This window comes from Phalacrocorax carbo, chromosome 3 (genome assembly GCF_963921805.1).
Source record: "Phalacrocorax carbo chromosome 3, bPhaCar2.1, whole genome shotgun sequence".
NCBI classification, from domain to species: Eukaryota; Metazoa; Chordata; class Aves; order Suliformes; family Phalacrocoracidae; genus Phalacrocorax; species Phalacrocorax carbo.
The window spans coordinates 19,673,876-19,818,054 of NC_087515.1; the positions used below are offsets into that span (position 1 = coordinate 19,673,876).

Consider the following 144,179-nt stretch of genomic DNA (forward strand, 5'->3'; position numbering starts at 1 on the left):
GCCATCTAGTGCTACTCTGCTGATCCTTGCATTACCTGTACAGCATTTCCAATGAGATTGCTCTGGATTCATTAGCTCTAAACACTCTCAAATCTTAAAAATGTAATTAATTTCCTCGGGAACATTCCCCATTCCTCCCCCCCGCCCCCCATTTTTCCTTAGGCAAGTCATAATATAGATTATATACATTTCTATAACAGGCCTTCCAGCAACGCTGTGCATTAAAATTGGCTCTGTGCAGCGTGACTCTGTGGAATGGGGAAGGAACTGGAGATTACCTTGCAAAGAGCATGTGTTCCCATATCTTCAAAATGTGCAATTTTTAAAAATAAGAATGCAGAAGTTGCTCAGGAAAGCATGCATAGAGAAGGGGCCTGATGCCTTCCACTGTGGCCAGTCTGGGTGCGGGGCTGGAGAGCACCAGCAAGGAGAGGGGAGGTATTGTTGCTTGCAAAGGTGATTTTGAAGCACCAAGCCCAGCCCAAATGGTGAAGAAACTATTCTTTTCCCTGTATATATGGGGTGCTATCTCTGTTGAAAAATCCACAAGGATTACCACACCCCAGGAGATGAAAAAGGCTTCCAAGACTTTCTGTGTAATACTGTTAACTAAAATGTACCTGGTTCATGTAACAATTGTCCCTGTTAACTCACCCAGGTCTCCTGTGTTCCCAGACTAGGAGCCCTAGAGGATTTTGGTACAGACATGGAACAGCTGCCCTAAAAGTAACTGTAGTTGAAAACCAGTTACCCAACTGGCAGCTTCTGGCTTTCTGCAGTCTAAAGCAAGGCAGCGTTTCTTGAGACACCTAATGCCATATTTTTCAATTATTTTTAAGGTATTACTACAAAGATGATCCTAGTGAGAAAGAAATGGGAAATAAGCACTTAGGGGCTTGTGAAAATCTTGTTGGGTTCCTGTCTACATCTGCAGAAGCTTTTAAATCTGACCTCAAGGCACCTTATGGTCAACTAAACGTACTTTGCTAAATGTGACACTGATTTTGTGTGCCGTGGTAAAATGTGACCTGTGGCCTGTGTGATTAAAAGTAGCTGCTGTCGCCAGATGTTCCACGTCTCCCTGTGCTGCTTATTTGAAGTGCTGGCAGCATCTACCACCAATCAGTCCAGCACCCAGTGGGCCAAACAACTACTTCTGTTTTCTTGAAGAGCTATAATGTCGAAGCATTTATCTGAAGTAGTTTTAGGCTATGCCCATGATAACATCTGGGGGGTGAATAATTTCAGGTATATAACAGGTTCCATGTAGACCAGTAAAGTCTCTTCTATTATTTCGTTCCTCTCACAGCCATTGTAGTTCAAGAACTATACTGGGCTTGCTCTTGAAAATTCCTACTGACACTCCCAGCATTTGCATTTTCATCGCACCTTCAATACCGATCTAAAATTAGACTCTGTTCCTGAAACTAATATATTGTTCTTCAATACACAAGCTGCAAATTTAACAATAAATCCTTGTCTTATGTATTTAGTGTTGAATTAGCTTGAGGTAGGATAGGAAGATTTACTTTTTGCCACATCTAAGGTCATAAAGTAAATAATAGTAACTGTGTTCCATGCAATCTGCTTGAAAATTATAGCAATTTATTAGCTAACACAGCAAATTTTGCCTGGCAGCAGAACTAGAAATACGATAGTAAAATAGGTGAGAGAGGTAATATTATAAAACTCTAAATAAATATATAACAAGAATTTAACCCAGCATACAAATCTAGAAGCGTTATTGCTATTTTTAAAAAATTTAGGAATAGGCAGAAACTTCCACATACTTGATATAAATGTCTAGACTTTATCTTCTTTGAGTGAATTCATGCCTGTTTAATAAGCAGAATATTGCCAACAATTTTATAGAAAGACCCACATGTTTTTTTTTTCCTCTGGAATGTCTCCAAGCAAGTCACACTCTTCAAAAAAAATTTTTGGCCCTCATCCTGCAAAAGCTTGTGTACGTGTCAAGTTTTACATGCTGTGAAGAGCCTCATTGATTTACATGGAGCTACTCACAAAGTAAAAAGTTAAGCATCTGCACAAATTTCACCAGGTTTAGAACTTTTGTTTGAAATACCTTTATGCGTTCTTATTCGTTATTTTGAAAGGGCCACTGCTGCCCACTGTTCAGTTTTTGTGTATCTAGACTTTCTGTAGCTGTTCTAGTATTACTCCAGCCTGAATTTGCTGGAACATTTCACAGGATCCTGTAAATAGTGCAAGAGGAAACTGCAAGCAGGGAATCTGCCTAGTCTATACTTTTCACAATCAAGAGTGCAATATGTGATTCTTCAAATAATATTAATAGATGTCTGTGAGCTAGTGAGAGATAGAAGAATTTAATCCAATAAAAAGTGTCTAAAATCCACTCAGCAGGAGTAAGGATGTACTCCCCTCCGTGAATGCCAGTAACTTTCATTTTTTAAAAAAGTTTCTAGTGCTGCTCCTGAAAAAAATTTCAAATGTTACTTGAGAATGACACAGTACAGCACCATCTTCCTGAGTCTGCAGAAGATAACTCCAGAATCTCCGCTGCTGCCCAACACCTTCTCAAATTGCAAAGGAGTGAAAAAAACCTGATGCGAGAAGACTTCAGATTTTGCCATGTAAGTCCTACAAACGACAGCAAACCTAACATCTTCCTGAAGTCTTCGAGGTGACTGTATAAGCTATTTCAGAGGTGTTCACTGTCTATCTTGGATAGTGCTCAAGTTAGAGACTGAAATGATTTAAAATTACCATCTGACTGCCACCCATTTGGAATATATCTCAGGAACTGTGGGAAAGACTGATACAGTTTAATTTAGGGACATTCTTACTGAATTTTACTTTCCACTCTATGTTAGCTCTGATAAGAGTCTCAATTTTAGGACTGTGATAAATATGTCTTAGCAGTAAAATATACAAAACGTGCAAGTGAACTATCTAGATTTTGCCCTTTTTTAAAGGTCCAGATTACATTCCCATTGTATCTAGAAAATACTTCACACATTTTGTGAGCACATAAAAATGAGCTGATTGACAGTGTCACAGCTAAAGACAGTACACAAGTGTCTCATTCTTTTAAATGTGAAATAAATGTTCCACTCTGGTACACTTCAAACTAGTTAAGAGATTTAGATATAACAGGTGTAGATCAATTTTTCACTGTCAAGCAATAAATATAACTTAACAAACAATATAGAAGCAGAAGGCTTATAAATATAAATATTTCCTTCCCCTAGGAGTTGTACAGAGGATGTCAGCACATGTGACTTCTGAAGATTCAGTGACATCTGGCTTCACATTTTTACCACACATGATGTGATACTTGGCATAAAAAGTTCTCCTTTATCACAGGGATGAAGACGATATCTGGGGTGAGAGAGAGAGTGTGAAAAGTATCCTGTGATACTGTTCCTACTGCTAAACCTTTGACTTGGCCTGATTTCTGTCAGAAGGACTTTGGTCTCATCTGCTTTCTTTTGCATGGGTTCCATTTTTTCTCTCTTTGCTGCTTTTACCCTCAGGACAGAACTGGTCTAATTTGTCCTTTCCTTCCTGGATGACCTTGAACTTGGTAACAAGCAACAGAATAGGGAACTAACCACTGCTCTGCTACAAGTCCTTTACAAAGAGCAGGTACCTGTGTGACTAAATCATCACTCTCCAGTCAACCTGATAAATGAAGATAACTAACCATTGACTTCTGTATTAAGCATGTCTTTTATACGTAAGGGTCGCATAATGGGTGCGTGCACGCATGTGTATGAATTGAGATGTCAAAGCATACTGTTACAGAAGATATTGGTGTTGGATATTAGAGGGGGATGTGAGGAGGCAATGAGATTTAAGGAGAAGAAGAAGGGAAGGAGCAACTGTGTAGGAACGTGGCACGTGAGGCTGGAGAGAGGAGGGTGAGAGTGAAAACCTTGATGGGCAGGCAGGGTCAAGAGTGGGTGAATAAACTAAAGGAGAAGCAGCAAATAACAGCAATGAGCCAGACAAATGGAGGCTGGCACAGAAATAGCAGACAACCAGATTTTAGAGTTCAAGGCGTGGTTGCATCCAGGAGGACGAGGCTCTTCCCAGCTGCTGCTGTGCATCTCTCTAGATGATGGGAGAAAGGAAGGTGTTTAAAGGCTGTGGCTGCTACTCCCCAATCTCCACCTTAAATGGCTGCTTTGAGGAGGAATAAGATTTTAAATTGTTGAGGGAGAGAGAAAGGAACAACAAGGGAGAGGGAAATAGTCAAGCTTCAATGTGACTTTTGATTTTATTTCAGGCTGCTTGCCAACACATAGTTTATTTATTTTTCTGGTTACTATTGGATAACATTAAGATGTGTGTCAAGTTGTGACCTGTTAAACGTGTTCAAAAGGGTTTCAGTCCTTAGTGGAGAAAAGGTTTTGCCACTCCCCAGGCTAAATATCTAATATGGCCACAGGCTGTCTGTGAGTGCAGCCAGAGCAGAGCTGGGTGGAGGTGGTCTCTGATAAAGAGAGGTGAGAGCAGACTGGAAACTGAGCAGAAGCCTGTAAGTGTGAGTGTCATCTGTAGCCTAACATCACACTGAAATGAAATATCTTTATAATGAACTCTTCCAGCCTTAAGAAAGATTTGGGTGACTTGATGCCCTACAGCATGGCAGATGAATGCCTGGGATCCTCTTCCCAGCTGCTGCTGCTGCTCCCCCAGTGGGAGGGAGGCTGTCTGACCTGCACTGTCTGGCCAGCTGGGGCACAGAAGTTCAGAAACTCTACTAAGCACCTGTGATGTTGACTATGGCTAGTTTTGATGGCACCAGGGAGCCCCTTTCAAACTCTCTCACCCAGATATCTTCTTTATCCCTTATCCCATCACCTTTAAGAGTGAGGAGGAAATTGCTGAATGCTCACTGGATACGGTCACTAAGCTTCAGGGACTTAGGGCTCCAGTGCAAGGGTGCTGCAGCACCCGTCTCCCTGAGGCATGGGGTCCTCTATCAGCTTTCACTACTACAGCAGAAGGCTCCCAGAGTCAGTACTGCAAAGCAGCTCTCTGGCCAGCCTGCAGAGCAAGGGAAGGGTGGAGGGAGTTATTTTACCCGTTTTCTGTTCCCTGTTGTCAAGTAATAGTGCATAGGCAAGCTGGCTTTCATAACTTGCTTCGGATGATCCAATATTTAATAAGAGTTGCTGGGTCTGCTTTGAAAAGAATTGACATGTTGCAGGATTGTCAGCTCTGGAGCCAATCTCTTCAAAGAGTGTCCCATTTCATGTTGCTGACTAACACACCCATCTCTCAATGGCACTGTTTCCTATCCCTTCTGTTTAATAGTCAGATTCATTTTCATTTTTTATAACAATTCCTTTAGCTTTACATGGTTCACTGCTGTAACTCCAAATAATCTCCATCTGGAATATCACTTTGGCTCTCTTTTTTCATATTACTGAGAATTCATTAGGTTTGTCAGTGTTTCAGTTTAACTCTGCCTTCAATTTTTCTTCTTTTTATTTTGGTGGTGAATTGCTGGAAGATTGTTAGCTGAGTTTCTGCATGGATTGCATTAGCTTCTCATTCTGATTTAAAGTTACCAAATGCTAAAAGTTAACAGGATGTGTCACAGCAGAGATTTCACAGTTTTTTCTGCAACCAGGAATAATGCTTATAGTGAACTTCTTTTTTGTCCTCCTAATGCTTGCAGTATACTTGTGATGGACACTATCAGGATAGTATGTTTAGATATGAACTTTCACAGCTGTTCACTTGTGTTCCCAAATCTCTGTACCTCCTTCTTGGTAGTGGAATGCCTTTTCCCCCTCCTCCCATGATTATGTAGTTTCATGTCTCAGTAATTCTAAAAATTTTTATTAATAGTAATAATGTGGACTTCTATATAACTTTACTTGTCTTTCTGTAAGGTTGGTTTCATTCTAGGATTCTTTTCCTTTTTTTTCCCTACAAACATAAGTGTGTTAGAACAGACTTGCCTCTTTACCAAAGTGCACTATTAAAATCAGCTAATCTTCTCTTCATGATTTCTGTGCATGCAGAGCAGAAAGCAATAAACTCACCTCTGCTCACTGCTCTGGAGTTGTGATTCAGGTGTCTCAGTTCAAATGAGGCCAAAATTTCTGCTTTAATGTGTAGCCAGCAGTGCAGTTCTCACATTGTCAGGAAGATGCTAATTCCTATTAGTGTTTAGACTAAGACATTTTCAGTTAAGTTTTAGTCTAAGTCTAGTCTTTAGCTAAGACTAAGACACGCTTTCAGAATAGTTACAAAGATGGTCATATCTTTTTTCAGCATGCTCTTAACTTATATTGGTAATTAAGGGCGTTTTACAAAGTACTGCAGAAATTCATTACATGATGAATAAAGGCAATTGATTTTTCACTTTCCCTTCAAATTTGAATGCATTTGAAATCTCTTTGACTTTCTTGGCCATCCTTTCACGTAGTATAGAATTACGCTGCCATTGCAGTAGGTTGATACCTACTGGTGCAGCAATACAGCTCTCTCTGATATTGGGGATTATCTGTAGATCTCTCTTAACATATTTCCCCTTCCTTGGGCTTAAATTTTGGCATATTTATACTCTGCTCAGGGGGCTTTCAGTAATATGACTGAAATGTGTTTTATGATTAAGTGAGCCAAGGAAAGGACTTAGAAATTATTTTTCTTTTGTATTCATTTAGCACTGCTGTATAATTTGAGATTCTCTGGCAGAAAAAAAAATACTTAGTTTGCTGATGTGAATTCTGTGATCTACAGTAAATATTGTCAAAAGTGAAAAGTTTGAAAAGGAGTTTTCACTCTCCCTGAATTTTAAGTAGTCTACCCTTATCCAACACTGTAGGTTTCATTCTGGGCTTCTGCATGTAACTTAAGGAAATTCTGCCCCAATAAATGGAGTTTTCCTTCAGCAACAGGGACTCAGAGGGAATCCTTCTTACTTTCCTGTGCTTTTGTAAGTCACTCCACACAGGTAAGGTCCCTTCTTTTGGGGAGCCAGAGCTCTTGGGCTTAACTTGAGGGCTGCAGAGAAATTAGAGAAGGCTGGCTTGTAGACACCTTGGCATCTGCCATTTCAAAAGCCAGGCTGAGTATCTTTCTACTGGAAGTGGTGGGCTTGATTTGTGAAATTCAACTGCCTCTGTTATGTCAGAGTAAGACAAGATGATCTGCAATGACTCTGTCTGGCTGCAGGGCTTATGAACAAATGAACAAATGAAGAGGCATAGAGAAAGAGCCCATGTTATTGGAGAGTCCCCTCACGCCTGAGGAACAGTAAATACATTCACATGCACAAGAAGCAGAGTTAAGAGGTCTAAATGACCTTCAAATTATTATTTCCCAAGATCTTTGCTTTCTATTTTTTTGAGGTAAAGGTTTTTCCATAAACTTTATCTGTAATTTGAACACCTCTGACACCTCTACTGCTACATTTAGGAAATCTGAAAAGATTTATTATTTTTGTGTAGTAATTGCCTTCTGCTTCTGACAGAGTAGTACTGACACAGCACTGTAACAGCACTGACACGGTGGCTGCGGGATTCCCATGTGTAATTCATTCTGTTTCAACACATTCTTCTATCTCTGAAATTTTCTTCAACTCTTATTGACTGATCTCATCAATATGCTGCAATAGAGAGATACTGAAAAACAACTGCAGACCCTTGTACGATATGTTGGCTTGCTAGAAAGATTTACTCTTTTTGTGAGATATTTACTAAAACTAATTAAATTTATTTTATAAAACATGTAAGTTGCATTATTGTTTTTAATAATTGCCATGATTCCAAGAAAGCCTCTTTTTATAGCTTCTAGGCTTCTAAGGAACATAAGTTTTCCATGAAATAATGTTTCATTTTTCAAAAAGAGTTGGTTTTACTCCAAATGCCAAAAGCTAAGACATTTGAGAATGCAAAAATCTTTTTCTGTTTTCTTTGGCAGAGAACTCCCATTTCTTATGATATATGATTTTACAGCTTTGTAAGGTGATATGAGCCACTATTATTGCTAACATCTATTTTGCTTTAGAGGAAAAATCAGCAGGGAAGAATACGGGGCTTTACAAGAGAGTAGAGAGCATTATAAGTACATTAATTATCCTGGCACTTTTTATATTTCTTCAAAAAAATTTGTCTTAGTGTTACAGGTCCATTACAATTAAATGCCAGTCAGCTTTTCAGTGTTCTAACATGATTTTGGGGACTTAGAATGGCATCATACAAAACTGTCTCTCAGCCCACTGGATATTTTTGCAATAAAGCTCCTTCTTTACGTAATTGTTTACTCTGTCTGTTCTTAATCATCTCCCTTTCATTTTAAGAAAATTCAAAACATTATCTGAACTAATGTTGTCTGCTTAACTGACATATAAATTTAATAGATATTTTTAGATGGATGGATCCTTGAGAATGACTTATTGGCAACATTTCAAGTGCACCATTGTTGCACATGCCCAAAGCTCACCTCCCGTGTATTGTTCAATCTGTTTGTGTAACGTGCTGATTCAGTGTGTGCTCCATCCCTCCTCTCCTTGCCTGTCCATACAATAAACTCATGGTCATGCAGTAACAGGGATCACTGAGGCAGTTTTTGCACGCACCTGCATGAACAAGTGCGTTTGCACTCTGAGCATCTGGCCTTTATGGTCATATACAGCAAATTCCACCTTGGAGAGCTAAGGATCTAGAGTAAAACTATGGATAAATTAGGAAGGCTGTAGAAAAAAAGGAGACTAGAGGCCTAGCTCTCACCTCCTTGAAATTTATTCCATAGATTCCAGAAAAGTCAGTCTTTTATGCTGATTTAAAAGGGACCAAAACAAAGCTCTTTTTTAGCAGAAGTCTGCATACTTCTGAAGTAAAAAATTCTGCCTGTCTCCAAATCTCCTCCCTATTGTCCTGCCCTGCATGACCTGTTGTCCCCTCACTCCTCCTGCTCCCCCTCTGTTCCTTCAGTAGATCCTGCAATTTTGTATAGGTCCTTCTCTCTCCAGGCCTGTTTACCTCTTTCCCTGCAGGAGAGAAGGAGCTTTTTAAGAGAGAAAAAATGCATACCTGTGTTAAAAAAAAGACAAGCCTGGTCACAAGGAAGCCATTCGATACCTCACTTATGTACAAAATTTCATTGCAGATTCAAAATCCAAGTTAGAGGAGAACCCTGCTAGTTTGATGTAGTACGCGTGACTTGAGGCACAAGTAAACAAATCCCAGACTTGCTACTTCTGTCATCTTTCCTCTGTACATTGCTGTATGAATCAGCGAATAAGGATGTGAAAGTCAGTTGAAGTGACTCACAGAGTAAGTTTCCAGAGAAGTGAAGGTTGCAGAATTAGCTCTTTCTGGATACATCCATGGCTTCAAAGCTTGCTCTCAAACCCACTTTCAAGGTCAAAGTTGCTGTTTGTCCATAAGCTGTCCAGAAACCACTATGCACTCAGACGCAGGTCTGGCACAGCCAAACTGACTTGCTGTGCACTGAAAAGTGTGGTTTTATCCATAACTCCTGAAATTGCATACCAGAAGTGTGCATGCCATGTGCATCAATCTAGCTACACCCTCAGCCTTACCTGATACCACTGTTCCAGGCATGTTCATCCACAACAACCAGACTCAGATGACAGTATATCCGGGCAAGTCTAACGCATCTTCTGGAAGGCAGAGAGTGAGAAACAGCCTGGTTACTCTGCTCTCATTTCATCTGGAAGTCCACAGTCCATCACAATGTCCATCAGAGTGTTTCTAAATACTTCATAGCAGTATAACTGTTCTTTCAGTTCCTATCCTGAGGGTCACTCTGAGTAACATTTTCCAGCTCTTACATAAAATAAGCCACATTTGTTTTTTTTCCTCAGGAGTTACATCTTCTTCAGGACAAGGGTTGTCATAGTGTGCACCATAGTTTAAAGAATGTTTGACTACCTTACAGGGCCTAATCCTTTGCTTTTTACGTCCCCAAGACCAGCTAAGGTGGAAGGTTCTCAGATCACACAGGCTGGAGGATTGGGATGCCAGGGGGGACGTGCTAGAGCAAGTACAAGTGGGTACCAAATTTAGGTGTTCCCAAGACAGTATTTGTCAAGTGTGACAAAATGCACCAGGCACAGTGGATGTGTTATGCCACACAGGGCACATAAGCCTTGATGGAAAGCACAGAAGAGGCTGCAAAAGAAGTGACCAGGCCTTTGGCTAATTGATTTCTCCCTGTGTCTATTTTTTCTTGTCCATACAGCAGAGAACCAAGATAGGCTTGCTAGATGGCCAGTTTAAAAAACACAAACAAAAAAAATAAAACACCCCACCCCCCGCAAAAAAACCCTAAACAAACACAAAAAGATGCAAAAAACAGACATTCTTGCAATTGACTGCTGCATGTGCAGTAGCTTTGGCCAGTCAAGGCTATTCCAGAGTTATTGTGCGTGCTGATTTGCCTGCAAACACGCAGAGCCCAAGTGGCTGTGCATCATAGATCAACTTCTAGGCAAGTCACAGTAGTGGCACTACTGCTGACAGCTCCAGTGAACTAGGTTGCCTTGCCAGAAGCCAGTATGGTGATGGCCAAAATAGCAAGAACAGTTGATTGAGCCCTGCCCTAGGCCAGGCAGAAAGGAAGCATCCAGGATGTTGCTGAGGGCAAAAGGTTGGCTGGCATTCAGCACAGCTGTCATTTGCTTACTTGGTAGCCTGCGGAGAACTCTGACATATATGTGCATCAGTCATGCTGAAGCCCTCTGGCAGGGCATGCGTTTTGGTTGATTCTTGTGGCATGAAGGGAAGTTCCCTCTGAGGGAGATCCCACCAGGAAAGAGACACCTCCGGATAGGCACTGGATTCATGGAGAAGTCTGATTACCAGCCAAAATGCCACAAGCTGCCCATGGGGCATGCCCACGTGAGCATGTCATTGTAAGTCACCCTCTCTTAAACCACAATCCTTTCCCTGCAGCTGCTTTTCCTTCAGTCTGGACGTCTGGGTGAGCAAATCTTGCAATGACTTGCCTTTACAGATCCACTCGGTGTTGGGGATTCCTGTCTACCTCACAGAAGTTATGGAGTACAAAGTAAGAGAGGTGTGGGGGATTGCTGTTGCACCAGGTTCACTATTGCTGAACTTTGGCCTGGAGCTACTAGAAAAACTGAGGTTTCCAGAGTATACCAGTGGAGCAAGACACAGGGTGTGCTGTGCTTGAACAGCTATAACAACCTGAAGACCCTGACAAGTTAAAGCCCAACATCTTATTTCGGTATTGCTAATGACAAGTATTCAAAATTCATGAGGCAGCACCCCAAAATCATAAGTTGGGGGGGTTTTGTCAACATTTTTAGGGTTTTAGAATCCATCATTTTTTTTTGCCATTACACATGACATAACATGATTCCAGGACTTAGATTTAAGAACTCCACATCATCCTACTATTTTAAGATACATAATAAAATTATGTGTTTCTACAGCAATTATTAAGATTTCAGGTTACTTCCATTTTATTCAATTTCACTTCTTTCATGCAATTGCTTGAGTCACATGGCATGAAGCATATTTAAATAATTCCTGGAAAGAAACCCATAAATACAGAAAACTGCAATGAAGCATGCAAGTCATATAACCAATATATTCTTCTTATCACACAATGATTTGAGTTCTCACAGCGGTCTACTCACATTTAAATAGTGAGTCTTTGGTGCCACTGAAATCTCATAAATTCTTAATCAAAGGACCCCCAGCTTTTGACTGCATGAAAACAGTCAGGTGACATCAAAACTGGCACTTTTCACTGTGGTTTACACACAGATTATAGACATACTATACACTTACAGTTTTTCATTGCATGTGACAGCTCATGACCTTTTGGGTTTACTTTCATGCACAAAACCATGAAGGGCTTATAGTTCTTTTAATGGCGCATTTAACTAAGACAAAGGAAACCCTTTTACTCTTCCGTACAGAAAATACAGGCTTCAAACCTCAAATGTATCCCATTCTCCCAGCTACACAGATATCTTGGGAGTTATCAGGACAGATCTGAGCTAGGGATGGATCTATGTAGGATCTAGGCCAGCATGTCTACACCGGCGGGATGGGCGAGAGAATCAGAAGGGTAAAAGTGAGAAAACCCATGGGTTGAGATAAAGACAGTTTAATATTTAAAATAAAACAATAATTAATAATATATATCTATTTTATTATTATTTTATTATTATTCTATGAAATATAGACCCTACAGCATACAAAATGTTTCATTCTTAAGGCTCCATTGCATCTTCCTCTTACCAAAAGATAGTCACCATTAGTAACTTCCCCCCTCCCTGTTCTGTTTCTGCATCAGACAGAAGAAAGCTAATTACTGCCTTTCAGATATCTGGGCAGCGGGAGAACTTCTTAAGCGCTTTACAATAAAGCGTAAACTCCTGCCCCTGTAGTCCCTACATGACACAATTCCGTGAGGAATGTATCTTTCACAGGACCTTAAATTCTGTATTGGTCTGCACTTAAAATATATGTGATACAAAGACTTATATAGGTTCACTGCATTTAGTGTATACTGGCTCCTTACTGAGATAAGGCATTACATTGATTAACCCCCATGCCATGCCATTATCTGTGTATGATACAATACAGAGTACAGGTGCACACTTCTGAATTAGCTCAGATTACCTTTGTTCTCATAAGAATGAGTGCAGTGATCCAGGATGGAAGTGAGAAATGCATGGAGGAAGGCAGCACAATTCTTGTCCAAGACAGGTACTCACAGGCTGGTAGTCGGGCACAACAGGGTTCCTGCCTCCACTGCAATTTGCACACCCAGAGGCAGCCAAGGAAGGCAAGCTCTAGGGCAAGGAAAAAAAAAAAGGTAGGCATATCATTAAATTGATGGGAAAGGTCATATATATCTGTCACTCCATGTGAGTGAAGTAAAGACAGGCTTTCCTGAATTTTGACAGCATTAACAAGACTTAGAGATCTATAGCTGTGGAAAGGATTTCCTGGTATCATTTACTCCATTCCTCAGCACAGAATGATGTATATCAAGCTATTCCTGACAAATGCTTATTTTTTAACAGCTTCCAATGAATGTGATTCCACAATGACTGAAAGCAGCATCCCCTCACGCTACTTCATTGCCCTTCTAACTAAATTTTTTTTCTAACTGCTAATCCAAATCTTTCTTGTTACAAATTAAGGTAATTACTTCTTAACTTTGTACCTGCACTGGGCACAGCCAACAGTTGAATCAACTTCATGCCAACTGAAAACATACTTAGCAGACTGCTATATTTCCCCTTCTCTCATTTTCCTTCTTTTTTTTTCAGCCTAACTTCCTTCTGTCCTTTCTCAGAGCTCAGGATTTCTGAACTGCCTGTCATCTCCATTGCTTCTCTCTCAGCTCTCTCTAGTTTTTAATTCTTTTAAAAACACAGTGCCCAAAACGGGACTCTCTGTTCCAACTGTGGAAGAAAAATCCAGTGCCAAACAGGCCCCCAAAAATATCTTCTTTAGCTTATGTATGGCCCTATTAATAATGCTTCCCAGAAAATCATTTGTCTGGTTTGCAATCTTGCCACGTAACTGACTCACACTCAGCTTATGACCCATGTAACCCCAAGTTCTTCTCTGTGGAAAGGACTGTGGCAAGCCCTGTGTAAAGGCTTTGTGCTGACTCTGAGAGACAGATGAGGATAGATCACATCGTGTTATGACAGCTGTGATGACAGAGATCCTCAGGGCCTGTATCCACCAGCCACAACCAGGCTAGACACAGCTAAAGTAAAGTGCTGTCGATTAGTTCGCACACAGGCCTGGGTGCAATCAGTTCCAGAGAAAGGCTTGATTCTGCCACTGGTTTTATGAGGAGATCCTTGCATTCATCATATCGATTAATACAACAAAAATGGACTGAAACAAATGGAAATGGAGTCCACGGGCAGAGGACAGTGGGGAACAATGTCAAGTGCATGCAGGTCAGTTTATATACTTACAGGGCATGGGTCTCAAGACTGTCATGCCTATTAGCTTTCCCTCAGTATGCTGAATAAAGAACAGTGAAGGGAATTCACACCAGAAATGGTGTGCTTTCCGTCAGGTGTCTTCTTCTCGCCTTGCTTCTACCTCCGACTTAGTAGATGATTCATCTCACCTAATTGATCTAAAACTGGCAACAAGTCTAAGCCCCTTTTGGTCTCCTCTGCAGTCTGGGAAAGGAAGAACTACCTTCTGAGCCTTGGATGCACTCCATTCCAAAATAAATATCTTAGAGACAAGGCATGAATCACCCCCCAAACTGCCTCTCTCTGTTGACCAGCAAGGGAGTGACCAGGACAGCCTTAGGCCAGATGTCCAATTCTTTGACAATTATTTCCTTAATGATGGGCCAGACTCTTTAGTCTAGCTGATTACTTTTCCAGGAAAGCAGTCATAATCTGTTCCATGCAGAGCCAAATTCAGTGGATGTATGAGAATCTATAAAGTTTAGTTTAAATGCTGAATATCCTCTCTGTTTTCTGTCTTCCACACATCCTCTGCCTCTAGGTCTACTTATCTATAGCAGATTGTCATATCCCAGCCATTCCTGGCAATACCTCAATAACCAGCAGCTGGGTCACGTTCATGGAGTCACAAGAACAATACAAAGCTATCAGTTAAAAATGGTATCTCCTCTCCCTGGCTTTCATTCGCCCTGGCATAAACTGACAAAGGGATGTAATTTTTTTTGCCCACCACATTCCTCATAGCACGTAGAAGGAAGTGTAATTTGCTATCACAGCAATTTTTAGCTTTCACTCTTGGCTAACCACATTGTACATTTCACACAGATCTTTTCACTCAGCTGCTGGAAGTAATGGTCCCAAGGTACCAGCAATAAGAGACCACACTGTCTCAGCTTTGTTAGAAGTCATAGCATTCTATGCTAAAACTATACACGCTTTACTGATCTTATTAAAACAAATGTTTTGGTAGCAAACTCATGAAATGCAAACCATTGACAGAAAAGCTTTGCTGGTAGATTTTTGCAGAGTAGCACATGCAATTATAGAGTACATATGTATGTGAAATTTTGGTTCTGTTTCCGCATAACTTCATGCAAGAACTGGAAGGTCAACATTGTTCCCTAGAGAGAGGGATAATCAGCAGCTAAATTTGGGATACAGAGGGCTGCTGTTATGGTTGGGTCAGAAGCTGCCACTAATCTGAACAGGAGCAGAAAAAAATTTTCTCCATCCAAGCTGTGCTTGAAGATTTATCTAACACCACACTTACTTCCACAAAAGGTACTGTACATTCGCCACTAGTGGACACACGGATGTCCATTTCTGACACTGAACTGATCTATTAGTTCCAGTGTAAAATCATGGAAGAGACAAGGGATTGGAAATTACAAACATGGAAAATCTTTTCCATATCCTAGTCTGGTATATTTGTATTTTGTAACTGGAAATACGTAACTGTGTGAAATTAATTAGGTGATGGTTCAGAGCACCAATAGCTCTGAATACGGCTGAAGCCTCTTTGTAGTGACATTCTGAGCTAGTGGTCTAGAGCTGGTCTACATTTTCAAACACTAGATGGTGCCAAGGGTCCACACATAAAGAAAACCTGACTAAAAGAAATGAAAATGTTCCATTTAATGGCAATACTGGCGTAGTCTGGTCTCTGTGTAGTTCTGTGAATTAGTTCAAAATCTACTGTTAAAATGTCTTATTACCTAGTAATTGACAGAAAAAAAAATTCTGTGCAAAATGACAGCAACCCAGGTAAACTCACAGGTATTTTAGTGCTAGAGTCTACAGAGAGGAGAGCAATTCAGAAATGACGTTTTAATACAGGGATGTTACCAGCATGGGCAGGTCCAGATTCATCTTGTCCAAAACCTTTTCTCTGACAGTGACTGGTACAAAGTGCTTCAAAGAAACCTATAAAAGCCCTGTGGCAAGCAGATAGTCAGAGTCCTACCCTTGGCTTTAGCCTGATACCTAACACTTAACAGTTGACTTAAGCTCTACCATATGAAGCCAAACTTTGCAAAAAGGTGTTCCTAATTAAGAAACTCGTTGTTCTTGCTAGATATATAAAAAAACTAGTTGACCTATTCTATAACTTAACTATGGACACTGATTGCAAGATTAAAAAATGCGAGCGGCTGCAAACGCTATTTGTGACTACATAATAACAATGATGATAAAAATCTTTAACTACTTCTAGATTTAGTGCTTTCTTGAATAAAAAGTTTCATATTTGTTCATCTGATAGTCTTACTGGTCTTACTATATGACCAAACCCTAGGGAATGAGAAACAAATTACCATAACTTTAAATCAGAAATGCATAATATCCACTGAGTACTGCTTGACAGCAGTATTTGGGAGAAAAAAATCTGTAGCCATTCTGCGAGACAGTATCATATTTTCCTGAGGCAGTTTGTATGAGACTATTATCTGTGAGAGAATGATATTGATAGTTTGCAGACTGTTATTAAATTACTAGCATGAAAAGACAGAAAGAGATGGAATATTTGGCACCTCGTTAGCACTTTTATTCTGATACTCTATTGTTTCAAGTTATTGACACTGTTCTCTTTTCCCAGTCCAGATTTTCCTGTTTGTACGCAGTTGGAGTTCTATGGGAAGAGGAATTTCTGTCTGCCAAGGATATGCAAGAGGGTGCAATTATCTGAGTCTTGGGAGAAGGGCTCAGTTTATGTAGTTATTTGTCAGTACAGATGCTAGATACTGGTCCTGCAATCAGAAGGTTTATCAAAAGGAACATCTCATAGATGTTAGTGTAGCTGGACAAAGAGTCTATTTTCTCAGTGGAGAAATACCGTTTCTTAAATCCTTCTGATCCAAGTTTTTGAGAAAGATCCTTGGATCCACTCTTGATGTAAAATTGTTCCCTGTAAACTAGGCTGTGATGCCTACACAGTGAAGTAGCGTACTGTAAAGCAGTAGAGAGAAAAAAAAGTAGAAAGTAGTAAAAAGTAGAAAGTAAAGTAGAAAGCGATGTGAAGTAGTGCACCATAAAGCAGACTGAACAGAAGGCACTGTGTCTCTGTTGCTTGTGTGTCTTGAATTTACCAGAACTATGGTGCCTCAACAAATTTGTGTACAGAAGCTGTGGTGGGAGGGTGCATAGGACAGACAAACATACCAAAAGGAAAACAACAGTATACCCATGCCTAACCGATGATGACATTTAGAGCTACAACAAAGACTACAGGAGTTCTGAAGAATGAAGACAGGTCAATAATACAGAATAATCTGGACACAAGCAGAAGATATAATAAAACATAAATTTGTATATCTAGGATGAAAGCATGCAGATCTTATTCAGACAACAGGTGAAAGCTGGAAGGTATGTCCTGTGAAGATGTGATATTGGGAAGGATTTGGTAATCAGTAAGGCAGTTTGCTGAGCATTCAGCTTCTGATCTGATTCTGTAGCCAAGAGCGCTAATGCAATCCATAAGGGTAGTTATAAATCTAAGTGAAGGGGCCTATTTAACATTTGTGTGATTGACCTCCACTAAATTCAACACTGAGACATTGATAAGGTTTAGGTCTCCGCTGGACTTGCTCAAGCAGTTCCCTGTCCTTCTTAAACTGGGGGGCCCAAAACTGGACACAGTACTCCAGATGTGGTCTCACTAGGGTGAAGAAGAGGGGGAGGATAACCTCTCTCGATCTGCTGGCCACACTCCTTCTAATGCATCCCAGGATACCACTGGCCTTCTTGGCCACAAGGGCGCATTGCGGGCTCAGGGTCAACTTGCTGTCCACCAGTACTCCCAGGTCCTTCTCAACAGAGACACCTGCCAGTAGGTCAGCTGCCAACCTGTACTGGTGCATGGGGTTGTTCCTCCTCAGGTGCAGGACCTTGCACTTGCTCTTGTTGAATTTCATCAGGTCCCCTCGGCCCAGCTCTCCAGCCTGTCCAGGTCTCGTTGGATGGCAGCACAGCCTTCTGGTATATCAGCCACTCCTCCCAGCTTGGTATCATCAGCAAACTTGCTGAGGTTACACTCTATCCCAGCATCCAGGTCATTGATGAATATGTTGAACGGGATGGGACCCAGCACAGAACCCTGGGGAACACCACTGGTGACAGGCCTCCATCCAGACTCTGCTCCATTGATCACGACCCTCTGAGTTCTGTTGTTGAGCCAGTTCTCTGTCCACCTCACTGCCCACTCATCCAGCCCATACCTCCTTAGCTTGCCTGGGAGGATGCTATGGGAGACAGTGTCAAATGCCTTACTAAAGTCGAGATAGGCAACATCCACTGCTCTCCCTATGTCAACCCAGCCAGTCACGCCATCATAGAAGGCTATCAGGTTGGTCAAGCATGATCTTCCAGGATGAACTGCTCCATCACCTTTCTGGGGATGGAGGTGAGGCTGACTGGCCTATAGTTTCCCCGGTCCTCCTCCTCACCCTTTTTGAAGATTGGAGTGACATTTGCTGTCCTCCAGTCCTCAGGCACCTCTCCTGTCCTCCACGACCTTTCAAAGATGATGGAGAATGGCTCAGCAAGAACATCCACCAGCTCCCTCAGCACTCATGGGTGGCATCCCATGGGGGCCCATGGATTTGCAAGGATCTAGTTTGCATAGGTGATCTCTGACCCAGTCTTTCCCAACCTCTGCTTTCTACAGCCCTAGCCCATGGGATTCCTCCAAGCAGGTCTTTGAAGAGGCCAAAGTTGGCCCTCTTGAAGTCCAAGGTTGTAACCTGACTCATAGCCCTGCTTCTACCATGCAGTATCCTGAACTCGACCATCTCATGGTCACTGCAGCCAAGGCTACCCCCAGCTCTCACATCCTCAACCAGCCCTTCCTTGTTTGTTAGGATAAGGTCGAGCAGCACATCTCGCCTCACTGGCTCCTCCACTGCTTGTGTCAAAAAATTGTCCTTGACGCTCTGCAGGAACCTTCTGGATCGTGCATGGCTCGCTGTGTTGCTTTTCCAGTGAATATGAGGGTGGTTCAAGTCCTCCATGAGGACCAGGGCCTGCAATTGAGAAGCTACTTCCAGCTGTCTGTAGAACGCTTCATCAGCTTCCTCTTCCTGATCAGGTGGCCTGTAGCAAATGCCCACAAGTGTTGCCCATATTTGGCTGTCCCTTAATTTTTTACCACAAGCTCTCAATTGTTCTCCTTCCACTCGAAGGCAGAGCTCAATGCATTCCAGTTGCTTCCTCACATAAAGAACAACTCCCCCACCTCACCTTGCTGGTCTGTCTTTCCTGAAAAGCCTGTAGCCATCCATGACCTCATTCCACTCATGCGAGCTATCCCACCATGTTTCTGTGATTGCAATCAGATCATGGCCCTGTGACCGCACACAGACCTCTAGTTCCTCCTGTTTATTCCCCATGCTGCGTGCATTGGTGTACAGGTATTTCAGAAAAGTACTTAAGCATACAGGTTCCCCTGGAGGGGTGCACAAGGACCCACTTTAGCCATGCAAATCCTTTAGGTGGTTGGTCTCCTGGTTGCCATCACATGAGGCCGCTACGGCACCTTTATCACTGCTCAGGTTGTCCTTTCTTATTCCCCCATTGTGTGTGACGGCATTAGCATTGCAACTTTAGCCTCCCACCCCCTGAGGTCCTCAGTTTAAAGCCCTACTCACCAAGTCTGCCAGCCTGCTGCCAAAGATTCCCTTGCCCCTTCCAGACAGGTGGAGTCCATCCCTCCCTAGCAGCCTATGGTTGTTGAAGAATGTCCCCTTGTTTAGAGAAGACTCACAATTGCCATGAAAAATTGGAAAATGTGAAATATTTCAGGAGTTTGCTTTGCTTTGCTTATGAAACAAATGTAATTCCATAACTTCCTGTGCAGTTCCTCTGCATTTTGCAAATTTAGGATAAATAATCTTAAAGAAAGAGGGTGCCAGTGACAGGAGATTAATCCATTTCCCATTCATTAGGGATCTAATGGAAACAAGTACTTTGGTTAAAAACCCTGTTCTGACAATCAGCCACCTCAAGGTTCAACTCATGTCTGCCTGAGGAGCTAACTGCTGCGACACCACTCCCTAAAGTCTAGCAAAGTCCTCAGTACATAGGCAAGTACTGCAGAAACATGACTATTCACACGATCTGGGGATGAGCACAGGCTGGAGAGTAGTACTGCATTTGTGGGCCAAATGCAGCCTTGTTGCCCAGAATTTGGACAGTCCTGCCTTAAGCACTCCTTCTGTCAGTCTCTCATTTCCTAACATTGTAATTGTAAATTATCTGCCAAAGACTGATTAGCTTCAAAAGGCTAACTTCAGTTTCTAGATGTCCTTACAAAACCACCTACATAGCATCAACTCAATCCCAAAGCCAGGAATATGCAAACTATATGATACTACTGCAATGCTCAATATGCAAAACTTCCCCACCAACAAGCAAAACATCAGGTAAATGGTTTTAACTTAACTCTTTTTTACTGGAAACAAGAGAAAAGGAAAAGTCACAACATATTCGCTACATATGCCTGAATAGTAATGCACAGGTCAACCACATCACTCCCAGTATGAGGTTGCAAATAGATCCATGATCATTCTCCTCCAAAAGCTATCAGGAATGGCTGAAATAAACAGCCACTGCTCACAGTTCAATATTCAGACTCAAAAGGGATGAACTGGTGGATGTATCTATGAGCAGCCAGTAAAGAGGACACTTATTCTCTAGACTTAGCAAGCAGCTTACAAAAATAAAGCCATTTTGTGAGACAGACCACATCAGTATTTTCAACCTACAATACAGAACTATTATAGAGCATCAAAATGACCATGCATGCCAGAACTGTGATTCCTAACTTTCTTTCCCAACTTAAAAATAAACTTATGTGATACAGATCATGCCAGAATTTTCACCTCCAGAAGTGTGTTTTACACACATGTTCACCTAAGAAACTCTGCTTATATACCAAGTAAGTAGGAGTTAAGCTCACGCTAAGAAATTATGAGACACTGAATCAAATCACAGCTCATTTACCAGTTTATAACCATTAACAAATTCTATGTTATTTATATCTGGATTTTTAATATTAAAAATAGCAACAAATCTTAGTATTTACATGCTTCATAGTTATAAGTTATAGATATAATTAAACTGTAAAAGTGTGGTGAGATCCTCAGCTAGAAGATACTAGGAACAAATAAGATTTATTTTAAAGTACAGAAAATTATCAGAACAAAACCCAGATTTGGATAAATTAATAGGAGGAAAATATACTCTGTTTCACTCTGTTAGGATGAATGGCATTTTGCCTGAAATATGAGTCACAGAGAACATTACATTCTGAGTGTAAGACATGGCTAGGCAAGGAGGAAAGAGGAATAGTAATCTGGAAGATAAACTGCAGGAAGACATAAGTAGGAATACACTGAAGTGATAGCAATACTGCATGAAGAACTACTTTAAGACTTAAATCGAAATTCTATCTTATCACATTGAAAGCCATTCAAGTTAAAAGGCTCAAAGATTCTGCTGAGGGAATGAATCAGATCTCAAAGCCTGGCATACAGTGCATGAGAGTGTAGGACAAAGCATTCTCAGTCTGGGACACCTGGCTCTGGAAAGAATTTTCAGTAGAGGTTAGATGAATCACAGTCTGAGCTCTCATGAGTCATTGCAAAACCTTCATTAACACTTGTAGACCCGAATAAACATTTACAATACTCACTGAAACTCCCAGCCCTCCCACAGAACAATGAAGGATTAGCAGAAACACCCTGGTTCAAAACAAAGCTTTGAAGAAAATGAAACATGAGAAAAGACCAAGACTCAAAACTGAAACATTATTCACTGCTGCTATATAGAGCCCCCAGAATTAGTGATGCCATTTCCATCTTCTCTGGTCACATGTAGACTTTTTATTGGTACTTAGGCATTTTGGCAAAATGATAGTAGCAATGCTGGCAACTACCCCCACACACAGTAGTATCTCGGCTTGTAGTGGCAGCAGTTTCCATTTGCTCTCTTTTTGTGGACTAGGGTCACTCAGACCTCATCTGCACTGGAACCCTATGGTATTACTGTAATCATCACCAGTAACTGTTCAAAAGTAAGAACACCAGACACATAAAAGCATGCCAGCACTGAAATGGGGAAAGCTGTGGGCATATCTGAGTGACAGCAGGACAAAGCAGACAAACTGCCAGTGCACAATTACTACATTTTATCTGTACTACTTGCCAAATGCAATCCTATGCAGAGTCATTAACACAATCCAGTCTCAATAAATGTCATTTGTGTAGAGTATTCGCAGGCCCTGATTTGACACATCTATTACTGACATTACACAAGTCCTGCTCTGAGTAATTTTTGAGTGAACGTGCTGATACAGACTGCAGCCAGAGTGCAGGTATTACTTCCACAGGACTTTTGGAAAAGTATTTCTTGCAGAAATAACCAGGTCAAAAGATGCATCTAGTATTTTTTATGCATTATATAGCCTAAAACTATGTTTGATAATTTAAGTTTGATTTGCTGCTATATTTAAATGTACTCACTTATGCTTTTAGCAACAATGCAACTCCCACACACACTTCAATGCACTCTGCCTAAATTTTTTGTATTGCTGTGCACATGCCCTCTGAACCTTGGCTTGGCAATGTATGAAGCTTACTGCCTAGGACCTCTCTCAAGGCTATCAGTTTTATTTAGATTCCACTCAGATTTTAAATTTATGGCTAGGCTTTTATTCCTCTGGCTTGATTCAATGCCCAGTAAAGTAAATGGAAAGTTCCTGTTGACCTAAAAGGAAGTTGACTGAGGCACTTTTGTGTGCCTGGTTTGATCTGACATTAAAGTTCTTTTCTTCCATTAGGTTCTCCATATTTAAAGTGGGTTAGGAACTGCCACAATGAACTGTTTTCTGAATGCAGAGATGTGAAAAAAAAAAAAGCATTGCTCATGAGGGTCTGCCCCAGCTCTCATTGAAATCAGCAGAAGCTGTTTCATTTACTGTGGTGGAAGCTGAGCCAGAGCTGAACATCAGAACTACATTTATTCCAGGATTTATTCCAGAAAGTGAAAACCTAATGTAAAAAACAGATGGTTTTGCCCCTTCCTGGGTCTTTATTGAGTTGGAGAGAAGGTAGGATCTCACTGTTGTTCACAATTGCATTAATTTAATGAAATTCAATCTGTTGATTTAGGTTTCCAGAGTTCTGTGAAACTCTCAGCTTTCATCATAAAAAAGAAAAAGAACAAAAGGAAAAAATAATTTGACTGCTTTTAAGACTACAGAGAAAGGTGGAGAACATAAACCCTAAGAGCTCAAAAAAAGAAGGCCAAGTCCCTTCTCCCAAAATGTTTTGTGGTAAAATGCTATGATTTTTAAATCAGCTTCATAGTTTGGGGGTCTGATTCCATTTGAAATGCTTAGTACTGTTAATGCCTCTCTCTCGCTGTGCTGGATAATTATTCTCTGTGCTGTGACATTTCCCAAAGACTCTCAACAGAGTCCCATCATGCCAGAGGCTGTCCAAAAAGTCAAAATTTAAAAAGGAGAAAAGTCATGTAGCATGTCAGCAAAATTGATTTTACCACGAGCTAATATGTAAATGGATTAAAAATTGCTGTTTAAACTACAACATTATAGTCTGCCTCAATCCTCATATAAAATCAAACTGGAAGAGATGTTAGAAGTTCTTCTGCAAAAATATCTAAGAATGCATCATGTTATTTTTTTCTAGAGGGAAACCAGTGTTATATAACACAGAATATAATATCACTTTGGCAAACATTTATATGTGCAAATGCTTATGCATATATGAATAGCTGTTTGAAATTCCAAGGCTCTGTTACTGGTACAAAAATGATTACTGGCAGCCCTGTCTAATTCTGTATATGATCTGCTGCTCATCCGCTGTACCCAAGTTTCTTCAACACAGAAACTATTGCAAGAACAACTACATAATTAATATACTGCTTGTAAAATGTCTAAGTACTTTATTAGCTCTGCATACCTCGTTATCTTATGCTACTCTGTTATTCATAAGAAAGCTGCTTGCTGTTTTCACAGGAATGAATTTGTGGGAACACCTGTGAATTTCCAGTGCATTCTGATCCAAAACGGGCGTGCAGACTCTCCCACCAAACCAGGGGACCGTGGATGAAATTTCAAGGAACTTCTTGTGTGTTACTTATAATTCTTTACCTGTCTGATTAACACCTAAGTCTGGAAGTCATAATACAATATTTTAGGCTCATCTTTGCTGGAAAACCTTGGTACAACACTAGTAGGAAAAGGAACTTCTGTTTATGGCATCTAGCCTGTTTTGTGACTAGGGGATTTTCAGCTCTAAAGTTCATAAGAAGTAAGAGTCAACCTATTAGATATCCACTCCTACAGCCCACTGCCAGCTGATTTAATGGGCTGACAACTAATACATGCACGATGTCCATACTATCTAAATATCCATCCATGACTTACTTTCATTTTCTGTACATCTCTCCCTACCGTCTACAGTCTAAAAGGCATATGGTTTTATTTCTCAAGCCAGGCAGGGAATGAGAAGGGAATATAGCTAAATTCACAGAGGACATAAAAATTCAGTTTGAATAGGTGTTGGTCTCTTCTCCCAAGTCACTAGTGATAGGACAAGAGGAAATGGCCTTAAACTGAGTGAAGGGAGGTTTAGGTTGAATATTAGGAAAAATTTCTTTACTGAAGGAGTGGTCAGGCATTGGAACAGGCTGCCCAAAGAGGTGGTGGAGTCACCATCCCTGGAGGTGTTCAAAAAATATGTAGATGTGGCTCTTCAGGGCATGGTTTATGAGGCCTGGGGGTGTTGGGTTGACAGTTGGACTTGATGATCCTAGAGGTCTTTTCCAACTTTAATGATTCTATGATTCTATGAATGTTCCACTGAAATCCCTAGATCCTCATTTCAGTCTGCAGTATGTGTCTCAGTTTCAGCCACTGGCCAAGCACAAAGCCATCTCCTGAGCCAGTTACAGGGGACACTCACAGTCTGTGTTTCCAGCCTGCAGAAGCCATGCCAGGGGAAGATGTGTAAGATGCCCATCTAAGACAGGATGAATCACAGTCTGGAAACAGATATTCCTCTCCACTGATGGTAAGGAGAACATGATGTGATTAGCTCAGACTGGGCATCAAACTTCCAGGTGATGTGTGATGAATCCCTGTATGGGGTTTGCTTGGCAAGGTTTTGGTAGTGGTGGGGCTACAGGGGTGACTTCTGTGAGAAGCTGCTAGAAGCTTCCCACATGTCCGATAGAGCCGAAGCCAGGTGGTTCCAAGATGCAGCTGCCCCTGGCCAAGGCCAAGCCCATCAGTGATGGTGGTAGCACCTCTGTGATAATATAATTAAGAAGGGGAGAAAAAACTGCTGTGCAACAGGAGCTGGAAGAGGAGTGAGAATAAACAACCCTGCAGACCCCGAGGTCAGTGAAGAAGGAGGGGGAGGAGGTGCTCCAGGCATCACAGCAGACATTCCCCTGCAGCATGTGGTGAAGACCATGGTGAGGCAGACTGTCCCCCTGCAGCCCATGGAGGTTAACAGTGGAGCAGATATCCACCTGCAGCCTGTGGAAGACCCCACACCAGAGCAGGTGAATGCCCGAAGGAGGCTGTGACCCCATGGGAAGGCCACGGGCTCCTGGCAGGACCTGTGGACCCATGGAGAGAGGAGCCCACGCTGGAGCAGGTTTGCTGGCAGGACTTGTGACCGTGCGATGGATCCATGCTGGAGCAGTCTGTTCCTGAAGGACTGCACTTCATGGAAAGGACCCATGCTGGAGCAGTTCATGGAGGACTGTCTCCCATGGGAGGGACTCCATGCTGGAGCAGGGGAAGAGTGTGAAGAGGAAGGAGCAGCAGAGACATGTGATGAACTGACCACAACTCCCATTCCCCGTCCCCCTGTGCCACTCAGGGGGAGGAGGTAGAGAATTTGGGCATAAAGTTGAGCCCAGGAAGAAGGGAGGGGTAGGGGGAAGGTGTCTTAAGATTTGGTTTTATTCTCATTACCCTACTCTGATTTGATTGGCAATAAATTAATCTCGCTGAGTCAAGTCTGTTTTGCCTATGATGGTAATTGGTGAGTGATCTCCCTGTCCTTATCTCAACCCATGAGCCTTTCATTCATATTTTCTCTCCTCCTGTTCAGCTGAGGAGGGGGAGTCATAGAGCAGCTTTGGTGGGCACCAGGTGTCCAGCCTGGGTCAACCCACCATAATCACAAAGGAAAAGGGAAAAAACCAGTAGTGCAGCAGTCTAGTGAATGAGTAGGGAGACTAGGTTAGATAGCTCATGTGTATACGGCTATTGACATCTATATTTTGATATTTAGATGTTAACTTCTAGATTTACTCAGATGCATCCCACCCTTCTAAATAGGCAAAACTTCCTCTCCAATTGAAGCGCAAGCTCTGGTCTTAGCTAAACTAAGTTAAGCTAGGTAAGTTTTTAAAGTATTTACTCGGTTTCTTCCCAGAGGTGGAGATTTGCCTCTCAGAGCAGCTTCGACCTCTTGAATGGGGCTTCTCCATGTTCAGTCTCCAGGCTTCACCTGCCTGTCAAAGTGGCAGGGTTTGTGTCAACGGTTTTTTGTGTAGGTCCACAACTTTACACAGCCTCTGCAAGTATCCAATGAATCTAGCTTTTCGTGTGACTTTTGCAACTCCTTTCAATTTTGAGTTTGGAAACACCCAATGCCTCTGCTTAACTCTGTGACCTAAACCTACACTAAAATGGGGATTTAGCAGAAATAGTAATAGGTAAGCAAGAAAATTTTTCTAAAACAAACCAGTATCTGGTAATCCAGATTCATAAGGCCAAAATACCCAGGTTAGCAAGCCTAGTACATGCCTACTTTAACAGCTAGACATGAGTTCTTGATAGATTGCTCTTCTCTTTGCGGGCTGGTAGTCTCCCCATCTGTCTTTCCAGCTGCTCTGTTCTAAGTACTTTTTACATTCCTATTCATAAGGTGAAGACCAGCTAGAGGTGGCAGCCAGGCTCTTTCAAAATATAGTACAGGGAGCTTCAGCGTGTTGATCCGATGAAAGTAAACCAGGCATCCCTACCCAAGAATCCTTCACCCCATGTGAGTGCCGTAAGCAGGAAGCTGGGCGTTGGGACCTTCCTGTAGGAGTAAGGGTGCTCATGGTTAGTTAGTTAGGGTTTGGGGCTTGCTTTTTATGGAGAACCGTGAAAGCTGGTAGATGTTTCACACCATGGAATAACACTATTCTTGTTTTGTGTTTTGTGAGACAGGAAAATTTTTGGTACCCAGCTTTATCATATGTGGGCGGATCAAAGGTTGTAGGGAAACTTTGAGATAATTAGAACAATTTTATTTTCCACAGCATGCCAACCAATTAAAACTAGACCTTTGCAAAAACATTGTTAATAGTACTATGTTAGCTAAATGATGATAAAGCATCACATCCAAAAAAAAAGTATACAGATTAAGATTTTATAATATAGAGATCTGTATCTGTATACATCTATACCAGAAAATATAAACAAATAAACATAAATACATACTGATCTTAGATAGCTATCCTAGGTGTATTCACCTTATCTTTTCCAGTGCATTACTTGTCAAGACATTAGCTTTTGTGATCTACAGCATTAATTCTTGACTACTCTCTAGATAATTATGTAGACAGTTGTACTATATACGACATTATTGTTTCAGACACTGCACAAACACAATGGAGACATACCCTGCCCCAAAGAGTTTTCTGTCTAAAAGATGTACTAGAATTATTGAAACATAAGACCGCAGAGCCAGAAAGGACTTGAGGAGATAGTATAGTGCAAGTCCATGCATTAAACCCAGCTAGTGTGTTTAGACCAACCACAAAGGTATCTGTCCATTTTCCTGAAAAACTGCAATGAAGGCAATTATACAGCATCCCTATGCAAGCTATTTTAGCACTTTATATAATCAAAAGATGAAAATAAATCAGCCTAATCTGCAGCAAGGAAGATATATGTTTAACATATAAAATATGTTGCTGTTGTAAGGATGAAGATCAGCTGAGCACTACCTTCTTATAACATCCATTCATGCATTGGAAAATCGTTAAAATCTGTACCCATAACCTTCTCTTTTTTAAGTGAATAAACTAATTCCTTAAGCTTTGCTTTAAGTTGTGTTTTCTGAAATCTGCCATCAGGACAGTTTTCCAACTGAGTCTTTAAAAGGATCAAGTAGAGCAGAATAATTACTTCCCTTTCTTAAAATATGACAGCCCTGTTCATTCATCCCAGAATGACACTATTTAGCTGACTTATCTGCAGTTTGTAAAATACTTTTGTACCCACATACTTTTCTGCTGAACCGCTACATAGGTGATTATTTTCTATATGTACATCTACGATTTCTCCCTTCCTTACTAGGCTAGTTATCCTTTTAAAGAAGAAAATTAGACTTGTTCATTTAATGACAGATGTGGGGAGGGAGGGAGGTTGTGGGCAAACACTTATCAGTGCCTTATCTCAGCTCTCACATAATCAGTCTTTGGTGTTTTATGCCAAAAACCTTCCAGGGCATGAAGTCATGCTGATGCATCTGTTATTTCTGACTTCTCTTTGGAGCTGAATGCATACCATTTCTCTTTTCCAGACCTTGTAGATACCTATGAGATGATTGCCAATGGTTCAGAGATTAATTTCAGCTAACTGCTTAAGTAAAAGGAAAATCAATAATGTCATACTTCAGGTGAATGGCAAAATCAGAGAGCAATTGCAGATTATGTACCATTTGATCCAGAACAGCCACTGCTATACATAAAGATGTTGTCTCAAATTAATAGATATGAACAGATCTTACCTTGTTCTGATTTGGCCAGTACAGAGCCTCACGGGTTCCCCCTGCATACCAAGCGGGGCAAGCCTGCTTTGTGCTCACTGCTGTATGCACAGCTTACGCTGTTACTGGGAATCCATACCAGTTCTGCTAGCTTTACAATTTTCTTTGTAATGACCATTTTCCAAACACAGTACAAGATGGATTTCATAATAGCATGGGTTAAAGTGAAAATGTGTCATTAGGGAAAGCCTGGACGGTTGGAATGGCAAGATACCTGAATCAAGACTCAGGAAAACAGGCTGTTTAGCATCACTCAAAGGCAGTTTCATTTGAATGCAGGATGCAGGCAGGGGGAGCTGGGCCAAGGCTGGACCAGGGTAGCATGAGGTCTGCGAGTGCCAGGCAGCGTGCAGCTGAGCTGAGGGGCAGGTGGCTGTGCCATGCCACACTGAGCCATGCTGTGCTGGGCCACAATGGGCTGGCTCGTGCCACACCTGACTGTGCTGTGCCGTGCTGTGCTGGCATGTCCCATACCAGTACAGGCCATACGCAGCTGCAACAGCTCATTCCATAATGGCTCGTGCTCTGGTACTCTGGGCTGACAGGCCCTGCAGGCTGACAGGCCCTAGTCTCATTAGCAGAGTAGGGGATGACTGGGGGAGGTAGGGATGCCCCAGGAACAGCAAACTGTGCTTCAGACAAAGGCGGCTATGTGACAGCATAGCCCTTTCTCAGCTGCAGGCAAGCCCATCTGCCTGGCACCACACTGCTCTTTCCTCCACTGCTTTTTGCTCTCCTACTGGTGATTGAGTATTCCTCCCCTAGATTTCCCTCCTCCTAATTTCTCCATCCAAGACAGTATTGGAAAAAAGTGTTATCTGCAATGGGAATTCAGTTGTTGACATCAAGGGTGTTTGGATTTTCCCTGCTCAAATTGCTGCAAATAAAAAGAGCCAAGTTTCATTCAGTAAAGTCTGCACCTTCTGAGGGCAAGTTCTGAGAGAGCTGTGTAAAGGCAGCCTTTCCCAAAAGAGATAAATTTCAATACCAGTCAGCTAGAAGAAAGTTGTGATAATAGGATTCTTTTCTACCTGCTCCCTTGCTAGTCAAGTTGCTGTAAACAGAGGTCCTTTTCCCTGTCAGAAGGTCCTAAACCTAAGGACGCCCTGTTCTAGCAGGGCTGTGGAGGAGGGCTCTCAGAGCCTCCTCTTGCATGTTTTACTGTCAGATGCAAAAACGAGTGAGCCATCTGGGGCTGCTGGTGCCACCGTTTTGGAGGATGCTGTAGGGCTCAGCAGGACATTCAGACCAGTTACATCCCTAGCGTGATGGGGCAGGAGGGCCCCTGGGCAGTAATTGCAATTTCCTGGCTATGAACCTCTTCAGGACCTTCTCTGCCCATTGTCTCCTGCAGTAGGTGAATTATGTCCTACAGGTCTGAGCTGTAAGATTTCAGCACGTGTCTCCCAAGGCCAGGAAAACTAGCCATTCTTGATACAAAGGATGCAGCCAGGGGCTGGCTGGTTTCTTCTTTTCTGAACAACACCATATTCCTACTTCTTGAGAAATCATTTTTACCTAATGAGATATCCTCTTGGTATAACTATTTTAACTCACGAGTCTGCCACAAGAGACATGTAAAGACTCTTTTTAATGGAAAAAAATTTGTTTCTTTTTTAAAAGGTCCTGCTTCTAAAACTGCCCAAGGGTTTTATTTCCTTTTTGGAATTTTTAGTAACATGGATGATAAATAATATGAACGTCACTCCCACAAATTGTATTTGTATGCTTTAAAATCTTCATTTTTCTGTTGGAAATCCATTGCACACATTAGTGCTACCATTGCTATTTGCTGATGCGGAAGTCACGGACACAGCACACGACCCATATGATCAAGCAAATGCCAGTTTATTACAGACACAGCACGGTTAATATAGCTCTGTAATCACCTTATTACACACAAGCCTATTGTTTGTTATACACAAGCCTATTGTTAATTGGTCAGTACGGCCTTGGGCTTTACTGTAAGGATAGCCACTAGCAGCATCAGCAACTCCCGAATGTGGATTGCCTTGGTTTTGCTAAACTGTAACGAGGCACTCCCGCCGGTGGTATGGGATACAGCCCCTGTTGACAGAGTAGTGCCTGTGGCCAACCTCAGAATTTGCAACTTATTAGGAAGACGTAATGCCATCCTGCAGGTCCCCACAGTAAGTTTGTACAATGCCACTTTGTAAGTCTTGGTAAATACAAAATCACATTTGTTAGTAACAGCTACATACATTGGTTTTAACTTGCGACATCCTTGAGGCCTTCTTGTTCACAGGCAGATTAAATCCACACAGTCTGAGCCTGGATTGTTCACTACATGTCCTTGGCTTTCCAGATATCCCACAGCTATTGTTATTTTTTTAATTCTGGATTACACATAGCAGTATAGTCCTACATAGCAGTAGGTTAGAAAGTCCTCTTATTATTTCTTCTGCTGAAAGTATGACAAAGATAAGCCTTTTAGCAGGAGACCTTTAGGAGTCAGTATTTAAAGACCAGCTTAAAAAGCTATCTCCATGGAGAGAGAAAAATCATCAAGTAGTTACAAATGTATTTGTCATTAATGAAATGAAAATAAGAACAAACACCAACATACTCAATTTTGTTTATCCTCCATTCTGAGGACCTATTCCAGAGCCACCTTTCAAGATGCTTCCCCTTTCATTATGTATGATAATTTGATACTAAAAACAAAGGCCAGATCTTGAAAGTCTTTACATGTATGTATTATCTCAGTTCACATGGAATTTGCCTGTGCTAACATGATTGAAGTGACGGTGGTGCCAAAGTGTTCACTGAACCAGGTCACACATCAGGTCAGAAAGTACTCACAGACAGTGCTCTTGAGACCAAAAAAAAAACCTATGGTCAGTTTAAAAAAATGAACATTTAGTGTGTGATGAGTAGAGAGATTTGCAAAGCTCATCCTTTGTACGTAGTCTGACTGAGCTTTCCCTTTCTTTTGCTACGGATATCTGGCATTTACCTCTGGTTTTCCCCTGGCAAGCTGCTCAGTTCTTTGGCCAGTTGTGCTGGTTTTGGCTGGGGTAGAGTTAACTTTCTTCACAGCAGCTAGTATGGGGCGGTGGTTTGGATTTATGCTGGAAACAGCATTGATAACACAGGGATGTTTTAGTTATTGCTGAGCAGTGCTTACACAGAGTCAAAGCCTTTTCTGCTTCTCACCCCACCCTACCAGCGAGTAGGCTGTGGGGGTCATGAGGTGTTGGGAGGGGACACAGCTGGGACAGCTGACCCCAACTGACCCAAGGGATATCCCACACCATCTGACATCATGCTCAGCCTATAAAGCTGTGGGAAGAAGAAGGAAGTGGGGAGACATTCAGAGTGATGGCATTTGTCTTCCCAAGTAACTGTTAGGTGTGATGGAGCCCTGCTTTCCTGGAGATGGACGAACACCTGCCTGCTGCTGGGAAAGAGTAAATTAATTCCTTGGTTTGCTTTGCTTGTGTGCACGGCTTTTGGTTTACCTATTAAACTGCCTTTACCTCAACCCACAAGTTTTCTCACTTTTACTCTTCCGATTCCCTCCCCCTTCCCACCAGGAAGCCGTGTGGGGGTAGGCTGCTGGCTGGGGTTAAACCACAACACCAGTTTAAGGCTACGGTAATACTGTAACATTGTTAATAATTGGTAAAGGCATTTTTCAGACAGTACTGCAGCGATGACTTAAGGGAAGGATTTGAATGAAGAAAATGGGAGATAAGCTGCAGGGAAGAAGTACGTACAGAAGAAAGGTACATTATGGAAAATGTGAAAACTGTTTTACTCAAAAAAATCTCCTTCAATAAACTGCATCTTCTCCTGCACAGTTTCTCTTATAGTGGAAAATTTCCTTCCTCTCAAATAGATGCTCATTCTTTTTTACCACTGCTTTCTGGGCTGCAGACTTTTATTTGTGAAACTGAAAATAATGGTTTATCCAGTGATTTTGCTGTGACTCTCATTGCATTCAGGGATCATGGCTCTGTGATTTTGCTCTCATTGTAATTCATGTGTTCAGGAAGAGGTTCATCTACTGCTGCATTGTGCATGGGAGACCTATTTTCTCATTACCTCTCCTCAGCACACTCCCTAGTTGTAAACCCGGGACTCTAGTTTGATTTTTCAGAGTTTACTTGATTTTTTCTGTACAACAAATCCGTGTCATTTGTCAAAATATTGAAAAATTATGAGTATTTTAAGATTTCACATTCAGAAGGGCATGTCACTATGCCTTGATTTGCAATCAGTAAAACAAACAGTTAAACAAATCAAGGTTAATCCTAGAAATTTATCACATTGTGACCGGGGCTGAAAATGGTCAGAATTCACACTTGGTGAAATCTCAGCAACATTCAGATCCAGGTGAACTGTTCAAGACTGGAAATATACTTGAGTCACAGATCTGAACCCCGAGCAGAATCCTTCCTTTCTTGAATGGATGTAAAAATGAAAGGGCAGGTCTGGATGCAAACCCCCAGTTCCTCTTACAACTACTGAGTCTTCAGAGTAACCCCACAGATTAACTGCAGGTTTCTTCATTAAAGCCCTTTTCAAGGACTGGAATGTACACTTCATTTCCCATTCTGCAAATTGCTCTTTGGCTCTTTGGTCTGTACGGCTCATTTGTTGCATTGCAACTGTAAATCCCTTTAGAGCAGAGTTTTCTGCTCTGAAGTCAGATATGTCCTTTGCAGTAAAACCTCATCTCTGTTCTTTTAGGCATTAGTAATGCTGTCTTGCTGAAGGTCATGAAGAGAGAATGACCATCAAGGATATTGACAGGTTCTCCCTTTATAAGCACCACTTACTACCCTTCTTTTGTAAGTTAGTTATTCTCCAGCTGTTTTATGGAAAAGATCTGTTTTCAGAGTCTTGGATGTTGTGTTGAATAAAAGGAAATAAAATGGGAGATTTTATTTAAAGATAATTTATTTATTTAAAAATATTAAAATATTTTAAAACATTTATTTAAAGAGAATAAAGGAGGAAGAAATGCTGTGAGTTCTTAATGCCCAGCAAGGTAAAACAATAGCAAATATCCTTAAAGGGATACATAAAACAGTAGCTTATTAAGAAGGTAGTTTGAGGAGCATGAAGTGAGAAAGTAGTTGTATCTGTGGCAATAAAGCGGTCTAGAGTCTAGATATCCACCAAAAGTGATAGCTACATTTATTCCGGTAGCTAGATAGCTGAAAGCTGATGACCTAGTAAGAGATAAAGCTGCTGCTCTCCTTTAGGCATTCCTAATTCCCACAGAAATGAATGATTATAGCAGGAGTATGGCTCATGTAAACACTATGCAAGCTACATCAAGGAAGTATCTCTACCCAAAGTCAGACAAACCTAATCCAAATTTTACACTCACTGGCTTAATCTTGAGATCTTCCACAACTGAAACTCCCACTGCATTTATTTGCTAGAATCACATTTAAACAAACCAGATATTTTTTTCTCCAGTAGAACTTCCATTTTTTCCTTCAGCTATATACTTTGTCTATACACGTGCTGCTTAGCTAAAGCTTCCTCTGTTTATGGCCCCAGTGCTTATGCCATGCAAATCCTTGGCAGCTTGAATCATTTGGAATGTGCAAAAATGTACCTGCCTGCTTTCCTCCTTACCAAAAATACCACCTGTGATCCAGACATGCATAAACTGTGCCTCAGACTGATTAATAACTTGAATTGCTGTTTTAATTATGATTTAATTTGTCAAATGGAAATTCCTGACTTGAGTAGTTTATAATTTTCCATTCCCATGTTTTTGTTACTTCCTGAAAAAAAGTTGGATTCTCATTGATTAGTAATCTAGTGTTCATTTGGAGCAGAATGTAGCCTCTACATTAAATTGGGTCTTCATTTTGGTAATCAATAAGACAGGTTCTCTGCCTCCACAAGCACTTCGTTAACTTGACGTATATTTATTCACATTTCTAATGTTTATATTTTATGATGCTAGAAAGAGGTATCTGATATTTCTTACAGTTGGTTTATTTTTTATTCCTGATTAGTGTTAAGTTACGTTTAGGTATAAATTGGAATTCAAATATAATACAAACATTCAGAATATTAAAGTAGTGTTTTATTAGCTGAATAAAATAAGGTTAAATTTCTAGCTAAAGGAATAAAAAGGCTTGTCAAAACAAAATTTCCATTTAAAATGTCACCTTATCTTCGTGAACTGAGTGGTTGCTCCTGGGCATTCCATCCTTCACAATGCTAAAGGTAGTTTTATTCTGAAACAGAAGGAAACTGAGTTTCTCAGCTTCTTAGCATCTCAGCTGTAAAGCACCTCTACATGTGCACTGTTTACCTCCTCAACTACCATGCTTTGTGTGTCTGACTTATTGATGACCTTTTCAGAATTTCAGATGCAGTATTGAATTTCCTATTGGTATTAATAGGAAGACATGCGGCCTTGAAGACGACAGCTCAAGAGCTCAGTGTTTACAGTTTCTGATTTGCACCTACACTGCTGGGACCATGGGCAGCCCTGCAGACTTGGCACAGAAATCCTCTTCAGTCCTTACTTTATTTTTAGACTTCACCTTTCCTTCTAGGATCACTCCTACTAGTCATTCAGCACTTATACCCTTTCTTTTGCAGGTATGCATCAGACACTTATGAAGAAAGAGGTTGCTTTCAAGGTAAGTGTAAGCTTGCAAGGTAACTGGATGTATACAGACAACCAAATCTGTGGATTACTATAGTTAAAGTGCAGGAGGCAAGTCTCATTTTCAGAACTGAGACTGCATGGTGTTGAACCACTCAAAGGAACAGATACACACCTAGGACTGAAGCCTTGATACTGTCGTAGTGCTGTGCCTCCTATGAGCCATGAAAAAACTGGCTCTGCAATGCCTCCCAACCTGAAGTGGAAAACTGCCAGGGATCAGCTGCAAGGTACACAGGTAAAACTCCATCTCCTTCCCTCCCTCACAGGAGGCAAGGGTCTTTTACAGACAATGGAACATTACCAAGGACAGATTGTCTGTGGTTTGCTTATACCAGTAACAAAGGTTATGACAGTAAACTCGAATACTGTTTTTTAGTAGGATATTAGGGTTTACATAATATGATTTTCACAGAATCACAGAATAGTAGGGGTTGGAAGGGACCTCTGGAGATCATCTTGTCCAACCCCCCTGCTTGAGCAGGGACACCTAGAGCAGGGGGCACAGGAACGTGTCCAGGCTGGTTTTGAATGTCTCCAGGGAAGGAGACTCCACAGCCTCCCTGGGCAGCCTGTTCCACTGCTCTGGCACCCTCACAGGAAAGAAGTTATTTCTCATGTTTAATTGGAACTTCCTGTGTTCCAACTTGAGCCCATTGCCCCTTGTCTTGTTGTTGGGCACTACTGAAAAGAGCCCAGTCCCACTGTCCTGACACCCACCCTTTAGATGTTTATAGGCATTGATGAGATCCCCCCTCAGTGTTCTCTTCTCCAGGATGAACAAACCCAAGTCTCTCAGCCTTTCCTCATAAGGGAGATGTTCCAGTCCCCTGATCATCTTGGTAGCTCTCCGCTGGACTTGCTCAAGCAGTTCCCTGTCCTTCTTAAACTGGGGGGCCCAAAACTGGACACAGTACTCCAGATGTGGTCTCACTAGGGCGAAGAAGAGGGGGAGGATAACCCCTCTCGATCTGCTGGCCACACTCCTTCTAATGCATCCCAGGATACCACTGGCCTTCTTGGCCACAAGGGCGCATTGCAGGCTCAGGGTCAACTTGCTGTCCACCAGTACTCCCAGGTCCTTCTCAACAGAGACACCTGCCAGTAGGTCAGCTGCCAACCTGTACTGGTGCATGGGGTTGTTCCTCCTCAGGTGCAGGACCTTGCACTTGCTCTTGTTGAATTTCATCAGGTCCCCTCGGCCCAGCTCTCCAGCCTGTCTAGGTCTCGTTGGATGGCAGCACAGCCTTCTGGTATATCAGCCACTCCTCCCAGCTTGGTATCATCAGCAAACTTGCTGAGGTTACACTCTATCCCAGCATCCAGGTCATTGATGAATATGTTGAACGGGATGGGACCCAGCACAGAACCCTGGGGAACACCACTGGTGACAGGCCTCCATCCAGACTCTGCTCCATTGATCACGACCCTCTGAGTTCTGTTGTTGAGCCAGTTCTCTGTCCACCTCACTGCCCACTCATCCAGCCCATACCTCCTTAGCTTGCCTGGGAGGATGCTATGGGAGACAGTGTCAAATGCCTTACTAAAGTCGAGATAGGCAACATCCACTGCTCTCCCTATGTCAACCCAGCCAGTCACGCCATCATAGAAGGCTATCAGGTTGGTCAAGCATGATCTTCCAGGATGAACTGCTCCATCACCTTTCTGGGGATGGAGGTGAGGCTGACTGGCCTATAGTTTCCCCGGTCCTCCTCCTCACCCTTTTTGAAGATTGGAGTGACATTTGCTGTCCTCCAGTCCTCAGGCACCTCTCCTGTCCTCCACGACCTTTCAAAGATGATGGAGAGTGGCTCAGCAAGAACATCCACCAGCTCCCTCAGCACTCATGGGTGGCATCCCGTGGGGGCCCATGGATTTGCGAGGATCCAGTTTGCATAGGTGATCTCTGACCCAGTCTTTCTCAACTGATGGTAAGTCTTCCTTTGTCCCAATTTGTCCTCTCTTCTCTGTGGGCTGGGATGCCTTAGGGCCAGCCTTTGCAGTAAAGACCGAAGCAAAGAAGGCATTCAGTAACTCTGCCTTCTGTGCATTCTGAGTCAGCAGGGCCCCTTCCTTGTTCAGCAGTGGACCCACTGCATCCCCAGTCTTCCTTTTATTGCTGATGTACTTAAAGAAGCCCTTCTTGTTATCTTTGACATCCCTCTCCAGATTTTGTTCCAAGTGGCCCTGGCCTTCCTCATTGCGTTTCTGCATACCCTGACAACATTCCTATATTCCTCCCAAGTGGCCAGTCCCTTTTTCCACATACTGTGAACCTCCTTCTTCCATTTGAGTTTCTCTAGAAGCTCTTTGGTTATCCATGCAGGTCTCCTGGCTCCTCTGCCTGACTTCTTCCTCCTGGGGATGCAGGAGGAAGAAGTTATTATAGTTTACATCGTTATTTGCAGCTTTTTCATGGCAGGAATATTTCATGCCACAGAAGTTCTATCTTTTCTGACAGCATTTCCCAATCAGACTTTTTGAAAGCTTGCAGCTAAAACACTTGCCATCATCTACAAGCAGAGGGAGATTGGCAGGAGGGTGTTCTCTGTGAGAGGTACTTAATTGAGCTGGCACCTCACCCTGAACTGAAATAGCCTCATGGGCATGCTGCGAATATTTTCCTATTGCCCAGACTTCTCAGTGGGGAGGGACTTGGCAGGAAGCTAAGGTCTCTATGGAGGGTAGATTCTGTGATCTGTTTAGTTAAGATCTAACCACCAAGCGTACATATTTTACTGACAGTTGCTGATGGCCCTGCTGGTCATCTGCTAGGTTTGCCAGATTAGTTTTGTAAGCAAATCAGGGATACTTGTAACTTTCAGAATGGTGCCTCCTTCTGGATAGAAAAGAAGATTTCTCACAAGTGAGACGCTCTCCGTTCTGTTGAAGGGGCTCAGGCTATCAAATAATGAGCATACTCCCTACATTGGAAAAAATGGTCCACATACCAAAGAGCCAAAAACAATACAAATATTTGCCCGTGACCCTACTATATTCCTGCTGAACACTGAACTGCAACAAACACACTGTGATATTGGTGATTGCTTTATAACTGTGATAGCAAGGCTGATAATGCACTGGAAATAGATCACACTGGTAAAATATGATCTCTCTGTTTGGCTGACAGATGTCTCACAGAAAAAGCAGTTTTTCATATGCTAACCCTAGAAGATTGTAACTATATTTATAACCTACATGGATTAAAATAAGTGGGTGCTGGTGTAACTCTGGCTTGACAACACTGGGCTGGAGGGGAGGAGCAAATGGGTTTGACAATAGCTGAACCGCAAAATGTAAGGTATGTACTTCACTGGCTTATGCTAATAGGACTGACAAGTCCCTAATGCCTTCCTTGAATGCACCCCAGAACGGCCGTAACAGGCACATAGTCTGAACAGCAATAGCAGCTGAGTATTTTTAAAAAAATGTTTTTGAGAGAAAATTCTATGAAGAAAAATACAGTAATGGTAACTAGCATATAAGGTATTATAAATAGGCCTGGATGTCTAACTAACTTTTAATCTGATTACACATGGTGGTGTACAATCATTAATATTCACTAATAGTCAGGGTAACACCTTTTTAAGTACTCAGAACTTTAGATCTGCCGGCCCAGTACTCCTCATTAGCACTACACTTACTGGCTTTCCAAAGCATTAAAGAAATGCTTCTAGCACAAGCGCTCACTTAGTTACTCGGTGTTAGAATTTGATCGTGTGTACCTGGAGTGTAGTAGGACCATCTCAATATTACTTCACAAATACTGGCAGTAACAGCAGGGTTGGCAAGATCCTACTTTTCTTCTTCTAGGTTAAGAGCAGCTTATGAAACAGATTGCTCTTACAGCCACTGAAGCTCTGAAAGCTGCTGGGGAGCCCACAGTTGTAGAATTAAAAGAATTCCTGGTGTTTAATCATAGTGCCTGCTATTAGAAAGTCAGGAACAGCTACACAGTCCCAGTGTATCGTTATCTCCCTTCTGGAAGATTTTAGGGGAGATTTTGAGCCAGCTCCCAAAGCTGATTTTGCTAATGAGCCAGATACCATAAGCTTGGTGAAGTGATTTGCAACTCCACAAAAGAGACGTCGGTGTTCCAGTGCTTCATTGTCAGGCCAACTCATATGCAGTGGGACCTTCAGCCTCAAGATGGGCACTGCAGCTTTCCTGCACAAAACCCTGTATGTTACTGGGGGCTGAAGGATGAGATCCTCAAAAAGCAACAATCTGAGTGAGAAGCTACCTAAGTTGTGTTAAGGTCTTAACGCTTAAAGGTTGCTAGGTATCGAATTCACAAGATGAAGAAAAGGAACATGTCTTCAGTCAGACTTTCACCATAAACTCCATTCTAGAGAAAAAAGGCAGATCACTCTTATAGGAAAGTGGAATACGCCGTGGTTGATACATGGGTTTTCTGACTAACTGAAGCATGTTCAAATATTGATCACTGAAAAACAGCTGTTCATTTCAGAGCTGTTCTCAGAAGTTAAGAATGATATTCCTGTGAACTTCTATCCAGACTTACAATATTTTAGAACATTAAACTAAGGCTGAATATTTAACAAGTCACTTTGTGGACACATATGCATGGTATTGCTCAGTGTTGACAAACAGCAGGACAGTTACCAGCACCATTCTTGCAGTTTTGCAAGAAGATCCAAAATCCAAGGAAGCATTTTCTCATGCTGATAAAGAATTAAATGGAAAGAGATTCCAAATCACAGTTTGACAGCACTAACAGCAAAAACAATTGCCAGACACTGATTACCATATGTGGTATGTTTGTGTTATGTTTGGAGAATCTGTACAAGAGAAACAGCTATTTCACAGCTTTGTTCTCACTTCTCGTTAGCACCTTGCAGTCTCCTAAAATTCTTGCAAAAGGATAAAAGTAGTTAATTCATAGCTACCCAACAAAAACCAGACAAGGTGTTCTCTCACTGTTTGCAGCATAATGCCATGTAACATTTTACTAGCCAGAATCTAAAATGACCTGCTCATCCCTACACAATGAATCAAAACCAAACCAACTCATCCCAACTACTAACAAAGCCTACAGAAGACAAACTTAACTACATATTCCCAAAGACACTTGGCCATTACCCAGATTTCAGTAAGAGCTGACGACCACACACCTTTGAGGGTCCAGACCCCCAATCCTTGCTCCTGAGGATTCTGTCCCTTTCAAAGGACTACTATAAGGGTTACTTTCCAAAAGATGCTTGTTAAAAAACAAACAGAAAACCCAAACAGGTCTCCCCATTCCCCTTATGAACAGCCAGAAGATAAAAAATTTATATAATCTGTTTCTACACTGTCCATTATCCTTTCTGGCTGGCAGAATTAGGGTGCAAGCTAAAATTCCCTGCTGGCATGGCAAGACAAGCATGCTACAGTGCTTCAGAAACTGCTGCCTGGTAAGCTGCTCTTTGGAAGTCATAGCCCACTGGAAAAACAGCAAGGCAATTATATGCCCATTCCTAAAAGTCACGAGCAGAAATTTGGTTACTTGACTACAATAAAATACGGATAAGTGGCTGTGGAGGGCCATTCTCCTCCAGAACTGCCCCTTTCTCTGCATGAATACTTCTACATCCTGAAATTAGGACTCTCAAATACATAGAAAAGTTATGAGGCCTTCTGCAGGATTCAACAAAAAGGACAAAGCTGTATTTGTTTAGCCCTCAAAAATATTTTTAATCCTTTTCCTTAACCTAAAGCTGTCCCAGGATGATTAGAAAAGGGTTGAATAATATACTGTATCATGCAATGATATACCATGCAATGCATCTATTATAGTAAGTCACTACTGCACTAACAGCCTGTTTCGATATATGGAAAAAATGTTCACTCATTAGTTAACAGGCTGCCTCATTCCTCCTGTGAAGGTAATTTATTTATCACTAGCTGGAAATTTCAGCTCAGATGTTCTGTTTGCCACTTTTTGAAGTGAATACAGAACCAACAAGGTAACATGATGCTGTTTCTCAAGATTGCTGGGATTAAACAGTCTTTCCAGATTCTTACGCATAGAGAAAAGATCAGCTGCTATTGTATCGCTATCTACCTGCTAGTGGCGAGCTCAATTTTTATCAAAGCTTTATTGGAAATAAACCTGCAGTAACAGTAAATCTGATAGAACAAGTGGTATTTTTTTATATACCATGACTAATATGCCACATTTTATACCTTATTGGTACTGTGCAGTATCTTATTACACAACTTGACGTAAGCACCTGTTCTCAGTGAAACCAATTCAGTGGTAATTAGGCCCCTAACTACCCTTCAGTATTTGTGCCTCTGAACCAAACTAAAAGCAATACTTGGAGAAAAAGATACTATTCTACATCAAGAAGAGTGGCAAAATCTGACTGTTAACGTGAATTTGAATAGAAAGTTTATCTTGTGTAGATGTTTGGGTTTTTTCCCATCAGATTATTGATTTAATACCTGCTCTTTCTTCAGCATTCTTAGTTTTACCAATTTTATAGATACAACATTTTTCACGTTTCAGTGTACTCTGAGATATAGTTGTGTGTTCCTCAATGCATTGTAAACCTGTTGACCCACCTTCTTAAGAAAATATTGTCCTACAACAATCTGGGATGCTGGAAGTTGAACAATTATATGGAGAAAGTGTTTACACAAAACAGCTGTATAGCCCAAAGTATTAAATAGTGGTGGGGAAGCTTATACACACATAACATGTTATGGAAACCTGTTTGAATGGACCTTGAAGGGAAATAAATCCCATATGAAAACTATGCTCTATTTGTCTTCAGAATTAACTAATTCCTTCATTAAAGGGGTTCTTGTGTCAAATTCCTGTCTTAGTCTGCCCTGGTCATACATGTATCAAAAGTATTACATACAGAAAATACAGACAGAGACAAGCCATTTCGTAGCAATCTACATATGCCACAGTTGGTTTTTTTGGTATTTTGGGTTTTTTTTTGTTTTGTTTTTTAATGAGTTCTAACCCTAACCTGACACCAAATTCCTCAGCAGCCTTGGAGAAATCAGCTGAATGGTTCTTATTTATCTACCTTACACAGCACTGTGAGGGAAAATCAATCCTTACTGAGTGTTCAATGACAGAAGCGTGCACTTGTGCTCCACACACTTTTACTGTCGCTCATACTACAATTTCCTCCCTCAATCTAAGCATTGATTTTTCATTACGAATATAAAGGCATGAATAAAGCCAGAGCATATGGCACTTTATGGTAGGGCAGTCTACGAAATTGCATTTCGCAGCTAGCATGTGACAGGCACACTTGTCAAAAGCTCGCTAACCTATACATTCACCTCCAAACAATCTTCATGACCTTGTCATATATAGTCTTATGTTGGAAAGAATTTGAAACTTTTAATTATTTGCTTAAATAAACTTAACCTTTTAAAAAAATTGTACTTGGCACCCAGCTGTTTCTCAAAAAAACCCAATCTTCAGAAATCTTTTATAGAATAAAAAGACATGGAGATTGCAAGCTAATTTATATCCTTAATATTTGCATGAACATTTGTTTTTAATTTAGCTAAGATAAATAATTCTTAAAGTTTTCTCTTTTATAATGAATATATGTGACAGTTCACCGTTTGTTATGTTTTAGAATCTGCAACGGACATTAAATCTGAACACTTTGACTCCTAAAGCCTGAATTCTGCTGCCTTCACTAGCAGACACTTTTTTTCTTAGCTACCACCAGGATAGGCACATGGAGCCTCTCTGCCCAGAGCCTCCACAACAGCACTGCAGGATACCACATGGAGCGAGTGCTCAATGTCCCCTTCTTCCTCTTCACTGTAGCCCTACCAAATCTATGTAAATCCATATTAATCTACTTACCTGTCCACTATTCCTAACCTAGGCTGGGAAATATGCCAGTTTAGTGAGTTTCTGAATTTATATTTTATATGTTCTGATGAGAATGATAGCAATTAATGTTACTAATATCTAATTACCCAAACAAGGATCTATTTTTAGCTCAGAGCAACTAATCTGTCAGTCACTGCTTCAGGCTCTCTTCAAATTCAAGATGACACCACTGCATACACAAACTATGCCTGACCTTTTAAAGATTTCTGTGAAAGCCTCGTAAGTAGGGACTACCTGAAAACAAAACAAACAAATTGGAAAATCATAGAATAACTCTTCCTTTATATTACTTTTGATTACTTCCCATCCTTCAGGAAACAATGATTTTGGAAGCCATAAAAGGAAGCCATTCATCACTGAAACATCAAGTCATCACTTTTTCAAAAGCCTTGCATAGAAAGACAGAGATTTAAGATGGCGGAGTAAAGTCTTTGCTTAATCCAATTAGCATTTAAATATTTTAATCAATAAAATACGACAATTGGACCAGGCTAGCTGCCAACTGCCTGAGAGCCATGCCTTTCATCACACATAGTCTCAGTTACACTGATGTGTACCTGAACGGTAGTAAACATATCAGAAGAGTAAATATCCATGACACAATCTGGGAGCTGTATAAACTTAAAATCTTTACCTTCTATGGCAGCAAAAGGAGTAACAGAAAATTAATCGCACAGAATGATTTCCTGAAGACTGAACAGATAATGATATATTTAAGATGCCTGTGATGAGACCCATTAGCCAGTAGAAAATGGCAACTCTGAGTTCTGTGTCTTTGCATGTGACCTAAAACAGTTACCAATTCTGGTATTTAATCATCATAACCATGATGAGGCAGAAAAAAAACAACGCTCAACATTTGTTTTCCCAATACCTCTTGGCAGACAAGCATATAATAAGTGGATTTGCTGGAAGTGCGTATGCTTAATGAATCGCTAACGTTGCTAAGTTCAGCCTGCATCTTTCAGTGCAAAGAGAGAGACAGAAAAGAAGGAGAAGTAGTCTCTAGAGGTTTTCTACTAGAAAGCCAATCTGGAAACGTCTGCTTAATTAGGTAGCTATTTGGCCATCAGTTTAGTGGTGCCTGAAAAATCTACTTGCTATTATTTATTGTAAATGAATGACAGCAAGGCAAAAAATATAAGTGTCAGAAGTGTCTCCATGAACTATGTAAGAAAGTAATCTTTACCAGCAATACCCACGTGGAGAATACTCCACTCAGCTCTTCCTTCAGTTTCTTGGCAAGATTTCAAACAAATTCTTCCAGGTCCCCTCAACACATCTGTTCCTGTTGCCTTTAAGCGGGTGAAGTAAGCACTCCTTGTCAACAGAGAACTCATGTTTTCTGCAGGCATTAGCCAGACGTGATGAACACGTGTACACCTCATGCAAGTTCTGCTAAGTGAACGATGGCCCCTACCCATGAAAGCTGACAAAAAAATCAGTTTCTGATGAATTTCAGATTATAAATTCTTCCATGAAAGTACAAGTCTGGGAGGAAGACAAGCAGTTCAAAACCAACTGGTCTTCACATGAGGCATGTTTATAATCTTTACTAAAAGAAACATTTGGCTCTGTTATTTGAATGGGCTGTCATCATGCCTTCTCAGATTGTCCAACCAGTTCTGCCGATAGAGCAAAAATATTTTTGCTTAATAGCAAACCTCAGCTGTGATGCTGCAATGTGTTCGTTCTCTCATGATATTCAGGGTGAGTTTTCTTGTCACCAGTATTCTGGTTTGCACTCGGCCACATTTTTTTTTCTAAGCCAGTGATCTGGTAAGATGCTGTAAGCAGAATAGATACCTGCATGACCCCATGCTGAACCAGTGTGCATTGAGCAGATAGTTCCATTAAGCAACCGGTAAGTCAGTGACTGGGCAGCAACATCCCCAAAATCATCCTTGGATTCTCCAACATACAAAGCAAATGACAGAAAGGGACCCATCTTTAGGCCATATACAGACTTACCAGAGGTCAGGAAGCCCAGGTTCACTCCAGGAAAAACAATGACTTGTCTGAGGGGGGTTTAAGACTTTTATTAGCTCCAGAATCTTATTCTCAGTGTAGAGGCCCTAACACAAACTAAGTTTTGCCATACCAGATGTAGAGCACCACAGTTCCTGCTCTTGGCTTACTGTCTTTCAATAAATAATGAATCTCTCATGCTGGGAAATCTTTCTGCATCTGGGAAACTTACAGCTTTGTATTAGGAAAATATAGCAACATGGTTCATTGCACTACTTCAAGCAGCTGCTTAAATCAATCTATTGTTTTTTTAATTTTTGCACATACCTCTTATGTCCACTGTTAATACAAAGGCACCAGTCATTCTTGCCCAGAATTTACGATGGTGAGATTGGCAGAGGGTCCTGGCCTAAGTGTCTCTGGGTAGAGCAATGCTCAGCTAGCACAGAACTGGAATACCTGTGCAAACTGAGGCACTGCAGAGATGGGCTGATGATAGGAGTGATACTAGAACAAGCATGTAGGTGTAACAGACTTACCATCTGAAATCTGTACATCATCTCCTTTGCTGAATAGAGATTTTTGGTGCAAGTCTGGACCATTCTTAAGAAAAACTAAATGGAAAGGGGTCAGTGACATACCTGTATATAAGACAAAGTCTTTCTTGCTATCCTTCTGATAATGAAGGAACAGAAGAAAGCTAAGAGGGGAAAAAACCCCGCCATATTTCTACATGTAAACAATTAAAATAGTCCTCATGCATTAGAACAGTATTGCCAAATGACTATCCTGGATGGTCCTTTTTTGAGCTTCTGCAGCAGAAAGAACAGGGTTTAAAAAAAAAATAAAACAATCCACCACCAACATGGGGAAGCATATGAGAACACCCTGACACAACAAGGACCCTTCAACAGTTCCTGTTCAATTTTCATCTGACTGGCTGCTACAAGCAGAGTAACATTTTCACAGCCAATCTGTTCCTTTCTCTCAATAATCAGCATCAAAATGTTGCTTATACTTAGCTCAGTAAGAGCTCTGGCCAGTGAACGGTAAGAAATTCAGCAGCAGTGAGGAAAATTCTAATCCTAAAAATCTGGCAGCACAAATCTCTTATGTAACCAGTGATTTAGAGGACAGTCTGATCATCTGGGAGCATGAATGTGTTCTTCTCAGTACATTAAGCAAAAATGGCAACTTTCCATTACAGATTTTCTTTTGTTTTTCACTGCACAATGTCTCAGGAAAGGCATCCCATGCTAACAAGACCTTTTTAGTATCAACAAAAATGTTTTTATATGACAATTCAATCATACTGAGGGTGTACTAAAATTTAAAATCTAACTTTAGGTGCTTCTTTGCCAAGACTGCCTTGAACTGTGGTGCACCTTGGAGGTGCAGGAGAGGGCTTGTGATCTAAATTTAAATCAATGGGTCTCCTAAATAATGCTTGGAAAATGGGCTTTTCTGAAAGTCAACTGTTACATCAGCAAATTTTACAGATCTCAGGAACTGAGTTTCTCATGAGGCTAAAAAGGTCTGAGAGCTACAGATGGAAGACCCCAAGCATGTACAAACCACTAGAACAACAAACCACTGTTGTATCCACTCCAAAACAAAACCTGTCCTCTTCTTCCAACAAAAATACATTCTAGCATGCAAAAGCAGCTGCCCAGTAATGGGAAACAGGTGCATAAAAGCCCTATTCACAAAATAATTACGAACAAAGGATCATATTATTTAAATGCCTGTTGTTCTTAAATCAGTTACAAAATGAGGTAAGAGTTCATTCAGTGCCAATACTTACAGAGTGCAATAAACATTCATTTCATACCACGTATTCAAGAATTACAAAGTCATGCTTTTGAAATACAGATACTGGCAAGTTTTAGGAAGACAAGAAAAGAAGTTTTATTCACAGAATAGCGAAAAATCAATCAATCTTGGAGAACAGACCCATAAAGGGTGAAGAGTTCAGAGAATATTGGAGAATCTGCCACCTGAAATTGCCACATGCTCTGCTGACAAGCACTTGGTGCAAAACTTGAAACCAATTATAGACATTTTGTTTTCATCCATACAAAAGACATGCCAGAGAGATGTACACCAATATTAGAATTCCTTGATGTGTTTGGAAACAAGTGGCCACCACCATGAGGAAATAACTTTGCAGGCTACCAGTTATCACCAGCTAGTTAATCCACCTACCTCCATTCAATTATTAAGGTAGGTGAAGCTTTAAAAAAAAAAAACAAACAAACAGCAGCATTCCTCTCTTCTTTTTGGGGGCCCAGCTCATCCCACTATCCTGACAAAGCTTCTTAGTAAATGCAAAATGCTGAAAAGAATTACCACTTTAGCAATGGCAGAATGTCAACGCATTTGGAACAAGAAACTTTGGTGACCAATGCTGAATAATGGATAGTTAAGGGTGACAGGAAGTGTCAGGCAACCCCCTTTAGAGGGCTACTTACTGTGCTTGCACAGTATGACAGGAGCTAAGACCAAAGACAATAACTATATTCCCAGTATTCTTTATTTTCTCCCACTAACACATAGAAAGAACGGTGATTTTTCAGTCTCCATTAGTCATGCAATTGTCTCAGTAATAGATATGAGAACAAAGGGAAACCTAAAACAGAGTGTCTATTCATAGGGAAGTTCCCATTGATAGTTTTTCTGTTACAGTTGAAAGAAAATTGCAAAAGCATAAGAGATTGCCGAGAGGCGATTGCTGGGAGGCGTAAACACCTATAGGTCCAGTTAAAACCCCATCATGAATTAAGAGTACCATTCTTTTCCCTTAACATGCACGCACAGTGAACCTTACTATTCTCCATAGGAGAAAGTGCTTTCTTATGTAGAAACTAGCCAAAGGACAAAAGAAATGCAGAGCCACGATCAGCCTCTCATGTTCAGAGAGGCTCACGTCAAGTCTTGTATCAAACCAATGCCGAAGAGAAGGCAGCCTCTTTTGATCTTTCAAATTTGACATGTATAAAGCAATTACAACACAGAATTCAAGGGCCAGTTTCAAACCAAGTATTTAAAAGCCAAACTAAATTAGGAAACGGTGAGACTGAGGCCTGGCATTAGAAATTGATGCTCATTATTTTATTACCTTGAGCCACCAGATGCCATATGTAAAGCCTCCTTAGAGGCCAACAAGGGAATAGCTAATCAGTCTTACTGCCAAAGTAAGAACTGGCAAGAAAACACACTAGATTTCAGTAGTTTAACAATTCATGATTTAACCAACCCCACTGTGGGCAGAAACAAAATTCAACAGGACAATTGCATTAAAATCTGAAGAACAATACTTAGAGAGGAGGACATAATAGTTTGGGGAGAGAGTAATTATAAATACCTATAAGCACAGAACTAAATGAAGACAATACTTTAATGAGGTGATACAAGTTCATGTTTTATACATCTATAAAATATTACTATTGGACAAGCAGAAGACTTAAGATACAGCAAAAGAATAAGTGTTAATCTCTAAGATCTGTGTTATCATGGCAACACAGTTTCAACCTATCCACTAAGATCTTCTCATTCACTTTGAACTGTATCAGTTGCTGCAAACCATTACCTTTAAATATCAGTTAACATTAGTGCTAAAACAACAAAAATCAAATATTATGTACATTTCTAGGCAAACAATAAGGATGTCTTTACTTCTCATCTCATTCCAAGTAAACGTATTATCTTCCAAAGCGTAATATTCACAAATGATTTTAGAGAAAAGTTACTGTACAAAGACATAGAAGTTCAAGTTCACGAAAAGACTAGTCAGTACAATTAGACAGAAGTTTGCTTGTAGTTCTTCGTATCCAAGACCTTCTTGCCACACATTGAGCAGATGCCTATAAGCACACAAAAGGTGTGTAAATTATTTTAAAATCATTAAAGTTTTTCTTCAAAAACATGGTTGCTATGTTTTTGTGAAGACCATTTTCAAGAAAATGTTTAAAGTAGCTCTCATGGACAATCTACCTGTGCATTTTCTCACCAGATATTGCAAATGATAAGTAATAATATGACTTCTAATACAAATTGGTGTTTGCAGCATATGTGTAATACTGCCACTTAAAAAAAAAAAAGCTCCATTTTGAGAGCATTATGATTCACAACACTGCCCGAATGTAATTTGCTGGAATACTGGAAGAGAGCCAGGAACAGCTCCCATCTGGCAAACATGTAAAAATGGTATATTATTAAGCTTTGCAAGTCTTGTAGCCAAACTGAGGCCTGAGACAGACAGAAAATAGCTAGGTTAAGAAAATAGTCACTGACAAACTGACTGCTAAATGGAAGATTAACAGGTGGGGAGCTTCAGACAATTGATAAAGTTGAGAAGAATACGGTTTCATAGAATTTAGCTATTTATGGACACCAAGAATACTTGAGAGCTGAAGTGAAGATGACTACTGATGTCCCAGAAGACTTTGACCTAAACCCAAAGAGCAGCAAGACAGAAGGCTAGAGCAGCAAAAAGTGCACAAGTTTGGCAGGGGCAGTGGGGCGGGTTATCTCGATATTTTCCTCTTCTTCTAAAGCAGAAAGGTGCTAAATCTTTTGTCTGGTACAGCCACACCTCATTTTACAAGACCATTCATCAGCAGACAAAAAAATAAAAACAAACAAAAAAGGTCAAGTGGCAACTACTCCTGTTAACGCTCTCCAAATCATGTGCTTTTGTATATTGACATCATGTGACTGGAGTCATATCTGAGTCCGTTAGGAAAGAGAACAGCAGGGAACATGCCACATGACTCACTTTCGAAAGCAAAATCCAGCCCACAGGCTGTTCACTTCAGGTCTAAGTTGAGAAGCAATGAACTTTAGATTGCCTCTCAATTTCAGACATATGCAACAGTTGAAGCACTAAGCCATATGACTGCATTGGCTTCAAGAAACATGCCACAAACAGGTCTTTGATGGTCAGAACTAGAACCTAAAGCACTTAAGAGTTCTGAATTTTATTAAGAAACCAGATTCAACCTGGAAAGATACACAAGCAGATGAAGACGAAATCCTGAAGCCCACCCAAACCAGCCATAAGTTTAAGAAAGAGAACAAGGTTCTACCATATGGGATTCAGGCAGCCATCTGGCAAGCATCTAGCAACTAGAAAAGGCAACCCTCCTACAGCAGACTGCGAAACCACTGACTCAGTGACACAGTACACATTTAGAGAATAACTCAAGTAATTTCATAAACAAAACTTACTACTGGTTAGCTGTAGCGCTACATCTAACAACTGGCTCACCCGATGTCTGTATGCTACGCAGATTCCGCAGTATTAATAATGTAACTGAGTTCATGTTCCTTTTTTTTCCCTCCTGGAATTACAAGTTTAAGCCCTTTTGCTTACCTACTCAAAATCACAAGACAAGTTAAAATTTTATATCCTTAAAGCTCTCCATCAAATTTGCTTGAAACGGATTCTTTTTCTCCCCTCAGGAATTTTTGAGCAGTTTTTCACTGAAGATTTATTATGAATATGGGAGATAGAAAGCTTCCAGGTATAAGCAGAATTTCAGTGCAGTCATCAAACATAACTCATAAGTACAGAAAGATTTTATATATTATGTACTTCATAGTGCAATATCTTGCTTTCTAGGGATGATGATTATATTGTTCCTTCTCATTTTTCAGTTTCACCTTAAGCCAAGTTTGATTTACAATGCAACACGCATGTTCACAACTGGACCAGAGACTCCTTTCAGATAAATGAACCCTCTCAATAGCTTATGTTAAGCCACCAAATGTGTAAGAATACTTGCAGGCACAAAGACAACCACAAGCATGATTTGCCTTCAGAGATACTTTCTTAATTGCTTTTACAACTCATTTTTTTTCTCTCTTTGCCTTTTATTCCCCAGGTATTCTATTTTTGTTAAGCTAGCCTATTGCTTTACTAAGATTAGAAGTTGGATTTTTGCTTGGTTGTTGGGGTTTTTTTTGGGGGGTAGATAGATCTGGAGTGTTTGGATTTTGGTTTGGGGGGCGGGTGTGGGGTTGGTTTTGGGTAGGGTGTTTTGGTTTTTGTTTGTTTGTTTGTTTTCTTTGAGACCACTATTCAGAGTTTTAGATTTAGCTATTATAAAAAGGGGAGAGGGGAGAAGAGACCAGAAAGGGGACTGCAACAAGGAAATGAGTTCTACAAAATCTGGTTTATTTTTAAAACTAAGAAAAATCAAACTTGCTAGTGACAGTTTTCTATGCAATTGCCAAGATTAAGCTCACAGTTATTCTTCCAATTCTACTGCTTTAGTTACCGGAAACATTCTAAAAGAAGCACAATCATAGAATAACTTAGGCTGCAAAGGATCTCCAGCAGTCTCTAGTCCTGCCTCTATCCCACTCAAAACACCATCAACTGGATGAGGCTGGTTCACAGCTTTTCAAGTCAAGCTCTGAACACCTCCCACAGAGATTCCACAACCTCTGTGGGTCCCTGCTATTACAATGATAAATCTCATCCTTCTCTTTGTAAGGTGAGACAAATGCAAGAGTTCCACTTGATCTCTAACTTCAAACCAAACTGGGTAATTTGCTACTCAGTGAAACTCACCTTTTTTATAGGCACATCCTTGGCAATAGTGAGACCCTGGCTGATGGACAGAACTCTTACAGATCCGACATATTGCAAATTTGTTCTTTCCATAAGGATCAAACCTGGGAAAAAGGAAATGTATTTTATTTATACACCTTGAAATAAAGTATTTCCTCAGCCTCATCCTAAAAAGTCTAAGCTGAAGGGAACGGACAGAAACTCCAACAAAAACTAAAATTTAGAAGAGACATACAAGAATTATTTCTAATAGGCTGCACAAAGTCTAAAGAAAAGCTCCCACTTGCCCCACTAAGAGAGATTTCTTTCACTATGACAAAAACTTAACAAAAACAGAACTCAAAATGTGTCTTTTTATTAAGACACTAGGCTATTTTGAACTTAAACACCTTGCAGCAGTACCTGGCCCACCCTGAATAACAGAATATTCCTGGATATTAAGGAAATGCTCAAGAGATTGTACCGGCAATCTTAGCACAGAAAATAAGCCCCCCTGGCTCCTATCCTAACAAAAACATCAAACCCTTGACATTTCAGTGAAAACTGCAGTAAAAGTTACCTACGCTCTTTGATTTAGCAGAAAGCACCCATGAAATACATATGGACATATTTTTACCAATTAATCAAATGTCATAATCCCCACAATTTTTTTTTACAGTGTATTTGGGATAAGTTTTGAGCAGTTGCCCAGATATGCAGGGACAAGCCTCAATGACAGCAAACCAACTGTTCTAGCCAAAATCAATATTAAATACTAACCTTGCCTTCTTTGAGGTCAACGCTTTGTTTTCATTTAACTTACGGCCACCACTTTCTACAACAAGAATAAAACCATTAAACCAATAAATTTCCCAGTTCCAAGCATACTTAAAAAAGAAAAAAAGCTTAGTTTACAGCTTTTATACATATGCAAATAAAGTCACAGAGATAAAACATATAGCACAGCATTAAGTTACAGGACAACAGAATACTTTATACTGTGCTCTGTTTGTGCATTTCATTTCATACAAGGAGAAAAAAAAACGGACAAGTTCAGTACTGAGCAGCTCAGGGTAAATAAACTCCCAGTGCATAGGAGGGAAATTACGGGAGTTAAAAATTAACCGGATTAACCATTTCAAGTTTTAGCCTTAAGATCATAAATTAGCTTAAGTGCCCTAAGATACCTGAAAAGCAAGTGCTGCACCTCCCCAGCATTACCTGTAGTGTTTCTCGCACCATCTTTCCACGTATCGGGAGTGATTACCGTACCGAGTTTCTTCTCGCCTACGTAAGGAAACATTACGAAGGAAAAAATTAAAACTACGCTGCGTTAACACTCGCAACAAGCGCTGCCTGCGCGAGGATGACAGCTCGCGCACCGGCATTCCCGGAACCGCCACCTACAGCCCACCCTACATGGCCCGGGACCCGGAACCGCTGCTCTCAGATCGGGGGGCACCCGGGGCCCCCAAGGGGAGAGGAAAAGGTGGGGGAAGGAAAAGGGGGGGGGCTCCCGCAGGCCTCCCGCACTCACACTTCTCGCACACCATGGCGGGCCCCCACAACAACAACCACCAGCAGCCACTTCCGGGTCCTCCCCGGAACTGACGCGCCCCCGGGCTGCCGCTTTCCGTTGCCAGGCGGCCCCGCGCGCGCACTGGGGCGGCGGCGGCGGTGCTGCGGTAAGAGGCGGAGCGGCCCCTCCCGGGACCCTCACTGACCCCCGCGCCCCTCACGGCCCCGGACGGCCGCCCCCGAGCGAGGCCCCTCAGGCGGCCGCCCTGCCGCCGTCTCCCAGCCGAAGAGGGAGCGGCCCGGCCGGGCCCGGGGGCGGAAGCGGCTGAGGCGGTTCCCGCTGCCGGGCGGCAGCGTGAGGGGTGCCGGTGTGGGGGCAGGGGTACGGGTAGGCCCGCCCGCCCGCCCGCTCGGTGCGAGTGCCCGGCGTTCCTAGCGCAGCTCTGCTGCGTCCTTGGGTTTGGGGTTGATTTTTTAAAAAATACTTAAACGTTCTTTTGCCCCAGAGTCATCACTTTAACCCCTAAGCTGAGCTCAGAGCTCTGCCTTGTGTGTTGCGGCTAGGAAATAATCTCATCCTGTGGTGCTTCTGCTGGGTTCCGGTAACGGGGTACGCCTTGCTGTCTTGCAGGTGGCCGGTGAGCAGGGAACACGATGAAAGAAGCAGAAATAAGGAAGCTCTTGGCTGCCAACCTCCTCGGTGTCTTTTCAATTATCCTGACAGCGTTTGTTCCGGCCGTCTTCTGGGACGGATTCACGGTTTTGGGAACGCACCTTGCATGGCTGTGTATCTGTTCTATTTGCGTTAGTACCCTTAATATAATCTTGCACTTAGTCCTTAAACCAAATCTGTCTCCTAAGAGAAGTTCGTTTGCTCACAAGGTAAGATGGTTATATTTAAATTGCTACCAGACAATACAGAGGGGAAGCACATTCTTGCATTGAAATAATCAAATGAGAAAGAAGGAAGACAGTTTTTGGTGGTGAATTCTTGTTTTCCATGAATAAGCTGTGTAGCACCTTTTCAAAGAAGCTCTCCAATATTTTCCTGGTGTTAAACTTTCTCTACCTGTAAATAACCTGATGAGATAAGCGATTCTGCCCCTTTCCTTCTTCTCGTCAATATATTCTTGCATGTACCCCCAACTGTTGATCTTACAACAATTTGCATGGTGGCAAAATTGAATGGGCACTGAACCTTCTGCGTTATGAAGAAATGCTCTTCTCATGTGTAGTTATGAGTTTCCAATAACTTGGAAAGAAGAGAAATAGTTTTTAGAATTTGAGACATGAGAGACTAGCTAATTACAACTTAAAGTTGGTAAATATCAAAAAATTATGTTGATAAGTATTAAAATTACTATATTTTCTTGAATGACGGAATTTGCTTACAGAAGAATCTAATGCTGGGAGAAATTTTTGTACTTAGTTTGTAACAGGACCATTAAAGTTATGAATCCCAATGAAACAGGCTTGCACCGAGTGGTTGTGAAGCAGTGCACAGCATGTTCAGGAGTGAGGGAATACACCAGCATTTTGAAGTCAAGTGGGTAGCCTTGCACTCCCAGCTTGATGAGTCAGACAAGTTTTAGTGCTCTGATATGGTGATTCTTAAACATTTAAGCAGACATCCCTGAAAGCAGTATCTTTGTATGCAAAGCTTCTGTTTAGTTTTGCTGACTGAAAGGGATGTGAAATATACAAAGTCATTATGGAAAACAAGTGTTTTAACCATCTGTGATTTAAAAATGAAGAAGTCTTCATGTTCTAGGTGAGATTACATCCCAGTCTAGCATAAGGGATAAATATTTTTTAAAAAAAAAGTTCAACTGATATTATGGATTTCCATTGGTGACCTGATCAAAACAGACCTAACCAGAACTGTTTATCAAGTGGCTATGCTTCTATATGATATAGTGAGTATCCAGAAACTGTTGTTTAAATTCATAGAAAATTACACATTTTGCAGATTTATAGAAAGTCGTGGACATTTCTCAAATGGATTTAGAATTTAAGATGCCGAGTTCAAAATGTAGTGGTCTTTATTTCATGTCATTTTAACTATTTGATTCTGAATGTCTTTTTTCTATATTACATATTTTCTTGCTTTTAACTATTTTTTCACTTTCTGTGAAATATGCCTTTTAATGAATGGACATAACAGATGTAAAACAGAAATGTAAAAATATTCAATAAAATTATCTCTGTTTATCATTCCCAGTTATATCTTTTGTATGCTTGTCATATTATAATAGGGTGCATGAAAAAAATTTAGGTGGAGTGTGATCATTTCTAAAAAATTATTTAAAGTATTAAACATAGGAAAAACTGGCTTGATATATGCCGTGCTATTATCATACTGTGCTGTAGCTGAAATTAAAGAAATAGGTAGAGTACAATGCTATTGATAAGATACAGACTATGTATGTTACTTATGTTCTATTTTCTTTAGAAACATTATTCTGATATTTTATTGCTCTTTTTTAGATATCCAGATTTCTAAAATGCTGTATATACTTTTTCATGTCTTGCATACTATTTCATGCGATTATTGTTCTTTATGGAGCACCTCTCATAGAGTAAGTCAGAAGACCCTGTCTTTCTCTAAACATTTTAAGGGGTGGTTCTCCTTGCAGATACTGGTACTTGTATATTTCCTAGTCCATTGGAAATTAAAGGATAAGCTCCTGGCTGGGGGAAGAAGGGTGGCTGTTTCGGTTTTTTGGGGAGGAGTTTTGGTGGGGGGTGGCGTGGTTTTTTTAGAAGCTGGCTCTTACAGTTTCTGTGTATTTGGACATACGTTGTTCAAGACAGTTACAAACAACTCCTTTTACTTTAATATTTATGTTAAATATACTGGTACAAACATTTTTCAAAATTTCATTTAGTTGTTTTCCTCGTAAGGTTCTAAAACATGCATCTTGCATATTTTTCATCCTTTTGATATTAGTGTTTTAATTTTCAGGAATGATTAAAAAAAAAGGGGGGGGTAGGACACACATGAAGCAGCCTGATTTCTGAGAGAGATACTAAGTTACTGACTTAACAATAGCAGCATGTAGCTTGGTTTCAAGGCTGCTTCCACAACATCAAACTAGAAAATAAATGGAATAATGAAGTAAATATCCAAGCATATTTCAGTTCAGAACTAGTGTTCTATATGAGGTACACCTGTGTCTTTCAAAATGTTATGCATTTAAAATACTGCATTTCAGTATTTGTTGAGATAAGATACCAGAAATCTTTCCATCTTTCTTTACTATTCTAGAGGGTAAGAAGGAAATACTTTATTCTGCTACATGAGGTTTAAAGAAGCATGCATGATTTCACAAGCTGACTTAGTGGGTTTTTTCTCCCTAAATCTTGGAACTCTTAGAAAATCAGTAACTACCTCACTGAATTTTGTAATATTCCTTCTTTGTAGGTCAGTGACTGAGACGTTTTTGTTTGCAGTTCTCCTGTCTACCTTCACTACTTTACAATGCTTATGTATGCTGGGACCAAATGTACAAGCTTGGATACGGGTATTTAGTAAAAATGGGTACGTTCTATTCTAAAGTTTCTGATTTTACGCAGATTAGAAATGGACAGAATTGATGTAAACACTGTATCATGGAATTTCTTGTAAAGAAATGAAAGTTTCCTGAATTACGGGCAATTTTCATATTTGTAATTACAGGCTTATAAAAGCTTTATTGACAAAGAAAATTATTATTTATTTTGAAGACATTGATTCAGAAAACTGGCTTTTTACTTTTGGTGTCCAGACAATAAATCTCACTTTATATATGTTTTAAGGGAGTACAGTTTCAAACACACATTTTACTGGTATAAAAACATTGTGCAGTCCAGGATGATGATTGTCAAATAAAGAGGAGACCTGAGACTGACCTGTACAGGGAGAATCTTGCACATGATCCAATAGTACCTTCGTAAATACAGCTTTTAAAGTAGGAATAACAAGCCAAAACAAACACTATTTTAACAGTATTTTTAATTTGAATATAATGGTGAAAATTACTGTGGTCTTAAGTATGTAATCTTTACTCATGCTCTTTTTCAAATTTCAAAGCAAGCTGTTTTCAGTGTCAGTTTTCAAGCATTAATTTTTTTTCAAAAGTATGTTTAAAGTAAAATGAGCCTTTTCACCTCATTTTCACCTCAGTGACAGCCATGACATTAGCATGTATCAAGGATAATGTATTTTTTGGTAGTATCCTCTCTCTTCTGCCTTTTTTCACTCACTAAATAACAGGACTGGTGAAAGACTGAGATGCTGAAACATAAAGAAGCCCCACACATGCTTGAGATTTAATAATAATAAGTTAGCATTCATTCCCTTTTAATAGTGCATATGGGTGAAGTCTCATCTCAAAAGGACGTGAAAAGTTGTATAATGCTGCTGACCTACAGAGTTACTTTTTGTTTAAACTTCTATAAAGGAGGACAAAAGTAGACTTTTTGTAGTAGTTTCAGGTATTGACTTTTGTTTTTTCTCAGTTCTCAGCTTATTGAAAACTGTCTTGAATCCTCATTCAAGTCAGATATGCTTGGGTTTTTTTTATTTTCAGTTGAAGGGTTGAATAGACTTTAATAAAAGCATGGAGTTGTTTAGACAAAAAATGATTCTTTATTCACTTAGTCATCTTTGGAGGTTTTGCAACTGGAAATAATAGTTGAATCAAAGTAACAGATGTTTGACAACAGTCTGTCTTTGTGTCAGGTTAGATTTTGAATGCCTGTCAATTTCTTTCCTAGTCTAGATCTTAATGCTATTTCAGGACAATTATTACATGGGAAACAGAGTTGTCTTGTTTTAACATTTTTGCTGTGACAACTTGTACGTACTTCTTACTAGTGAGCCATGTGATGGTATCTGAAAAAAAAGTCTAATAATGATGTTTATTTAGACTAGCCTTTGAATGAAAATAGATTACAAGGAAATATTGTAGAAATTTTTTTTATGGATTGTAGCAAGCTGCTTTAAGAATAATTCTGTGTTTTTATATTTGACCTCATGAATGAGTTGGAACATCTTGTGTTTAGGCAGGAGCTGAGTGTGGACGTTATGTATTAAAAGGTTGTCTCTAACTTAACCATATGGTATGAGGTGGGACTGGTTGAATGGAGGAAAAGGATTGTTAGGTAATATCAGCACAGCTGCTTGCCTTGAAAGAAGAGCTGAGCAAACTCAGTTGCACTGGAATGGCAAGCTGGAAAGTCTGATTAAGTATATAGCTTAGTATGAAAAAGGACTGTGTTTTTAAAATATCTGAATACAATTTAGACTTAAGTAGCTACTGGAACTATTTTTGCCTGTGCTATATTTATAAGATGGAAATGGGCTTGTGCTATGTCATTGCAGAAAGGCAGAAAAAGAGTTTATAAATAAGTAACAGATATTAATGACCTAGCTATTGCTCTGGATAGCTTTCTGCTATGTTTTAGGTGGTCTAGTGTGAAAATACTGATGCGCATAATGTTTTGTCACAGGACTATTCATAAAGTTACATTCAACTAACTTGTTTAATAATAGCTATGGTACAGCTGAGTCAGTCTGACTTAAATATTTTGGCGATAATCTTGCAAAGTGCATATTTTTTTCTGTAGAGATGCTTGGCTTTCTCTGTTTCTACTTGCAGCACTTGGAAGTGCTGCACTGCTAGTAAAATCACTTCTAATAAGGTTACTACAAGATCAGTTATTAAGCACCCATGCCTCTAGGAGGTGGATTACATGTACCCTCTCATGATAACATGTAAACTGTGACAATGCAGGTTTATTGTTTGTATTATAAAGTTTGGGTTGTTGGCAGGGTGGAAGGGAGGTGTTGGTTGGGGGGTGTGTGTGTATATATGAAACAATTGCCTGAAACACAGTTGTAGCTCAGACAGAAAATTACACATGCTCCACATTTTCAAACTGAGTACACTTTCAAATTGGAAATGTCAATTTGATGGACGAAATAGATTTTTTTTTTTAATTTTAATAAATTTGAATGATTTGTTCTTACCCACGTATTTATAGTCTATGCACACATAAAATGTGTGAGGAAAGTGAGTTTGTGTATTCTACATTGAAAAACTCCAGTTCTAAGTAGGCTGTAAATAGGGCTCTCTTCACTAGTGCGTTTGGGAAGCAGTGGGCCCGTGCCAGCTATCTGTGGACTCTGTATTCTGACATGTAGTGTTGTGAACAATGTCATGACACTGATCATATGCTATCATGTGCTGTTGTAAGCAGATAGAGGGAAATAAAAATCTACAGAAAGGGTTATCAGCGCTAGTGGAAGCAGGTGACTATTCTTTAAATGGCTTTTCAGTAGTGGTTGGCTGAAAGCCTCATGCACAAAAGCGTTTAAGAAATCAGCTTTCAATTGCCGATTTTTATTGCTCCTTTTGGAAACTATTTCAAATCACTAGTCTGAGTAATAGTGTTTAAATTTCTGGTATAATAGCAGTTATAATATGTCACGTGGGTAGGAACCTGTAGCTTGCAAAAAAATAGTATGAAACCCTAACTTTAGAGCTCCTTCCAGTTTTCATTTCACCTATTTTATCACTTGTTTGTGAACTGCATACTCTTACAGACTTGGAAATGTTCTTTGTAAAGTTAGGCATTATCAAATTCTAAGTGCTGCTTAGTATTCCAGTCCTGATGCAGCCCAAACCTCCAGATCTTGTCTATCCAGGAGCTGTCTTAGTAAATCCTGTTGTGTTAGCGAACCTCTTAATTCAAATGTTATTTAAAACAGCACTTAATGTATTATTTAAAGGGGTTAAATTATTACTTTAGGCTTTAAAAGGCCTTTGCACCACTAGTGAACATTTATTTTCTTAAATATTGCTAGTTTTGCCTGCAGAATGATCTTAGTTGTTTGTAGTTTATTCATAGTTAAAGAATAAAGAAACCTGTAAAACTCAAGTTTATAAATGTTGCTGCATTTGTTAGCCTCATGCAAATGAAGGTTTTATGTGGTGGGTTAACAGGTTAAAGAATACCTGCAAGAATCCTGATATGTGACATTCCATGAAGAGAATAATCAAAGTGTTGTTCCTCTGGGATAATGATGGGGGACAGGTCAGATTGTATTTGAGTAGCCAGTGTCCATGCTGCAGACTGGTTGAATTAGCAGCTCAAATAGTTGCAAACTACCAAAGGCTGCTCTTCATTTGGGCATTGTGCCTTGCTAGTTCTGTTGTTTTGCTTTTGGACTCAGTCTGGTATCTCCACACGATGTAGCAGTATGTGCGTAGATTTACCAGATAAGATGTCTTGTGGGATCCTCAGTCAGTCCTCAGTACATTCTGCTGGCTCTTTAACTGCTTTAAGCCTGTAGTGAGTGTTCTCTTTCCTGTGCTGCCTAACAGCTCTCCGTTCAGTTATTCAGCTTCTGAAAATAACTTACAAAAATTTCTATATGCAGACTTCTAAACAGTTTTATAGTTAAATCAGCACCTTTCCCTTTAAAAAAAAATCTCCAGCTGGTAAGATTATGAATTGAAATGGAGTGTTGTAAGTTAAAGGGATGGGTTTATTGTAGAAGCAACAGTTCTGCTCAAAGTATCAGGGTTGCACCATAAATATTATAATCTATATGACCTTTATTTTGCAAACAGTGAAAAATGTTTGCTTTACACTTGTTTGGTCAATAGCAAATGCAGCAGTGAGGTGTACTCAGAAATAAAATCAGAAATTTTAGACTCTTCAAAACAAGGTATAGGGCTAAGGCTTTTGTGTCATGCAACCTAAACAGAGTTTAGTATCCATCTAGTCTTCTAGCCATAAAAATGCATCTTCTTCTGTTAGCTAAAGCTAGGTTTGTGTTTATAATCTAAGATGTAGCAAACTAAAGATTCAGATCTCTTACCTTACTGATTTGGAGCAGGGATTTCAGCCCAGTTCTCCTGTCTCAGAACTGTGCTCTACTGTGATCTGAACTTCTGCTGTTCATGTTTCTTAATTGGTACCAAGTACTCGAATGTTCATGGCTCGAGAAAAGCAAAGCAATCGGTTGGTAGACTAATGATGGGCAATAAGTACTTATCTATTTATTAACCAGAAACCAAACTTTTCCAAAACTTTTGAAGTCAGTAGTAGTAGAAGGCTATAAACTGAGAACTGAAGTCATTAATTTCTCTTATGATATGTGCCATGATTGGCAATGGAAGGGTTCTTTAGCATGCAATAAATTTATTCTGCAGCCAGCGTACTTGAACTTGAATGCAATATTGCTGAAGGGCTGCAACATGCAGGTTACGTTTATTTGCAATGTTTCTTTTCAGTTGATGGAAATTTGCTTTGGAAGATTCACATAGTGGCCTTCTATTTTAAATTTCACATTGTTGTAGTCATCAAATAATATCAACACGCCTATGCCATAGAGTACTTTGACTGTGCTTGTGCTTTTCTAAGCAATCCTATGCTACCCTTTCATGTTTGCTTCTCCCTGTAATGCATGCAGGATCACTGAGATATTTTCATTTGCTCAGTCAAGCAATGTTTCAAGTTCAATAGGAATACTCCCAGGTAAAATAAATTGGCTTTTGCAGTAAACATCTTAAGGGGAAAATAATCTCCTGAATGTGTGATATAGAAAGATTGTGATTATAGCTGAAATATGCAACTTAGATTTTACATATAGTTTGTATCTTTTAGGAGAAACCTGCATGCTTTTTATCAAATATATGGATTTTTATATCTGTTTGTAGTCTCACAAATCTTGGGAGAAATCAGATCTAACATTCTGACATGGTAACTTCTGCTGCTGTTGAAATGTTATAACACATTGTTTTTACAGAGCTATGTCCATCTGGGAAAGCAGTCTACAGATTACTACCATGTGCAGTATACTTGGAGCTTGGTTTGGAGCATTTCCTATTCCTCTTGATTGGGATCGGCCTTGGCAGGTTAGTATGTACACCTTTATCAGAAATATTAATTTTCTGGATACGCATGCCACACAATTGCTCTGAAACTGCACAGGTATATTGGACTTACTCATAAGCTATTCCTATAGTTACGTCAAACATTTAAAAAGTCATTGGAAGCATCTGTGCTTACAGCGTAAGGCTGTAAAATGCAAAATTTTTACCTCCATTTTTAATAGGTTCTTTGTTATAGACTTATGAGTTTCTGTTGCATGCAAATTTTATCATGAAATAGAGCTGTAAGTATTTTGATAAGAAGCTAGACAAGAAGGAGGGGAAATGTGAAATGATGAGGATGGCTCCAAGTTTGTCTGCCTTCAGTCTGGTAGCTTTTATTGTTTATGGGTAGGGAAGGAAAGATGCTTTCCTAGTGTTTCAGTTCCCCTCTATCTTCCATAAAAGCACTTAGCAGAATGCATTTTAAATGGATTTGGATTGACTTGTGGAAATGGTGTAGCCAAAGCACTGTATTAAACACTTACCTTCTGATGTCAAAGAAAGGCAAGTATTAGCTTTGTAGTTGCACAATAAAAAATGTGAAGCTGTCATTGCAGATTCTGTCTCCATAAATTCAAACATTTGTGCTATTTTCTTAATATTTTTGTTGGCATGAAGAAATTATTCCATTAAACATAACTGAATTCTGCCATTGCCATAAAATGATGACACTAACACTTTTTCCTAAACATCCTCAGTGGATATGTTCTTTCCTCAAGTTACCAAACTCATATGCTGTGAGCCGAGTAGTATCGACCAGGCCTGTTCAGATGGTTTCAAAGGTTTCTTTCGGAAATCAGCTTCGGACAATTAATTATTTAAGTAGTATTGCAGAGAAGGCAAAACTGGTACTACAAGAATTGGATGGGTCAAAAATAATTGAGAAATATCACATGATAAAGCAAACCAAAAGGTTGCTACTGCTGCCTTTGTGCTCTGTTTGTAGCCCTGAAATGTCAAAAGTTGGCAAAAACACCTGACATCCAGCAGGTGCAGAAATGCATTACAAGTTTGGAATGAAAAACACTACTTCTGTTGGTTTAGCTCTGTTAGTACAACCTGATAGAACCTGAGGTTCACACAAAAAGTTAAGCACTATGTCTTGAGTTGGTATATTTTTCCACTTGATCAGGTTTTAGCACTTAATCAAATCTCATTATCTGTAGTCCAGTTCAGAGTGTGGAGTATGTAAAGGCAATTCTGTGAAGTCAGTTTTGTTCAAAGAAATGGTTTCATAGGCAAAAAATACCTGCAGCCACTCACCTGAAGCAAATGAGGTTGAAGGAGCGTGAGTACTGAGGGTGCTGGAATTTGGCAGAGTATTGAATAAAGCTGCCTGCACTTTTCTGTGAGGCACCTGTTGTCTGAATTGCCACACTGATACATGTGGCAGTCCTGCTGATGTTACTTTGTTGCTGTTTTCTGGCTTTAAAAGAAAAGGCAATTTTGGGCAACATCAAGTTCATTTTTTGCTAATCTGTTTCCCAGTCCTTAGCTGTCTGTATTGGGATTTGCATCTTTTCCTGCAATCTTAATAGAACTGAAAAATTATCTAGTAGTCATCCCTTTACATCATGGTTGAGAGATATTAGTAGCAGCTGAGAAGTCTGTAGCACCTATATCTTACCTGATCAGAAAATCAGATGTCAGTGTGTCTTGTGTATCTTTCACTAGAATCTGTTTTTACTTCAAAGTACTTTAGACTTCTGTGGAGTCAACTTGGTATGAAATTCATCATCAGGAGTTACAATGCATATGCTAATGGCTAAAATCAAAATACTCCTTCATCCTGACTTATTCATAAACCAAAGAAAAGACATTGGTTCTTTATACATACCTCTTGTGACACGCAACAAAACTGAGATAAATACAGATGTCTCAAAATCTTCACTTTATTTTCTGTGTTTACGTTTGAAAAATATTGTATACAGGGGATATTCAGATTAGTGGGCCTGTCTACATTTCAAAATAATAATAATGTAAAATGCATTTTTTGGCATACAACAACTTTTATGCTAAGTAAATATCACTTAATAGGAACAGAATATTATTTTGGAAACATAATTACATTAATTATCTCAATGTTTCAGAATGGAAATGAAAAATATATAAAGCATTTTTGTCAGAAGTATAAAATGTATTGCTGAAAGTTGGTTGGTATCCTTCATTGTTTTTCATTATTTAAATTCTTAAAGTAACTTTTTAACATAATTTGGGCATGCCTCTTGCCCCTCTGCTAGTTTTCAGAAAAATTTGTTTTGTAACTATGCAAAACAGTTGGTCAGGGAGGCCTGCTCGATGGTTGTTCCTGGTTATAGTTCTGCAGAATTAAGCCTATCTCAGACAAAGGTAAAGATAGTTGCCTTATAGGAATAAAAGTTAGTCCCTACAGTAGTTATATTTCTGTCTTTAAAACAAAACCCAAAAAACCCACAACCCAAATCGTGTTTAAAAAAAAAAAACAACCAAACACACACACAAATGTTTCAGTTTATTACAAGTGCCAAACTGGTAATTTTGCCACTGTTTGAGATTACTACCTAATTCCTAATTCTTAAACAATTTTAAAAATAGTTTGCAACACTTAATTATGACCATTTAAATAAGGCTATTCTAGATGATGTTCAAAAGTTTGAGTTGGTTGTACATCCATCTCTAGTTACCTCTAGCTCTCTGAAGCACAGCGAATATGTCAGGGTTATGGTTAGTTAGGGCAGTTCTAGCAAAGAAATAGAAAATAACTTCCTGTGTTACAGTTGCCAAATTTTTTCAGATTGCCTATTTCAAGTTGATGGCACACTTTTAATAACGACGTGATTAGGATCCTGGTTTCATGTGTCATCCGAGAAGTGGCACTTTAAAGCACACACCACTGCAACAGAATGGGATTATTTAGGTGTTACTAGACACCTTGTGACACATCCTTTCTCTGCTCAGCCTGAGGTAATTTAGTTGCAGAACAAGGTGGTATAATTAAGACCAAAAACCTTATCAGCAAGCATTATATGCAGTGGAACTAGTATTCCAGACATCCTGTTTGTCAGTGAAAAGAACTGAATTTTGAAAATTGGAGTTCCTGGGTTTATTGCATGTTTTGATAACAGGTTTTTAAAATATGTTCCTGGGTTTACTGTGTGCATGCCCACCCATCTGTCTGGAGTTTTAATCTGTAGTACCTGTTACTAATGGTAAAAAGTGACTTTGAAACAATATTCTGCCTGCAGTGTTTCCATATCATTAGGTAAAAGTGAAATTGATGTATTCCCACTTTATACTGGATATCACCAACATAATAGGTAATGCTGATAGAACTCGAATGAGTTGATTGACTGCCATGTAATTTAGCCAATATGACTGTAAATAGTAGTCTAGATACCTATCAGACACTTGTAACCTGAAAAATAATCTGGACAATATTGGGTGAGTTCTTGATGGTTACTCAAGTAAGCTGAAACAGGACTATAAACTTTCACACTATTTTGTTATTCTTAACACAGCTCTGAGATTCCTTCTTGTAGCTGCTTTTGGATCTACTACCTACTGTGAAAGTTTTGTTGTAAAATAAGTTGCTTTATATGAGTAGAAGGGGTAACATCCAGTGTTTTGAGGTTTTTTCTTTTAAACCGAGGTAGAAGCTCGTTCCACTCTAGTGTGGTTGTTATTGTTTATTTAATGATATGTTTTCTTAATGTAAACCTTAATGGTGAGATCAAAGGCAGTTATGCTTGTTATAACTTTAGAACACAAATTCACAAACCAACTTCTAGTTACAAATGCCAGCCTGAAAAAAATCTCACACTTTGTTCTCCTTGGCGTGTGCTTGTCAACACACACATTCTGTACAATGTGTTAAGACACTTTTAGTTAACATGTGCATGCAACCAAAATAGATTAAAGGCATGTACCGAATTTTTTAAGACAGTACAGACTAAACAATCAGGAATTTAAGGCATGTTAGAAACAAGGAGGGAAAGTAATTGTGCTCATTTATTCAGTTTTAAAATGAAACAAAAATTATTACACAGCTTTCTAATTGACAGTCAGAAATGGATCTTCTGAAATAGTAAGCATACAAAAAAAATCAAGTTTAGGAATATGAGAAAAGCACTCATCTAAAGAATGGAACCAGTTGACTAACAAAAAAGAAGTACAGTAGATTGCCCCACTGTATTTGAATTTGTATAATTAAAGTTCCAGCAGTCAGCTGCTTAATTTATAGTATCTTAAAAAACTTTATTAGGGTGTTGCTGCTCTGGCCTGTAATAATCTGGCCTTTATGTCCTTATCAATGTATATGTAATTCCCATTGCGTGGGATGCAAGTTGCAGACCTGTAATAGACAACAAAACTGTCATGCAGTCAGAATTCTGGTTTTAACTAGCTACATGCATAGCACAGCAGAGCTAGATTCCTTGCTGGAATCCTCCAACATATTCTGCTCTCCATGCAATATGCTAAGCATTCTTACATCAGTTCACAGGTGTTCTAAAGAGCACTGAGGAAACTAGCTCATTTGTGTCCTGAAAGGTTGGCAATTCCTATTCTGAGTCCTTATTCTTAAGAAGAGTTCTAATATACACTGAGGAACCTTGCAGTTCTGCAATGTCTATTTAGCTAGCCTAAAGAAATCTGCTAAGTCCTATCACTGTTGCCGGGTGGAAGAAAAAATGGCAAAAACAAAATTTAAACAAATAGCAGAAGTCAGGATCATTTTGCATTAACCACTGGCTCATGCTCTGTCCCTTAAAAACACAAATTTTTGTGCTTATTAAGCATGTAGGTAGAGATTTGTTTCTGCCAAGCTGCTGTTCAGATTCCCAGTAATCATATACAGGTTGTTAAAATTGCCCTTTTCTGCATGCATTTGACACATAAAACAACTCTTTTTGTATTAGGCTGTAAGGATAGTAGCCGATGCTTCCCAGCTGCTGGGACAGACAAGGCATTTCATGACAGTTTCATGAAGAATGTTCTGTCCTGTCTCCTGTGCTCCCCATGCTTTTCTCTCCAGATCAACCTTCTTCCCCTCAAAAAAAAAAGTGCAGTTAGGCAATGTTGCCTAACATCTTATTCCCCTGTTGCGGATCCAGCCTAGACATGACATCAGTGCTGGGTAGGATATGTCAGCTTCCTCATGGGAGAAGGGATGATAAAGCAGGAGAAACTGAGCTGAGCAGTCCTCAGGGGAGGAGAAGGGTGTATTACAAGTTGCATACTTTAAACAAGTGGAATGGAATCTCTTAGAAAATGCAGATGAGTATTAGCTGCTTAGATTTTTACCACTTAGAGGCAGTTCATACCAAGTCAGGGAAGCTAAATCAAGTTTAAGAGAGAATTTGAAAGACAGGGCAAAGCAGACCAATCAAACAAGTCAAATTAATTTAAGAAGGTCCAGCAGAAAGTGAGTGGGTCTCAGAAAAATGAGGCCAGCAGCCAATGCGAAGGAAAGCAACCCACTTTCATAGATGGACAAAAAAGCATATGCAGGGGCTGTTATTTTAGTGCAGCTGATGTGCTTAAGAGCCACATTGTAATCTGACTTTGATAACTTGCTGCTTTAGATATGCCCATGGATGCATCTGGATATATGAAGCCTAAATGCCAGCAGTCAAGAATAAAAGGTATAGGACTAGTATCATTACCTGTTTGCTAGGGTTTTTGGCCCTGTCTTGAGGGTTAGAGAAAATAGCATAAGGACAGCAATGCTTCTAAATCCAGGCTTTAAACTCCTGTGCTTAGGGAGTTTTCAAAAGGCCAATCAAACTGCCTTTAGAACTACTTTAAGCCATCTGACCACCATGAGTACCTGGCCTAATACCCCTCTGTTCTATGCTACTAGAAGGGATGAGGTGGTGTTTCTTTTCTGTCTCATTCATGGACAGTGAGATGGAGTGTTTTACAGTTCTCTCCATTTGCCCCCCATCTTTGCCAGCTGCTATTGGTGAGGGTTAGGTTTCAGAGGTCAGAGACTCGTGTGTTAAGTGAGACAGCCTGAAACTTCTGTAAGGTAACACTGATTTTTAAAAAGGAAAGCAAAAAAATGAATGTTTTGGAAGACAGAGGCATAACTAATATTAAAAGTTATATAACTATTGAAAAACTATGTTCCAAGTTGCAGTTCAGTCAGGTAAAAGAAGCTACAATAATCATCAGAGATCCTTTTAATCATACCAACAATCACCCACTATACACAAAGTACCAAAAGATACAGGGTTAATGGGTCATTGGGGATATCGACTCTGTAGTTAAGGGAACGTGAAAAATTCAGAGTCCAACATCTACCTGTACTTCTGAAAAGCAAGAGGCAACTATAGATTCACCTAATGTAGGTAAAATTTAATGGAAGATCATTGATCACTCAGAGAATTTGATGTAAAAAGACCGTTGAGTTATGAAGCCTCTGTCCAGTTTTGTGGATACTAGAGTGGTATTTGACCTCATCAGTTGATAAGAAAGTACAACTCCTGTTCCAACTGAACGTTACTGAGTGAGCAGCTGAGGTTGCAGGGACTTTTTTATTGTTTCATGCTTTAGACGTGTGTGGTATGCAAAATGCTAGAAATAACTTAATTACATTTTATTTCAAAAGTTGAAAAGACCCACCTGAAGCTTAAGTTTAGCCAAGGCCACAAACTCATCTGAGTTTTAAATATACACAATATATTACCATGCCAAAGCATCTCAAGGCTTTTTACAGATGATCTACAATACTACTGTTGAATGAATGAAAACAAGGAAGTCTTTGGTTTGAGAGGCAACAGCCAAAATATTCAGTAACAAAAATAAGCAGAGACAGAATGCCTGGAAATGGAAGAATGAAACAAGGTCAATAAAGAGTACCTAAGGCACCTTGTTTATAATCATCTTTGCTACACTCCTTAAGACCTCCAAATAATATATAAAACTGCTAATGCTAAGGAATGTGAAGATGAAACAGCTGAGGAGAGTGTGAAGATGAAACAGCAGAGGACAAAAAATGTTACTCTTATTCCTAGTCAAAATTCCCATGATCAAAGGATATGAATAAATACATTTTTCTAAGTGATAATGAAGTAAAGAGAAGAATCAGAGCTAGGAAATGAATGAAAGGAGGAACCAGTACCATTAAGAGTAAGCTCATTTGATATTCAGAAATTGCAAGTCAAAATGAAGTAGAGAAGGTGGCTAGACACTGAGATGTGGATATTTTCTTTAATGTCTAGTGCATTTCTCAGTCTCATGTACTATAGAAGGTGGAGCTATCCTTCATTCAAAAGTTAACAAAAATAGGAGTGCTGTCTGTACTTGTGTCAGGAACACGCACTGTACAGCAGGAAGTGCAAAATTGTCCTTGCAAAAAATATGCAAAGGAGAATTTTGAAGAGGGATGGGAATTCAGTTTATTCTACAATAAGTATTTTTAATTACCAACTTAGTTGAGACTTTCATCAAATGCAGTGTGTAAATTAAGCTAAATCTGAGGGACAGACTGATTAATTTTGGTTTGGGCACTCCTCCCTGCAAATCAATACCAATTTAAAGAAAACAAAAAAAGGTGTGGGGGGAGAACCACCCTGTTACTTCTTTGTCTCAGTACTAGATGGTTTGTGAAAGTGAGTCAGCTGTATTGAGTCAGTTCCCTGTTCTTATACTAGGAAATAGAGCTTATAATTAAAACTCTCTTTAACGTAAGCCAGTTGGCTTACTACATGTTTGCTGAACTGGGTGCAAGATATTCAGTCAGTTTCCAAATTTATGTTCCCTCCCTACTGCTGGCCAGAGGGAAATTCATCCCTTTGCCTACTTTTTAAGACAAAAAAAACCCACCAAACCACCAACCCTCTATACATCTCAGTCTCTGGCCTTATTTGAATATTAGTTCATTTATACACACCTCTAAAAGTTTTAGAATGCCACAAGAGATTGGAAGGAGAAATTGCCAAGAAATCTGTAGGTTTCCAAATGTATGCAGCAGAACAGAAGTTAGGTTAGCTGAACACTTCAGGGAATATAAATGCTTTTAAGTTGTTTCATATAGTTTTGGGAATATTGAACTGAAGTCTGCAATAGCCAGAAGCCTGGTTACATTTTAATGCATATTAATTAAAAACTGTACAACAGCATTTAGTGTTCATGAAGATAATTGTTACACTTTTGGCATTTTTAGGAAAGCACATCAAGCTTTAAAGTAGAATAAGACTGTACTGTCTTTCAGTACCTAAATTACACTGAGAATTTGTGCTCACGAAGTACAAAAAAACCACAAACATCTTCCTCATTGTCTGCTTTTACCTTGTGTTCTCCCCTCAGGTATGGCCCATTTCCTGTTCCCTCGGAGCTACCTTTGGCTATATGGCTGGTCTGATTATTGCACCTCTGTGGATACACTGGAACCGAAAGCAGCTTACATACAAAAGCAGATAACTGGAGCAAAGAGAGACAAGGTATTTCTTTGTGCAGATTCCATACAGACTGTGCAAAACTTCTTTTTTTAAAGATATATATGTATATATGTATAGTCAAAGCAGAAGACCATCCAAATTCATTTAGAGTATATCAGGCCAAACATCTCCACTCAATAAAACCACATAGATGCCGTTTCAGCATGGTGCAGTTTTTGCTTCCTCTAGACTATGTAACCCTGAGAGAATGTACCTTCCAGTCTGAATAAAATATTTGTAACAGATGTGGTGGCTTCTTATTACAAGTTCATTGAGTTGGATTTTATTCCTCTGGATTTCACTTGTTGTAGAAGGCAGAATCATAGTTTTAGCTTTCAAACCTGTAACAAGTTTGCTGTGTACTTAATGCGTTGTATTTAAATTCAGTAGAATTTCACAGTAAGCCTGGCCATTGTCAAATATATCTCATGTGATCAAACAGCAGTTTATGCATCTTGAGCCTATTCTCTTCTTCACTGTGTGTTTCTTTGGAGCGAGAATGGCTATAATAGCTTCATCAAAAACAGTCTTCAGTCCTTTCTGTGTTAAAGCTGAACACTCCACATAGCAGTAGGCTCCTATCTGTCAAGAAAATAAGTTAATTCAATAGCAATATATTTCAGCTGTTCAGTTCTATCCATCCACTTCGGCATTGTTTTTTTTTCTACAATGACATCACAATGTGTGGCTGTGCTCTAGAATAGTTATCTGCATATGCATCCCCCTGCAGGAGAAAAGATGATTTGTCTTTTGGCCAAAGATCTGGAATGTATTTGTTGGTTTGGTTTATAAAGGAAGCATATCAAATAAGTTCTTTGGATTGGCAGTGGGGTCCTACGGTATTTTTGATAATTAAACGGCAAAAAAAGAATTACATAACCAATTTATGTTTCAAAAATAAGACTTGGTAAGTAAGTGTCCTGATAAGCATTATCCATGTGGTGTGTTAAAATGGTAGTATAGCATTCTCAAATAATTTCTATAAGATGCTTCCAACATTTTGCTTGAGCAGGAGAGGGCCATTCCAACCTCAACCACTCTGTGATTTTAATTCTCTCTGACTAATGCTTATATAGTTTTTACAAGTGTCTACACAGAAATTTAGAACTAAGAGGGAAGTGCTATTACACAGGTCTGCTTTTTAGCTATATTCAACAATGTAAGTAAGTACTGTTAACTGGTAACCAGTCATAAGGTTTCATACGTTGACTGGTAAAATAAATGGGCAAAGTGGTAAAAAGAAAAAGTAATTTGGAAAGAGGATTTTTTGCTTCTTTGCTACTTGGTTTCATTTAGGAGTATCCAGTTTACCTCTTTTGCTAACTTCTGTCCTTGCTCCACAGATATGGGCTTCTCCTTCATATCATTCAGTCTTGCCAGAGTTTTTGGGTCATCACGAAGATCAATCTAGCAAGAAAGATTGCAGTCATGTTGGAATACTTTTCCTAAACAAAAGTCAGCAGGCTATATGATACCCTCTTTTTAAAGCAGAATTATTTACTTAATGGAGTATTACATGTATAAGAATGGAGTCATGTCATGTTTCAGATTGTGGACCTTTCCCAGTCCAAAAGCCCTGGAAACTAAAGCTGTGAACTACTGCCTTTAATCTAGAAGGAACAAATGTTTACTCTGAAATTCAGCTCTTCAATGAGATGTGATCATCTCAGAATATCAGAATGTATATCCAGCAGTGGCAGAAAGATTAACCCAAACACAGTACCAACATGTGATTCACTTTCTGATTGAAGCCCAGTCCACTGGCTGCAAGAAGCAAGAGGAAATTCACTGAATCACAGAATGGTTTCGGTTGGAAGGGACCTTAAAGACCATCTAGTTCCAACCCCCTGGCCACTGGTAGGGACATCTTCCACTAGACCAGGTTGCTCAAAGCCCCATCCAACCTGGCCTTGAACACTTCCAGTGATGGCGCATCCACAACTTCTCTGGGCAACCTGTTCCAGTGCCTCACCACCCTCATAGTGAAGAATTTCTTCCATATATCTGATCTAAATCTACCCTCTTTCAGTTTAAAACCATTATCCCTTGTCTGTCACAACATTCCCTTATAAGAAGTCCCTCTCCAGCTTTCTTTTAGGCCCCCTTCAGGTACTGGAAGGCTGCTATAAGGTCTCCCTGGAACCTTCTCTTCCCCAGGCTGAACAACCCCAACTCTCTCAGCCTGCCCTCGTAGGAGAGGTGCCCTCGGATCATCTTTGTGGCCCTCCTCTAGACTGGCTCCAAGAGGTCCACGTCCATCTTATGTTGGGGGCCCCAGAGCTGACTGCAGTAGTCCAGGTGGAGTCTCATGAGGAGCGAAGTAGAGGGGGAGAATCACCTCCCTTGACCTGCTGGTCACGATTCTTTTGACACAGCCCGGATACATTTGGCTTTCGGGGCTGCAAGTGCACATTGCCAGCTCATATTGAACTTCTTGTCAACCAACACCCCCAAGTTCTCCTCAGGGCTGCTCTCGATCCATTTTCTGTCCAGCCTGAATTTGTGCTTGGGGTTGCCCCCACCCATGTGCAGGACCTTGCACTTGGCCTTGTTGAACATCATGAGGTTCACAGGGACCCACCTCTCAAGCCTGCCACGGTCCCTCTGGATAGCATCCCTTCACTCCAGTGTGTCAACCACACTGCACAGCTTGGTGTCACTAGCAAACATGCTGAGGGTGCACTCAATCCCACTGTCCATGTCACTGACAAAGATGTTAAACACCACCAGTCTCAATACTGACCCCTGAGGAACGTTACTGGTCTCCACTTGGACATCAAGTTGTTGACCACAACTCTCTGAGTGCAACCATCTAGCCCATTCCTTATCTATTGAGTGGTCCATTGTCAAATCCATGTCTGTCCAATTTAGAGACAAAGATGTCATGTGGGACAGTGTCAAATTCTTTGCACAAATCCAGGTAGATGATGTCAGTTGCTCTTCCCTTATCCACCAATGCTGTAACCCCATTGCAGAAGGGCACCAAATTTGTCAGGCACAATTTGCCCTTAGTGAAGCCATGTTGGCTGTCACCAAACACCTCCTTGTTTTCCATGTGCCTTAGCACAGTTTCCATGAGGACCTGCTCCATGATCTCGCTGGGCACAGAGGTGAGACTGACCGGCCTGTAGTTCCCCAGGTCTTCCTTTTTCCTGTTTTTAAAAATGGGGGTTATGTTTCCCCTTTTCCAGTCAGTGGGAACTTCATTGGACTGCCACTTCTCAAATAAGAGAGACAGTGGCTTACCAACTTCATCTGCCAGTTCCCTCAGGACCTGCGGATGCATCTCATCAGGTCCCAGGACTTGTGCACCTTCAGGTTCCTCAGATGGTCTCAAACCTGATCTTCTACAGTGGGTGGTTCTTCATTCTCCCAGTCCCTGCCCTTTGCCTTCTGTGACTTGGGCAGTGTGGCTTGAGCACTCGCTGGTGAAGACTGTTGCAAAAAAGTAATTGAGTACCTCAATCTTTTCCATATCCCAGGTAACCAGGACTCTTGTTTCCTTCCAGAGAGGGCCCACAATTTCCCTAGTCTTCCTTTTATCACCAGCATGCCTATAGAAGCTTTCCTTGTTGCTCTTGATGTCTCTGGCCAGATTTAATTCTATCACGGCTTTAGCCTTCCTAACCTTAGCCCTGGCTGCTTGGACAATTTCTCTGTACTCCCCCCCAGGCTACCTGTCCTTGTTTCACCCTCTGTAGGCTTCCTTTTTGTGTTTGAGTCTGTCCAAGAGCTCCTTGTTCATCCATGCAGGCCTCCTCTCTGTCTCACTTCTCCCCTTGCTCCTTTGCTTCAGCAGGTAGCTGAAGACCCAATAGCTGTAGACCCAAGTAATTCCAGTAACATGGGTATGAACAGACAATTTTATTCTGTAAGTCCCATGACTTTACAGAAGGTCACACGGAGACATGCGGCCAATCTTGCCACCCTGTTTACAGTGCATGTATTTTAACAAAATGGAGGTAGCTCATTAAAGAACGACACAGATCTAGGTTTTTCTGCCACTTGTTAGGGTCGCTTCTCCAGAGCCAGAGGAGATGCTGCTCAGGTCCTGTCAGGCCTGAACTTGCAGCCCAAAGAAAAGGCACCATACAATGATTTGAATTGTTTAAATAAATTAGAACAGAAACAGATATACCTGTGTTCCTACTAGTAAAAAGGGAACATTAGGTGCATATTCCTTCAACTCCGGTACCCACTCTTCCTTCACATTTTGAAATGAAGCAGGGTTTACCACTGAGAAGCAGATAAGGAAGACATCGGTCATAGGATAAGATAAAGGTCTCAGACGATCATAGTCTTCCTGAGAAAGAAAAATTCTGTTATCTGCAATATTAAATTGTTGCTTTTATTACGTTAACTCTAAGTTATATTCAGAAACTGTATTCATATTTCAGGAATTTTGTTGACGCAAACTTTCTGAATGTTTACAACTATGCCAAGCTAGTTAGTGTGGCTGTCAGAGCAAAATCTGCCTATCAGGGTAACTATATGTGAATATAAACATTTTGAAAACTGCTAATACTGATAGAAACTTACTTCCATATGACAACATACAGAAGACTGCCCTTTGAAAAGTTTTCACTTAAAGAACAAAAAAAAGCTTGTGGTTCAAACATACTTGCAGATCAAAGGTTAGCGTTTGTTTGACCAAAGAGAAGTAAGCAGATATGACTGCTATAGAGCTGTTCAGGTTATACAAAGCTAGGCTAGATGAAGGCTCTTTAATGCACTTAAATGTTCTCTTTTGGATCATATGTAGAGGTGATATTCAAGGCCCTCCTTAGAGCTTTCTTTCTGACTCTTAGAAACCTTACTGTATTGTTGCTAGTGATCAGGGCAGACAAAGTAAGGATTGGAGGGTCCTCTTCTGTCCAGACTGTGCTTTCTGTAAGAAAGCCCAGCAAAAAGTGGGAAGGAACAGAAATTAAGGATCAAGAACACTATCACGGGGACATTAATGCTCTTTTTGGGGGGAAGTTAGTGTGAAAAGATTATTACTTGGGTCATTTAGAGCCACAGCATTTAAAGCCACCAGTCCTACCGCCAGGGCATACAGTACTGTGGCAACAGAGGTACCTAGAAGCAATGTCCCTAGCAAAACAGACAGTGGATTTTGCTATATTTTTTAGCTAAGAGCAGGAGGGAACATGCGCCAGCCTCTCTCTGCAAGGCTTCCTTTGGTCTATGGCAGTGAACCAATGCCTTACCATTCCTACCCTAGGCTTTTTTTTTTTGGCCATATATAACTAAGACTGAGCATTGCAGAGACAGTGAACAATGCTGGTCTCTTCCACACCAGTTTATTACGGCTGCCACAGCAGCCTCCATGCTCCCTGTCTTAATTATATCTCACAAATATTGGAATGATTTGTTCATTAAATGTAGAGACAGAAATGTAATTCAACTCCATGTTTGAAACGAGCCAGAAAATTATATTTTTGTTTCTTTGGCAACAGTCACATTACTAGATTATTAACCTATAGTTACACCCTCAAGAAAGCCCTTCATTGATTGTTATGTTTTAAAGATGGTGTCACTAGAATTTCAGAAAACATGTGAGAACTTCCTCAGAACAGTTTCTGCAGGACCCACCTTTTCATTTGGAAGTCAACAGCTATGGGACAAGGGCCGTTATCCTCATAATGACATGGAGAAAAGACAAGCACTGGATGAGATTCTGCATTAGCGAGGAGGTGACCATTGGCTAATACTCTTCAGTGTCTATTTACACAATATTCTTATTTGTAATCAGCATTCTCATGTGCCATATTCATTATACACTCTACTGCCAGTCTTGTATACAGTACAGTTTTGTCAATACGCTAGAGCATGCTTAGCTGTAAACATGGGCTCCCAATTTCATAACCACAGTAACTGACACTGCTGCAAAACTTCAACATTCGGCAGGCTTTTTTGAAGATCATTTGTTTCCCGGCTAGCGTCAAGCTCCTATCCTGATGTAAAAGAAAAAAACAGTAACCATGTCTTTTCCACATCTGTGGACACTCATCATAGAAAGTAGGAATAACCTTAAGAGTATCAAACATTGCAACAGAAACCTGAAACTATTTGACATTCAATTCTTTTTTTAAGCATGGATTTTACGTTTCACTTTCACTACTGAAGATAGTTAGATCCTGCTCAGGGTTGCCACTTTCTTTTCTGGGGTGGAGATCAAAATCCTAAAAGAAGCTTCCCAACTGCAAATTACACTGGTCCCTGGAGTACAAAATCTGCATACAAGAACACGCAGGCAGATCTGTCAGCTGCTCTCAAATTCAGCTCTACTAAATTCATATGTAGGGTATTACTGATTAGGTTTTCTTAAAAAAAAAAATCTAGTTTAAAGTCATAATTTGTTCCTACCACCAAAGAGCTGCCTTCACTACACTGAACATTTTCTAAAAATCTCACGTCTGGGTTACAATAACTAGAATACTGTCTGCATTAAATGCTGGAACAGATAAAACATTTCACTGTCACCAGAAATTACTGTTAGTCCATTGGCCTTAAAATATCTCTTTAGTTAATGCATTTCAAATTACAGCTGGACCTTTTATTCATAGCAAATACTAATCATTTTCTGATTTCAAAGCTGAGTTACATTTGCATGGTTTACTTCAAAGCTCTCCTATTTAGTTTACCTTTTTAAATCCCATTGGATACAAATCCATTACACATTTACAATCCATTGTACATTTAGCCACATCTTGGTACTGCACCTTATTTGCCACGTATTCATCAGCAGTCATATGGGAGTGAGAAATGTTACTGCCTTTTAAGGCACATGCATTGCTGAGCTCCTTTCCTACCCCTGCATCTATTTATATGCCTTTTGATTTATACCCTGTCCCATCTGCACTGGGCAAGCTGTGGGTCCATTCTGTGTAATTAAGAAGTTAAACTGAAGGCAAGTACAGTATGATTGGATACATCATGTACCGTGGCCAAAGATATATGTGGTATTCACTACAGTGACTTCACTGTGTTTACACTTACTTAAATTAACAGAGAATTTTGCTATACCCACCAATCCTGCTGCTTGAAACAAGTTACTGCTTTCAGGCTCTCCTTTAAACCTTGTCTGTGCCATGAAAATTAGGTTTGTATTGATACTAATAATGGCAGGTAATTCTAATAAAGCCTTCCACCACTTGATTAGGCTGGTCCTGGGTGCTCCTAAGAGAGACCCTGGCTTAAATGTTACCAGCATCTAGTAGGCCATCTGTGCTCAAAGGCTCCTTCTGCTCCCCAATAGCCCCTCAGAAACAGAAATCAAACCTGAAAATTTTCTCTGATATATTGGGCCTAAATAACTGCTGCACTTGATAAAAGAATCTGAAATACCAAATGAATTTAGACTGAATATTACATAAGGCTGGAAAAATCTGATTGCTTCAACTATAACTTATTTCCTGAATCTAGTGTAAGGGAAATAAATGTGGTGTATTCTAAAATTAAATGCAATGGCAAAATCTAATTATACTAGCCAGTCAACTTAAATTCCAATTTGAGTGCGTGTACACACCACACTGTACAGCAATTAGACTTCCAACCTAATTGGGGGAGGCTCCGTGTGTATATTTAGGCATTTAAAATATTTAAAGAATTTAACTGGAATATTTTAAGAATATTAACAAAATGGGCAAGAAAGACACTAAGGATCAAAATATGCAGTATAAGCCTCAAAAACTCCAGGATATAGCAGTGAAATGACTCATTTGCCAATATACTCTGGACTTTAAAACAAAATTGTTCACTGTTTGCTGAGGCAGATGAATACAGATAGAAAAACAAGCTGAAAGTATGAGAGTTGTAACTTTAAACAAATTGGATGCAAATGTGTTGGCTTAATTAATGTTATATGGAACTGTGATCCCTATAAAAGATACCACATTACAGCAGGACCATCCATCATTTATGTAGTATCTCTCTAGTAATCCAGGACAGCTGCCAGTACAGAACAGGCATGGGAAAGGAGATGAGATGGAGTAACTAATTACTTGACTTGGCTTCTCAGCTACAAGCTGGGAAGGACTGTTTGGGTTTTTTGTTGTGTTTTGTTTTTAGGAGGGAAGAATACAAAATCCTACTTCTACAATTTTCATTTCGCCCTAGTTTTGATATTCTGCAGGTAAGTCTGGCATTGCCTTTATCTTAGCTCCTTAAAAAAATCTCTACGTACCTTATTCCATGTTACAGTACCTAATAATCTGCCTCTGAGATTTTCTGCTGCCTTGTACTTGAATACTGAATCACTGGTTTTCACTGTATTTTGGATGTTCGGGTGGATTTGTTTTAACATGTCCAAAATTTGGCTATTTCTTTTCCTGACATTTACCTGCTCAAAAACAGAGTCCTTGAGGAACTTTTTTTATGCAGATTAGAGAATGGTATTGCAGTTCTGCAGCATTATATTCTTCTTCATTTCAAAGGTTTCCACAGACTAAAAGCAGAATGCAGTGCCATATTTCAAGTTGTACAGTTAATTTTGAACTAATACTTTTGCCCAATTCCACAGGTATCAGCTGAGACATAGTTAAAACCACACAAACTGTATTCCTAACTCTGCCACTGACACAATATATAGCCCTGAGCAAGTTATTATGCTCTCTCTACTTGCGTCTCCCCATCCATAGGGGTTTGCTAGCTTAATAATGCATTAGTCTTTGCAAAGCACTCCAAAAGCCTTCAGTGTACATAGCTTATGTGCAATGGGATATATTTTAAAAAAATAAACTAAGACAAAGGGAAATCTAGTAATTTCGGGACAACCTTCTTGACTGACAAAAAGCATTATTTCCTTGTATTTATTTAAAAACTAAAGAGGTGCAGGCATACTGAGATCCCATAGTATTAGAGCCCCTGTAGCTCCCCTGTTTTACGGTATCATGTTCCTCCCTGCCCAGGTTAATGTGATAGGGACAGAGGTCCTTACCCCTCTCTCAGTAATGTGAGGCCACAGGCCTCTTTTCTCCTCTGGAAAGGTATTAGGGTGTCTATCCAATTTGGAGAGGAAAGGCAATTAGAGGAGTCACCTTTGCAGTCAATACCTTCCCAAGCCTTGACCGAGACCTTTCCCTCATAAATCCCTACCTCTCAGATCAGCTGTTACAGGTAGCTAAGATGTTAACCCAGAGCTGTTTGTTTGACTCTTTTCCCTTGCAAATATGAGGGCTAGCATCTTTAGGCAAATAGGAGAAACTAAATTCTGGTATGTCATTAACATTGTGGCAGGAGCCCTGAGCAAGGTACATGTGCCATGCTTATTGTTTTATCCAGGCCCGGTGTTTTGTACTCTGACGGAACCGAAGTAGTTAATGATTTTATGTGTTTTGCATCTTAGGAAGGAGATTTTAACAATACATCTCCAGTTATATCATCCTGACATACTCTTATAAACAAAAGGATAAGCCTGTTTCTTTTCTACTCTGAGAAGGTATAAATTGGATGATAGAACAAAATAAAGCTTGCACCACTGGAAAGAAAACTGGAGCTCAACAACTCTAGGTTTGTGCTCTCTGTGTTAGCAACCATCTGTTGCTTTCACAGCTTACAACAGCAATCATAAGAGGAGGTTCTCACTCCCAACCATCTGTTTTTAGAGGGGAAGCCAAAAATAGGCATCAGGCAGAGTTGCTAGAGGAATCCAACCTTCATGCAGTGAAGGGTAATCACTACTGCTGCTCCAAGGGTCTCAGTGAGGCACACATATGTAACTAGCTGGCTTCTATAGAGCAAAATCCCAGCTAAAAGTCCAAGTTCTAACCCACTTCCTAGTAGGGCTTGGTAACGGCAGTCAAAAGTCCTCTCTCAATATGAATTGCCATGCTTCAGTTTTTGAAGTGCATTTCAAAGCTGTCCTTCAAGACTGCATTTTTCATAGTTTTCCTCCCTGAAAATAAATTTCCATTTCAAAAGGCCCCTGTAATATTTCACAAAACGTAACAAGTGAACCAAAGCAACTGTTGTATCTAACATGTGCCCCAGGGACTTAGTAAGAGCTCATAGTTACCCCACTGGACACATCCTGCCATCTCCCCCAGATTATTTGGAATTAAAGGCTGATCTGCAGCTTTGCCATAAGCACCAGGCAAAGCCTCCTGAGAGCAACTGCCTACTCCAGAAGCACACCAGGAAACAAGACTTCACCCTGCTGAATCACCCTGCGGTTTCTGATTCTATGAGATGCTTGGGTGGGGGAGGAGAGAGAAGGAAGTGGTCTGTACTGCCCCATGCCAAGCACAAATTGCTTCCCTGGCTAAAAAAAAACTCAGAATTTTTTCAGTCTGGGCTGCATAACACTGTAACCCTTTGCAAGGAAGTAGAGTAGAGTGTCCCCAGGACACTGGCTTCCTGGCACTGCCACTCACAAGGCACCACTAATGCAGGACCATTTCGTAAGTGGCAATTTGGACTGACACAGCATTGCCATAAAACATCTGCTTGTCCAATTCTCCAACCTAAGCCCTGTTATGCCGATCTCTACGTTTGGTTTTTCAGTCGCCTATATCTGCAGCCACTAGCTTCTGAACACGCAAAGCAAGATTTGGTGATTACTCCTTGGCTGCAGGGGAAAAGTGCACTACAGACCCTCTGACTCTTCACAGACTTCTGGGGACACAGCTTGCATTGCTAAAGCAAGCAGAACTGTCCTTTTGCAGCTTATTCGCACAGGTTTCCTAGGGAGTGCAAAAAGCTGACGATTCGGGCCCCATCATCTATTTTTAATTTACAGAAAAGACTGCAAGAATGCAGGGTAAGTGCTCTTCCATTGTATTCTAAAAATTAAGTAAGCTGATCTAAGTCCATCTCTAAATTCCTGTGAGGAGGACTGTTCAAAGGAGGTATGAATTATACATTGAAAAAGCCCAGGGTTTGTGAATTACAATTTTTTTTTTTTACAAAACTTCCCTCCTGGCATATTTGAGGACTGTGCAGCTGCTTACAGGTCTGAAAAGATTTTCTTTATAGATAGAAATAACTAGCTGGAAGATGGAGCCTAGTAAGATGGACTTTAGAGCATTAGAGACAAGAAGGACAGAATTTTCCTTTAATTTTACACAAAATTGGCTTCACATGATCAGAATTGATCCCAGTCATAATGTGAGATTAAATGTTGTCCAAATCCTACATCTTGCCATGTGGTGATGCTAAAGTATTTTCCTAGACGGTCTCAACAGAACACTCCCTCTCTCCTCTCCATCACCACAGGAACTTTAACTTGCAGGCTTCTTCACGGTTTTCAAGTGTAAGTCCCTGAATTTTCTCTGTAGGACTTATTTTAGTGTCTGTAACAACAGTACACGGATTCAACTGACTGCAAGCAGTATCGGCAAGCACAGTTTCACTTAAATACCTTATACCAGTTGCTTATCCACCGTGGAGCTCCTAAGTGGCAGAGTAAATGCCATGGACAAGCCCTTTCACCCCTTACCCATGAGAAATCACGAGGCTGCAGTGCGTTCCTGCGCCAGTTCCTTTCTCACTGTCAGTGACCTTATGAACAGTACTGTTCCCACACAGGATTTCCACTTTCTCCAGGAAATTATTTCACCCCAGTTTTGGTGACTGCAGCCATGAACAATCAGGATTTTCTATTCTTTCAGATATGGGCAATCAAAGGAGACAAAAAAAGAATCACCCTGGTCAGATCCTCTGCAGAACCTGCTCTTTGGAAAGATGGGTTCTTTCACTTCATTTTTACAGAAGAATATGACCATCAATAAATCTGTTCTCACAGGGAAAATAGACTATGGAATAGAAATGGTTTAATACAGCTATCCATATCATATTGGGCACATCTTTTCATTTACTAACTTTATAAATCCTGCCCAGACAAGAAAGACTGATCAGTTAGGTGTCCCATTCCCTTTCACTTTTTACAAATAAACACCAAAAGCATGTTCTTCAGTTCAGTGTTGAGCATCAGCTTTGTGAGATAGATGACTAAGCCTTCACACTGAATCCTCAAGATTAATTCCCATCATGCAACTTCTCAGAAGACGAAGTGCCGGAGTACTGGTGCCATCATGTGCACACTGAACAAACACATCTCAGTGGAAGAGTTTCTGGAATTAAAGGAGTTCCTAAGAGTCTTCTGCACCTCGTTTTATGTCAAGTCCCGATTTGTCAGGGCTAACAGCTTCCATTGAAGAACATGGTAAAACACTCGATTTCACTGCAGCAGATGTTAAGGCAGTTGAAAAACTGCCTACGGTTTTTCTTTCTGAAGTGAGGAATATGTAAGCCATCTCATTGCCCAAGGCTGGGCTATGTTGGTTGTAACTAAAGATGCAGCCCAGGTCACGCCTGCCATCCATCCCTTATTGACTCCACCACTGCATCCCAACTGGATATCAGACCAACAAGGAACTAGCATTAAGTCCTACAGATGATCTTTTAGTATTCATGGCTACATGTAATTTAAAGCGCAAGCTGCCTGAGGCTCTTTCAGTCTGTCTTATTCATCTGAAGCAGCAAGCTCACCTAGGATGCTGATAGACGTTCCTTTGCTCTGGAGAATAATGCTGCCACCTGCACTTTTATACACACACCAGCAAGTGCCAGCCATCGCAAAGAATTATTGCACATGTGCCACAACATGGATGCAGCACAGAGCAGAATTAAAACAGACTGAGGACAGCAGCCGCTAACATGTCAAATGATGCGACCTCCCCAGAACTGCTGAAAGTGCCATCTTAACACAAATCATCCAGCCACCAGTCCAAATCAACAGTCTGCTTATAAAACCACAGAACAGAGTGGTAAAAAGATGCAACTCCCCTCCTCTCTGCTGTCATGTTGCATTTTCTCTAATTAGAGGCAGGGCAGTTTTGTTAGAAATTTAACTGCTAATTTGGAAGTTTAAAAAAAAAAGTCCTGAAGCTCTGTCCCAAAGCATCCATTTTAGTAAAGCTGGATTTTATAATTCCCAATAAAACTGCAGGATTTGGAATCAGTGTGCTTTATATTATTTCTTAAAGCCCAGGTTCATGATCACATAAAGAAAAATCACATCCTGTTCACCTTTAAAGGAAAGATAAATTTCTAGTCCTCCACAGACATAGAGAAAACTTGAATACATGAAGCCCAAAGGCTTAAAGAAAACCCACATCTAGCAAAGGGCAAAAGAGAAAGTCTTAAAACATTTTGATTCCCTAGGTTTTTCAGGTAGTGGCGCCTGTGGATAGGAATAGCTGACTCATCATTTTGTATGCCTGGGACTGACAAAACCTCAGTATTGCTGAAGTTAAGTTTTACGTCTACTTCGTCCATGTGTTCTCAATAAAGGAATTGGAACAAAGCTTACTGAAATCAGCAAGAGAGTGCCTGCTAGCACAGGGCTTTGGATCAGACCCTAACACATGCTGTAAGCCCTTTTGCATTATACGTCTGCACTATAGAGCCAGTACTCTAGGCTAAATTATATTTACTTTGTTTTAAGATGTAGTTTAGAGGATGAATCAGAAGTGAGGCTATAAATGAAAAATAGTGCATTTTTTATACTTTTTGTATTTACCAAAATATAAAGAGCTCTTTGCAAAGGCAACAGATTTCCATCAAAAAGTCTGACCGGCTGAACATTCCCAGGGTCTCCTACATTCTCTATCAGAAAGACTCTGCCAGCTCCTGCCACCTTACCCAGCTGTCCCATTCCCTCATCTTGCCTCCCGTGATACTGCTGTACAGTACACGATACTCAAATGAGCAAGTGCAGGTGCATACCTCATCTTAAAATGAAGTCAGGATGTAAGAGGATATGCAAAAACATTCTTCTGGAAGAGCAATAATTATTGCTTATATTCAATGTTGCCTTTTTAGCTGGTGATGTTTGAATAGCATTGAAAGATGTCACTGTACCTCAAAGAACTTTTAAATGAGTAAAATTCAGACAAAACTCTGTCACAAACTAAAGGATACCTACTGACTCTTAACCCAGGAAAAAGGGATTTTTACTTAACCACATAACCAAGGTTTAGGAAGAGTCTCTCTAGATCAGTAATCTTCATAAAAATGTGCTCTAGAATCATATCAAAAATAGAAGTTTCAAAGAACCTCTCAAACTTGGTTCGCTTCGGGTTCTTCACTTTGGTCTGCCATTAACTTACTGTTAATTTTGTGAAGACATTCTGGGTTTTCAAATATATCCCTTACATTTGATTTTAATATAACTCAGTGCCGCTATTCAGGTGGGCTGTGGGTCCTCCGACACTCTGAAAATGAAATGTAACTGTCTGAGTTTCCAACATATATTTAGTGAATGCTTTTGGGAACTCAGAGCAGCATCTCCCATCCTGAGACTCCCCATCTGGTGATAATGACACTTACCTATCTTTCTAGGAAAGCTATGATGCTTTCAAAGTGTGAGTCACAGCTCACAACGAGGCATTTGAATGTAAGCTTTACACTGGGATTATTATTGTTAGAAGGCCATTTTTAAAAGTGAATCTGAAGGTATGAGTCCCCTTCTTTTTAAAGGGAAAGCCTGTCTTTGCTTAACACATGTCTAGAGAACTCTCAACATAGAGATTTTAAGCTCAGGCACTTCACCTCCTTATTTTGCATTGAAAAACTTAAAATTTCAAAGGGAGAATCTAGGCACATTTTTATTTTATCTGCATACATCCAGCTGTTGCTGCAGAGCAGTTAAATCTACGTGGCTGGCAATATCCTGAAGCATGGAGCAGCTTCAGCGGAGGCTGAGTTATTCATAGGCCCGCACACCGACCATGAGCTCACAGCTTCCCAGCACCAGCTGCCAGCTCGGCTGGGACAATGTAAAGGGAGCGAGGGAAAACGCATGCAGGAGGAGGGAGGCGCAGAGCGGGACAGAAAGGGGACAGGATGTTAATAGCTAACATTTCATTTTCAGATCTGCCAAAATGACGTTACAGGTTTCGGTGTTTACAACTCTAAAGGGTGGCTTTGCATTGTGTGAGAGCGCGCTTGCATGTTGCCGGCTTCATTTGGCACTACGGTTGCATGGTAGGTGTAACTCAGAAGGAGCAATGTGGTCTGAGGAGGGACATTTCTATTGCGTAAGAGACTAACCAAAATGATCAGCACCTGCCTCTCCTTTCAGTAGGATACTCAAGTGGGAGCTGCTAGACCAGGGCTACCTACCAAAGCTAAGACAAATAGTCAGCAAGGAGTACAAAGATTACTGCTATTTCTTGTTTTATTTATAGCAACCACCGCAAGTTTGGTGACCATCCATTTTAATAACCATACCTCCACCGCCCTCTTTCCCACAGGCATATTCACAGTTATAACCATTTGTTTTCACACCTGGCCTTGATGCAGGCACTGATCTTGCTAATATTTGAGTTAGCTTTACGTACTTCAGCAGCCCAACCAACTTTAATATTAAATTGCTTTTAACATCAGGGCCTCTGTTACAACTGAAAAATCAGTGTATCTCAATTAAGATGGCTGCGGCTGCAACCAGAGTAGCTGTTGGTATCTGAGCTGAGAGACACCAAGAAGTGGTTTGCTCGGCTCTTGTGCTTAGCACGTTTTGTGGCTAGCTACTGTTTTGGTGACAGTTGAGAAGGCACCAAGAGCTTTACTGTATCAGACCTACAACTTGTCCTACACATATTAGGGCCTTTAATGCAGAGAAATATAAGCGGAAAGCCAAGGAACAGAGTTTACCTCAGTGTTGTCCAACCAGGCCACACTAGTATCACAACAGTTAAGTGATGCTGAGGGATATAAATGTTATTATTAGGCACTGCACAATAGTAAGATTCACTCTGCTTCTTCTGTACCTGGCTCTGCACTGCCCAGATACTGGCTTGGTGCCAAACCTGCACCAGACAGCCACGCTGTGCCTCAGCATGTCCCTTGCTAGGGCAGCAGGAGCAGCACAGGAACTGCTCCCACATCCTGACAGTCCTTCACAGCAAAGACAGAGGAGCAGAGCAAGGCTTCCACCTGTACGTGGTCAGCATAAACTGGAGGAAAGGGACACCATGAATGAAAACCCCACAGCAAAAGGGACTGAGAGGAAGATGGACCCAACTGCCATTTTAAGCAGCAGCCTTCAATATGGAGCAAAATCCCAAAGAGGTAACTCCTGCGTGTCCTCCACTTACCCTGATCATTTGGGACATGGCAAGAGGACACGCAGCACACCTCTTCCTTAGTGCTTACAGACATTTCTCCAAAAGTTTTAGTATCGTGAGAGTTGGCAGTATTATTTTTGGTATTATGGAGGATTAAAACGATAATCACTTGTCACTAGTCCAAAAGCACTCCAACACGGTGAAGTTAACAGACTGATGATGAAGCCACGGTTATCTTACCAGGCTGATTTTGCCATGTACCCCTGCTCAATGAAGAGTAGTACTGAGCGCAGTTAGTTTCCCAGAGCAAAAGAGCCTGCTGCAAAGCCAAAGGCATCCAAGCATCCGTATCACAAGCATCTGACATTTATAATTCAGTGCATTGATGCTCCCAGCTCCAGGCGATGTAGGTAGGTTCCATGGCTCTCATCTTCCTGGAGAAACCAGGACCCACTCCAGGCCCACCCAGTCTCAGCGCACAGCTATGTGCAACAAGGCTAAAAGGAGCTGCCGGCTCCACCTCTGGGAGGAATTGCTGGAGGAATGTCCTCTCGGACACCATCAGCACCGAATTCCCACCTGCCTCCCTGGCGCAGGAGCCTGCCTCCACAGCTGCAAACCCAAACGGGCTCCGAGAGCCTCCACTGCCCAGCAGCTGTACCAGCTATTTTCTGCTGAATCAGGGCCTCCGTACTTCCAGCCAGGGAAAAGCCTGCCTGAACTCACACACGCCCAAAGGGGGCAAGGTCTGTCTGCATATAAACTGAAGTTTGTCAATCACTAGTGGCATTTTTCCCTGCTATATATAACCTGGGGGAAAAAAATGGGATTTTAATAGATTTATTCTCAACCTACTTTAATCTCACAGATATGAGGCATTATGTCATCGGTATAGTTACTACATGTGATCCTGTGTGTGTTGCGAAGAAGCGAGCTAGAAATGAGTACTGGATGCCATGATCTCAAAAGCCTGCAACTCCTCTGCCAAAGAGAAGCCTTCACAAGTTGCTAAATACGTAACCACACAAGTTAAAGACCCACAGGCAGATAAATCAGTGTTTCAGGGTGACGAGCCTGCTCTGCGCCAGCTAGAAATCAAAAGGTCTTTAACACTTGCTCTGCTACGGTCTTCCTGCACAGATCTGGAGTAGGTCACTGTCTGAACCTCCATTTACCCCTCACTCCTCTTCCCCCCAAAATGAGATGTGTAGATTGTACCTATGTACTCTCTCCAGAGCTAGGCGTAAAAACACATGGAAGATTGTGAACGGCTTAGATACCACAGTGATCATGCACTGACAAGTTTTGATAAAATTATACTATCAGGCCAGTATTTTACAGTAAAACTATTTGGGGGTGACAGAATTAGAAGTAAAAGCACAGACATATGCTGGCACAGAAATCCCAACTTTGAGCCGCAAAGAATCTGAGCTGTACAGAAGTCTGTGCAAGCAGCAGGCATGCACCAGATGCAGCACACTGTTTCCTCAACACAGAGAAGGCACCATCAACTCATGCCTTTTCTGCTCTTTACTACCTATATTTACACTTTAAAGTAACCTTTCTGTTATCACACAGCTCTGGGAAGAGCTCTGCTCTCCAACGAAGCAGCTAAAAGAATGAAATTGCTGGACTGGCATCTTCACACAGACTCCCCACCTTAGTTGTACTGGATGTTGGGATGGGGCTCCCGTGGGCAGCCCCAGATGTCCACCAGCTCCACACACACGCTGAAGTGGGATGGAGATAATGGTAAAGATTTTATTAACACCACAGGTCTGACTAACAGTGGCGTTTTGCCAAGACCAGATATATCTGTAAAAATAGCTTCATTAAAACACCCTACGTGAGCTGAGGCTCCTCTGAATTAGGCCAACAAGATCTGGTCCTGGGTACATCAGAAACTGCTCTGTAATTCAAATGTAAGATATCAGCTTCTCAGAATTTGGGGGGGGGGGGGGGGGGGAGCTTACCTCAACTTTTTACAGGTTTGGATATACAATTTCACACTGAAAATTTTTTCTTAGTATAACAGGAATACCTTTGCTTGATGTTTGCTGCAAACTGGCCAGTTTACTGTACTAGCTTTTGAAGAGGCCAAAGGTCACTCGGTTTTGAACTCAGCACATTCAGGCAGGATGGGATACCACAAAGCCACCTTAGTTAAGGTTATAGAGCTAACAGCACACACTCCCATTAATAGTGACAATCCAGCACGAGCAGTTTGAGATGGCATCCACAAATAAGCTATGCATATGAACAGCAGTGCTAAGACTGCCTTCACATTCTCCAATGCTCATTATAAAAAAAGGAATAGTTGCATATTAACCAAATGCTTTATTTGCCTGAGCACTAGATCCTCATTGTGTAACCTATTTGAGCAACATTTCATAAGCTGTGTTTTGAACCAGTTGCTACTGAAAAGCAGGGCTATGACAGTAGTAAGAAATGCACTTAGTTGGCATAAGTTTGACTAGTTTGTGTTTACGTCAGTGAGACGACAATCATAAAGTCAGCCTTTTTGGGAAGCCTCACCCTTCAGGTATCAGCTTTCTGGAAATGGGGCTGTTCCCTATAATTCTTACGGAATTAATTTTATTACTGATTTCAGGCCTAACAAAGATATAAAAGACAGTTTAAACGCTGCTTCCCTTACTGAAGGCTGTATGCAGATCTAAAAAGGTACACAAATTTAGGCAGCAGTTGTTGAATTAAGTATAGGAGTAATGTGGTTAAAAGACATGGCTTCAGTCTACGCAAGTCCAGTGAGATAATCTTACTAGCTGCTCTTTACAACGAGGAAGCATGTCTGAGGTCATGTGAGACCAAAACACATGCTCACACTGCAAGAAGTTTTAACACAAGGAATACACAACTTTAAAAAACCCGTGCAGCATTTCCTTATACGCTCTGCACCTCCTCGGGAGATGCCGGCACCTCCCAGGGTCAGGCCCTTCACAAGACGATTTTGTTTCTGATACAGCATCTCCAGAGAGCTGGGAGTGCTTTAACCCTGGAGACTGTGCTCAGCCCACGGCTGGTGCCGTGCAAGTTAAGCTGACCAAGAAGCAACTTGAATAATGGAGCCCGTTAGTAGCCGCTACACCGGTGACCCCTCCAAACATCGAGCATTTTATCTGTCATTAAAGTTACTTGAGATACATGCTGACTTAGCATCTTTCCCAGCAGGCTGTAATAATCTTAACCAAATGAATCACTCGAATTGTCTAGGAGAGCAGAAGAAACCCAGGTTGTCGGAAAGGCAGCGGCTGAGAATTACGTTCTATGATTTTCCACCTTTAAGTCGAACAACTCTTTTTAGCTATTTATGAGCTGTAAAGCGTAAACAAGGCAAGCTGCGGCAGTCCGGGTCTCCATCCGACCTGACGCCTGGGAGGCAGCCGGTCCCCCCCGCTAAGGGAGGCACATTTCCTCCCCTCCGGAGGCCGGCGCGGGGCTGAGCCGGGGCGATGCCCGGCCGGAGCGCAGCCGGGACCGGGACCGGGACCGGGCACACCGCCGCCCCCCCCAGCGCCGGACCGGGCCGTGGCGCCCCGGCCGCAGCCCCCCCGCAACCGGCCACGCACCGCTAAAAATAAAGCTCGTCTCCACCCGCCCGCCCTCGGGAATAAGGGTTGGATCCATGGTTTTCTTTTAAAGCCGGTTTTTATCAACCGTTTGTCGTGTGATCTGTGTCCCGTCCCCAACCCCACCCCCCCGCACCCCCCCCCACCCCCGCCGCCTCTGAACCACCCAGCCCGGACCGCAGCCCCGCAAATAACTTCAGCGCCGGGAGCGCGGGGGGGCCGGGGGCACCGGGGGGCGGCGGGCAGCGCCCCGCACTCACCTGGCCGGCGGTGTCGTACAGCCCCAGCAGGTACTGCTTGCCCCCGACGGTAACGCTGACTGCGAGGAGGGAGAAAGACAGCGGGTGAAGAGGAGAAAGCCGGCGGGCGAGGGAGGGGGCAAACCCCGGCCGAGCCGCCCCACCCGCCAGGGTAAGGCCGGGGAGGGGGGGCGGCCGGGCCCGCCGCCCGCTCACCTGCGTAGTGGTCGAAGACGGTGGGCACGTACTCCTCGGGGAAGGCGTCGTTGGCGTAGCTCATCAGCAGGCACGTCTTGCCCACGGCGCCATCCCCCACCACCACGCACTTCAGCATGACCGCCGCGCTGCCATGGGCCATGGCCGGAGCCCGCCCTCATGGCCCCGCGGGCGCGCCCCGCCGCGCCGGGCCCCCCGCCATCGCCGCCGCCGCCGCCGCCGCTCAGCGGGCGCCCCCGCCGGCCCCCGCCGGGCGCGGCCCCCCCGCCATCCGCCGCCGCGCTGGGCCCGGCGGGAGCCGCCTTCCCCCGGCCGCGGCCCCGCCGCGCCGCGCAGGGGAAGCGCCCGCCGCCCCCCGCCCGCGCGCGGGGCCGGGCGGAGGCGGGGAGCGGCGCCCCCCGGGGGGCGGGGAGGGGCGCCCCACGCGTGGGCCGGCGGCGGCGAGGCGAGGCGGGCCGCCGGGGCTGCAGGGCTGGAGCCGGCGTGCGTGAGCGGCCGCTCGCCCCGGCCCCGCCGCCCGCACACGCACGCACAGCGGCGCCGGCTCTTCCCGGGGCGCGGGCAGCCTCCGCGAGTTACCCGGGCAGCTCCTGCCCCGCGAACGCACGGGGGGTCCTTAATTCTCCTGTGCTGGCCCCCCCAACCAACACCGCCCCCCCACCCCCCACCCCCCCATCGCCCTGTGCGTACAAAGGAAACTTCGGTCGCACCCTCTGGCATTAGCCCGTAACTGAGTCGGTAAGTATGAAAATAACCAACCGATTTCTGCACCGAGTTCATTGTCCTTGGGTCTGAAATTCAGGAGCGGGTGCATATGTAAGAACATGAACCTGTGTGGCTTAAACAGTCTCGAGTACCTACCTGAAAGGCTGAAGGGCTGACTGGAGGGCAAGAGCTAAAAAGAGTAAAAAGAGTAGATACTGCATGAAAAATGAGTGGAATCGTGCTCCCACTCACATTAACGGCAGAAATCCCACCATTCGGTGACACTTAGGTTTGCACCCTGGCAAGTTGTTTTCCAACTTCACATTTTCAAGTGGTGTGAAATACAGTTACAGGTCAGACAGAAACCAGTTGCCTTTTCTAGCCTGTATTTTTTGCAGGTTATGCTATAAGCCCCATCCAATTATGACAAAAAACGCACGCAACAGTGCAAACCACGAGGAGGCCTCTGTGTTGTATGGTTTGTTTCTATTTGATCTGACGTGCTTTAGGGAGAAAATAAATGCAAACCCACGTTGCACAAAGCTTATCTGAATATTCAAGAAAGCATGTTTGAGAATCAGGACAAAACAGAAAAGTTATTACTTCGCAAATTTTTCAGCTTAGTCAATCAAACTTTAATACCTTCAGACCATGGAGGGGAAAAACAGGACATCCAAGACTGTGGAGTCCAGTACTGCATGGAGTACTGTGTCCAGTTTTGGGCCCCCCAGTTTAAGAAGGACAGGGAACTGCTTCAGCAAGTCCAGCGGAGAGCTACCAAGATGATCAGGGGACTGGAACATCTCCCTTATGAGGAAAGGCTGAGAGACTTGGGTTTGTTCATCCTGGAGAAGAGAAGACTGAGGGGGGATCTCATCAATGCCTATAAACGTCTAAAGGGTGGGTGTCAGGACAGTGGGACTGGGCTCTTTGCAGTAGTGCCCAACGACAGGACGAGGGGCAATGGGCACAAGGTGGAACACAGGAAGTTCCAATTAAACATGAGAAAAAACTTCTTTCCTGTGAGGGTGCCAGAGCAGTGGAACAGGCTGCCCAGGGAGGCTGTGGAGTCTCCTTCCCTGGGGACGTTCAAAACCAGCCTGGACACGTTCCTGTGCCCCCTGCTCTAGGTGTCCCTGCTCAAGCAGGGGGGGTTGGATAAGATGATCTCCAGAGGTCCCTTCCAACCCCTACCATCCTGTGATTCTGTGAAGACCGCTCTGCTGCCATCTCCTCCTGATTCATCCAGAAAGCATCAAGCCAGACCCATGAGCAGACAGGGGTTATGCCCTAGTGTTATGCCAGGAGGTATTTCCTCAGCCCTCTGGAAAATGCCAGCTATAACAGAAAGCTGGATTTGCCAAGAAGTCAGTGGGCAGCCAGCGCAGGACTTGCCACACAGGTGTCCCAGAGAGCAACTTTGCCTAACAAGCAGACAGGTCCTGCGCAAGCAGCTATTTTGGGATGGGTTTTGGGACTAGGTCCAGGAAAACTGCTTTGCGGTGATCTGACCCATGCTACCTGGGATTGGAGGTTCCCGGGTGCCCACGAGGGAGTTGAAAGCACGCAAATACTCAGTGGCCCAGGTGACATCCACTTTCTTTTTGCTGTACTTGCTGATATATATGTTCAGGAGCGAGTGCCCAGCACCTGCAGCCCTGGGCAACAGCACCCCAGGTCGCCGCCTGCGCATTCAATGTGAAGTACACTTCCTCCAGTCTGCTGCTTGCTTAATTGCTAGTGTTGCTTCTCAAATCCTGTAAACATCATTCTGAACTTGCACAATCTCAGCCAAATGATTCTCATCCACTCTCGCATGTCTCTCAGACAATGGGTGGCCAATTAGTCTGCACTATTTAGTGCAGATATAAATATTTATTTAGAGAAAATGAAGACACAGAACTGGTAAACTGAAACGCTCGCCTCGGCCCTCCTCACCAGCCTGGCTGGTTGCACAGCCGTGGGGAATAGTGTAGCTGCAGGAGTGGGACCTCATAAAACCCCACGAGCCCCACGTCCGATACGGCTCTATGGAATCACCCATCAGGGCATAGGACTCTAAAAGCTCAGGTAGTTTCATCCACAGCGTATTTCTTATGCTTGTTTTTCACCCTTTGCAGATATTGTTTTCCAGCAAGCACCCACAGCGGTGCAATAGGAAGGTGCAACAACGAGGAGAATATACTCACCGAGAGTTCCTGCAAATTGATTTCTTCTCTTAAACTTCTCTGAATTTCAGCGGCTCCCTAAGAATTTGTCAGAGCCTCTGCTGGTGTCAACTGGCGCGGCTCCGTGGAGGAATTCAGCTCAGCCCTATCTTGGCGCAATGTATACCTTACCAGGAATCACTTCCTTCTTTCAGAGAGATTAACAATCTATTCTGTGTAATACACTTCCATTTTTCAGCAGTACAAATATAAAAAATGTGTTAAAATAATTACCTACCTGTGACAAATGTGATTTTAAATATCTTTATTAAAGACACTAGATCTAATAGTTTTTCCCTAACTTCTTTCATAAGGTAGTAAAAATAAACCAGTATTAAATGTTAAAAGGAAACATTTATTATCCTAGAGATGTTTAAAATGTATTTTTATCATTGTTTACTATAAAGTTGATAGGAAATGAAAAGCAGTTCAGAGAAATTAAATTTTTCACCAAAAAGATAATTTCTAAGGAAGCTTTGTGACTGGTTCTAGCTTATGCACTGAACAGTTACTTCAGCATCACATATGAGTGCTAAACAGTCTATTCTTTTTCATTTTAGGAAGTTAGCAAAATTTTTTTTGTTTTGTAGGACTTCCGTAAGACCTCTCTCTACCTATGAGGCTGAGCACTCACCAGGAGGAAGAGACACAGCTAGATTACCTTTAGAAATAAGACTTGTGCCAAATAATTCAGGTCAGTGTGTAGAGAAGATCTAACAGACGATGGGAAGCCTATGAGGACACAAGTCCAGTGAAAGTCCCTAGATGACCATGCAGCTAGATGACACAAGATAAACATTTCTTGGAAGCAATTTCTGGGTTATAGAGGCTTCTGCAAGTGAGAACGTGGAGAGGGACCATGAAGTGTAATCACAAAGTCCTTCGTTTAAATTACCAGCAGCAGAAAAAACAGAAGAGAAAGTGGTGGAGCCAGGCCTTAGTAAGCAGCAAAAGACCTGTTTGGTCTATGGAACCAGGCAATAAATGTTAATCATCTAAACTCAAAACATTTTTGAAAGGATGAGCCTGTCCACCTCAATTATTAACATGTCTCTAAATTTAACCTCAATGTTTACACAATATGGTTATTTTCATCAATTGTGCTGCCACTCTGTGTCGTGAGTATGCTCCAGCGTTCCTCTGTCCGAACCCTCTTGTTCACCCTGCCGGATAAGCCGCAGTGCCTCGCTTTGTCACTGGATTGATGTGCACCACTACAGAATGGCCATGCATCTCACTACAGAGGTGGGTGTCTTCCTATATCGGGTGAAATGACTTCATGGGAGTAGCCAGTATTTGAGGAAGCACCCCTACAAATGCCAAGTCCCAGCCAAAGCTCAAAGTGATGTGTGAAAAATGCTCAAATTAGTCCCACAAAAGTCGATCAGAGGATTAATTTGTAAAGGCATCCCTGTCTCTGCAAGATTGGAGTCATGGTTTATGAGTCTCTAAAAAACCTTTTAGACTTACAAGGAATGTTAAGTCTTTGGGAAAGTCAGTGAAAAGGGCAGTGTCATCTGAATGCCCTGTTTGCAGCATATCGTCTTTCAGACCAATCAATCTCTCCTTTTTGAGCAGAGCTGTCCCCAAGCAGCAGAAGGTAACACTGGAATGGACATAACACAAGCCTGGCTTTCAGTCAATGATTTATTGTTGTCATAAATGGTGAGAACTCTATTTTTACAATTTATGAATCTGATCATTACAGTTTTGCTTCTCTACCCAAGATTATGTAATGCAGAGAATGTTTATGTATCCCAGCTAATAGAGAGGAAACAAGTCACATATTTTTAATGTGCCAAAAAATGGATAGGCAATTCAATAGCTGCAGATCCAATTCCTTCTGAATGTCAGCCTCTATCCCAAATTTTCTTTTAAACGTTTACCAGAGCACCGGTACTAATTTCCTCTCAATTTAAAGGGTCCCGACTGTGTGCTTGCTTCCCTCATAATACGTTTCATGAACACGGTGATGTCTCCAAGCAAAGCCATGTAGTATATGAAATCAGAATAAAGCAGGATGACATATTTTAGGTCATCTGCTGTAGTTAACTGATTGCTAGAGCACACTGGCTCTTTACCTGTAGAGGTCCTCTTCTCAGAATGGGGCTCAATGTCCCAAGCAGGGGAAACATCACTTATTCTCTTTAGGGAGCCACCTAGTGTGACCCGCTGAATGGAAAGCTCCCACTTAGGTCTCTTATCTTATCCTCTATGCTATCTTATTCTCTTACGCTATTACAGCTTGTGATACTTTATTAGCCACCCTAAATAATTTCCTTCCTTTTTGCATGGATGTAACTGAGATGGGAGTCTTTAGTTGATATTATACATGGCTTGCCAGTAGCAAAACAGTGGCACCTGGATCAAAACTAGAGGCCATTGCTGAGAATGAAATACAATGTTTTAAAAATAAATTTGGCACTAGCCACTGGAAAGCGTCACCGTCACTACTCTGTGCTTTTTCTTAATAACTGTAGGACAGGAGCCTTAAAGACAGTCAAAGAAAATACATCAGTGGAACCCTTTTCTCTGAAGAGGCAGCTCCTTTGAGGTGAATGCTTTCTGAAATCATGTGAATTCCATGAAAATGTTTTAAGAAAGGCAGAAAAGTGTTCTGGCAGCTTCAAAGCATCCAGTTTATATATTTTTAGAGCAAAACATTTTCATTTCTAAATCACTATGGTTTCAATTTACGTTAGCATAGTCTTAGAACATAGTGAAACATAAATGAAAAGATTACGTCATTAAACATTTCAATCATCCTCATTTTTCTTCCAGAAGTTTTCCTTAAGGGATTTCAAAGTTTTCAGGTGGCACTCCTAATTAGGACAAAGACAAATCTCAAAGATGTTCATAAAACTAGATTTTCATCCTCCGCACAGCTTATACACTCCCTCACACTCATGACGTGGTAAACTATGATAAGATAGTATGTTCCCTTCTAACTCGTAGTACCATTTTTTCCCTTCAAATCTCTTCATTTGTCAGTGTTTTCAGTAATGAAGTGCCCAGATTTCAACATCATCGTCCAAGTGTAAATACTTAACAAGTGCTGTCCACTTCTGAGCTGCAATTCTCTTACATATACATTCCAAGAATACATCTGAGTTTGAGTTTGCAGCAATGCTGTATTGCCACACTATTAATAATAATTTCTGTATCATGATAGTCTCATGTCCTTAATTAAGGTGTTTGATTTGAATAGGAACTGCTCAAATATAGAGTGGAAAACAGCTTCTCTTCTCCAGAGTTTATGGTGCAATCCCTGAAGAAATTCAGCCAGTGAACAACATAAGAAGGAGAGTGGGTGAGTAAAGTCAGGGTTAAAATTGGCAGGATCAAGCTGATACAAACCATGGGTACACGCCCAGCTTTCCAGGTTTCTCTGTCCTAAGAAATAGCTGTGCATTGGGTTGATTTTCTCTATATATGCTTCTAAAGATCTTATTTGAATTTTTTCAGTTTGTATCTTGATTTCTCTGGGGTTATTTATGCCATGCTGACCCCAGTAATACTTACCAAATTATTGTTTGCTGCCAAATTCATTAGTATGCTATTTACCGGTCCCTCTTAGGAAATTAAGGAAGAAATTAAATATAACACTACTTGACTACACTTGGAAAAGACGATTCCTTAGGGAGAAAGGAAGGAAGGAAAAAAGAGATGGAAAGCCAAAGCAGGGTGAAGAATGCTGCAGGAAACGGAGGGAGATGGAAGACTGAGAAAATGATGGATAAGAAAGTAGGGTTAGAAGGGATATTTAAAAAAGAAAAAAGAAACAGCCAACCAAAAAAGGAGCAAAAGTGTCTGATTCAGTTAATCTCTGAGAGGGTACTTTATTTCAAATATGGGAAGTCCACAGACCTAGGCCCATGCCTAAAATTAAGCTTGTGTTTTATTCAGGCCAATGTAAATCGCATTTTTCTACACAAGGATTTAAAGCACCAGAGAGAATAAATCCCTTGGAAGCTTGGTGAGATTAGGGCACCTACCTCCCACAGGTTTGCTGAAAAATCTGGGATTTCAAGATATAGTAATAAACTATAAAATAAATTATGCTAGAGCTCTTTTGGTCCTATTCCCTATTCAGTGAAGGAGCCTGAACAGAATAAATCACTACTCAGCTATTTAGCACTGGGCTAAGTGTCAAAAAGAAGCAATTTCCCTCCTCAGACCAACTCGGTGACAATAACTTGCAGTTCACCAGACATTTTATGGAAATAAAATCTGTCTCACGGTGGGGCTTTTTGTACAGCAAGAGTCACCACCATTCCCAGGCACAGAAGAGAGGACTTAGCAAGCAAGCACTTTCTCTAAGCACTTAACATCCTCTGTTGATGCTACCTCTGTGGCTCCATACATCACCATAGTATCAGAACATCTCATTCATAGTTGCTAGGAAATATACACCCTGACTCATTCCAGTGCTGAAAACTGGCAGGGCTATTGTGTATCACAGTGTACCAAAAAGGAGAATGACATAAGATCTTGAACCTTGGCTCAGTACCAGAGACCAGAAGACGTATTGTTACAGCAACAGGGCAGGATTTGCACAGGGAATACTGACTCTTTCCTGAGACCATGTACTTTGGAACAAAACTAGTCCCTTAAAACATCTAGTTCTGGAAGGTTAAATTTGAGCATAATTTTGTACATTACAAACCATTCTCCAGTTCTGCTGGCCTTACCAGAAGTTAAGGGCATCGCACGATGAATCCAGGAGGTAACAGGTTTCCTGTTTTGTACTTGGCTGTACGCTAGACTTCCAGAGGGCACCAGGATCACTGCCATGTTGTGTCTCAGTTAGCTGCTCATGCCTGTGATTATCCCAGATGTGGCTCTTGGAGGGCAAAGTTAAAGCTTTAGCTTGGAAACAATCTCTGAGGAGCCAAAAAGGCCACAAGCTATAACCCTTCAACTAAACTAAATCATGCCTGACCCTATTCCATGGCTCTGGTACCAACAGGCACAATCTGGCCATGTCCACAACACCAATGTCTCATGCTCTGTTGGGAATGGTGCCTTGTCCAAGCAGGCTTCTGTGCAGCATTGGTGAGTTCCCTGGGAGAGTTCTGGTGTTCCTCCATCCAAAAGTTCCCCAAAAATGTTCTAGGAATGTCACAGTGCTGACAACTGAGTCTTAGCATTCAAGAACATACCCTGGCTTTGTTTAATTTACTAGGATAGGTGTCATCATTGCAAGGCCTATGTGTTCCAAATCTCATTTTTCCTGAGCTGTACTAATTTCAATGCAAATTATTTCCCTTGGTTCTTACCAGTATTTATTTTTTATTAATTTTGGTAAATCTGGTAATATTTCCCTCTGTAAAAACAAAAACCAAAACAACCAACCAACAAATCCTACAGCTCTAAACATATATACATGAAAAAATACCAGGTTTAATTCCACTTATTACAAATGAATCTGTGCGTAAAGCTGACCTTTGGATTTTCCGCAACGTTTGATGAAGTCTGGATTTGGGTTTGAATTTTCAGGAAGCCTGGACTTCTTGCATCAGCTTCTTTGAAGCTGATTCTTGATCTGCTTGATAGACAGAAGTAAGCCCCAAAACTAGTTAATCTTCTGTACACCAGTAAGATTCAATTTTAAAGCCAAATGCTGAAACAGATATCTTTCTTGATTTGAGGATGTTCACACAGAAAAAGTAGCCATATTTTAACCCATGCCAATTATCAGCTTCCGGGTGAAGTGCCTTGCACAGTCTAGTGTCATGTGGAGGTAAAGAATGCTGATGGATGGTATTACTGGGAAATGGGTGGATGGCAGGGAACAGGAGAAGTGAATGGGAAGGCGGGAACCCTGCAGTCCCCCCACTCAGTCCTGCTCTAGGACTTGAACCCACCCTGCACTAGGAGGGAAAGGATAAGTCTCTCCTTGTCTGAAGAATCCGTCATGTAATTTAGCATGTGGAGAATGCTAGAGGGGATTCAAAAACAGACCTAAGGACAGAAATCCAGACTTGGGGAACCTGGCATATGCAGGGGAGCATGTGGCTATAAGCGGCTGGCTATGAAGCATGCCTGCAGCAGCATAGTATCAGCGAGTAAAGAGAAACTCTTTAAGTGCTAATAGCTTCTGAAATGTTAATAGCTTAATAGGGCTGGAAGAGAAGAGCATGATGGAAATTTTCTTAAGCAAGGTTATGTATACACTGATAGGAAACAGAGGGGAGGGAGAAGAGGAGATACCTATAATTTTCATCCTAGGTGTTTACTGCAATCAGCATGGAACCATAATTTCTGAGGATTCTCTCATCACACTGTCAAAATCTTCATCCTCCAAATACTTCAGTGAGTGGTGACAACCCCGTTCCATATAACAATGGAGAGAACAGGGCTTCAGAGCCACAGGGTTCACTTTACTTCATTTCAGTAATGCCGTTTATTGCAATATTAACTACAAGAACCTAAAGAACCTCTAAGATCTACAAAAAATATGTCCCTGTTAAAAACATTACTTTGCTGAAAAGATTTGCTAACGTATGGTTAAGATTGCTTGCTTGCTTCCATAAAGTCGAGCTCAGCATAATTCAAACCTCTGAGAAACCAGGCAATGCAGAAGATAATAAAGCAATATTAACTCCAACCTTTATAGCAATGTTTCAATATATCTGTAATAGAAATAATTCACCTTTGCAGCGAGTGTCTTTCAGAGAACATTGTATGTAACCACTATAGTGCAGGCACACCTTCTCTTTGGAAAAGGTGGCTGTATTTGCAATGTCACTTCTGTTACATTCATGCTGACCCAGTTTCCTAGAAAACAATTCCATAATAATTAAATTTGATCTTTCCCACTACTCAACAGATAACAATATTTGGTCACATATATATTATTAAGCCCACAGAATATTTTCCCTACTTTACTTTGCCCAAGTGCCAGCAGCTAAAATGTCTCTGCCTCCCAGTGCTGACTCAACATACAGAACTCAGTCGTCAAAAGAGGCATGCAGCTATCTCGGGGTACACATACATATGTTGGTCTTTTGATCCCACCCACAGAAGTGATGGGGCTGCAGCCCCATCTGAGGGGTATAGCCTCCCATCTTTCTTACTATCATACTTTACCAAGTCTGCTACCATCTGACACAGCAATGCTCAACTCAGCAAATACTGGTAGTTCCCTATTCCTATTGCCAGTTCCCAGGAGGGAAAAATAAAGGTTGCCTGAATGTTGACCTAAAGTTTGTATTTCCTGGCTTCCAAAAGTCTGAATTTTGCTGAAGGTGATATTTTACAAGGGCTTCAGCTACTGCCAGGAAATCCTAACACTGCATTAATTAAGGGGTTTTGTCAGTCAGTAAGAAGGAAACATGATTTAAGGACCTGAAATTCACACTTTCCTTGATCCTCAAAAGATGGCTTCAGAGAAAGCATCTTTGCAATGTGTTGGTCCTTGATTCAGGATGAGAAAAAAAACCCTGAAGCTACTGGAGACCTGAAGTTTCTAGTAAGGACCAGATGTATGAGGGAATGGTAGGGTGTTTGATTTTTTGTTGTTAGTTTGTTTTTTTTCTGTGTGTGGGGTGATGGTTTGGTTTTGAACATTTTCCTGCTGACTGGCTCATTTATGCTGGTGGTGGGGTTCACCACCATTCTGCTATTTTCTTGATTGCCTTCATGGGTTCTGTTTTTAATGGCGATCAAAAAACACTGAGCTAAGGATGAGCAGGCTTCTTTAGGAGGTATATATAAAGAAACTAGCTTTTTAAAATGTATGTATAACTGTTTGAAGCCACAAACACTGCACCAGTTTTCAGCAGACTTTAGCTCAAAAAAAAAAAAAAAAGAAAAAGAAGAAAAAAAAAGTTAGTTACCCAAAAATACTCAGTGGACCTCACTGTCACATTTTACAGCTGGATTTTCAGAAGTACCCGAGTGGGCTTTTTGTGTGGTACATGACCACCTTTTAAAACTCTGATCCCAGCTGCATATGGATGAAGGATAGAGTGAAGTTGAAGTTTTGACCTAGGACTACATGTAATCCTTTAGTCCAAGGTCTGTCAAAACTTAGCCATGAACTCATCACTTATTTTTTCAGTTCTACATCTCTAAAACAGGATGGGCATGTCTGTAATATTGACAGGATAACAGGGGTGAAGGATCAGAGGTGTCAGTGGAAATAGGGGATGCACACCTCTCGCGCCCTCCATCTTGTGATGTAAACTGTGTACCCCAGCTGTCTCTTAAAGGTGGCTGCTACCTTCCTGACCTTCCATTTCCATAACCTGGAAAACCTCCTCCCAAGATGGCTGAAGAAAGCTGTGGTGATGAGGGCAAAGAAAAAACGTTTTAAAGATCAATTCAAGCATTTAAAATGAAATTTTTAAAGAATAACATGAAGAAATATTTTCCATTGGAAAACTGGCGCTATCTTGCCAACTTAAGAATGACAAAACAGCTCAGCAGTTTGCATATTCATGACTGTGTGTGAGTGCACTGCTATCAAATTCACTGCTCCTTCCACCCATTAAACCATCATCAGAAAGTGACAGCTGATGCTGGCCAATAACAAGACCTCAAGGAGGTAAAACTGATGTAGGCTTTACTTTATAGTAATAGACTTTGAAAAAAAATTCAGTGGCGGCATGAGTCAGCCCAGTTGCATCAGCTTCTGTGATGTCTGAATTTGGTCAGTGGACGAATCCATACAAAGCAGATCTTGCTTGAGAAATACATTTTACATGGCCTTTGTGCTGTTGAGCAGTGCAAGAGAGGAACAAAAGGATTTCAGGCACAGGCAACTCCAACACTCCCCCTGAGGAAGATTTCTGTGGCAACCAGTGATTAAGTGTGATTGGAACCAGGCAAAATATTTTCAGAGAGCTGTTTCTTCCCAAGTCAAAATGGGCTTGTTTTTGAATTCACAAATTCTTAAATGAAACTGGACATCTTCTCACACGTTCCAATTTGTGCCCTCTTCCTCCCCCAGAAATAAGTAATATGACCATTAATTCACTAGAATGACTGCCAAAACGCTGGGAGTAATGGCTGTAAATCTTTTTTATTTCAAGATTCATTAATTGTTCTAGATTTGTCTGTTGGCTTCAGACAAATCCCAGTTCCCTTACTGGTCATCCTGCTTCAGATTATCTGAAAAGCCAGCAGAAAATTCTACCTAATGTTTTCAGACAGGGAACTGCAGTCTTTGTGTTGTCCTCCAGCTGGAAAAGATAAAGAAGTCGCTGCTTCCTGTGTGTGGATCTCTAGTATCTTACTGACCACAAGAAACCCAAAGAGACAGACAGGAACTCAGGGACATAAGCATTTGCAGAAATTACAGTGCATATAGTGGAGTCATCAGCGGAAAGTATATAGGACACCTTCTCCCTAAGATAGTAACACTGCATAATTATGAATGACCTGACAGACAACTTTGAGTTAAAAACCTCAAGTCCTTTCCTGTCAGTAGAGCTGGATGTAGCATAGTTATGTGGAAGTCAGTTTTGTGTGTTTGCATGCAACGGTGCTGCATTAACACAAGGTCTGCAAAATTATTGCTATCTTCATTAATTTACTTCTGTTGTAGCCACGGTGAATCAGTCCTGTTTGCTACATTGTGCGTTTCTCAAATGGTAATCTGCAGTAACCAAAACACTTTCAATCTAATTTGCATCACCTATACAAACATGGACTGACCCCCCAGACAGCTCCCGGGTTAGGGGCCTGATCCACCACCCATCCTTTCAAAAGAGGATGGAAAAGAGTTAAGTGCAAAAAGCAGTAGCAGAACCAGAAGAGTGCTTATGCTAATGGAAGCTTTTATGCCAGTGCCCTGCCACCTGTCTGACTGACTGCAGGATGCCAGCCTTTGTGCTCTGCTAGGGTATGCCTAGGAACAGTTTAACGGGAAGTGGCCTGGTTTTTAAAAAGCCATCATTTGAGGGGAAAAATTTGCTAAAAAAAATTGCAACTGAGTTCCAGAATATCTGTGCAAATGGAACAAAGCATTTCCAAACATGACTCAGTCTGTATGTGTGTGGTTTTTTTCTATACGTGCATAGCAAGCTCATCATATTTTTCTACCATATTGTTTTTATTAAGAGGTTTATTTTTCCTCAAAATCCATGCTCTGGAGTAATAATTTCCTAAGTCCTACCTCAGTTTGATTTCATTAAATTTTTTGCCTTCCTGATTGTAAAGAAAAGATGGAAAGGTGAACTGTGAAGTTTCAAAACCTAGAGGAATTTTCAGGAGGCCTAGGGATGGAAGTTTGGGGTCTGACTCCCAGATTCTGATTGTTGGGGTTTGCAAGCACTATTAGCCTCAAGACTAGAAGGCTTGAAAAATTGGCTTAATGCTCATGTAGGGGTTTGAGCAGGATATTCTCTTTTATTCTTCCTTCCCCGCCCCTAGACTAGTACCAAATTACATACATTGCTTCAGATTTCCAACACTTTCCAATCTGGATTAATTTACATTTGGAGAGAGGGTGTGAATTAAACTGTTATAAAAGGCTTAGATGCAGTGCCAACTTGTTACTACGCTCTTTCAAGCATCAAATGCTTTTTCTATTAAGGACGCTCTCAGAGAATTTCTTGCATCTGAAATCTTTCTCGTTGCACAGCTTATTTATCAAATGCAAAAGAAGACATATACAAATGAAGGCATTCATAGTAAAACAACTCCTGGAGACCTAGCTGCAGTTGGAGGCTCTGCTGTATTATGGCATACAGTAAGATGTTCCCTTCTTCAAGGAGATTTCAGTCTGAGAAAAACGCAGCTGCTGCAGGGATGCAGAATGCAAGAGAAGAGTCAGAAGCAACAAGGAGAAAAGCAGAGGACAGAAGAGTGCACACCAAATTGTTACTGCTGACTCAATCAGAACTCGCAGCCTGCAGCCTGAATTGTACTTACAGTCCAAAGTGAGAAGAAGATGGGCCTCACACTTCTGAATTCACTAAATACTGCACGGATTACTTCAGCTTCCATGCTACATTTTACACACCACCTAGTAGATAGCTATACCTAGGAATGAATATTAAATCCTTCCTTGTTTTCTGCTGTTCTTTTTTTCTTGAATTTTCTTGCATATTAAATGCCTGCAGACATACAATTTCATTCTCTGCCAAGGGATGTGATTCCTGTCCCCTGTTGGTTGCAACCATTGCATTCATTCCACGCATTCTAATTAAAACACTAAAGCATTGGATGAACCTTTATCTGATTCAAATTTGGCTATGTAAAGGATGGTCTTATCCTTGCTGCTGTTGATACTTGCATCAGAGCTGTGTTAGTCACTAAGGATTTTGCTAGCAAATTGTATTCAAGGCCCATTCAACTTCTCCCTTGCCAGCATTGACAGAAACCTCTCCCTTATATATTATCTTAATCAATTAGCCTCTGCCAATTTTTTAGGCTCTGTAAAAATTATTCAGGGATCACACATTTCCCAGCAATTGTGATTTCTACCCTGAACCATTATTGGCCAACACATTCGCTGGACACTTCAGTATGATTGTCTACTATGATCTTTAGCCTGCACTAGCCCTCAGTTCACTGCCACCTGGGTAAGCATCCTCCTTCAAGCTAGAGAATATGGGAAGGAGCTTAGAGCTGGGTGTCTTTAGCTTCTCTCCAACGGGCCTGCAGGAGCAGAAGGGACTCAGAGCTTTGAGAGGGAATTATTGGTAGGTTTTTTTTTCCTCCTTTGTTCACAATTTCCAGTCAACAGCTAGAAGAGTCTTAGAGATTCTGCATTCCTCCCTTACCAGATTTCTTCTGTCCTTTGCAGGTATGTGATTGCTGTTGTGGGGTAGCTACAGAGTACAGCTCATTTTCCACACCATCATAACCAACATCAGAGACAGCCAAAATGCTGCCAGCAAAGGTCCTAGTCCTTCTTCCCACCAGTTCAATAGCTTGCTTACTTTTCTCTCTGACTCTCTGCTGAGTGGGGAGAGAGTCATGTATATTAATCAGCTTATAACTCATCAAATATGACTAATAGTTTTATGGTGCTTAATATATGAGATAAATGTGAGCTGATGTGAACTGAAACGTAAGGAAATTACCAGGCAGCAGGTTTTAAACAAACAGAAAACAATTGCTTTAACATGGTGCTTAATACTGTTGTGGGACTCACAGCCATCAGTTATTGTGGCAGCAAAAATAGATAAATGGACTTTAAAAAGATTGGAAAGATTTGTGCAGGATGATTCCATCCTTGGCTATTAAATATGATGATCCAAATGCAATCTCTGACTCAGAAAACTGTTCAACTTTGCCAAAAGGTGCCACAATGTTCTAGGAGAAAAAACACTCTTCAGAGAGAAACATTGCCTGAGCATCAACCTTGATCCCTGTTGATAAGATGCTGAGCTAGATGAACTTTGGCATGGCATGAATATTCTTATATTTTTCCTAAAAATTCTGCATTTGGCTAATATGTTTTGCATAGTGGTTAATTTGTGTCATACAGGGGCTCATGTATAGGGACTTGTACAGTTCTGGTGAATTTGTGATTTGCAACCAATAGGATATTGCTGGATCCTATGCAATGAAATATATATATGGTTCTAATTGGGGGTTTACCTACTATACAGTCAGTACCCATTCTTCTCTGCCATGGCTCACCAAATAAAAATGGGAACTTGTACCCAACGGGAACCTGCCCACACTGTGCTTGCAATGCATCTGAGTCTGCAATACAGAAGGCAGGCTACAGAGACAGAGAAAACACTGGTGTGCTGCTGCACCTCCCGACACAACCCACAACAGATCTGGCTACTGTTGTAATCATTAAACAGTCACTGAAAAAAAAATATTACTTTATTCAGTGACTGCATATCCTATGCAGCCACACTGCAGCTGAGGTGAGAATCATGCAGTCAGACAGTTTGGAAAAAGAGTCCCAAAACCCAGCTCCTCAAGGCAGGAGACTGCATTCATTCCTGCTCAGCTTAGCAGGCTCAGTGCTCTCCTGAAACACAGAGGTTAAATTTGCTGCTCCAAACAGTCCCACCCAAGAGACTGCCTGAAGCTTTTTACAGGGAAAGGATTTAATTAGAATGTGATTTTCATGGTACATTGCAATATTTGGTATAGCAGATGACCACCAAAATGTATGCTTTGTGATTCATAGTATGGGTTTGCTTAGACAACTTTTAAGATGATCCCTAAGCACAGAAAGGGCAAAGGCACCAGAGGCAGAGGAGAGGCATTGCTGAGCAGGTTTGAATGTCATAAATGCACAGTTATGGCTTAGTAATTGTATCACAGTTGACAGATGCTGCAGCAGTCATGTGACTAGAACATGACCTCATATTTCAGCTCTCTCCCCTCCTCCCCCAGTGATGAGGGCAGTGCTGGCACTTAAATAAGCAGAAGGCATTTACAGAAGGCGAGTTTGCAAGTTACTTAAAGGAGAAGCCTGAATTTAGTCACAGAGATATACTTTGTATGGGCTATTAAGCAGCTGCTCAACAGTGGCAGTGAAATCAAACTCTGTTTTTTCCACTTGGAAAGCACACTACAGTTGCTATTAGGGTAAAAATACTGAATCCCAAGTCACATGAGCTTAGATCATCCCTTCCCAAGGAAAAATCTGCAGGAGGGGCAGTAGAGGGAAGAAATGCCTCCATGATCCATTCACAGGACTACCCTGCAGACAATGGGGCTGCTGCAAGCTCGGATGTCTCCAGGGATCTGTGGGAGGATGCTACAGCAATAAAGAGAACGTCTCTGCCCTGCCATTGCCCCAGTAGCCACTCTGGGTGCTCTGGCAGGGTGATGTTGCAGGAGGATGAATCAGCCTGGAATAGTATTTAATTTTCAGGAGATTTTCCAGGGGTACTGAGTGTCCTCCTAAACCTGTCCACTCTTTTTTGCTTAGATTTTGGATCACACAACATTAGGAGGGTTCTGGGAGGAAGATACGGGGTGATGCTGTCTTGATAGCCAAACACCACTTCAGCATGAAGGGGAACCCCACCTTCGAAATTTCCAAAGGTGCAATCAGCCCCATGGGGACAATTTTCTATCACAATACTGTTACACAGGGACCAAAGCTGAGGCTGGCTGAGAGTTAAAAGTTCTAAGATAAAATCCCAGCTGTGGCATTGACCCCCATGGCAAGTTATGCCTTGCATGAAATGACAATAGCAATTACTTGCTGAGTTATCCCAATGGAAAGTGTCCTAAAAGTGCAGATATTTTTGTATTTTTTAGAGTTTTCTCACTAACACATCTGCAAATTGCAGCTATTCATAGACTACAGACCTGAAACTTTTCAATACAGCTTCAGCGTTGCTCAAAAGATAAAAATTAAGAATTTTCTGTACAACTACTCTTGTCTAAACCTTCTTTTCTTTTGCCTGATGTTGCTTATCTCCTCTTCGGATTGAAACATGAAGCAGTTATTCTAATCTACCAATTGCAGTGGTAATGCTTTGGAGTGGTAATATCCCAGTTAGCCTTGTTAATGTTGACAGCATATCAGAACAGGATGGGATTTCTCTACTTTTGATAAACAAGGTTTCAGTCATGTTTGGGTTTCAGCTCCAGAAAGGCTTTTGCTTGAAAAGCTCTGACTAGATGTGGTAACCATTATTTTGATTATCCCAGCTGAAGCGTGAGCATTCCCAAAAAAGCCAGCAGCTCAGTGGTCTGCTGCTTGTGCTCTGCTTTGTTGCTGAGCTGTTACATGACTTTGCTAAAGACTTTCATATGATTATTCAGTTTCTTAAATGAAAGAAAATGAAAACTGAAAATCTGGGGACAAGAAGAGCTCTCTGTGTGTGCTAGGTATTATTGCTTGACTGTAAGCAAGGGTCTTCTAGTCCTCTGGTGCGTGCTTGGGTGACTGAGCCTGCACCCCAGCAAGCACAGTGCCTCTCCTCCATGGTGCTTGAGACCATCTCCAGGGGTTCAGGCTCTGCAGAGCTGCAGGAGTTCACCAGAGAATTTTGGTTCTGTTTGCTTTGTCCTCTTCCCTTTCCTAAGCTTCTAGGGCAGAAAACAAGCTTGTTTCTTGCTTCTTTTCTGTATCAGGTACGGGACTGATAGGTGCTGCTGGAAAGGCACCAGGTGCAAGGGCGGGTGGGAGGCCATGTTTGGCCTTGAGTTTTTCCTGGGGACCTGAAAAGCAGCTGCAGTCTCTAAGCGTGTGTGCCCCTCAGTGCCCTGGGAGCTGCCCCTCTAGCAGGGCCCATGCAGCCCTTGCCATGGCCACACCACTGCCTGTCCTGGCCCACCCCTGCCAAAGGCCCAGGCTTTCACAGCTCTGGATGCCTTCAGTCAGGAGGCCTTTCCGAGGCAGAGGAGAAACCTAACCGCAATAAAACGAGCATGCTCAGCAATACCACAGGTCCTAGCCCAGCTCCCACCGCCTGCAATGTGCCTCTGGTGTGGCGGCCATGTTGGGAGCCGCGTGCCCGGCACGGCGCCATCTTGTGGCCTCTAAGCACTGGTGACAGGAGCCAAGCAGGAGGGACGCGGCGCCACATTCTTGTTATAAAGGGAAATAAAAGCTTTTCAAAGTGTTGTAGGGCCACCTGTTTCTGTGCGCAGCAAGCAAGTGTCCAACAGCTTCAGCAGCACCCCTGCAATGCCTCCCTGCCCTGGGTGTGTGTGCCTGGGTGGAGAGCCGCAGCAGTGTGGAGAGCTGCCATCCCAGCGTCAGGATTTTTGGGAGCCTCAACGAGCCCCAGCTCTTCCTAGAGTATTGGAAGGCACGTTCTCAGTGGAAACCACATCAGCAGCAAAGGACTGCTTCTCACACTACAACACATCGGTTGCTGAACAGGTAAAATAGTGTGGTAATAAATACATGTTATTACTGTTCAGGGTGAGCCTATACCTAAGTCCTTCTAAATGCAAATGACTGAAAATATAACTGCCAGCATTCCACCAAGATCAAAAATCCTCAGGCACCTTTTTTCACCAAGAGCCTGGCCTGTGATAATGTGTTTTCTGGTAAAACGCTGAACTGCAAGCAAGTATTTGGGTAAAATAATCTGTTAACCAGAACCATCATTCCTCAAATGGTGGTAGTGGTTGATAGTGTCACCCTGAGGCTGGTGGAGAAAGCTGATTTATGCTGTTTTGAATGGGCCTCCAGCTCTGCCAGGCTCGACAGACAGCAGGCACAGAGCAGCTCAGGTAACTCTGGAGAGAAAGCTCCTGCACCTTCTGAGGGCTTACATAGCCTGTGGAGCTGGATTTGAATGAATGAGATTGGCCTGGAGTAGCGTAGACAGCAAAGTGAGATCAGTCATGGTTTCAGGTATTGACCTGTTTGTCACAGCATCATCCCTTGGAGAGTCTCACGTTATCTACACTCTTGCTAAAGCTTTCTAAAAAGTGTTATTTAGGCCTTTTTGCAATCCGCTGTCCTATATCATTGAATGAATAGTTTTCAGAGATACTCGGTATTCACAGTGTTACAAACATTAATCAAAACATCTAGATATCTACAGCTTTATGCTGTGCATTTAGATGCGTGTAAACATTTGAAAATGTAGCTCTAAGTGTTCAGCTCATTTTTTTCTTAATTTTCTTAGCACTGATAAATTAAGTATTTATCAAATTATTGTTGTTAAATTATTGTAAAATGCTGTTAGGGTGAAAGCATCAAACAATATATTGCATATATTAGATGGGTCACAGCTAGCTTAAGTAGGCATTTAACAGTTTATGAAGTAATAAGTAAATGCTTGCAAGGCTGATGACTAGGAATCCAAGTGTAAGTAAATGGCAGAGAAAAAGGAGAATAAGCACAGTAAAAGTCCCTGTAACAAGCACAATGATAGCTGAGGCCTTTGGATGAGACAGAAGTCCTTTGGATGGCACATGATAACTCCATTATGAGCTGCATATAAAGTGGCCAAACAGAGTAACCTCACACAGTGCTCACTATAGGACAGTAGTAGGGCTTGAAAACCATAGGCAGAAGGGCCATGCTAAAACTATGAATCACAGAATGGCAGGGGTTGGAAGGGACCTCTGGAGATCATCTTATCCAACCCCCCTGCTTGAGCAGGCACACCTAGCACAGGGGGCACAGGAATGTGTCCAGGCTGGTTTTGAATGTCTCTAGAGAAGTAGACTCCACAGCCTCCCTGGGCAGCCTGTTCCACTGCTCTGGCACCCTCACAGGAAAGAAGTTTTTTCTCATGTTTAATTGGAACTTCCTGTGTTCCAACTTGAGCCCATTGCCCCTCGTCCTGTTGTTGTTGGGCACTACTGAAAAGAGCCCAGTCCCACTGTCCTGACACCCACCCTTTAGATATTTATAGGCATTGATGAGATCCCCCCTCAGTCTTCTCCAGGATGAACAAACCCAAGTCTCTCAGCCTTTCCTCATAAGGGAGATGTTCCAGTCCCCTGATCATCTTGGTAGCTCTCCGCTGGACTTGCTGAAGCAGTTCCCTGTCCTTCTTAAACTGGGGGGCCCAAAACTGGACACAGTACTCCAGATGTGGTCTCACTAGGGCAAAGAAGAGGGGGAGGATAACCTCGCTTGATCTGCTGGCCACACTCATTTTAACACACCCCAGGATACCACTGGCCTTCTTGGCCACAAGGGCACATTGCTGGCTCATGGTCAGCTTGTTGTCCACCAGTACTCCCAGGTCCTTCTCAACAGAGCCGCTTTCCAGTAGTTCAGCCCCCAGCCTGTACTGGTGCATGGGGTTGCTCCTCTCAGGTGCAGGACCTTGCACTTGCTCTTGTTGAGTTTCATCAGGTCCCCTCGGCCCAGCTCTCTAGCCTGTCCAGGTCTCGTTGGATGGCAGCACAGCCTTCTGGCTTATCAGCCACTCCTCCCAGCTTGGTATCGTCAGTGAACTTGCTGAGGTTACACTCCATCCCATCATCCATGTCATTGATGAATATGTTGAACAGGACTGGACCCAGCACAGACCCCTGGGGAACACCACTGGTGACAGGCCTCTATCCAGACTCTGCTCCATTGATCACGACCCTCTGAGTTCTTGAGCCAGTTCTCTGTCCACCTCTCTTCCCACTCATCCAACCCACACTTCCTTAGCTTGCCTGGGAGGATGCTATGGGAGACAGTGTTGAATGCTTTACTAAAGTCAAGATAGACAACATCCACTGCTCTCCCTAATTACTGAATCAATAAATTAGTTCCTGAGACAAGTATGACATTTAATACAGGACAAGTGAACTAGTTGTTACCAGGAAGTGGGACAAGTATTATATCTATCTGGAGGATGCTGTTTTATCAGGGACAGGAGTTGGACTTGATGATCCTTGTGGGTCCCTTCCAACTCAGCACATTCTATGATTCTGTGATTTTATGTATCTAACACATATTCTGTTGCATTCACTTCACACTTTTAACCACTTACAAGTAGTTAAAAATCACTTTCAGGAGGTAAAGCAGTACAAGGTCCCTATGTGAACCCCACCCAAGCCATGTACATTAAGATGTGAGTAAAGCTTATTTCTACAAATTTCCAGTAAGCCTACAAGGCTTGAGCATAGGCCATCCATGGTTTTATATCACTTATGTACCAGTCATCCCACCAGTCAGTCTAGGTGAGGAATTTAATTTATTGGTGAAGAGCCTTAGGATATGCCCCTTTATAAATGTTGTCTGTCACTGTAACTGAAATTTTAGGCTGGGAGTATATTTAATGACAGTATCATTGACAATTTCTCTGAGGCTTTACAATTTTCTCTTTTGACTTGATCTGGGAATTAAATTAAGCTTCTAAACTCTGCTTTTCTGCTCACAATCTGCCTAATCAAAGCAGGAGATCCTTCTGAACATTTAAATGCTCAAGTTTCTGGTAGGAGTCCCTGATAGATTTCTCTCTTAAATTTAGCACAGCCCAGAATAGTAACTCTTACATAACATATACACAGCAAATATGGGACTTGCTATAATTTCAGTGAGAGACTGCAGATTTCCTGCCTTGCAGAATAACTAAAGCAGACAGCATTAGAGTCATCCCTCATATAAAAAGCTTGAGCAAATAAGCTTATTCTTACAAAGCAAGGGATAATGTTTCCCATAGGTATCAGAATAGAGTTGACAACCAAATGAACTGTGACATATCCTAGCTCCTCTCACGTGTCTGCGAGTGCATTGTGGCCTCTCTTTATGTCAAAACATACAGGTGTGCTAGACTCCCTGTTCTGGAGGATAAAGAGAGACAGCAAGGCAAAAATTGCACTCTATTGTGGACAGGCCATTGGGGTTACTTCAGAAGGGGAGTTCTTAGATAAATACAACCTCTGCTTATTTACAGCTGGCTAGCTATCTGTGGAGCATATACTCCATGCAGCCTGTGCCACAGATGGGAGAACTTGAAGGAGTAAAGAACAGGAATTACACCTTTCTGGCATAGTATGTTTGGCAGGGGATCTGGCAGAAGGAATGAAATAGACCTTCAATCCATTTTCACCCCTTCCTGCCTTCTGTTTTCCTTAGCTTGACACTTCCCATGAGAATGAATTGCAGAGCAATTGCAGAGCCTGTGTATTATATGCGTGTGTTACAGCTGGAACCCAATCCCTGCCATGTTTCAGGGGTGAATCCACAAAATACTGCATCCTCTGAGTGCTCTCTCTCTCTTTCAGGCTGACAGCCTTTGAAAGGCTGTAGCTTACTGAGCTGGGTAGGAGTCAACTGTACTGGTAGGCAGGACACCAGAGTCCCTAGCCTCCCAGAGTCACTCCAGTGGTGTTATACTGGAGGAGGCAGCAAGGTCCTTCACTGTGCTTAGTCAGATGGTAGTAGTCATGTGGACTCTCAGACAGGATTTCATTCCACTGGGATCTACAGATACAGTGTCCTAGAACTGCTGGCAACTTGCATACAGAGTACAGGCTGGACAGTATTTGGCCCTGTGTCATCTGACGAGATTATTTACACAGAAGAATTTGCTTAGCTAAGAAACCTGGATGAAAACAGAAACATGTCAAATAAGCAATTACCCCCATACTCAGAGGCTTATGGAGATCAATCATACTGACCCATAGTCCCTGCTGTTTCCTGGGTTGCTTTAAAAATAAGAAACCTACCAGGAAAGGCATTAAGGCATTAGTAGATTAGCATTGGTTTTGCAAAGTTACCTTGGTAACTTTTGATTTAATAAGAAGTATCGCCTCTGCTGATTTGGTAAAGTAGCCTTTTCTTGTAGGTGTAAATGATGATGCAGACAAGGCAGTGGGGTCTCAAAAACAGAGGAAATGTATCAGTTTCTTTAGAAGGATGGTGTTGCACCAGTTTAACTGTGTGTCCCTTTAAACCTTGCTTATCTTGGTGAAGTTTCCCCCAGACCGGTACAGAGTATGCACATAAACACACAGCTGCATTGTTTGAACTAAAGCAGTGGGATGTCATATTTTCAGCTAATTCATTAAAATTCCTCAATGAATACCTAGGTGTGGTATTTATATGTCCCTCAGACCCACAGCAATGCACTGATACTGCTTTCTTGTCTCTGTTAGAAACTAGTCTATGACTGTTTTCTGTGCTGATACAAAAGGTTGGGGATTGAACATGCATGGTATCTTCCTGCTTGCTTCGCTACAGACCCTGGGTTTTCTGGACCAACAGAAGCAGAGGACAGTGGTTACTGGAAAGGTAGCTTGAATGCCAGGCATTGCCTCTCGTAGTCATGAATGTATTCTTTCTGCTCCCACAGAGTTCCAGGAGACACAGCCATCCAGAGCTCCTAGATTCTGTGCGTTTATTCAGTGTCACAATTGCTGGTCAAAATAAAATTTCCCTTAAGGGGTAAGAAAAAATAAGAGGAGCCTGCCTTTCTGTAGGCAATAGACTGGCAATAAACCCCACAGTAAGGCAGGGGGGAAGACTCAAAAAAATTAGAAGTGAGAGATCTAGACTGTTACAGGTATCTGAAGGTCTTGCTACAATTCAGGCTGTAGATGTATGTTTTTAACAGTGAAGGAGAGTTGGGTATTGGGTCTACTTAATTCCCTGTTGTTCAGTCTCTATGTCAAGAGACGATGCCTTCTTAGAAGTCTGACAACTTTTCAAAGGAGAGCTATGGGCTTTAAATAGCAATTTCTAGGTTACTTTATTTGGTCAGTCCTTTGGAAGAAGTCAGACTAAAGGATCATAATTGATATAGCTGAATTTAAAGTCTCTGAGACAGAGATTTTGTTTTGCTAATAACAACAGGGGAACAGTGCTATTGACTGTACTGGGGGTTTAACCTGTGTGCATCCAGTGCGTCCAGCTGTACATCTGCTGTTGTACAGGCTCCAGCAAAAACTCCAGCGTGCCGCTCTCCTGCAGTCTGGGTCATATTCTGGAGGACTGTAGAAAGCCAGTGATATAGGATATAAATCAGCCATAAAGTGTATAATCCTAATGTAGAGGTTTAATTTAAAATAGAGACAGCTTGATTAAAAGGGTTAGATTAGAAGCAAGATTTATAAATAGTCATGTGGAAGACATTTAAATAATACAAATACCTTTTATGAAACACAGTACCAGAGTTCAAGGAATATTTTAAAAAAATATTTGGATTGAGGGTTTTGCCAAAAACCCTTGGAGAATTCTTGGAGAATTTAATCAAGTTCTTGCTAGTGCTATAAAATCTGCCCTTAGAAACACTTTCAGTTCTCTTACATGTCTTGACAGGGGCCAAATAAACACCTTGGGGTACTCCTGCGGGTTAAGGTTACTTTTATGCAGAGAGACATCATAGTGCTCTATTTAGCAGCACCAAGAACAGGACTTAAATGATGCATAAATCAGCTCTCCAGGAGTTATTTTCACCCTCTCTGTATGAGGAGAAAAGCGAGTATTTCCTTTAATCCTCTGTGGCTTCTGTATTAAAATAAGCCTTGATACTAATCCCTGGCTATCTGGATTTAAACTGTCATATATCCTACTGCTTCAAATACCAGAACATCTGAGTTACCAATGTGCCCTTAAACCCAGAGTGTTTATGCGCTTAATCACAGCAAAGGACAGAAAAGTCATTATCCTCCCAGTGTTTCCCTAATACTACAGTGGGTTCCTTCAGAAACCTAGACAGTTTTCCTCATGTTATTTCCTTTTGCTGCAGTATTTGCACTGTTCCCCATTCTGACTTGAAAGAACATGATGAGCAAAGTAAATATCACAGAGCGACACAGCAAGGCTGGGTTAGCAACTTGCGTAACTTCAACTATGCAAACTACAAACTGGAGCTTGCACTTGAATGTCACAAAAAGCAGATGGTTTCACTTGTATGTAAGCAGATTTTCTCCCTGGCCGAGAAACATGCAGATTCCTAGGCCCTGATCCTAACACAGTTGTTAATCTTGACCAAAGAGAAATATCAGTAAACGATAAAGCATCTTTGTTTATGGTTTATAAAAATGTATATGATGGTAGTCCATCAGAACAATGCTCCTGTAGTGATATCTTCAGCAGTGTCACTTCCTGTATGTACTGTGCGCATTGTACCACATAAACCACCAACTTGTATCTCCTGGTGTCCCTGAAAGTGCAGAGGTACTGTATAAGATGCTACTGTGCTGGTTAAGTGTAAATGGCCAAACTAAGCTTCGCCTTCTATGCTACATAGGCCAACAGGGTGAATGCTAAACAGAGACAGAGCCACTGCACTGTGACTTGACTTGAAATCGCTTGTGGCTGCCAATGCTCAGCCCCCAAAACAGATGCTGGCAAATGCATTCATTGCATAAAGTCCAGGCTTCATAGGCCTCCCAGATGAACTTCACTGGAGTCAACCAGTGAGGAAGAGAACAGAGCTGAAGTTGCTGAAGGGATGACCAAAGGTCAAGGGCTAGAAGAACTGAGGTAGTACCAAGAGGATTATGTAAGTGCTCTTCGTCAAGGACCAGGAGTTCCTCAGTTGGGCAGTGCTCAAAGTAGTTATCAGCTCCTTTTTTTGGACATTACAGGAGGCTTCAGCCCTGCATTCTTTAGTCACTGGAAAAGAAATATTAATTATGTGGGAGATGGTGTCCCACCCATTCCCTGCTCCATGCTTTGGCATAAGAGGAAGGAGGTGATCCTGGAATTTCAAAAGCTATTGTGGTTATTCTTAGACCAAGGTAGAAATACTTTCTTGAAAAGAAAAATGCACATTTGTTCCAAAGGTTCTTTTTGAAATTTTCATTTGTTCTGTTTGCAGTTCAAGGATTTTTGGTTTTGGAATACTGGAAATGTTTAAAAGGATTCAAACCAAAGAATGTTTGGAGAAAATGCCATTCTTGTCAGAAAGGAGAGGTTTTTTATTAGAAAATGTTTGTCTTCATCTAATTATTACATTAGTGGCTGGCAGCAATTGAAAGCAGCAAAGTAAGTAGGCAAATTTCTGTCCTTGCAAAGTGTAGCAGGTACCTCTACATTTGAAAGGTACATGCCAGAAAAAAAAATGTAGCAAAATCAAAGACAGTCTGTTACTGTGTCAACTCCCAGACTGTCTCTATTTCTTGGGACATATTAGCTGATGATATAGCCAGTAAATATATATATATAAGGTAGAAAGCTGTAAACCTGGGAAGGTACTGTCCTCTATGACTGTACTTCTAGTCCTCAGAAATTTCTGGTTAGATACTCATGTGAGATTTACTTCTGCTTATTACTAACTGATTATTTGATCCAGTTGCCTGGCAAAAAAAGGAAATTATCAACACCAGATATTCCATGTGTAAATGGTCTCTGCAGCACAGCATTTTTATGATGGTCACAGAGAACTGTGAAACCAGAGAGAGCACTCACTCTTTCAGGCTTTGTTCTCTTAAGATTTCCCTCCAAAAGTATATGTCTTAACTGCAGTATTTTACCATTTGGCTCTTCAGCATCTGCTGAAATTGTTCCAAACTATCCAGTCCTCTTACCCAGCACTGTCACTGTTTCAGCCTGTCTGATCAGTTATCACTAAGAAAAGAACCAAACCTGTATTTCAAAGTATAACACAGAGCTAGAAAGAAAACAACAGCTTTAATCCCAGCGTGTATCTTTGGTAGCAACAGACTGTTTGGCAACATTTTTCAAATTTCTCCGGTTTCATCTTTGTCAAAAACCACAGCCCAATGAGCACTTCCATGATGTCAAGAGATGTTCCTTACCCGGGGTTTCGAAGCAAGTTGAGGTAAAGAACATAAGTTTTAGAAGCTATGTGCTGAGGGTGCAGTTCGTGAACATACCCACAGAAAGGAAACTGGATATTTTTGGTCAACTATGACTCAAGAGGTATTGAACCACCTTATTTCATATGGAAGTGAGCTCCTCTCTGTTATGATCCTGATGCTCTGCAGTGCTGCAGAAGTAGTAGGAAGCAAAACCTGAGCAAAAACTGAGCCATAAAGAATATCTATTAAAATGAAAGAAAATAATAGACTTTGACAAACTCTCATACAAAGATAGCATTTCAGATTTAGTGCCCCCCTGAGACAACTGCAACTTTTGCAGTAAGAACTGCTATTGTTATAACATGTTCCACAGAATTCAGTTTAAAAAAGGGCAGCTACATAAAAGTCACTGCACTAATATTTGTTTCTTCTTCCTCTCCTGTATGCAGAATGTTTCTTGAAAAACAGTGTATGCACTAAAACTGTATTCAGGTCTTCACCCACAGCATTTTTAGTGCTACTGAATCAATACTTTCCCCTCCTTTGCTAAACCCAAATATTCAGAAATCATGTCTCAGATTTCAAAGCAACTGGCTTAAATCTCATAAGAATTTTCTTTTGAAGCAAATAAGAGCATTAGAGCTCTTTAAATTGTCATCTGGATTCTGGGCTCCAAGTCTTTTTCTGGAGTTTTCATAATTATAAAAGCTGGAAATTTGAAAGTGTTTATTGTGTAATCATGTACTCACATGACTAGCGGCTGTGATTTACAATAAAATCTTTAAAAGCCAGCAGTACTGGTTTTGATTTGAACATCCAGCTTTCACAGTGAAAAAATAATTAAAGAAACTGGGCTTTTATAGCCTAGTGCTGAAAAGGGACATAACAGACCTTATGCTCAGTTACCCAGTTCCTGCACTTCAGGCAGGAGGGGAATGGTTGGACTTGATGATCTTAGAGGTCTTTTCCAACCTTAATGATTCTATGATTGCAGGCGGGGAAGCAAAATTATCTGAAGTTACCTTTGGACTCATACCCTGCAGTCCTGCAGGGGCCGCAACAACTCTTACTATGAGCTGGAGCCTCCCCAGGGCTAGTGTAATTTGCACTGTGCCTCTTAAGGTCCTGTGAAGCAGAGACTAGCCAGGGCTTAGCGCCTACCAGCTGTGCTCCTGATCTTCCCTGTATGCTGGATCTGGGAGAAAAGCCAATGTGGTGTTCCTAAACGAGTTTTCCATAGCCCAGAGGGGACCTTGGAGCAGAGGGTACTCTCAGCAGATTACTTATCTCTGCATGATGATGTCAGAAGAGATTTTGAGACAGGAAATACCCAAATAAAATCTGAAGTGTTCTTAGACGAGCTGGTTGAAATATGCCAATTATTTTGCATTTTCTTCCTTTTATATGTTTTCTAATGTGAGTTACTTTTTGAAATGGAAATAGGAAGAAATAGTTTCCTGAAAGCCAGAAAGTTATGATAAAAGTGAAAAAACATTGCTGAAAGAACATTTTATTTTGAATTTTGCATACAAGAGCTCAATTTTTTAGCCCATATACACATTTCATGCACACAAATATATGCCTGAAGGCTATAGTTGAAATGACTTTATCTTTTGGTTTTGTTTAAAAAAATTGTAGTGAATCCAAAACATACTGATATTTTACTGTATTTTGAGATAAATGAGCTTTGAATCAGGATCTGTTTTAGAAACTAACAGACCTGAATACCGCACTTAAAAGACTTGATGAGGGTTTATAGAAGGGGTCAGTGGTACTTTAAAGGAGTGAAGTCTCAGAGTCCTGCCTGTTAGCTGGCTGTCTTACACTGCAGCCAGTTTTCACCATTGGCTGCTGCTGTGAGGCAACTGCAGAAAAAAATACCACCTCTGGACTCCACACAAGGTTTGGGTTCACTGTTCTAAAGCAACAGGGGGTGCTGAGTCATTTTGGTCTGGTGTAAGAGCTGATGCAGGGCAGCAGCATCTAAGGCACAGATCGGCCTGCAGACTTTTGAAGTTGCCCGGAAGACTATATTTCCTCCAGGAAGGTCTTGCCATCCAGGTAGGGGTGCCATTAACAGTGGCATCTGATAAAAGTGTCTCAGCAAAATAACTACTTTAATGGTGATGGCTAATTTTAGATTTTCTGATCTTCATCCAGATACACATTCTCTGCCTTATACATACACTCTGTGACACGAGAGCTTGCCGCTGAATAATGCCACCAAGCTCTCCTGCAGCAGAAGAATGAGCTCTCTGCGAGTATTAGAGGTATGCTTAGGCAAAGCTGAATTTGAGCTTGTGATTTTGTATCACAGGTCACAAAGGGGTATCTAAGCACTAATGACAGTGCAATACCAGTGTTAGGCTGATGGTTTTGAAACTTTGGTCTATTAGATGACTTGTCTGTGGACAAATAAAGGAGCCAGTGGGATAAGCAAAATCCAAGCTCAGGTACTGTAGTTCTGAGGCCTCTGTACTACCCACTTTAACAAACCTGGCATCCAGCAGTTATGACAGGGTGTAAATAGAAAGGTTGAGATTACGTAAGTCAGTTCTCTTTTTAAACCTAATTTTAAGGTCAGAAGAAGGCTATAGTATAATAACCAACCATATGTTATGAAGATTAAAAAGACCACAGATTCTAGATTGTTCAGATTCATCACTTACTCATTGCCCTGCTAATATCCTTTCAAACACTGGCTGAGAGGTATGTGATGAGTCATGATTATGCTTACTGGCATCTTTGTAACTCTAATGAGTAAAAGCTGTATTTGTTGATGCCTATACATAGGGGTGTGTATATATGGATACACAAACATATATATAAAAAACTTTATCCCTTTTCATGCAAGAGTGAGATCAGGCTCTTTGTTCTCCTGCTAATACATTGATCTCCTATGCAATGCTAATAAAAATCATAAATCTGTTTTTTCACTTGGTAAGCATTGCCTTCAACACTCACTCCAATGTCCAGAATGAAAAACCCACACTGATGATCCATACTTGAGTAAGAGAGTCTCTGGCATTAATTTAAGCCACAATGATGCACCCTCAGTTTTGTTTTGTAGTCAACAAGTCTCTCTATTTGCTCAGCAAACTGTATTCTGCAGCATCTTGGTGGCCAAAGATCTTTCTCTGCTTTATTAAAATCATGTAGGCGCAATGACTCAATTTGCATTCATTCTTATTATCTGATTGGATAGCTACAGTACTCGGCATCGCCCATGGGGATTGCTTAACACTTGTCTAAACCAGTGGCTGTAAATGAAACTAATGATCTAACTTTCCCTTTTAAACTACTTAAATATAAATCACTTTGTGAACTCAAATAAACACACAAAAAATAAATTCTGGTGATCGCTTAAGACCATAAAGCCATATGGTCTAAATTTTCAGGAATACTCAGTGTAGGAAATTTTGCAACACTGTATTGACAGTGCAGCAAATCTCAATGCTAGACCCTATAGGAGGGGAAGTTGATTTTATTGTAAGATCAAAACTGAAACAAACCAGATGTCATTCATTCACATATGCACTCCCACAGCCATGTACAAGCACCAGGATGTGTGCATCCAGGCAACCTGCTGAGCAGTCAGGTGCTGGCTGTGTGTGTGCAGGAGTTCCAGCAGTCTGTCCAGCACACAGGCACCAAAACGTGTTCAGGCAGTCTGGTCAGGATTGCTTGCAATGATGCAGAGGACAAGGACATCAGCTACTGAGTCCTCCTCACATCTGTATCTCTCTATCCTTTGCAGGTTGGTGACCATGTGCTGGTTTTGCATATGCCTTTTTGTATTCTTTTGGAGCTGATAGTGATCAGTCTGTCTATCCTGTCCCACCTCTGTGAGTAATCAGGATTTACTGTCCTTTGTCTCTCAACATGGGTATTCTGAGAAGTTGCACACATATGTGTGCCAGGGCCCTGATGACCTGCTAATCTAGGTGCCATCAACACATGACATTCTTATAGTCCTTTTTCAACCTTGTGTCTCTTCCAGTTCTTCCACACCCAATTCCCATTCATACCATTCTCTTAGCATTTCTATTACAGTTCTCCACAACAGCAATACAACTGTAAAGAAATAATTTTCCCATGCCATTAAAATTTCTGAAGATTGAAGGTATTTCTCCATTTCATATCAGATGAAACCATGAACTTTCCAGAGAGCAAAGATTTCTCTTTTTTTCAGATCAGCATGCTTAGACTTTCCAGACACCCGAGTTTGACCTAGACAATCAAAATTTTAGGTCCCATAACTAGGTCAGAGGGAAAACAGACCATTAAAGATGATGCAGGTGCAGATGAACCAAGTTCCCCATTGCAATATTAACAGGACAGAACAGGTATGTTCCAGATGGATCTGGTAAGTCTAAGCATGGTAGCTAAAGTACTCACCTGGCTTACAAGAGAGCCTTGTTCAAGACTACATCCTGAGGCCAGAAGGCCAGAGGTTCAAACATGAGTCTCAGACACCCTTGAAGACCACTCTCATCAGCTAGCTGTAAGGCCAGACTCTTGCTGCCTTTCCCAATGCCATATTTACTTTCGATTCAAAATAGGATTGGCTCCAGAAGAAGCTCCCATCATAGAATATCCTACTGCCTATGGATTAGGACACTCATCTAAGAGATGGAAGACATGAGTTGTCCCTTCTCTAAATCAGGCTGTTTTCTCATCTCTCAGATTAGGTCCCTATTACTAGACTACAGGCTCTCTGCTGATTTGTGAAGAGGCATTACTTGGCTTTGTCTTCTGAGACCTCATGGCTGAATAATCTGTACAAATAAACACACATTTCGTATAGAAATAAGTATTTAATGTCTTTTGATGAGCTCCTGTTTTCCTGTGCTTCCTGTCAGCTACTTTCAGCTAAGTCATGAGACCTTTAAGGTATTTTCAAGCATGTGGCAAGATAACCACAATTTCTGCCTTCACAAAAAATTTTACATTTTATAGCTGAAAAGAGAAAGCACCTAAGCTTCTCTCTGTTTAGAAAGAGAGTCTGAGTGAGTCAATGGCTCAGGACTGAGTAATGTCACCAAGAGACAGGGTCCTTAAAAATTAGCTATTGCCTATTTTAAGTCATAGCTTAACACAGCCCTCATGTGTCTGAAAACATTATGTGATCACATAGACAATGGCTTCAATTTTTGTGTCTGTTGTTATTGGAAAATGCACCTTATTTATTCAGACACCTAAGGACCTTATTGCTCTTACACAAGAAATGCTTAGACATCAATACAACCTAAGCTGTATACTCCGAACAGTTAAAAAGCACAATTTGCACCTGTAATTAAATGTGCTTTAATTTTCATTTATGATCAATTTTATTTGGTGGTTCAGTTCCCGTGGTTTGTCTTAAAACTGAATGCCCAGTCTAGAGACAATGAACCACCAAGTACAGCTGCACCACTTTTTTTTTTTTTTTTGGTTCCCCACCCCCACCCTCTGCCCAAGACATTTGTATAAGTCTCTGATACCATCTTTCCCCTAAAGTTTTGAGCTGCTTTGATCCCTGTGACCACTGACAGAGGGTACAGTCCTGCCAGTCCATAAAAACTGAGTAGCTAACCACTCCTTCAGGTAGTGCCTCTCCATCCTTCCTGTTGCCACTAGTCGGAGAACAAGGCACTGAGCTGCCTGCCAGTCTCCAGTGTGTCAACACTGAAAACCTGAGATGATGCTTGGTGAGTCTTCACTGGGGCTGAGGCTTGCGCAGGAAAGCCAGAGCAGGGCCATCTGCCCACTCCACTTGCTCTCTGCAAGCGAAGTTGCATTCCTCAGTCACGCAGGCATTGGTACTGGCTGCACTGGGGCTCAGTTTTCTTCACAAGGTGAAGATAAAACTGAATCTGCTACTGCTAAAGGGTGTAGCTATGGTCATTCCAGCCCCATGGTAATATTGAAGAAAGTCTCCTAATCTGTCCTCTGTTTTGATTCAGTGCACACTCATCACACCAGGAAATCACCAGCTGAAAGAGATTGATGTGAAGAAGCTCCTTTCCCTATTACCGTTTTACTATGCTGTCTGGGTTCCTATCACAGCCCAGCACTTATTCTGCTTTCTGTAGGGAAATGCAGCCAGAGTAGGTGGTTATGAACAGACATGTTGTGATGACTGTAGCTATCCCTAACGTTTCACTGCTTGGAGAGTACTTTGCAAGTTGGCTGAGACTGGGCAATTTAGAAGAGTCATGTTAATACAGTGAGACTGAACATAAGGGAAACTGGAAGGCAGAAGAAAGCAAGCTCCTGAAAATACAACAGCAACCCAAAAAACTTTTCAGATTTCTTGGGTAAAACCCAATTCTACTGATGAGGAAGACACATGCCTTTTAGCTTCTGTGGAAAGATTTCATTGCAGACATTCAGAATTCTTGCATATTCTCCCTAAGAGCCATATTCCCGTGCCCCATCTTTTTCACACTCTTACTTCCTTTGTGACATGAAGAATCAGCGTAGCTTCATATTTTTCTCTCCTGCCCCTTTCCCTCCCAAGAGGGAGTCTGCCACAGACCATGTCTGTACACTCCAAACCCTGTCTCGCTCTCCCAGAACAAGTTACCTTTTCCTTCTCCCAATACAACGGTCAAAAGACTTCCCTCAGTTGAAGTGTGCTCCTTTGAGTCCCCTGAACTCTTAATATCCGTGTTTTCAAAAGCTACTTCCTGCTCTTTGTTCCTTCTTTTTTGCTGGGATTTTCCACGACACCTCCCGAGCTCCTACAGACCACTGGGTGCAAGGGCAGCCATACATTTCTTCTAAGACAGTCTTATTTAAATGGAAGACTATTAATGTCAGTGACTCAAAATTTTCTTCCCTTTTCTGGGAGTTTTATGACACCAGCTGTGGTAGCAAATTGCTCACTCAGTATAACCTTAACCCTTCTGCGATACAACAATTTTATAACCTTATCTAGCATTCATAAATCCAAATAAATGTATTTTCCTACCTGTCATTGTTAGCTTTTTAAGACAAGCTTTGGTCTCACATGAGCTTATGGAATTGTTTGATGCAGGCCTAAATGCAAACATGGCTACTGCCTAGAAATATGGGGAAATTATACTGTATGTGAAAAATGTGAAGCCTAAAATACATGAGAAAGTACACAAAATAAGATGCTCCAGTGCTTTGCATTTGGCTTCATTTATAAAGGCCCAAGGAGGAGGTTTGCACAACCATTTCACTTGGCAGTTGCTAGCAATGGTGTAAATGACTCAACATCAATGACACAGACTCCAGCCCAGAAATTTTTTCTGCTGTATGTGCCTTGTCAACATGATGAATGCCTCGCAGAAAGGAAAAAATCTAACAAAGAAAAGCGATGTTGATGTCTGCTGTAGAAAACAGGTTGCTTAAAGCCATGTTTTTCATCTCTTCCATTTCATTTCCCAGGTAAATGATTGAAGTGTGGATATTTGTTTGTAGAAACATAAATAGATAGCATCAAAAATTATGAGGCGAAGATGCTCAATAACTCACCTGTAACAAAACTGCATGTAAACAGATGCCATTCCATGGGAATTCTTTTCTCTCCAGTAGATTGACAGCCTTTTCTGATTCAAGAGGCACACATATATCATGAGACTAAAGTGAACTATTATTTTTCCAGTGAGGAAAACTGACACAAAGGAACTCACTTGTACAAACCCTGTAGCAAGTCAATGAAAGAACTGGGATAAACTCCTAAGGTTTACCCAGCATCACAGAAGGAGATCTGGTTCAGCTTACCACTACGTGGAGTGCTGCAGGTATGGGGAAGTGCTAGAAAGTTAAGGTGCTGGGGCTCCACTGGGGTCTTCTAATGCTTAAGGGGAGAAGCTGGGTATTTAAGGAACAGAAAAGTAACCTGTGGGGGAGAAGTGAAGACAACAGAGAACCCATTATAGACAGATGTATTGAAATGTTTTCAATCCAGAACTCAGATATAACGGGAGAGTGATGTTCTTTCTAGATGAGAAGATTTCTAAGTGTCTTAGCTTTGCCCGAGACCACAGAGTTGGAGTGTGGAACGGAAAGGATCATGTGAGAGCAGGGACAGACTTCATCTTTTTCCTTACTGCAGATGAGCATTCTGAGAGCTGACTTTTGGTATGAGGTATGTGCCTACACAGGTAGACGAACACTTTTCCTTTGATAAATTCTTAAAAGCCTGTTACTGAGTTTTGCCAGCTTTTTCTTCTGGGCCAAGTTTAGCCAAGTGTCTGCTTTTTCACTAGACTGCCTGTATTTACAGGCGCGTTCTGAGACCATGGACAAGTATCTGGGAAGTATGGGCCAGTGAATGAGGGCTGATGCAGACTAATAGGCTTTTTTAATTTGCTGCTGGTTGAATGTAAATTAAGACCTGCATTCACTGTGGTTAGAAGAGAATTTAGGGTTACTGTGGTTTTCTTTCAGTTCTGCCACTTACTTACATGGCCTACTTTTCAGTCTCACTGTTCTTTCACTCAGGGGAAGAACTCTTCCATTATTGTGATGTCCTCAAGTGAAATACAGAGCCACTTCAAGGCTGCTTTAATTGACATAGCTGTTTCTGATAATTTTCTATTATCCCCAGGATACAATGAATACTCTGTTACAGTACAACCAGGCCACTCCCAAGAAATTTTGACTGGGCCCTCATCCAGTCTTAAGCAGCAGACAGTTCTTAAAGCAGGCAGGTGTAGACCTCTTACTTGTTGCTCTAGGAAGGCTTTCTACATGGGTGCTTGCACTCCAGAGCTTCTGTGTGCTGCTAGTTCAGCCCAACGGAGCTTTGCTGTCACTGAAAATAAAACCTTTGGAATAGACTCATGCCAGATACTCAACGTCTCTATACTTCAGTCTTCCCAGCTCCACGAGAAGCTAGTAATACCTGCCTAGCTTTTTCCTGAGTGATAGATATGTATCTGGCATTCATGTTTGCGTAGCCGTTGGAGATCCCCGGATCAGTGCATTAGGAATGTCATTACTGTTTGTGTATTCATTTGCATAATTTATTACTGTGGTATCTCCTGGCCCATTTAAGACAAGATCGTAAAGGACACCCTGCTCAAGTCCAGTTCCCCTGTGACTGCAAATATATATATCATTTCTGTAATGAACCGACAGAGCTCTAGCTACCTAAGTATTCAGCATTCTTCCCCCTCCTACTTCCACAGAAAGGGTGCTGCAGGCTATCACTCTCCACAGGAAAAAAAAAAAACCTCCTGATTTCCAACTGAAACATATTTGCGACCCACTTACACCTTGACTGCTTTTGTGCAAACACTTCACCTTTAGCTTACATAGTTCTTGTCCCTTCTTGGGCTTACGTCACCCAAGGTATTTATGCAGTGATTGTATCTGCTCTCAGTCTTCATCTTGCAAAGGTTTACAGGTTGTCCATCCTTTTAACTCTTCTTGGCATGAGTGACCAGAATGGCATGGCTGAACCAGAACTGCATGTAGGATCTCAGCAATGGTCTCCTGAAAGCACTTCCACTGTGGCCTCTCATACTGGAAATACCGCACATCACATTTCCTTTTTTCACAGCTGCATCAGTGGCAGCTCATCCCCTGGTTCCTTCCTTCTCCGTCACATCCAAATTGGCAATGTCCCACTTTATAGCATAAACTGTGATTATTCATCCCTAAACGTATGGATTTGGGCTCATCCCATTTCTATTATCTCAGTCTCCGCAGGCCATAATTTCTTCCTGCGCGACGACCACCTCCTTGAGTACGGATACCGCATCCCAGCTCTGCATCACGGCCCAGACTTTTCCCGCGGGGTCCAACTGCTCGTCCCAGGGCCGCAGGGGAGCACCCGGGACCGGCCCCACGCCGCCGCCCCCACCCGCGGCCGGTGTCGCGGCCCCCCTCCTCCCCTCGCTCCCTGCGGGCAGCCCCAGGAACCGCGGCGGCGGCAGAAGCGGGCGCCTTGCGGCGGGGCCACCGGGGCCGGCCGGCAGCTGCCCCGCGGCGGCGCGGGCCGGGCGGCTGCCGCCGCTCACGTAGGCCGGGGGCGGGGCGGCGGGGTCAGGAAGTGGCGGCCGCGGCCGCACGTAGCGGGGTCGCCAGCGGCGCCGCGACCGTCACGTCGGCCGGGCCGGGCCGGGCCCAGCCTCGTCGCAGCGGCCCCCCTCCTCCGCCCCCGGCGGCGCCTCGGGAACGGCCGGGGCTGCGGGGGGCAGGCGGCCCGCGCCATTAAATCAGGGTCTCTGCCGCTGGCTGCCCCTGCTGTCGTTCCGCCTCCCCCATCTGCTTTCGGTGTACTGCCTGCACGGGTGGGGTGTCTCGGCTCCGACGGCCCCCCCCAGCCCCCGGGACGAGGAAAAAACGGGTCTTCACATTTCACCGGGAAAACGGAGCTGTGGCTGAAAAGTCTCACCTTACTGTTACCAATATCCTTAGAAAACGCACAGAATTTTCACATCAGAACAGATGATTCTCACCCGGAAGGTCCTGCACTCCACTCAGTGCGGGGAGGCATTTTGAGCAAAGCCCTTTTCTAATGCATCCTAATAAAAAAATAGGTTCCAAAGTTGATTTTGTATCAGATGCATATAGTAACTAGCCGTTACACAGGCTTTGTACACTGATACCTGCCTCTCCTTATACCAAGTAAGCTCTCAAAAAAGTGGCAGCTGGAAAATATGAAATCATTTCGCTTGAAATGGTGAAAAGTATTTTTAAATGATCGCCAGTTATTTTCCCTGCTTTATTATCCTTATATCCTATAGGGATTGCTTCACCTCATTGGCATTCTAATGAAGCCTGTTTCAATCTGTATTTTATGGTTATGCATAACTTGTGTATGCTGAGCAGGATGTTGTTTCCTCTTTTCTTATAGCATCATCATGCCTGTCACCCTAAATCTGCTGCTTAATTCTTTCCTGTCCACGTGACTCTGCTCCTTCTTTTAATTTCTTCTTTGCTTTATTATAGCAGCTTTCATCCACTTTTCCTGTTACTACACACACTTCCACTACACATGCCAGCACCTGCCATTTAGCCCATTTCATCGCCCAGGAAAGTGAATTAACAATGGAGGAGTAGCAAGCTGGTTTCCTGTCCTGAAAGGAATCCTTAATAACATGTGTAAGACCTGACTCTTGGGTCTGCTTCAGCTGCCATCACTCTGCAGCTATAAAAGTTGGATAATCAACAGGGTTCCCTAAAAAAAAAAAAAAAAGTGCTCTATTGAGGGGAAATAATCAACCCTTATTCACCCACAAAGGTGATGTCCCTTAGAGTAAGGAAGTAGGACAAGAGACAGTTCCACAAAGGCCACTGGTTCAGTGAAGCAGGGTCTAATTTTAAGCAGATCTGGCTGCTCTGAATCATGCCAGAGACCAGAATGGATCCTTTCCGCCCCCAAGATTCAAAGAATATAGGAAGGCGTAGAATGACCTGTGCCTAACTCTGCAACTGCTGTTCATTGCAACATCTAAGTTTAGGCTTTAATGGATGGATCCTGTGCAAATAGTCATCTCAGAGCTCAGTCTAAATGGCTGGACAGTGTTCTGTGATTTAAAACAATTATAAAACTGCCACAGTTCACCAGTGCATTAGGACATGATGATAAAGGACTGCAGGAAGACCTGTCTGGAGAGACTAAGTTGGTTTTCTGCGCAATTTTCACATATTCTGACTTCAGCTTTCAAACAGTTAATATTGTTCTTGCCTCTAAGTTGCCAAGGCACTTACAGAAATCTGTTGGTTTAAATATGGTCAGGTCCTCTTGATCTTTTGCCCTGCAAAGAGAAAGGAAGTAGTCTCCATACATCTCACCATACAAGAAATTCTTATAACAGCCAAGGTAGCTGTTCGGTAACAGGCAGGTGTTTGTCCAGAAACAAATATGGCTTTCTGTTATGGCAAAACATTTAGACTTTTGTCAGTGTCTTCCCTCTACTCTGTCCCCAAAAGTTTGTAGTCTTGAAAAAAGCTAAGAACCTTTGCTGCTGCATGCTGCTCAGCACAAGACGCCTATCCTTTATTCCACCATAAGTTGTGTTTCACCTGCAACTTAGTGAGAAGTCATAGGACTGGACTGCAAAAAAGTGGTATCTGTTTATAATTGTAGATAATGTGGTTACTGTCTACACTGAGAAGCATATACTGTATGAAACTTTCCACAGGATAGCTCTGATTGCAGTTTCTGTGTAAGAACATAATTTTTCAGTGAGATGATAAGACAAACCCTCATCAGTGGCATTGCTTCATAAGAAATTTGTGTGACAATATGTTCATAAGAAGGACTAAGATGGAAATAAGGACACAGGCCATACCAACAACCGGCAGCATATTTCTTCACTCTTTAACTAATGGCAGAGATCTTTCACTGCCATCCATGGTCCTCGAGATCAGCTAGAATTACTTCTTACGCCTGGTAAAAAGTCCTTTCAGGATCCAGATCTTCCACAAAATTAGCAATCTTCTTTATGGCCCTCTATTGAAATCAGGGTTATTCTCTCAATAAAGCAAATAATCTGTTTGGGTTTGGTCTCCCCAGTCTGCATGGGGAGACCAGAGTCTGTCAAGGAAACCATGTCTACTATTCCTCTTTCTTCTAGGATTGTAAGATATCTGCATATTATGAAATATTTATCCTCAGTTATCCCCAGGAGAGAGATATTTTAGTAAACAGTGAACAGCTGGATGGACCAGAAAGTCACAGAAGGAGAGAAAGGTTGTAGAGATGTTAGAAGCCACAGACTCTCACAGGGCGAGTGACAGACACAGCTGAAGGTGCAAAGGGATGATACGCTTGAACAGTGGGTATCTAGGTTTCACCTTGCAGCAGCAAATTAGTGGACTGGAACTGCAGCATGGCAGTAACTTTCTTCTTCCTGAAGTGAAGAGTGCCAACCTAGCTGCAAAGCAAAAGCATCCAGCCAGTAATGCAGATGTAAAAACTGTTTCTTCTGCATCAAACTCTAAATCAAGCATACCATTCCTAATTCACATTCTAGCTGCTTTAAGAGTTCTTCCTTCTTATTAGTGTGTGTGTGTAGCTGATAACCCAGACTTGCATGGGTGATAAAGTTTAATAAAAAAGAACCAGTCAAGAACATTTCAGTATTTATGGCTGGTTCTATTTACCAAATTGAGTTTGGGACTGGGGAATGAGGTTTTGATATATGTTTCTTCTTTTGCTTGCTTGTTTTGAGCCAAAGTCTAAGCTTGCATAGTCTAAATACGTTTACAGTGGTGCCAAGCTCAGGCTCATAGAGAAGTTCTAAAAATGAGCAGTATGATTTATGACTGGAGAGAGGTATGAATATTCTCTTTCTAAATGGTTTCTAGGCTCACAGTGCGGCTTTTGTCTAGTGCAGGCAGAATTAGAAAGACAAGACTAGAACTGACTTCCTTAGTTTTGTTCTCAGCTATTGTAGGCAACCATGGCACGTAATCCCTTTTATACCCTTCACTTGGCTCTAATCAGTGTAAAAATAATGAAGAGTGTCTCAGTGAACTGGTTCGGTTCCCAGAATAACCTCCTGCCATGCTCTGTTGATCCCAGCAGTGCATTAGGGCTTTACCTTCAGTCTTCCTTTAAACAGATCTTTCCTAGTATTTTCTTCCCTCATCTATTCTTTGCTCCCCTGATCTTTTATTAATTTCTCTTTCTCTGCTTTTTTTTTTTTCTGCTTACCAATCATCTAGAATCAAGGAGTCTGACAGAAATCTCTTTAATCTAGAGTCTAACTGGTCAGTGCTGTCTAAAGTGAGCACAGCACAAGATTGTGCCATTATTTGTTAAAAGTAATGGTCTTCTCTTTCCTTGGTGGTGGTTTACTTTAAGAATAATACCTGGAAAAGAAAGCATGGAAGTATGGAGAGAGAAATCTACAATGTCACATGTTTCTGGCAATAGCTGTTCTTTCCTAGAAAAACGTCCCACGGTAAAGTCAAATTCTCTTGCTTGGGATATTTAGGATGACACTGCACATAGCATTGGAGAAGAGAAGAGAGTTTTTAGCTCCCAAGAAGCTGACAAAATATTGCAGTACATAGTTGCTTCATCCTTTTTTATACCATACTCAATTAGTTAAATTATTTTTTTATAAAGGAAACAGTTTATTATCAGTGAAATACTTTACAGGGCTGATAGGGCATCAGGAGGACAGGAGGAGTTCTCCAAAAGTGAAGTACCAGAAAAAACCACCAATGGCTTGTATTGCATGGCTAATCCTTCTCACAAGGTGCCTTTCGTCCTTACATCTGAACAGTGTGGATTACAGTCAGGAATTTGAAGGCTGATATGGGAGAGGAAGAACTAATAGCAAGCAAATAATTCCAGAGATTTTTAATTAGATGTAACAGAGTACAATAACAAGCAGCTGATGCTTCCCAATGAAAAAGAACAGCAGTTCCTTTCCTATGTGGATAAGGAGCATGATGATGAAGCAGTACAACAACAAAGCAATCTGGTCTTTGGGCACATAGATGTCCTGTGATATTTCAACAGGCTGTAGGAAAGACAACAAAAATAGATGAGACACAGTGGAGGATTTAATCAGGTGAGGAAATCCAATGTATTTTTTCTGCTTTTGCCAGCACTGCTCATACAGTGGTGGACAGTTGACCTCCCATCTGAATTACAGCCTGATCCAGCCATTAATATTTCAAGGATAAGCAATTGGCACTGATACTTGTCGTGATCCATTGAAAACCACTAGAACTGCATGGGACAGTGGCAATGAATTGCAGATTGATGGCAAACCATTCAGCTAGTGTTTGATGGTGTACCCGAAAATTTCTCTGAATACCTGAACATTCTGGCACTGATTTCTGCCTTTCTTCTGCTTGAAGCTATTTTTCTGCTCTAGTAGCATAGGCAGGAACAACAATATTCTGGACATCTTTGTATCAGCTGCAGAATATTTCTTTAAATCCCAGGTGACAAGTTAAATAATATACAGTTTCTAGGAACCTGCATGTGAAGTCACTTGAGGTCATTGCTGCTACTCATTTTTAACTCCTTTGGAATCTTGTTCATAGTTCATAGCCCAGTCACCCAAAAGAGACTTCTGGGACTTCCATTCAGCACACTGCCCCAAGACTGAAATGCTGCTCTGTTTAACTATTGTAAGAACAGTGTCATGCTGTATATTAGGTAGCTAGTAGCTGCTTTAAAATCTAGCATGAGAGCTAGGAATCTAACATGAAAGCTTTGGTGTACCTGAAGAATTGTTCTGATTCAGATGAGAATTGGATTAGACTGGTGTTAAGTTTTTCCTTCGTGGTCTTTGTCACTGGTAGACTACAAGTGTTCATGAAATATGTCACATAAATTCCATACTACTACATATTCAGACTATTTCACAAGGCTACTTTATGGATTCATTTTCCTATTTTCGTACTAAGTCATCAATGAAGGCATCGTATGACTGCAAAGGACTTCCTGGAACTGATGTCAGCTGGATAACCCTGTACAGAGTAAAGTTATTAGCTGTTCTGTTACTTAAGGTTTAATTTATAGCTCTACTTTCTAAAGTGGAAGAAAGAGAGGCTGTGGACATTCTTGTACGGCTCTTCATCAGACGTGCCATAGTAGATTACTTAGCATCACCTGCTCCACTTTGCTCTCAATTGGGTAATTGTTAACAAACTGCCACTTTCTTGAGACAACCAGAGCTTTTTTTGCAGTCAGTGGCTTGGATCTGCAGTCGGCAGTCTGAGTTAACTGAGGACTCATTTCAGAGCTAGCTGAGTTTCTCCACAGCTGTACTGCCATCTGGCCTGTTTCTTTTACATCATGCTCCATGTCTCATTATTCTTTTCCTATGAGCTGTCCTTGTGTCTATTAACTATCACAACTGCTTGTTTTCCCTTGCCTGGGATTTGGTCCTCTAAACTCCTCTTCAGTTTCTTCAGAATTTATTCAGTCACAGGGTATTTTTGAGCTGACTGAATGAGTATTCCCTTGCCTCAGAAGAAACGTGACCTTTGTAATATAGGTTCCGATCTGCGCTATGCCTTGCTTATATTCCCCTCCAACCAAAGAAATTTGGGGCTATGCACTCCAGACAGGCAATTACAGCAAGGAATTCTGGAAAGATAAGTGGCTGTATGTAAACACTCCAGAGGGAGTGTAGGAGCAAATGGGCTGTGGGACTTTCCTCCTTGCGGAGGGTGTGGCAGTAATTTCAAGGTATCACACGGCAAGTTAGCTGGAGAAGACAATACAGGAGATTTTTGTGTAGCGAAGCTGCCTGTTGGAGGACACTGATGAACCAGCAGGCATCTGGGAAGAGTGACAGTTCTAGGCAAGGAAAGGAAAAGGGGCTTGCTTCCTGTAGTCAAGTCACAGAGCTGAAGATTGTGATGTGTAAGAGGAAGCTTCCCCCAGCTCTGCTAGAGGGAAAAGGGAGTCACTGCTTGACAGGAGGAAGCCATGCTGAGGAGTGACCGAGAAGCTTCTGCTCGTTTCTCTGCTGCTTTGTCTTTTATCCATTCTGTTACTGATAAGGATAAGATAAGGTGTCCTAGCTTCAGCTGGGATAGAGTTAATTTTCTTCGTAGTAGCTAGTATGGGGCTATGTTTTGGATTTGTGCTGGAAACAGTGGTGATAATACAGAGATGTTTTAGTTGTTGCTAAGTAGCACATTGGTCAAGGACTTTTTCAGCTCCCCATGCTCTGCCGGGTGCACAAGAAACTGGGAGGGGACGTGGCTGGAACAGCTGACCCCAACTGACCAACGGGATATTCCATACCATATGATGTCATACTCAGTATATAAAGCTGTGGGAAGAAGAAGGAATGGGGGGGGACATTCAGAGTGATGGTGTTTGTCTTCCCAAGTAACCATTACCTTGATGGAGCCCTGCTTTCCTGGAGATGGCTGAACACCTGCCTGCCGATGGGTAGTAGTGATTGAATTCCTTGGTTTGCTTTGCTTCCATGTGCAGCTGTTGCTTTACCTATTAAACTGTCTTTATCTCAACGCATGAGTTTCCTCGCTTTTACTCTTCCGATTCTCTCACCCATCCCACCACGGGGGAGTGAGCAAGCGACTGCGTGGTGCTTGGTTGCTGACTGGGGCTAAACCACAACATAAAGATAGCTAAACTGAAGACCCAGATTCCTGACATCAGAATGAAAAAGGCAGAGGGGTCACAGTGAATGAAACTGAGAATGAGATAAAAGTCAAATTTGTCATGAGTACAAATCTAGTGAATAGTGTTATGCAGGGTGCAGATTTAACCCAAGGCCTCCCCTTTACAATCCTGGTACAGCAGGAACCAGCCATACAGAAAACAGAGTCATTAATATGTCTACCCTCTCAATATAAAAAAAATTTAGCTTATTAATGCTACAGCAATTTTAAACTGAAGTTACCATGTATTTAACATTCTTACATTGTGGGTTTTGCATTTTTCTGAATATTTTAGCATCTCTAAGCTGCGTGGAGTAGAGCTTGTCAGTGTTAACCAGTTCATTGACTATAATTTTCACAAACGTATCAATTTAAGAGGCTCATGTCCCTTCCCTTGCTTGAAATGTCTTTCCCTGTCAGCTGTGCCAAATGCCAAACCAGCAATGTGGGACTGAGCTCTAAGTGATGGTACAAACATCTGGCAGGATAACTATGACATGCTTACCTTCCTTTTCCCAAATTGAAGGTCACTTGTGCTTATAAGCAGAAAAAAATCTAGAGAAAACTAGACAGTTTTCTCTCCCACCTAGTTTTTTGAAGCTTATCTCACTTCTGAGTCCTCTTATATCACATGGACTCTTCTGCTTTGGACCTTCTGTCTTCCAGGCCCTGTATCCTCATGACTAAACCTTTAAAGTCTTTCTCATTGTTTTCAGAAGAGAACAATTTCATACTGACTATAACTGGAGGTATCTAGTTAGAGCTGCATATAAAGTTTTAAAGAAAGGACTTTTGGGCACTTTAATCATCATGTGTAAACTTGCATAATTCTGTGCCCTTTCAAAGTGATGTCAGTTAAGGTAAGCTGGTGGATGTTGTCTGAAGATCTGTTTGTTTAGCAAGTAAGTGCAGGAAACCTGGACAACAGCTTTCATGAAAATATCAAACATTAAAAGTAAACTTTCCCTGTCACAGGTGTTAAATTCTGTCATAGTTTGAAGTCTACATAAAAAAGAGTGAGTAAACATGAAAATAGACAGTAATACTCTTACCACTGAAGTTGGATACAAAATCAGAGAAATTAATGCTGGGCTCATAAATAGTAGCCTCTGTCTCTGAAGCCTCTCGTTCTCCCTGCAGAGGACTCCATGAAGCCTCTCTGAGGTCAGCTCAGCGCCACGTGTCCAAGCCCACCGCCAGGTGCAGGAAGCGGCAATGCTGACCTTACTGGCGATTGCGCTGCCCTCACGGCCTGCCAACTGCACCAGGGTTGTCCCCATGGGGTTGTGGAGCCCTTTGTCTCTCCAGCCTGGAAAACTGGATGATGTTGAGTTTCCCTGATACAGGCAGTCTGGAGTCAAGCCAGGACAGGATGCAGTTTACCTAAGACCTGGTTTAAAGCCATGATTAGTAAGCCATCTTTCCTATGTTCTCTCCTGCCTGCCTCCTGTTTCCTGGCTTCTGTGGTAGAGGAGCTGCAGTTTCATCCATGGGATTCTGCATGCTACAGAGTGGTCTTAGTTCACCCTGCAAAATACTCATGATTAACAAGAAGAGACTTAAGAAGGAAGTTGAAGAATACACTGGTGAAGTTTTGTTGGGTTCTGATAGGTATTTTCATATCATGTCACATATCCATCATGAGAGATCAGGAAAGTTATTCACAGAGGTGCTTGTTAGCAGAATAACATGGACTGGCGTTGTCATTTTTGTATCAAAGGAGATCTAATTATCATAGTAATGTTACCTTGTAGCAGTCTTTAAAGCCTTAAGAAAGAAGCTTATGTTTAAAGTAGTAAGATGGTAAAAAGAAAGCAAGGTGGAGCTGGAGACATAAGCAAAAGGCAAAGTAAAAAGTAGCACTAATGTTTGGCATAGACGTGAGTGGCAAAAGGACTGGAGGCAACAAAGCTGGAAAAGTGGAGGTGACAGTAGTCAAGCAACAAGATTATCAGCCCATCGACAAACACTTTGGCAGTCTCTCAGGCAAAACATGATGGTCTTCGCAAAGCTGTGGAGGAAGGAGTGATAAGATTTAAATAGAGCCAAGGTATAAGGCAATATGGGAGGGGGCAAAAGGAAAGATGGTGCCCTGCTTATGCTTAGTGAGTAGGAAGATGATGCTGTCATCCCTGATGAGAGGAGAAGGAGAGAGAAGGGAAAATGGGAAGAAGCTGGAGTCTTAGAATAAAATGACAGACCTGCAGCAAATATTGAAATGGTGTCACCATTAGATAGATGTTGAATGTTTTTAAGTGAGTTTCACAAAGTGTTTTTAAGGTATTGATTCCTTCATGCCGTTTCTCTCCTCCCTGTGAACTGCTGAGCACAAACGTACTTTTGAAATACCTGGTTATTTTGTCCCATCCTAGAGTCTCCATTTTTTATGAGCAGTTTTAATCAAGAGAACAGAGAATGTCGAAAGAAGAAAAGATGAGCTGTGCTCCCTTTTGCAGAATATGAAGTGAAACAGACTTTGAGAACTGAACAAAGAGGAAGTAACTAGAGAACTGATCTTCACAGGAACTGAGGCAAGGAAATATGACAGGCAGGCAGTTTTCTCTTGTGATAGACATTGGGCAAAAAGAAATCCTGGAAGAGCATGAGTCTACAGTGCTAAGTGCGCAGAAGCAGGTACGAAGAACTGATGAGGAAGACTGTTATTTTCCACAGGGAAAGCTATAAAAGCTTAGACTTTGACAGATGCAGTTGTTTTTGGATAACTTCATAGATGTCCAAAAGAAATACAGAAAAAACTATTAGAAAAGGAACAAAAATACTGTCAAAGCTATTTCAGAAGAGCAGGTGAAAGTACTCAGTAGCACCATCACAATGTACATGTAGTAGAAGTGTGAATATAACCAGCAATGAGATCCACCATGAAGAAAGGGATAAGGAAACAACTGGTAGATGCCAGCCATATCCATCATTATACAATAAAAATAATGTATGGGCACAGAGACAGAAGGCTTACAGTGGATGTGAGTTGCCTCGTGCACAGCAACAGAAATGTCATGCACATGAGAAAATATGGAAAATACGAAGTGTGAAGTGGTTGTCACAGTTTCACAAATACACTTCACAAGTATGCAGAAAAACACAAGATGTAGATTCTGGATAATTGAAGAACAGTTCAAGGCATAGAATCTCAGCAATGGTGATACTGTCATATTTTTATCAAACAGTGACAAAGTATGTAGAATTCTTTTAATCAATGCAAAATAAACTGAGACAGCATGTAAGGAAGCATGGCCTGTTCTAAAATATTAACATATTAACATTACTGGTATCAGCAAGACTCACAGGGTACAGAACGTATCTATTCTGTATACCTGGGGTATGCAAAGATAAAAACACCAAAACTTAGGTTTCTATGTAATTAATGTGTGCATGGTACTGAAAGGCCTTAAGTCTTTAAAGCCGGTTAGGTCCCAATGGCAGTGGAGTTGTTCAGAGGATCACACGGAAGACATTTTTGGAACATCCCCTTAATGTTTCTGGAAGTGTATATACTTTGACATTGCATCACTGAAATCTCTAAATGCAGAGCCTGCCGTGCATGCACTGAAGTAATCACTGTTGAGGAAGAAACCTAAGGAAGTATATATTACAGCATCTGGTATACCTGAGAATGAAAGAAGAGGTGAAGGAACCATTGCAGGGCAAAGTAGGCTAACCCTTTTATCCATAGGTGAGGGCTGTAGGCCAGACTCAATGGAATCAAATTAAATTAAAAGGAAGAGATCATTTATACTGTCAGTTTATTATAAGAAGCAGGTATTAGAAAAGCCTGTGTTGTGGGAGGTGTCCAGAACAGCAGACAGAAACAATCATGTGGGCTTGCTGTCACCGACTCAGTTTGGATGACATTGGTTTGCACACCGTACACAGAAGGTGCTAGGTGCTCAGTGTAGATGACTGCTTCTCCTAAGCCAGACAAAGAGTCTGTTTTCAAGACTCAGATGGAAAACAGTGTTTCCAGGGCATGACCCATTGATCTATCACCTACATTAGAGCTATGCCAGAATGAGAATGTGAAATCTTACCAGAACTGATGACATCCTCATAGACATCAGCTGAACTACTAGCACAGAGCTCATGTAATATGGACAAAATTAGGACAATTACTTAAGTGAACCTCTGCCAAAATACACTGCTTTTTGTGGAAACCTTTCTCTTTACTTCAGTGGTCACTGGATCAGGCTTTGACCTGCTACTCCTCTCCAAAGTAGTGTGTTATCAGTCTTTGTGGAAAAACACCTCAGTATTCAAAAAACACTGGCAATGCTTTTTAGAGTGTCCAAACACTTCACTAGTGGACTGAGTCCAGGCAAGGAAAATTTCAACTGGAAAAAGCTAGTTTTGACTGATTTTGTGTGACAAATACAAAGAAAAACAAGGGACTGCAGACATCTCCGATTTTTAACAATGGTGCTAAGAACTACTTATATGAAAATGTAATAAGCAATGATAAAATAAAGCCTAGATACAATTTCTCAAAGTGTATATATAAGAAAGTCATACAATGCTGTATTGGAAGAGCAAGAAAATGCCTGATAACCTTCACCTCCTGAAAAAAGGGGCCAGCAGAGAATCTGATAAATTGCATGAAAGCATTTCAAAGAAATTTCTACAGAATTCGCTATGGAGAAATAAGAATGTAGCCTTTTGTGAGGGGAATGACCTACTGTAACTGAATCATTCTCAAAAGATTTAAACATAAATCTTATTTGCCTCTCCACCTTGTGTTACATTTTTGACTGACAGTAAATTACATGGGGCTGCTAAACAGAGCAGTGATATTGTTTGGGTTTTTTAAACATTTTTTTAAATTGAACTGAGTGTCAGCTCAGTCATGGATCTCATTAGATGATCATGTGGCTAAAAAGCAGAACAGACTCAGTTGTTCTGGTTTCATTGTCCAAACCTCCACATAGTTATTCTACAGCTTGGACAACCAAGGCCAACCCTAACAACCCACAAAAATCAATTGAATTCTGAGAGCTTTGCGTCAGATCTTCATCTGTTAGGCAGTGAGTTAACAGTATTTCTTCTTAATCTTGCCTATTAGCTCTACAGGATCCATGGTTTTTGTCATCTTTAGCTGTACTGATGCAAATACCTGGTTAATGACTTTGGCATCTCTATTTTTTAAGCTAATGAGTGCCATACACCTAAGCTGGTTATTTGCTTGAAAGGTATATTGACTAAACATTCACAGGATCATGGAGATGTCATTAGGTGCCCTGATACTTTTAGAAACCTGTCCCCTAAATTTTTGAGGCAGATATATGAAGGACAAAACCCAGAAAGGGACTTACGAACTGGAGCATTCAGCAGTAACTCAATGGAATTTAAAAGTTGCCGATCGGTATCCTGATACTTCAAGATAGCCATCTGGAAATGCTGAGGGGAGGAATAGACTTTGTCTTGTGCTTCTTTAGAGGCAGCCTTTCCTTCTCCCCTTAGAATTCACATTTGCTGGAGATGAGGGCTTCAAACTGTGACATTTTTCAGAAAATTGAAATGTAGAATTTGAATTTGTTTGAATCCCTCATCTGATTCGGAGTGGAGATATGAATTTAGATTTTCATATCTCTCCTAGCGAGCAGTCTAAATCCTGGACTAGCAGATATTAGGATTGTCGAAGAGGGAGGCAGATCTTATGGCTCTATTTTGTGCAAAATAGACAAAATACGTAATAGGCCTGTGTCAATAGGTGTTAGAGTTTGGATGCTCTGTCGGGCAACTGGGAATGAGGACCTGAGGACCTATGATACAAGGCCTTGAACTGCCCATGTCAGGTAACTGGGAATGAGGACCTGAGGACCTATGATACAAGGCCTTGAACAGCCCATGTCAGGTAATCACTCGGGTGAGCTAACTTTCCTTAGGACATAGGTGAAAACACTCAAGTCATCTGTCAAGTGAATTATTCTCAGCAGTCTGAATATAATTTTTCAGTTTTAATTTCTTTTTCTTCTGAACTTTTAACCTTCCTTCTTCAGGGCCAAACTTGTCATACCTTAATAACCTACCTCATCTACTTGAGCTTCCCAAGAAGGGGTGTTTTGGCATTGCCTGTGAATGTTTGCACTATTGGAATATTCCTTAATCTAATTTAAAACAGGCTAAGAGGATTTCTGGAGAGTGCTTTCTGAAGGAAGGGCACATTACCAAAATGCAGAAGCATTTAACAACTGAGCAGGGTATGATACCTCCTTCTGTGTCCTGCCCAACCTTCCTTTTCCTTTTCCCATCCTTGCTTACTGATCTCTGGGCTGACTACTGACATACCACCTCCATTTCCTCCCCAAACACCTTTTACATTTGGTTATCTTTGTTGGTTTGGTTTTTTTTGTATCCCACCATGTGTTTGCCAGCTGTATATAATCTGCTGTGATCTTCATGCTTCCAAGATGTTCCAGGTGTTCCAGATTGTTTGGCAGCGAAAGCTCTCTAATCAGCTTTGGCAAATGTTCATTTAAGACATACTTTTCCATACATTATCCTAATGTGTTACCTACAGATAAATCCAATGACTGAGTCACATTGCTTTTTCTCCTTTTTGGAATATATCAGATGATAGAGATGAAGACTAAAAGGCCTCTGACACTGGTCATAGCAACAAGCTTATCTGAGCTAATAGAAAACACATCACCCATTCTTAAGAGCTGGCACAGGTTCCTTTCTCTTTTATAGGTATTTCCTTCTGACCATCACTTCTTTTCTGTTTCAACTTCCTTTAGATATTGAGTGTGGAAGAGCTGTGGCTCTGCTTCAAAATCTCTTCCCTGCTATTTTCTTTTTATGTCCTGTTATAACTAACTGCCAGCATAGAACCTGCTGGTCATATACTAATAGCTATTATATCTCCTTGTTCTGGAATGTATTGATTTTAAACCTTTAACCTCATCTCTGCTTTCTGAAAACTCAAGTATAATGCTAACATATCATATACCTGTGATTTGAACTGGCATTTATCACCAAATTGGCACTAAAATCAAGAGCCGTTATGGGTGGAAAAAATTATTGTCATTCCCAGTTAGTTGATTTCTAGGGAATACCATGATTTACATAAAAGGAAGTGCATATCATTGATGGCCACAGTACTACTGATAAAGACATTTTTCTAAAATTTACAAAATAGTCTTTGGGTTCTCTGATTTTCACAATAACCTAAATGTAGTTTCTTCTTCCCCCTTCTTCATGGTAGGTGATTGAAAAACATGAGATTTTCAAATCTGACTTATGAGACACTGAGTTTCTGTGTATGTTTGACTCCTTCCATGACAGAAATGCTTATACACAGAAAGAGACAGCCCTCTTTTATAGCCTCCTACTGTATTTCTTCACTCCTACAAATTGGCATGTCAGCTCAGTATGCGAAGCTGCACCATCCTCAAATCTCACACCTGTCTCCCTCTCATTCACACCCCAGCAGCCCACATCCTCCCATGTCCTGAGCCAGAAGCGCAGTTCCCAGCACAGTCCCTGCAGCAAGCACTGCAAGTGAAGCAGGCAGTCAGCATGGAGCCACTGGCACACACAGAAACAAGCTGTTATTAATTGTGGGGTGAAGGTAACTTCCTTCAGAGAGTGATGGTTCAAGTGCTTCCCCACACAAGGAGCTGGAAATTGCTCTTCCCACCTGAAGGTGACTCATGTTCACAGGGGTCATTTGGGCTGTCTGGGCAACAGCTCCAATGCCGGACCATTCTCTCTGTGAAGAAGTATTGCTAGTATCTGATTAGAGTTTCCCTGGCTGTGACCTGTGCTTATGGCCTCAGAGCCTTTCCCTGTGTGCCTCTGAGAAGGATCTGGCTAGGTCTTTTTTACCACTGCCTGTTAGGTAGTTAATACAGCAGGTAGATCCTACCCCTAGACTTTTCTTCTGTAGGCTGAACAAACCCAGGTCTCTCATTCATGTATTGCAGTCCCCTAGTCATCTTAGGATACCTGTGCTGGACTTCCTTCAGTTTGACAGTATCTTTTGTGTACTGGGGAGCTCCGAATTGGGTACAGTCTCCAGGTGTCACCTCAAAACTGATAAACAGAGAGGTTAAGCACTTCCCTTGACCACCTGTCTACGCTTTTGCTAGTGCAGCCTAGTATGCTGTTGACCCTCATCCTCCATTAAGGTGCATTGCTGACTCATGTTCAGCTTGTCTGCAAAAACCAAATATCCTGTTCACCTAGTGAGTTGGTGGCTGTGCAGCCCAGAGCTGCAGCAGATGTTCTCTGCTCTCTCACCAAGACTGTTTTTTCTAGGTTTCCATTTCCTTTTGCTGCTCTAGATGAGAATCTGTTCCTTTAGCTTCTCCATTGGGGGTGGGACAAGGGAAGGTAAATTGTGTCTAAGAGTAAGTTTATGAACTTCCCACATCTAGTGATGCTGTTGCCTGGTTCTGGAATCTGATATTATGTGGCCACCTAGACAATATAGGCTATATTTAGGTATACTGGTCACATAGGCACACAGAGAGCCCCAGACATACCCTTTTGAATGTAGAGTGCTTTTGCAGAAAGTTCAGTAATGGAGAAAAGTCTCCTATAGTATGTTCCTGTCCAGTCATAGATTCACTCCAGAGTGGTCTAATTGCTGTTTAACTGGAGACACAGAGCATAAGACCATTCAGTGTTGCATGTGCTCCATCTCCCAATATTATGAATGTTTGTAACTGTATTAGTGATAGAGACTTCCCCGAAGTTTGTTATGTCTTTGTCTGTATAGCCCAAACTCTTCATGCTGTTACATCTGGCTGTTCAAACCCATTGGCCATTCCTGGACTCACTCCAAAATGGTTTGCCAAGCCTTACATCATAACGATGTGTTTTCTTTGCCGTTATTATGTTGGCATAGTAGTTTATCTGGCAGCAAGAATGACAACTATAGCAGGTCACTTTAGGGTGATGCAGCACTTCTTCATTATATAAGGCTTGTTCCTTATAGTATTGTCTTTAAAACTGGGGGGTAAAGGAGGCTTGATTGTGTTATGATGGTCAGCATTGTTCCTGAGTTGTGCTATATAGGGTATGATATGACCTTCCCCTCTTCCCCTTCCTGCTATTGCATGATGTTGCCATTTGAAGAGGCGGCTGCTTGGAGCAGCAGCAGAGATGCTGGAGAATGGGGCCAAGTCCTTATCAGCTAGAGACCTCCCAGTTAACATTAAAACAACAGCTGTTAGGTGCCTCAGAAAAGTGTTGAAGAGGAAACTCTGGGAATTGCTTCTTGGAAAAAGGGTGTGCTTAGGCAGTTT

General features: G+C 41.5%; 3 protein-coding genes and 1 long non-coding RNA gene across 7 annotated transcripts; 2 read left to right on the top strand and 2 right to left on the bottom strand.

Moving 5' to 3' along the window:
- Nucleotides 1-48,711: 48,711 nt before the first annotated feature.
- On the bottom strand, nt 48,712-53,530 carry CRIPT (CXXC repeat containing interactor of PDZ3 domain). Its single transcript, XM_064446067.1, has 5 exons — nt 53,426-53,530; nt 53,110-53,175; nt 52,669-52,723; nt 51,910-52,013; nt 48,712-49,195 (listed from the first exon to the last, which is right to left on the bottom strand). Exons 1-5 carry the CDS (start codon nt 53,439-53,441, stop codon nt 49,131-49,133), a joined length of 306 nt encoding a protein of 101 aa, XP_064302137.1. The 5' UTR covers nt 53,442-53,530; the 3' UTR covers nt 48,712-49,130.
- PIGF (phosphatidylinositol glycan anchor biosynthesis class F) lies at nt 53,514-70,998 on the top strand. The gene is made up of 6 exons (XM_064446064.1): nt 53,514-53,573; nt 54,038-54,288; nt 55,894-55,985; nt 56,831-56,947; nt 62,207-62,315; nt 70,623-70,998. Exons 2-6 carry the CDS (start codon nt 54,061-54,063, stop codon nt 70,734-70,736), a joined length of 660 nt encoding a protein of 219 aa, XP_064302134.1. The 5' UTR covers nt 53,514-53,573; nt 54,038-54,060; the 3' UTR covers nt 70,737-70,998.
- A 126-nt stretch (nt 70,999-71,124) lies between these two features.
- On the bottom strand, nt 71,125-91,314 carry RHOQ (ras homolog family member Q). Of its 2 annotated transcripts, none has more exons than XM_064446066.1 (5): nt 90,869-91,314; nt 90,674-90,732; nt 74,892-75,056; nt 72,065-72,160; nt 71,125-71,331 (listed from the first exon to the last, which is right to left on the bottom strand). In XM_064446066.1, exons 1-5 carry the CDS (start codon nt 91,008-91,010, stop codon nt 71,299-71,301), a joined length of 495 nt encoding a protein of 164 aa, XP_064302136.1. In that variant the 5' UTR covers nt 91,011-91,314; the 3' UTR covers nt 71,125-71,298. The 2 variants fall into 2 exon arrangements, with proteins under 2 accessions (XP_064302136.1, XP_064302135.1); XM_064446065.1 differs by having other exon boundaries at nt 71,125-71,335; nt 90,869-91,112.
- Nucleotides 90,603-104,813, top strand: LOC135312459 (uncharacterized). Of its 3 annotated transcripts, XR_010371996.1 has the most exons (5): nt 91,024-91,606; nt 94,371-95,445; nt 96,261-96,334; nt 96,989-97,090; nt 104,372-104,813. It is a non-coding gene; the product is annotated as an uncharacterized LOC135312459 (long non-coding RNA). The 3 variants fall into 3 exon arrangements; XR_010371997.1 differs by lacking the exons at nt 91,024-91,606; nt 96,261-96,334 and adding an exon at nt 90,603-90,824; XR_010371995.1 differs by lacking the exon at nt 96,261-96,334.
- The last annotated feature ends 39,366 nt before the right edge of the window (nt 104,814-144,179 follow it).

What these genes read in the sequence shown, in the direction of transcription:
- CRIPT (XM_064446067.1), bottom strand. An exon ending in TTGACCTCAAAGAAGGCAAG is followed by an intron (nt 52,014 to 52,668) that starts GTTAGTATTTAA and finishes CCTTTTTCCCAG; the next exon opens with GTTTGATCCTTATGGAAAGA. An exon ending in AGGATGTGCCTATAAAAAAG is followed by an intron (nt 49,196 to 51,909) that starts GTGAGTTTCACT and finishes GTGTGCTTATAG; the next exon opens with GCATCTGCTCAATGTGTGGC.
- PIGF (XM_064446064.1), top strand. Translation starts at nt 54,061, where the DNA reads ATGAAAGAAGCAGAAATAAGGAAGCTCTTGGCTGCCAACCTCCTCGGT. An exon ending in TATGGAGCACCTCTCATAGA is followed by an intron (nt 55,986 to 56,830) that starts GTAAGTCAGAAG and finishes CCTTCTTTGTAG; the next exon opens with GTCAGTGACTGAGACGTTTT. An exon ending in CGGGTATTTAGTAAAAATGG is followed by an intron (nt 56,948 to 62,206) that starts GTACGTTCTATT and finishes TTGTTTTTACAG; the next exon opens with AGCTATGTCCATCTGGGAAA.
- RHOQ (XM_064446065.1), bottom strand. Translation starts at nt 91,010, where the DNA reads ATGGCCCATGGCAGCGCGGCGGTCATGCTGAAGTGCGTGGTGGTGGGG. An exon ending in CGTCTTCGACCACTACGCAG is followed by an intron (nt 90,733 to 90,868) that starts GTGAGCGGGCGG and finishes CCCTCCTCGCAG; the next exon opens with TCAGCGTTACCGTCGGGGGC. An exon ending in TGTACGACACCGCCGGCCAG is followed by an intron (nt 75,057 to 90,673) that starts GTGAGTGCGGGG and finishes TTTCTTTCTCAG; the next exon opens with GAAGACTATGATCGTCTGAG.